The sequence below is a fragment of the Coccinella septempunctata genome, chromosome 1 (genome assembly GCF_907165205.1).
Source record: "Coccinella septempunctata chromosome 1, icCocSept1.1, whole genome shotgun sequence".
Taxonomy (NCBI): domain Eukaryota; kingdom Metazoa; phylum Arthropoda; class Insecta; order Coleoptera; family Coccinellidae; genus Coccinella; species Coccinella septempunctata.
In genome coordinates, this window is record NC_058189.1 from 20,300,126 (window position 1) to 20,444,304 (window position 144,179).

Genomic DNA, 144,179 nt, shown 5'->3' on the forward strand with positions numbered 1-144,179 from the left:
TTTTTGGTTTCTAAATTGAATTTCATTTTCTGAATGAACACAATTTTCGAACAATTTCCTTGTAGTTTCCTACAATCAGGAAACATTTCAACAATTTCGAGTTTTCATTTCTCAGAAACGCGTCATAAGGCTTATATTCAAACTTCGGTCACGTGATTCATGTCGTCCGATTTTCAGGTAGTTTCGTATTCTTCCCTTCCCTTGTAAATTCATCCTTAATTGTCTTGTTTATATCCTCCTGAACATCGGAAAATACAGGAAATGCTCTGATTTTCATGGGTACGACACATGACACACTGATACCATAGCCTTCCCCAGGCATCATACAGTTAAATATGAGTCCCCACCGAGTTATATAGGTATCAAATTATATAACCATTTGCCCAGTCGCTTGAAATCAATGGGTGGAAAATCTTTCAAGAGAGAAGTTATATTCCTTTTAACTAACAGGTGTTACTATAGTGTGGAGGAGTTCCTTAAGGACTCCATTTGTTGAATTTGTTATTTTTTCCTCTCTTGTATTTGTCATAATATATGACTTGTCCTATATATTTCTTTAGGGTCCAAAAGAATCAATAAATTTCATTTATTTATTTATATGATGAAACACCCTGTATAAACAAGTAATTGTTATGTACACTCGATAAATAATCGTCAGCCGGCACGATGCCGGTGGAATATGCATCAGTTGAACTGCATAAGGTGCAGCGCGCCAAAGGAAGCTGGTCACTGCCCTTGACTTTGGAAGCCTGACTGACGCAGAATCCACGTTCCATTTTTACGTTCAATTTGATTTAAATAATCATTTTTTCGAAATTTCGAGTGAAGATGGGTCACTTGTCAATTTTCAGATTTTTACGACCACTTCAACCGCCTGACTGACGATGTTTCCACCATCGGGAAAGTGACTGACGCCCATTTTCACTCATAATAATGAATAATTTACATTATTACAAAGTTTCACGTGGAGATTAATCACTTTTTTTTGAAATTTTTCCGGCGAGTTTCACCGCCTCCCACGCCCACCGCTATTGGACTGACTGACGCGCGGACCTCAAATGTACAAAAGGAGAACTACTCATCCTAAAAAATTCGTGTGAAGATCGATCACTAGTTCAAAAGTGACGCCACCTCCCGGACTATTATAACCTATCAATATGTTGATATTGGTTTGACGTTGAATCAACGAAATCGTAGGACTGTGAGTACATTTTTCTGAGTTGTTCACTATCGTATATTATCTGCATTGTATCTAGATAAGTCTGTTATTGTCTTGAAATTCAGTTGGGAGTTGAGGTAATAATTCTAGTTCAATTTGTGATTGTTTTTTTCAGCATTGAAATAGGGAAACATCTAAATCGACATCTATATCTATAAAGCTCAACTGTAGTTACTAATATCTGCCAGTTTTTCATCTTCTAAATATTCTTATTGTCAAATTGATTATTGTATCGCGTCTATTGAAGCATGGCTCTTTTGGTGAGCACTCTGTACTTTTATATATAATATAACTACATATTACATTAAATGTTGACCCAAAAATATTTTTTATTGAGTATTGAGTAGATTTACAAGAGGGGAAATTCAGGAGGTGAAAATACACGTACACGCAATATTAAAACTGGTATGAAACAGTAATATAAAACGAACTTGTTATTATGTCACTCTTGAATTTACTGAGTATGGACAATATCCTTCCTATTCGGCACTTATTATTTCACAAATCATAATAATATTGGGTAAATGGTTTTTATGCACATATTTGCTTTGATCTCTTTTCGTTGATTCATCTGAAAGTTTAAAAAAACGGATACATTCTCGATGAATTTCATATTCATTAACTTTCGTCTCATACAAAATTCTTCTCTAAATTTGTACAAGAATTGAAGAAATAAATCATCATTGGAATTCATTCAATCATTCAACGTCAAACATGAAAACAACCTAACCAATATCTTGATTGTAATTTTCGAACTTCTAATTCGCGCATGAGTACAAGTGGATTCCTCCCAACGATTTGGCTTCACTTTTTGTCGTAGTCTAGAACGCGTGTTTGGTATAATCATTGAACTTTCTTTAGATCAATGGGTATAATAGATATATGATTATAACGAACGTAAATCAATCCAAAAGTGGATATTCAGATTTTTATGAATTCCAAAATGTTTGAAAATAAAATAACATATTTCATTCGGAGAAGATGTGACGCAATGAGTCAAGCTCGCCATGAAAAGTGACACTCCTCCTCCTTATGAAGTAATATACTATTGGGTCCTTTATTAGTTATTAGTGCCCTTTATTAGTTATCCCATTTTTGTAAATTTTTTGTGAATTGCAAATAAAAATATAGCACACCCAACAGCGTTTTTCATTGATATCAATTCATTCCATGCAAACAATGTTAAGATGAAATAACTAACATCCTGATCAAAAAACAAGACCATACTTTTGTTTTGTCGCTCAGGATGTTTGCTCTCTGGTCTAAACAAAAATGATATTAAAATCAATTCAAGGAATAGGTAGTATTCGAATTTTGTGCCCCTTAATTATACCTAAAACAGAAAACTGTTATCGAATGAATGTATTGAAAGTACGTTTTGAGCGTTTTGAGATAATTATCAAGGGTGTTTTCGCATACCAAAATGTAGTCGGTTTTATGTACAGGGTGGGCAAAATTCGTTGTCTACTGAAGGGATCTCGAGAACTATAGCAGCTAGAAGAAAATGGACGGCACATTCTCGAGCTCTTTTTACTTGACTGAAAACAGATCCAGCCTAACGTTCATAGATTTTGAGTTATGAACGAAAATTGAGAAATTTCCATTTTTAATGAAGCTGAATAACTCGCTTATTTGAACTCATATTCGAAATTTGTTGTTACGTTCTACAGGCACTTTTTTATGAGGAATTTGAATATGATAGTCGTATTCGGGTTCGGCTTTCTGACAGTCCGAGAATTGTTCTAGGACTGCGCAAAACTCTTGCGCCCTAGTATTAAATCCTCTGCGCAGTTCTAGAACCATCCTCGGACCGTCCAAAAGCCGAACCCGAATACAGCTTATATCAATACATTTTTTGATCCAGTCATTTCCGAGATACGACAAGGTTTTCTGATTTTTCAAATGTAAACTGTAGTTGAAAGTTCTTTCATTCTGCTGCAATTTTTTTGCTGATTTCAAAAATGTATCATATGTTGCTATTCAAATGAATATAACGTAAGAAAAAATTTAATACTTTTTCCTGCTTGTCGATTCACTGTTGAATTTTCAGTAGGCTGGCGTAACCATAGCGACCGTTGAAAATGCATTATCGTTCGTGAACTCCACATAATTATATGTGAACTCAACCTTCTGCGATAGGAATTACCGACTGACGAATAATTATTTCTTTTATATATCGATATCGAGATCGATATCCTTTTAAAGAGAGTAAAAGACTTTCGTCTGATTATTAAAGAAAAAAATTTATTAAATTATCGTTATTTTCTATTTATGAATAAAATACGATAGCTATCTATAATTCTAATTTTTACAGAAGTAAGAGATGAGAAATAGGTACTTCTGTCAACGGTAGTGTTCGAATTGTGAACCTTCATAAGATAAGCATGCCAAACATCGCGAGAACAAAGGATGGCAAATTAATCATCGAAATATTTATTCAGCAGTCCGTGATTTCAATCATAGAGGTTCAGGTTCATAAAATATAATGCATATTCAACGGTCGCTATGGTTACGCCAGCCTACTGAAAATTCAACAGTGAATCGAAAAGCAGGAAAAAGTAGTGAATTTTTTTCTAGTGTAACATTCATGTGAATAGCAACAAATAATACATTTTTGAAATCAGCAAAAAAAATTGCAGCAAGATGAAAGAACTTTCAACTATAGTTTACATTTGAAAAATCAGAAATCCCTTTCGTATCTCGAAAATGCCTGGATCGAAAAATTTCATATTCGTATTCCTCATAAAAAAGCTGCTATAGTTCTCGAGGTCCCTCCAGTAGAAAACGAATTTTGCCCACCCTGTACAAGAGATATGAGGGCGTTTCCTATCCAATCTTTCTAATTTATAATCTTTGGACCTAATAACTTATAATATTATAAGTTATTAGGTATTTATTTTCATTAATGAAACTGAATTCTTTGAAGAAGCAGATAAGTGGGTACCTACATACTGCTAAGAATTTTTCGGGTTTTCAAAATCGGTCGAAATCGAAATGAAAAAGAAAGTGAAGACACAAGAAACATGAGAAATTAAGAATATTCAAAACAATCACTCACAATGACTTTGTTATTGTGATAAATGTTGCAAGGAAAACCTGACAGTTAACACAATTCAAATGACGATTCAGTCAATTTGAATTTACAACCAGTATGACATGAAGAGTAAATTATTTCCATTCAATGGAATCATGTAATATCGCAGATCATTTAGCAAATTTTGCCGGTATATCCTTTGTAGGATACTTATCACTCATCTTGAGCAGTAAAATGAAAACGTCAGTGAAATATTTGTACCCTATTGCTAGTGTTATTGGAATAACAGGTCTCTTCTACTCAAAGGAATTATTACAATCATACGATAGTTCTTCGTCTAGATTAATGGACAAGACCCTCATATCTCCATCAAAAGTTCGGTCATCTGATGAAGACTCAGAGGAAGAAGCTAATGACTTTTTGAATTACATCGCTTATAGTTGCAACCAATGACTCCAATTGATAAGGAAACGAAAAAACCCAATTAACATATATAAGTTTAATCAAAATTCGATTTTTAAAGATGACATTATAGCAATCCAATGAAGTTTTGTTAACAAATTTATAATACATTGTGCAATTTTTTTTTTCTGCGAGGAGTTGGATATGTTCTAGGAAAACTAATACATATTTCACTATAATTTGTCAAGAAAATTACAAAAATATTGAGTTCATAAATGCAATGAATATTCATTATATTCAATATCACATAGTTCATGTCAAATTCAGATCCATATATTATTCATTTACATTATACATATCATTATATCAAAGGGAGAAAGATTGATTTTCTTCTCATATAAATCAAACAAAAATCTTCAAATTATGCATTGTTAGCTCCAAGTTCCAGAATCTTGTCAGGAAAAAGCACCAATGCAATATATAACCCATATAGTCGACTAATAAATCAATGAAATATTCAATGAAGACGACCAATACATAATAAAAATACATATAAATACTTCTTGTGTGGTTAAGGGGAAGTAATAACAGTTTTTTGTTTTGATCACTCAATCAGAAGTTTAAAAAGTTTTTTTTATAAATAATTTAACAATTCAGATAGTTAAGATAATTCCTAATTCCTATCATGATTTCAGAAATAGTCGACTATTGTGAGTCACAATTTACAAGCCTTTTTAAGTTCTTAGTTATAGGTGCTAGCCTGTGAACATAAACTTCGACAGAATTTACAAATCCTTTCTCTCCCAATACAAGTAGTTCTTTATTTCATTGTCCATTGAACGAATTGCTGATTCTTCGATCAGTAAAAATTCAAGATATAAGTTAGACTGTGTGTTCAATCAGTGAGTTCAATACTTAAAATTTCTAGACTTCTTCGTAGATTTTTCTGGTAGAGGTTTCCTTCATTCCTATTTCTTTCAGGTGACAGAACAATCTGTAGATTAAAAAGTACCTACGCGAAATAAAGTGCATAAGATCGCCCTTGGCATCCAAGGATATATGTGGAGCATTGACCTTGTTGTCAAATATCACACCAAGATTGCTCACCTCGTTGCAACGTTTGAAGATTCTTCCATGTTCCATGGTTAAAATCAATATTACCTATATTATTATTTCGGCCGAAACTGATTCAAAAGCTCTTGTCCAGATTCAACTGCAGTGTATTCGTCTGAAAAATATAATAAAAAAGCATTCAGATCGTTTCGGACAGCAGACAATCGCCTTTATTTTCAATTCTTGCACACATTTTGAAGTCGTCAGAGTAATCCAAAAATTGACAAAATTGGAGGAAGGCTCCTATGTCATTCAGAAAATCTCAAATAAAATGGCCCCAGATGTGACCCCTGAGGCTGCAATATATGGTTTAGAATGTTTAGATTTCTAGATGAGGTAAGAAGAGAGCCATCTAAACAGATCGCCGTGTACACCGACCTCAGACAAGTTTGACATCAAGATACTGTGATCAATCTTAACGAAGTTGGTATCAAAGAGCACAGAGTCAATCTGAGTACGAGTATTCATACAGGATAAAATATATTCACTGCAAACAACCAGATTTGATTCGGTTCATCTTTTAGGGAAAAAGCCGTCCCCTTGACAGACTACAAATGACTTGAACGTTTGGACCAACACGCCATGTACTATATTTTCCAACATACCACCATTCAACTTACAAATAGGTCCATAATTTTCTACCTTGCTCCTATTCCCTGATTTAAAAATAGGAACATTAGAAGCAATTTTCCAACTTCTAGGAAATGTAAGTCAGGAAACGAAACAATAGCTGGATGCTAGAGTATTACCGCAGTCGTTCTTGCACAGGGCCACCCAGTTTATATACCAAACAATGACCAGAACCAATTCGAGATCTATTTTATAAAAAGGTGGTCTTCACAGGACATTGTAGGCTCAGAGCCCACTTACACAAAAGTAACATCGTCAGTGAAAAACTCTGCAGGCTTTGCCTAGAGGAGGACGAAACCAGTAAGCATTTCCTCTGCGACTGCCCGGCGGCAGACAGAGTCATACTTGGAATCTTCGGTTCGCTCGAGCTCAATCTGGACCTGACCTCAAGAATCATTCCCCATCTGACATCATCTCTTTCCTTATGCCGCCCACAGACCTCGTTCTTTTCCATCCGTTCGAATCGCGGCGATTCGAACCGTCGTTCCAAAAACGCCAAAAACCGATGTGTGTGGTGAAAAACCGTCGTTCCGAATCGTCGGTTTTTCACTACACACATCGGTTTTTGGCGTTTTTGGAACGACTGTTCGAATCGCGGCGATTCGAACGGATGGAAAAGAACGAAGTCTGTGGGCGGCATTAGGAATATGGGGTTGGAGGGAGACGTTGAGCTCTCTAAGCTTGTATCTGTGCCACAATAGACTGCTTTCGTAGCGGTGGCAGTTCTGGTGACTCTAACCAACACTCCCAAAAAACTGTAAGTGTAAAACCCAACGTTTCATTTTAGAATAAAATTTTACCATAATGGAATATTCGTAAGCTCACAAAGAGCAGGCAATTTGCTGTTTTTTCGACGAATAACTAATGAATGACTACCTATACATAAAGTTGTATCGATATACAAGATAGCGATTCAAGTTCAAATAATCTGATGTCAGGTGACTATTATGTTATTCATCCTCGAAACATACAGGGTTCAAAATTTTTTTTCGGAACGTCCCTCCACTGAATACTCTCTTTAAAAAATCTTATTTCAAACAACTATATTAGGAAAAAATTTTCATCGACATTTCCTCAATAGTTTAATCATGAGGACAATAACCTTTTATATTGGAATTTTAGAGAAATTCACCTATAGGTAAATGCTCGTATTTTAGATGTCAGTTACAATAAAAATATCTCTATAATTAGAAGATCACCCCGAAACAGCAATTCCTGATCAATGGAATGAATTTTAGGCAATAACATATATATCGATTGTATTATATATCTCTTAAAATTAAAACATAGCAAAGTTTAGAATGGACGAGTTCAAGCACCAATTATCGAATTAACAGCGCAATTCTGTCGGGACGGAGATGCTGGATTGGATAGACCACTTTCATGAATCGGTGACAATGTAGGAGTTTTAGTCCTGTGAACAACACTGCGTCTGCGTCTTCTATACTGATTTCCTGGACGACGTTGCGGGGTGCGCAGTTGCTGCTGTTGTAACAGATTCAGGGCATTAGCAAGTTCTGACTCGCTAATTATTCGACGCCGTGGAAGTGGCGGTAATGTGTGCGCACCCCGAGATATATCTGGGTAAATTGGAACTGGAACTAAGTTGCTGATTGTTTGTACCTCGGACATTTCATCGTTTGCCGGTGTTGGGATTACTTGATTCAATTTGGATTGGACCTGACTTCTTCTGCGATTACTACCTAGGTTACCTGAAATCGAAAATCACGGCATTGAAATACTAAAAGTTTACTAAAAAGCACATGTATAAATCGCAAAATGTCCAACAAAAATTGTCGTGACTGTAGGTTATTTAGAGAATTGTTGGTGTATCGATTTCAATCAATTAATTCCAGATTGGATTCTACCACGCCAATCTTAAAGAAATGGAAATAGAACAAATGCTATATCCGATTTTTTGAATCAAATTTGATCATGCAATGTACATCATGATATTTGTCTTGTACAGGGTGGGCAAAGTTGGTGACACCTGAATTACAACTTTTTCAACCCAACGAGATGGAGGAAAATGCATGGCACATTACGGTCGTCTTTTTTCGAGAAACTAATAATGCTATCAACTGCATTACTCTATCTTCTTTTGTTTTCGAGTTATTGGTCAAAATTAAAATTTCAACTTCAACATTATCACCGTTTCTGTTTGAGCTAGGATGTTGAAATGAAAACATTATACAGACACCTACTTTTTTGATAACATTCCAGTGGCGTACTATGTTTTTTCCAACAGGTATATTTGCTGAGCTTAAACATAAAGATGTATATTTTCTTATGAAAACAGTAGATTAAAATGACTTAGAAAGACTGAGGGCGATTTATGATATATTTCTGAAACGGTAAAAAAATGGCGATTCTTTTAAGTCATTGCTACTGTTTTCATAAGAATAACACAACTTTATGTTAGCTCAGCAAATAAACCTGTAGGAGAAAATCATAGCACGCCACTGGATTGCTATCAAAAAAGTGTCTATATAATGTCTTCATTTCAACATCCTAGCACAAACAGAATCGGAGATAATGACCAAAGTTGAAATCGCCCAAATTTAAATTTTGGCTTATAACTCAAAAACAAAAGAAGATAGAGGAATGCAGTTAATGGCATTATTAGTTTATCAAAAAAAGACGACATGACTGCTACATTCATTATCCTCTATCTCGTTGGGTTAAAAAGTTGTAGTTCAGGTATCACCAATTTTGCTCACTATGTACAGGGCAATTGGTTATAAATCCCACCCATCTCCCTTTTCTGTACCACTGCTTGGAAAAAAATTCCGAATAATGAATTTTCGTATAGGTCTCTGCATGTTCCTACTCTCTCAATTCAAATGGGTAGGTAGCAAATTTTTCCTATTATCTCTCAATTTTTATGAAAATTCTAAATTTTATCTATTCAGCATACCCTATATCTAGTTTTGAAGTAATTACAAAAAATATCGAGCAAGAGATAGACTAAACAAATTTTAGAACAACGAACATAACAAATTGTTATGTTCCCACGTCCCATTGTTACGTTGCAAATAAATAAGATCTCTTAATACACAGTTGAACGTGTTCTCTATAGAGATGTACTTTATTGTCTGTAAACTTGTTGTACAGGCTAGACAATGATAGGTACATGTTCCTCATCATCTAATGTACTCTCTGACACCCCAATTAAAAAAAGAATCGGAAACTGCATATAAAGCCCTAAGACCATCCTGAAATTTTTAAATTGGACAATGATTAACCAGATGATTTATGGTTTCTTCTGGTTCACAACTAGGCCTTTCAACTGAAAAGCATACTATTGCAACGTCCGTGACCTGTTCTTGTCAGAATACACCATATTTTCCTGAGATCAAAACCAGGAACACTATTCGAGGGATCAGTAATTAATTCTTTGTTGAAAATAGTGCATGTATTCCATTCACACAGCCAAAGGTCTTTGTCCCTTATATTCGAATTAAGAAAAGAGTTAGACCATAAAGGTTTACGCGACTTCAGTCTTCGAATTGTATTTTCTGGAATGTAGGATATAATTGGAGACGAGTCGGGATAGAATTGGAATTTATTCCAGGAATTCTAAACCGCAGTTTGTCTACGAATATGAGGCGGTAAAATGTTTGAAAGAACTGGTAACCATTGAATAGATGAAGATCTAATAGTTCCAGTTATGGTTCTCATGAAAAGATTCAGCTGTGCATCAATTTTTTGCACATGAGCACTATTAACCCAAACGGGGCAATAAAATTCAGCAGCCGAAAAAACAAAAGCTAGGGCTGCCGTTCGAAGAGTAGATGCATCAGTACCCCATGAAGTACCAGCTAGTTTATATATATATTTTTCGTAGTTTTTAACGCAAATTTTCCAAATGAGCTTTGAAATTTAGCGAGGAATCCAGCTTTACTCCTAGATTTAGAATTGAAGTTAGGTTCCAAAAAAGAATTACCGAAAACTACACTCAATTTTCTATATTTTTGATGATTATTCAAATGGAAACACGAAACCTCGGTTTTATTTGGGATAGGACTCAAACGCCACTCAAAAAAGTAACTCCTCAAAATTTCTAAATCTGTAGATAGATTATTATTTAAATGAAATTTTTCTGATTTTGACATATAAAGTGAGACTTTTTGAAAATATACCTATATTATTTCGGGGGGGGGGGGTTTGAATCCCCAAACCCCCCCTGGCTACGCCCGTGTGGTGAGAGGTCGTCTGTAGGTTCCAATAGTCTTTTCAACACCGGCCACTCTAATGTTTCCATCTGCACAGGGATATATTGCAGTGACAATACCTTTAGGCCATGTGTTTCTCGAAAATTGTGAGTCGATAATGATGACTACATCGCCAATACCAATTTTTCTTTTAGAAGATGAAAACCACTCAGTTCTTTTTATTAGGACAGGAAGATATTCCTTTATCCAGCGTCGCCAAAAATGATCAACCAAAAGTTGTGATTTTCTCCACTGTTTTGTTTTCTTGTGACTAAATCATTCTCGTCAAAATTTCCAGCTCAGAAGCTGCTCTGATCAAAAAATGGTTCGGTGTGAGTGCTTCACTATCTGCATTGTCCAGTGAAACGTGAACTGAAGGTCGACTATTCACTAAACTTTCCGCTTCAATCAATAAAGTTTGTAAAACTTCTTCTTGTGGAGATTTATCTTTTAAAGCCCGTTTGTAACAGCCGAGAATTCTCTGGAGAATTCTCTACCTAATTTTGGTAAGAAAACGGCAGAGATTATTTTGTACGCAACTGAACAGAGAATTCTACCGAAAGTGCATATGTAACGGTACATAATTCACGGCGCATGAAATCTCGAGTAAATTTTCTAGAGTCTAGAGAGAATTCTCGGCTGTTGCAAACGGGCTTTAGATGATACTCAGTGTTATCTTTATCGATTTAACTAAACGCTGCCAGTTGCCACCCATGTGAGGGGCAGAAGGAGGTATGAAGTTAAATTCAATATTATTTGTTGTCATGCTTGATGTCATTCTGTTTTGGTCAAAATTTTCTATTGCATTTTTCAGTTCTCTTTCTGCTCCTCGTAAATTTGTGCCATTATCTGAAAATGTTCTCTTGGGGCATCCTCTTCGACCGATTGATCTTCTGATTGCCATTATCGCCGAATCTGTGGTCAAAGAATGAGCTATTTCCAGATGAACTGCACGGGTGCTCATGCAAGTGAAGAGTACCCTATATCTCTTTTCACGTCTACGGCCAATTGAAACTTGCATAGGTCCAAAATAGTCCATACCGGTCGTAGGGAAAGGAAAGGTCTTACGAATGAACCCAGTCGGGATTCTGGCAGCGGGGCCATCTCTGGAATTTCAGGTTTTGCTCTTCTCTTTTCGCAGAACTGACATTCTGTCCAAGAATTTCTGACCGCTGACCTCATATTCAGAATCCAATATCGTTGGCGTAGTTCGTTGGCGACGAATTCTTGTCCACTATGTGCTGCTTTGTTGTGATAATAGCGAATTAGTAATTTTGTGAAATAATTTTTTGGCTCGAGTATGATGGGAAATTTTGCATCATCCGTTAAATCGTTGGAATATATTATTCTGCTTCGGACCCGTATAATATCATCGTGATATAAAATTGGAGACAATTTGGACAATTCGCTATATGATTCAACCATTTCACTTGACTTAACAGACTGGAATTCTGCTGAAAAATCTTCACTTTGAACACATCTTATCCATAGTTTTTCGGCTATGTCCACTTCGTCGTCAGTTCTCTATCTATGGGTGCTTTCTTCTTGACTTGTTGTAAAAATCTCAACATCCAAGCTGTTGTACGAATGAGTTTTAACCACCTCGAGAATCTGGTAATTTTTGGCAAGGCTTCTCTTATATTCACCTTAACGGTTACACCTACAAAACTTTTTTTATTTTCCGAAGTATCGAAATCGGGAATCTGATATTGGAGCCATTCTTCAGATTTATTCTTAAAGAAAGAAGGCCCTTCCAACCATCTGCCACCAGTTTAAAATTCATTTTGATAATTTTCCCTCGTGGCATCATCGGCAACATTTTTTTTGTCGATATCCAATTCCATTTTCTAGCATCGGTATTTTCTACAATTTCAGACATTCGATGGGCTACAAATGGCTTGAAAATAGTTGGAGTAGCTTTTATCCATCCAGCTACTGTTTTGGAATCAGTTCAATAGAAACACTTGCGAATGTTCAAACTATGGTTCTCTTTTATAGTCACTGCTAATCTGCTGCCCAAAACTGCAGCTTGAAGTTCAAGTCTAGGAGTCGAAACGATGTGCTTGATAGTTGAAACTCTTGATTTTGCCATTACGAAAGAGGTTTATCTCGAATCTTTTTTTGTGATTCGAAAGTATGCAACTGCGGCATAAGCCTGGGCACTCGCATCGCAAAAAATGTGGAGTTGAATTTCTTGTGCTTCAAATAAATTCGGAACGTAGCACCTTGGAATACTTAGATTAGTCAGTCTTTCGATATTTCGTACCCATTTTTTCCATTCAAAGTCCAACTCTGAAGTTAACTCGTCATCCCAGCCAATTTTCGTGAACCAAATTTGTTGAAGTAAGATTCTAGCTGGCTGTGATGGTAAAGTTACTCAAAAATCCGAATGGATCAAAAATACTCATAACTGCCTTCATAACCTCTCCTTTTGTGACACTCTTCTGTGTCAAAGTCCATTTAATTGAAAAGGAGAATGTATCTTCGTTGGGGTTCCAGAAAAGACCTAAAATTCTTTCGGTGGTAGAACTGCTTCTTTTTCGAGATTCATATTTTTTTGATGGTTACTTCTGCGTTCCTCCGGAATATTTCTCAGAACTTCTTTAGAATTACTCGCCCAGTTTCTGATTGTGAAGCCACCTCGTCTTTGAACCTCCTATGTCACCTCCTTTGCCTCCTCGATGGTATCGAAGCTATCCAAGTAATCATCAACATAATGTCTTTCAGTAATGGCTTTGAATGCTTTCGGTTAGGATTGTTTAAATTCTGCAGCGTTCTTCCTCACGACGAATTGAGTTGAGGTTGGTGATGAAACCGCACCGAATATCATGGCCACCATTTCGTACACTTTGCGATTTCTCTCATACGTTCCTCTACCTTTCCAAAGGAAAAGTTGTGCATTTCTTTCTTCTGGTCTGATTAAAACTCTATGAAACATTTCTTGAATATCTGCTGTTACTGCAATGTTTCTTTGTCTGAATTTGAAAATTACTCCAAGCAGGGAGTTCAACAAATCGGGACCTTTCAGAAGAACGTCGTTTAGACTAACACCATTTGTTTTCGCCGCAGCATCGAAAACGAATCGTATTTTGCCTGGTTTGTTTTTATTGGTCAAGGCGAAATGTGGTAGAAACCACCTACGTCCGCTTCTTTGTTGGACTTCACTGTACGACAATTTTCTAGCATAACCTTTGTCATAGATACTCTTCAATTTTCTTTTCATATTCAAATGCTTCATGTATAACCATCTTTCTTTCGATAGACTTGAGCCTAGTCAAAGCAGTGAATTTATTGTTCGGTAATTCGACATCATCGTTTTTCCACAAGAGACCAGTTTCCCATTTGTTTGGACCAATTCTTCTCGTGGTTTTTTCTAGAATTGCTTCAGCTGGAAGTACGTCCTGATTTTTTCTTTATTATAATATTTCACTCCTAAACAGTCAATTTTGAATTAATTTTTCACAAGTTCCAATTCTTCATATTGATGCATAACAAAGAAGGAAAATTCTTCGTCTACTCGCCCCAAATAATTTTTGCCGATATTTCCGTGTAAAACCCATCCTAATTTTGACTTTGATAGAACTGGATCATTTTTTCCTCCTTCGTGAACTTCTCTGGCAATAATTTAGGTGTATATTATGAATAGTTTCATCCAATCTTGAGTTATAAATGGTGCAACCCACAAAATGGCGACTTAGTTTTATATATTAAGATATACTTGTTATGCTTGTGTTGGTGTTGGCATTCGTTGCGATTGTAACGGGTTCCTCTTCAGTTTGTACCAGCATATTTTTTGTGAAGTGAAAAATATGTAAACATCTCAATGAGATGTCAATGTCAATGAGATAGAGTCAATCAAAGACTTCTAGTCAATAAACTTGCTATGAATGACTTTTCGAGGGATGCGTGTATTTTTATTGGATCCTATTTGCATCAAAGAATACAAGTTGTGAAAGTTGGGGATGAGTTTTCACAAAATATAATACAGAGTTCTGGTGTTCCTCAGGGTAGTATATTGGGGCCATTGCTGTTTCTGATATTTGAATGACCTTCCTGCCTGTTTGCGATTCTCATTGGCATTGTTGTTCGCGGATGATTTCAAGTTGTCTAGGAGGATCTTGAGCCTACTTGATTGCTCTCTATTGCAGGAGGACTTGAATAGGGTGGAACAATGGTTCAAGATTAATAAAATGTCTCTCATCAACAAAATCCAACCCGATATATTTCAGTTATGAAATTAATTCGGAAATCATTGAACGCAAATCAGAAATTAAGGATTTGGGTATAATCTTTCAAAATAATCTGAAATTTAACACCCATTTTGAATTTATCACCAACAATGCTTACAAGATACTAGGTTTAGTTCTTAGAAATGGCGAAGATTTTGATTGTAATACTACTATTCTACTATATAAAACTCTTGTGAGACCACACCTTGATTATGCTTCAGTGGTATGGATGCCAGTAACCATAAGTCATGTTGAAATGATTGAAAAAGTTCAGAAAAGATTTCTTCGATACTTATACCTGAAAAAATACAATGAGTATCCTTTCATGAAGTCATATATTTCAATGATGGTTGGAAGACTTCAATATGTGCACATTGATAAACAGACGCAAGTGCAACGCAATTCTTTTCATTTTCAAGATCTCAAATAATTTAACATTTCAAGACTGTAATTTTGTTGATCTTGTCAAATTTAAGGTACCTAATTTATATCTGAGGCTTAGAAATAAATAAATAAATAAATAATAACTTTATTTCAAGGAATCTTCGTACAAAGATCAAATGAAATCGACGTCACAAAAATACATCTACAAACGCTTTGCAGCTACAAAGTATTCACTCAGTGAATATGGCTCAATATAAATAAGACAGTTTTTCAGTCCTTTTTTGAAAACATTTATGTTATTTAAAATTCTTATATTATTTGGTGCATTGAATAATTTTATGCACATGTACGAAGGATGTTTTTCCGTTATCGATAATCTGTGAATGGGATAGTGTAGGTTTTCTGATCTTGTGTTATAATCATGCTGAGTAGTATATACCTCAAACTTTTCTCTGTGCTTGAAAAAAAATATCAAACAATCAAATATATACAACGTGTCCCAAAATTCAACGATAAGCCGGCGCCGTAGGGTGTACATGGTCGTGACTACTTCAGAAAAAATAAGAAAAAAAATCCAGCTCACTTTGTTATTTAATTACAAAATAACTTAGAAATTCTTCGAAAATTAACAACCTTCATGACATTTTAAGTTACTACGGCCACAATTTTTCAAAAATTTTTGTAAATTTTTTTGTGTCGGCAACTTGAGTAGTACTGCTGCCCACTACGATTCCTAAATCTCCTAGAATACTTATAGTTTTTACACAAAAAATAATTAAGGTATGTTTTTCCCACAAAATTTTGAAAGATTTTTCCGTTCAGCCCACTTTCCCTCATTGTTTTGTTAAAAAAAGTATGGAAACTATGGCGGCAAGTTTTTCTTAAAATTTACACAACTAACCAAGATTCCAAAATAGTATAATAATCCAAGAAAAATAGTCGCAAAAAAAATATGCGTACCATTTCTTAGAAGGACTAAATTACTTAATTGTTCTCGTTCATATTGACAATTTTTATTATGTGCCGAAATGAGATTGTGTAAAGTCATTTCTTGGAATTTCAATGGGGTACGTGTGTTGTTGATGAAATTTAGAAATTAAAGAGAAAAATATAGCGAGAGATACACCTTAGAGAAGGATAGTAGATGTTCTTTGTTTAATAACAATAGCACTGATAAAGAAGTTCCTATTCTCGGCAAAGTCAGTACCAATCTCAGAACATGGATACATGGAATGGAAAAAAAACATTCCAAAGACTGGAGTGAGATAGTTGCTAAGTGTTGCCAATCAAAATTGAGACAGTTGACTCGGACATCATAAACGTCAATTTTCAGTACGAATAGATAGGAAGTATGTAAATTTTTCAATATAACGCCACTGCCTTAGTGTCGTGAGTGAGATAGTTGCTTAGTGTTGCCAATCAAAATTGAGACAGTTGACTCGGACATCATTAACGTCAATTTTCAGTACGAATAGATAGGAAGTATGTAAATTTTTCAATATAACGCCACTGCCTTAGTGTCGTGCTAGACAGAGGAACATCGAATGTGTGAACTACAAAAAATTCATCCGTAGCATAAAATGTCAATGGCATAAAACTTGCCGCCATAGTTTCCATACTTTTTTAACAAAACAATTAGGGAAAGTGGGCTGAACGGAAAAATCTTTCAAAATTTTATGGGAAAAACATATCTTGATTATTTTTTGTGTAAAAACTATAAGTATTCTAGGAGATTTAGGAATCGTGGTGGGCAACAGTACTACTCAAGTTGCCGACACAAAAAAATTTACAAAAATTTTTGAAAAATTGTGGCCGTAGTAACTCAAAATGTCATGAAGGTTGTTAATTTTCGAAGAATTTCTAAGTTATTTTGTAATTAAATAACAAAGTGAGCTGGATTTTTTTTCTTATTTTTTCTGAAGTAGTCACGACCATGTACACCCTACGGCGCCGGCTTATCGTTGAATTTTGGGACAGGTTGTATAAGGCATACAGAGTTAAAATTCTATAATATTATTTTTGAAAACTCCTCTACAAGACTCTCTAAAGGATAAATGACACATTATTCTTACAATTTTTTTTTAACTTTGAAAATTACATCTACCGCTGAACTACTTCCCCAGAAAATTATACCATACCTCATAATTGACTCAGCGTTCGCGAAATAGACTATCCTCAATTCTTTCTCACTTATATACTTTGACAATGTTCTTATGCCAAAACTGATTTTACTTAGTTTAATAGATAAGTATTCAATGTGGTCGTACCATTTCAAAATTCTATCAACATATAGACCCAGAAACTTTACAGAATCTTTCACTGGTACACTTCTATTTCCGAGCTGCAAGATGTCATTCAGATCTCGGCGTGATTTATCAGTACTGAAAATTAATGCTGCAGTTTTGTCCTCATTTATTATAAGTTTATTGGAGTAGAGCCAATTTTTGATTATTGTGAAAGTTTCATCAGCTTTATCACCGAGAATTGAAAAATTCTGACCTTCTAATAATATGTTTGTATCATCTACAAAACAAGTAATATAGTAATTAAGAGGCATTTGATTAATATACACAGATCATTTACATACAGAATAAATAATATCGGGCCTAGTACACTACCCTGAGGTACTCCTGTTTCAATCTTTTTAAACTCTGATTCAGACAACACATCCTTTACTTTAACAGCAACTTTCTGATGGCGACCTCCGAGGTAGGACTCAAACCACCCTTTCACCTCATTACGAACGCCCATTTTTTCAAGTTTTTCGAGTAGATAACCATGATTGAGGCAATCATATGCTCTTGTTTGATCAATAAATAAGCCTAAACCGAGTCCATCTCTTTCCAGTATTTTTATTATTTCATGAGTGAATTGAAAAATGGCTGTGATCGGAGACCTACCCCCAAGGTATCCATGTTGTGAGTCACTAAATATTTTATTTCTCATGCAAAATTCTACAAGCCTTGAAGACATCGCTTTTTCAAATATCCGTGAAAAACTAGGGAGAAGACTTATAGGCCTATAGTTTTCAAGTGCATTTTTATTTCCTCTTTTGTAAATAGGTTTTATTGATGAATATTTCAGCTGATTAGGGAATATTCCAAATTTGAAAGAATTATTGACAATATATGAAATCACAGTACTCAGTTCATCGCTACATGATTTGATTAGTGATAGAGGTATCTCATCATAGCCACTGCAATATTTATTTTTGAAACTTTTAATTATTTGAACAATTTCTTCGGGTGAAACTTGTGAGAGGGTGAATGTTTCCTTTATATCTGGAGAATAATCAACGAAGGGAAGATCAATAATTTCTTTAGACAACTTCTGAATGAGTGATTCAAAAAACGTGGAAAAACTGTTTGACACCTCGGATGGTGACCCTTCAACATAACATTCATTGTTAAGAGTTTTCCCTGTTATATCATTTACTATAGACTACATCATTTTTGATTTGTTATCTGAACCTTGAATTTTTTTTTATAGTATGAAGCTTTTGATTTCAATAGAAGAGACTCATAGTTTTTCTTCTCAATTTTATAAAGATCGTCATATACTTTGTGGTGAGTTCTCAGTAACAGAAGATTATCTAATTTATTTTTACATTCTAGAATTTCCTGAGTTACAAACATCTTTGTGGAATCCACTTTTTCAACATGAACCAGTTTTTTAGGGAATTTCTCAAAAAAAATCAATTAAAATATCTCAACAAAGCTCTCCCATTGAGAATTCACGTCATATTCTGCTGCTTCAAATACAGACGCCCAGTCCTGCTCCCTCAGATCACTCTCGATAGCCTCAGAAATGAAAAATCTTCTGAATATTGGTTTGTTTATGTTTATTTTATGGAATTTAAAAGAAATCTTTTGACCAAAGTGATCTGATATTACAGTTCTGAGCACCTGAGATTCAAATTCAGAGCTATGAAAAGTGGTAAAAATATTATCTAAGCAACTACTACTGTTAGGTGTTATTCTGGTAGCTTCATGAATTGATTGAGATAGTTCAAATGAACTCATCAGGGATAGAAATTCAATTTTTTCACCAACATTCGTTGACTGCAAAAGGTTAATGTTGAAATCACCAGATACGATAATATCTGGGCCCACGCCAATGGAAGCAAGCACCATTTCTAGCCTCTCAAAAAAAAACAGCTACATCACCACCACTGGGTCTGTAGACCGATAGAACTATCAACTTGGCTTCATTGCTACAGCACTCCACAGGCGCACACTTAAACTGGCCAATGACCGAGAAAACACTCAAGTCTTTTCTTTCTTTGCACTTCACTGATTTTCTTGTGTAGATTGCTGCTCCTCCATGTTTTCCACTTTCGCGACAAACAGAAGAAATCTATTGATTTCCTCTGTTTGAACAGTTCTTTTGACGACTTTATATTTAAAGTCGTCAAAAGGACTGTTCTTTTGACGACTTTATATTTAAAGTCGTCAAAAGGACTGTTCAGTTCCTCTTTGGCCTTCCAGTGCTCAGTGATGCACAGTATTTGGCAATCTTTATGGTATAAGAGGAGATTTTGTAAAGAATTCAAGGCATTCCCCAATGATTGAACGTTCTGATGGATAATGCTGTACCAGTTCTTGGAGTAATCAATCTTATCTTTCTCCGTTATAAAAAATCTGACGAACTTCGATTTTTTTCATATGCCCGGTAATTGAATCTTTTGATTCCCACATTTTCCGGCCAAAATTCAGTGTTATATAGTTCATCCTTATGTTTGAAAGGAACTTTAACCAAAAAACTTTTCTGATCAGTATGCTTCCTGGCCAAGGCTAACTCCTTCACTTCCACAGTTATATAGTACGGAATTGTTGGATGGGGCGCAGCATACACGTCTCATCTTGTAAATTTGGAAATACTACAAAAGTTCATTTTGAAGATTATAATGAAGAAGGATCGCTTATTTTCATCCGAATTGCTTTTCTCTGAGGCTCGGGTTTTCACTTTGAAGCAATTATTCTATAAGAGTGCTTTGATAATGGTTCATAAAAATATTTCTCAACTGGATGGATATGAACATTCTTATTCCACCAGAGGTCAAATCAGGGGACAGCTGCAGATCCCGAGATCACGGAGAACTTTCGCGCAGATGCATGCTCATTGTATTGGTATACGTTTGTACAACACAATATCGAAGGATTCGAGGCAAGCAAATAGCCTAAAATACTTCATAAAAAGTATAAGAAGTTTTATTTTTTCAATTTAGGATGGCTCTTCTTTCGGTCACTCTCTGTTGGAAAATAATTAGAAATTAGTTAGAAATGGTCGAAAAAAAATTTAAATAAAGGGAAAATGAATAAACTTAATACTTGTCGAAAAATTTAGGAGCTCATGTCTAATTTGTTTGAATTGATTTTTTTTTACTATTTCCTTAGACTGTCAGGCACAAACCCTAGGTTTAATTGACAGTCTTTTCTTACAAATATATTACTCTGTATATTATATGTTACCTTTCTAAAATAAATAAATGAATGAAATAAAATGAATGAATGAAAATATCACTGTAATTCTCTTTGGATTGAATGTAGTTTTTCACTTGCTCTTCGGTTACATGAGGTTTAACTCTGTTTATAAAGAACCAAGCCTTTTTTTCTTGACCTTTAAATCCATTCTCATCCCCTTCTGTTTTACCTGTTCCAAGTCTCGTTTTTGTATTTTTTTGTCTTTTTCTTCCTGCAGTTTTCCATTCTGAAGACGTTTGTGTAACTGGGCTAGTTGTTATGTTGCACGTTTGTTCGGTTGAGTTTCCACGAAGATTCCTTTTGCTTCGATTTAGGTTATTCTCGGAACTTTTGTTTGTTTATGTTGTGTTACGAGTACTGGGCTTGCCGATCTTTATCATGATCCTCAGTTGCAAATTGCCTAACCTTGACATTGGCTTTTCCGTTTATACTGATGGGATTGAAATTCATATTGTTTTCTACATGTTGTTTATCACATTTTTTGTCTAATTTCATTTTCAATTCTCGAATAATCACCTCTTTTTCATCGAGGGTTTTTTCTAATGTTGGTATTTTGAACTTATATAAACTAGCACTTTCTTCTAATTGATATATTATTTTCAGTAATAAATCAACATTTGTAGATTCAGCAGATAGAGAATTTGGGGTTGTTATTTCCGCAGCCAAATTTCTGTTCTTTTCCGGTTCGTTCTGTTGGGAAAAGACAATTAGGTCTCGTTCACAGCACTCCTTTACCCTATTTCCACAACTCGGATGGTATATCTTCATACAGGCAAGGCACTGTAAAGCACTTTTCGACACAGTGTTCTTACAGTAACCGCACTTTGATTTTTCGTTTAACGGAGCGCTACCGACACGACCACTCTCGTTGGACGACATATTGAAATAGGGAAACTTTTCATGTAACGCCAAGTAGTTCATCTGCTATTAATAAAATGATGCTTATATGCAATGAAAAATTTGACTTGGATTTGTTCAATACTAGTTTAGGAAATGTGAGAAGATTGTTCTCCTAGGTTAAGTAGTTAATAGTGTTTTTGTGTTTGTTCTGCATATGTAATTACTTTCTTGGGTGTATGTGTAGAAATAAATAAATAAATAAAAATAAAAATATTATAGCTTCTTGTGTAATGTACGGTATGAAAACTTCTTAAGGAAAATTCCTACAAGATTATCGCAAAATCTGAAACCCTCACTTGCAAGATTTATCAGATTTGAAAGATAACAACGAAATGGTTAGCTATCCTACTTGATTGAATTTTCAACGCACGTTAAACAAAAAATATTAAAATAAAAGTTATAATTCTCACAATATTTGAAGTATTTCTGTTTTGGCAGAGCAGTTCTTTTTTTTTTTTTTGGACAAATCTTTATCAATTATATTCCAAATTTTATTGACTGTACAGGTTGGGCAAAATTGGTGATACCTACCTGAACAACAACTTTTTAACCCAACGAGATAGAGGAAAATGAATGTGTCATTCATATCGTGTGTTTTTTCGAGAAACTAATAATGCCATCAACTGCATTCCCCTACCTATCTTCTTTTCTTTTTGAGTTATGGACCAAAATTCAAATTTGGGCGATTTCAAATTTGGTCATTATCTCCGTTTCTATTTGTGCTAGGATGTTGAAGTGGAAACCTTATACAGACAATTTTTGATAGCAATCTAGTAGCGTACTATGATTTTTTTCTACAGGTTTATTTGCTAAGCTATAACATAAAGTTGTGTTTTTCCATATGCAAACAGTAATTAAAATTGACTTAGAAAAAATCATAGTAAGCCACTGAATTGCTATCAAAAAAGTGTCTGTATAATGTCTTCATTTCAACATCCTAGCTTAAACAGAAACGGAGAAAATGACCAAAGTTGAAATTTTAATTTCGACCCATATCTCGAAAACAAAAGAAGATAGAGTAATGCAGTTGATGGCATTACAAGTGTCCCGAAAAAAGACGACCGTAATGTGCCATGCATTTTCCTGTATCTCGTTGGGTTGAAAAAGTTGGAATTCAGGTATCACCAATTTTTCCCACCCTGTACATGGTGGGCGAAATTGTATGGGATTGAATGGTAGCTCTGTAACCGTAAGAGCTAGGGCAAAATGGATTGGATTGGATTGGAATATGTCATTTTAAAATATTCCAATCCCATTTTTTTATGATTCAGAATATATAATATACGTCGTATCTCTAATTGTTTTTTCAATAAAAAACTCAAAAACTAGTTCGGTCAAGTTGGCAGTTCATTTTCATTGATAAGATGATAATGAACTAAATGATTCTATATTGTGCCATATTTTCGAATGTCTCTACACACAGGCTTTGCCTTAAGTGCATTTTCTATTGTTTTTTATTCAAATATTAATATTGCAACAACTGTATCACTGAAGCGGCGGACTCAAAAAAATCTTTGACTACGCCACTGCATTGAAAAAGTGCCTGTAGTATGTAACATTCCTTTCTCGATATCATTGGAACTTTACGAAATGAAAGCATCAATTCAAAGAATCGAAAAATGAGTTTTCACTTATAGCTTGGAAACAAAAGAAGATAGAGAGATACGGTTTTGACCATTGTTCATCTTTTGATGAATCGAGGTCGGAAACGTGCCATACATTTTTCCCTAGCTCTTACGATTATAGAGCTGCATGTAATCCCATCAAATTTTGCCCTCCCTGTTACCTTCTGGATATTCTGTGCCGTCTTTACGTTTCATGGTAAGCGCCCATCAATCTTTCAGGATATTTGCTAAGTAGTTTTTTATTCGAAATTTCAGCACAAAGTTTGTAACAGTGAAAATTTTAATGAGTTCAATCGCCAACACAATTCAAAAGGGATCTACATACAGAAATCATTATCAAATAAGGAAGTCACTGACCCACCCGCACATTGTACACATATCAAGCACAATACATATGCCTATGCATTTGACGAAGTTTCTGTTTGAGAATATAATTGAATTATAGGTACTGATATGGCCCACTGTACTTCAAAATTCAATAAAATTTTTCATAAACTGACTTGAGTTTGAAAGATCATATTGTTTAATTGTATCTAGAAAAATAAATGTGTGTGTAGCATAGAATAAAGATTACTCAAAGGTGGGTAGGTATCAAAAATTGATAGTTACTAAGGTTTTGACAAGGAGAGAATTTATTGATTGATCGGAAATTGAATTTAAAGTTTTGAAGCGAAGATTATAGAGTAGAAAGTTGGGAAACGAGGCGACTAAAGCGATTTGAGTGCCATCTATGTGTCAAGCGTGTTTTTAAGACACTAGGACTGGTTAAAATATTAATTTGAGTGCCATTTGCACTTTGCACATATGAAATTTTGTAAGTTTTCAGACGTCAATTTTGATCGAAGAGGGTTTTGAATGTTTTGATTTTCGTACAGCTTTCTGTTTATCTAGCTCGTTCTAGTTGTTGATTATTGAATTTTTTGTCTTATTTCTTGGTTAAAACACCAAAATATAGTTCGAAAATTATTCAATGGTGAAGAACAGTGGATCGAATAATAAAATGGATTTTCCGAGATTTAGTTTTTCACTCAACTGAGGAAAATGAAAGCGTAAGTATTAAATTTCGTAACATGTGAATCGGTCATTCATTGATTCTAAACGAGGGGTAAACCGCTGGGGATATCATGGGATGTCCGAGGATGTCTTGGGGATGTCCGGGAATGTCTTAAGGATGTCAGGGGATATATTAGGGTTGTCCGGTGATGTCTTTGGAATATCTGAATTGTATTTATGGGCATATCTACTGGGATATCGAATAAAAATTATTCAATTCAAGTTGTATAATAGCAGAGTGATGCGTATTATTGGATATATAGGACTCAATAACCAAAATTCAATGATTTTTACGTGAAAAAACTTAACACACAAATCGATATGAATCCATCAATCAATTGCTCAATCTTTGTTATCGTCAAATAGTAAAGATGTAGCGTTATAAATATATAATAAAAATTATGAAATCAAGAATCTGGGATTTTCCATCGACAAAAAAATCGCATTTTAAAAGCAATGCGAGAAAGTATGGTGCTGCTATTAGTTTCAAAGATTCCACATAGTTATCAGTGCTACAGATTTCACAAATTTTATCCAAAAAAAAAAAAATAGAATTCTGTTTCCTCCGCACAGAATGTTGTAGGTCCATACTTATATAGACAAGACTACGAGCGACCAAGGCACCTTTAGATGCCACATCTAGCGATTAGATCCAGTAGGAGGTAGCTGAAAAAATAGTTCTTCGGCTATAATCACACTTCAACAGAATATTTCTGAGAAAGTGCTGTTTTTTATCCGTGAATCATTGAATCATGAATTTTTCTATGAAGCTTTTCATGATGAAAAACCTGTACATCGAAGAATGAGTATATAATATATAATATTTTTAATAGCGTATTTCGTTAATATAAAATGGTGCTTGTATGTGGAGTTCCTGAAAACTAAGACCAAGGAGGAAAGAGGGAAAATGAAAAATCCCATTGTCACATGATCGCTGTCTGTCAATAAGATTGGTTCTCGAGTTGGTTCTCCACTTGCTTCTTAGGAACTCGGCACAAACCCGGTATTTGAGTGTTAGATATTTCCGGTCTATAAAGCCATAGTCCTTCATGCTGTGGTAGGCATCTCCAAAGAAATTTGGTTCTAATATTGTATCTTACCGGTTTTAACCCCTCATTTATTGAGTTGTATTCCTATCCCCACCCGGCGAGCACGGAAACGTTTCCAGCTCTTATGTATCCGCATGCCCCATTTTGCATTGGTTTCAAATTCGTCTTATTGGTGACTGGTAACCAAGCGCTATGTAGCTCAGGACTCTGTTTTTTTCTGTTGGAATTATTTTGTTTGTTTATAGATCTCGATGGCTTCATATCACATAACCGGATGATAACTCTTTATGTTGGTGGTTATTCTTGTTCTTGAACATTCAATGTGGTGTCCTTTCTTCAAAGAATGCTATGCTTGGGCCGACTTATATGTCTTATCCAATAGAGAACAAACAGAGTTCGTGATCTTTCCGTCTCGTATGAATGCTATGTAACCTTACTGCAATCGCGAGGTATTTTAAGCACACTTATTTCTTTTTCTCCATTGTGTTTTCAAAGAATTTTTCGACATCTGACCATCACACTATGGAACGGAACTCAAATGAGCCTTGGTGTCAGAAACCTTTTTTTCTTCATTGGTTATATATGGAGCATTTGATTTTTTTCGGTGTATACAAGGTCTCCGCTATTCTTGTTTGTCCGAAAAAAACTCGGAAAAGTTCCTCCTGTTTTGCTCAAACTCTTCCAGTTTCAGAGATATCCTCACTGGATATCGAAGTGTATTCGAGAGAAAAATAAAAATGGGAAGTATCATACCTATTTCTAGTAAAGAGTTGCTCCAGAAAATCTTTATTTCTTCCGGATATATCAAAGAATAGGATAGTTGTAATATACTACATTTTCGACTTTGACAAAATATAGAAATTTAGTCGTATCTCAAAAACTGATTATTGTACCGGAAAAAGGTTTTCCTCTTACAAGTTTTCCCAATAATTCTTTTTTATTCGGCCTAAATTTTCTAGAAACGGCCAAAATTAAACAATATTGGACACCAACATCAACTTGCAAATGATCAAAATATCAAGAACAATCATCATTTTCTAATTATATTCGTAGCTATATGACTGCAAAGACATCTGCTTTTTAAATTTCAATAAACTGAACTGAGTTTGGCAAATTGTCCTTCACTTTTCATACTCAACAACTGTATGTAATAAATCATCCCCACTCAAGGATGATATAATCAAGTAGATAGCAAATTTATGTCGAAAGAAATTTTTAGTTCTCCATATTAGGTTTTTTTGAGATGTAATAATGTGTGAAAAAGACCCAAGAAGTTCGAGGAATTCCAAGGATATCTTAGGAAGTCCGGGGATGTCTCGTCTTAGTAAATTCGGGGATGTCTGGGGATGTCTTAGGATGTCTCTTCACTATGGGGATGTCTGGTGTACAGATTTTGCTCAGCGGTTTACCCTTCGATGTGGATAAAATTCTCAGGGCGTGAAGACAATGACTTCAGCAAACACTACTGACTACACTATGTGCAGTGAACATTTTACTGCAAGTTAATTGTTCATCCACGTAAATTGTTGTATGCAGAAAGCATCCCTTGCATGAACGGCCTATTAAGGGGAAATTATGATCTTTTTAGATCCATTCAATGATTCTCAATTACTACTCTTTCAATATATTCAGAAATGCAGCGATTTTATTAATTTCATTTGGGAACCGAGTGACTTTCAAATTGTTGTTTGGAAAGTCAAAGTTTTATGAAACCTGCTCTTAGTGTTTTGTTAATTCATTTATCAATTTATATATTGTGTCTCAAAGAGACCATATCATAAGCAAATCATAAACAAAGCACCAAGAAACTATACTGACATACAGGTCTTGTATATCTCTATAAGGTTTTTTTTTTAAGTGTGGTTCTGAAAATTCTATAAATAATACCTACATATGTAAGTAACTGGAATGTGAATGCTATGATAGTATATTGAATATTGGTTCATATTAATTTCTGATATATGTATAAGTATTTCACAAATTCAACTAAGTTTATTTACAAAACACCCTATTGCACAGAAATAACACCTTCGACGTATAGCAGATCACCATATACTTCAAAGTCCTAGACAAAGCTTCATTCATTGCCCATAATTTAAATTTTTGTAAATTTTTTATGAATTGCAAATAAAAATATAACATATCCAACAACGTTTTTCATTGATATCAATTGATTCCAAACAATGTTTAGATGAAAACTAACATCCTGATCACAAAACAAAACCACACTTTTGTTTAGTCGCTCAGGATGTTTGTTTTCTGATCGAAACAAAGTATCGATATTGAAATTTAATACAAGGAATAGAATTCGAATTTCGCGCCTCTCAATCAAAAAACAGAAAACTGTTATCAAAAAGTTTTTCTGTATTGACAGTGCGTTTTCAGCGCCATCTCATTGTCAATTGTGTTTTCACTGGCCAAAATGTAGTCGGTTTTTAGTACTGGAGATATGAGGGCGTTTCCTATCTTTCTACTCTATAATCTTTGATTTGAAGTTTTAAAAGATTTAGTAGGGGAGGTAGCGTACTATTTTTTAGTAATTTAATACCCCATGAAATTCATTCTGGGGATAGATTGATGTTCAAATATCATGAAAGTGAACGTCAGTTGCCGCGCCAATTGTGAGGCTAATGGTGGCGACATGTTGAAGTTGCCGAAAAAAAATTTTTTTCAAGTGATTCGATACCGCACCGAAATCCGTAATATTCTTTCATTCATTAAATTCAAATTTAAATTGTTTAAAAAAAAATTAATGACAAGATTTTCTGAAAAAATGTCGATTGCTGCTTTCGTCAGAAAAGGAAAAAAAATCTTTCAAAATTATATGTTGATCAGAATCTCATAAAGAAGCATTAACAGACTTCTAGAAGGTTCGAACATGGAATATTGGGCAACTTGAAAAAAATGCAGAATGTGTGTGCAGAATATACAGGGTGTCCCGGATAAGATAGAAAACATTTTAATGTTAGGATCCTAGAGGATCACGAAAAACCCCCATATGTAGTATAGAGTTCTAGATTCCGATTTACAGGGTGTTTTTCAAATTTGAATGGAAATTTAAACCACTATATCTCCTGAACGGAATCACCGATTTATCCCAGATTTAGAATGAAGCTGTCTTTCGATTAGCAAGAATAAACTATAGAGTGATGGTTAAATAAAACAGAAACTACGCGGCTTTTATTGCCTCTTCAAAATGAAGGCCTTTCATCTGAATACATTTCTCAGCTATTTTATATTATCCTTCATTTCGAACAGACAATCAGAACCGCTTGGTTTTTATTTTATTTTACCTATTTCTACCTATTTCTTATCCATCATTTTTATTATTGCTAATCGAAAGACTTATAGATAAATGATTGTTAAAGACCCATCCTTGAGTTACGCTTCAGGAAATTGATGTAGGTATTCGATAGAATGAAAACTGAAATTAACATTCAATGATGTATATTCAATTGATTGAACTCATAAAGATTCAAAATTCACTTCGTTATGAGATGAAAAGGATGTTAAATATCGACAGGAGAGAAAAAATTCTTGTCACCCTGAAGAAAAAAAAAGTCCTCAACAACATGGATGGTGCCATGCAATTTGGCGAATTGAATTAATGAATCTTACAGTTCACGCAGATATCGAGTAAATCATGAGATTCATTTTAAAGGGTGATTTCGCAAACTCTTAAGAACTGTCCAAATTTATGTGATACGGTCCTGAAATCGAATGATATTTGATTGCAGTTTTATGGAACCTCATAGAAATTATCTTCATTCCGAATTTCGGATAAATCGGTGAATCCGTGCAAAAGATAGAGTGGTTTCAATTTCCATTCAAATTTGAAAAACAAACTGTAAATCAGAATCTAGAACTCTTAGATATTAAGTACATTTGAGGGTTTTTCGTGATCCTCTAGGATCCTCAATTTAAAATTTCCCATCTTATCCGGGCTACGGACACATTCTGCAATTATCATTTTCTTTAGTTTCCCAATATTCCACTTTCGAACCTTTTAGAAGTCTATGAAGTCTCCTTTATAAGATTCTGATCCACTTATAAAATTGAAAGACTTTTTTCCTCTTCTGAAGAAAGCAGTAATCGATATTTCATCGTAAAATCTTGTAATTCAGTTTTTTTTTAACAATTCAATTGTAAATTATTATCCAGTGAATGATTCTGTTGGTAAAGACCATCAGTTCATTTTCAGTATCAATTATAAGACTAATTATAAGACGCACTAAACGCGCTTATGTTCAGGACGCTGACTGACGGTCTTTCCACCGTTGAAGATGCAGCTGACAATGGTTTTCATTCGTTTTGAGGTATAAACAGTCAGTTCTGTGAAATTAATGCGGCATCGAATGACTTGTTTTTTCTAAAATTTGGACGAGTTCATACAAGCGGCTGACGTATAATCCACCATCGTTCATGCAGCTGATGGTTATTTTCCCATTCAGAATGAAAGAATATTACGGATTTTAGTGCGGTATCAAATCACTTTAAAAATTTTCTTTTTCGGACACTTCAACACGTCGCGCCACCAGCATTGGCGTGGCGACTGACGTTCACTTTTATGATACTTGAACATCAATCTACCCCCAAAATAAATTTCATGCGGTATAAAATCACTAAAAAAATAGTACGCTACCTCTCCTACTAATTGTAAAAGGAAACACATAATTGGTGTTATTTTGGACAGTTTATTCTAATATTGTGAAATTAGAAACGATAAAGTAAAAAATAATGTTCGAAGAAGTATACTGGAAGGACAAAAGAATCAGATGATCTCTGTTGGTGTGAGAATTCAAACTACGTCTTCGAGCTGATAGATCAACTAGTAAATTTGGTGTCCGCGCTTCTTGAGAACCAGAGTACAACCACTACGTTATTCGAGAATTTTCAATTATTACAAATTATCCAAAAAAAGAAGTAATAATAATAATAATAATAATAATAATGTTTATTTCAAAGAATGTCACAAGTACATGGTAAATGCACATTAAATGAAACAACGTCAAAAACCTTACACCCTATCTGTCTAGGTAATCTCCAATGGAATAGGGTTCTAGTGTGATGAGCATCTCTTTCAAATTCTTTTTGAAGACATAAATACTGTTACAATTTTTCAATTCGTCAGGAAGTCTATTGAACATTCTGATACAGGCATAAGTTGGGTGTTTCTCAGTGATAGAAAGTCTATGTTTGGGGTAACAAATATCAAAATTCCGAGTGTGATAGGTATGCATTGAACTACATAGTTTATATTCACCTAGGTTTCTAAACATATAGATCAATAATTCATAAATATAAAGAGAATATACGGTTAATATTTTGTTCTCTTTGAAAACTCCCCTGCATGATTCCCTGTAACCCAGCCCAAAGATGATTCTGATGATTCTCTTCTGGATGCGGAAAATCTCTTGTAATCCAGAACATGCCCCATAGAAAATCAAACCGAATCTCAGTAAGCTCTCAAAGTTGGCAAAATAAAATATTCTTAGCGAATCAGCATTTAAGTATTGGCTGGTTATTCGCAAGTTATAAACAACAGAGTTTAATTTCTTTCCCAGACTGATAATATGGGCTTCCCATTTGAGGTTTTCGTCTAAATGGACTCCTAGAAATTTTGTTGTGGTTTTAGGTTTTGTTACTAGGTTTTCCAATTTGATAGTAGTTGGTGTCTGTATCCTCTGTTGTGATGTTCTGAAGAGTATAACATTCGTTTTATCGGCGTTGAGAAATAATCCATTCTTCTTGAACCATTCCTCAATTCTATTGAACAGCAAAGAACTGGTCCTAAGTAGCTGAGGATAATCCGAACCTGGTACTAGCATACTCGTGTCATCTGCATAGTTTGTGAGAAGACAATCAGTTAGATTGTTTTGCGTGGGCGTTTCATCCGAGTATCTGCTTTCATTTTCTTTCCCTGATGTATTAATCTTGCTCATGTCATTCAAAAACTCTCGTAATTCTTCAGCAATTCCAACTGCGCCGCCTAGAACCTCTTCTACTGTAGTATTCTCGTCCCAAGTATCCTCAAGGATAGTAGATACGTCGTTTATAAAGAGAACAAATATAATGGGGCCTAATATGCTTCCCTGTCCAACACCTGAGGGGTTCTCTTGGATTTCTGATTTGGAGATGTTGCCATCTTGTTTTATGACTGTTCTTTGTCTTCTGTTTCCTAAGTACGACTTGAACCAATCTAGTGCAATGCCTCTCACACCATATTTTTCAAGTTTCATCAAGATGTATTCATGGTTGAGACAATCAAATGCCTTAGATAGATCCAAAAATATGCCCAATAGGATTTCATTTTTTTTCAAATGCCTCAACAATTTTTTCTGTAAACTGCAGTATGGCACTTGTTACAGACTTTCCTCTAATGTAACCGTGCTGGTTTTTGTTCAGTATACTACATTTGCTAAGAAAGCTCACCAACCTGTTGCACGCAGCCATCTCAAATATTTTAGAGAACGATGGCAATATGCTAATGGGCCTATAACTTTCAAACAAACTGCGATCTCCTTTCTTATAGACAGGGATTACTGAAGCTAATTTTAGTTGTTCAGGGAAAATTCCATATGCAAAAGAATTATTAACCATATAACTCAGAACTTCTGTTATACTACTCAAACATTGCTTGATGATAATTATTGGTATTTCGTCATCTCCACTGGTAAATTTATTCTTGAGTCTTTTACCCAATGATAGGATCTCATTTTCTGTAACGGGGTTCAAGAAGAAAGACAGTTGGTTTGGAAGGATGTTACAGCTGAAAGTAGATCTTGTACTGTTCTGCATCAGATTAGGTATTACTTCTAGCAAGAAGCTATTATAGTGATTAGCTGTTTCAGCTGGAGTTCCCTTGAAGTGACTATTGGAATTGGAATGCTTGTCTTTACCAACCACATCGTTGTATATGGCCCACATTGTTTTTGTTTTATTATCTGATAGAGAAATTTTTCTGTGATAGTTGTTCGAACGACTTTTAATTAGTAAGTTGTTGTACTCCTTCTTGAACCGATTGTATGTTTGTTTCATTTCAGGGTGATAGTGCGAGATTAACTGTAAGGCACTGAGTTTGTTTTTCCATTCCTCTATCTCTGGGTCGAAGGTTTTGGGCTTGCACCGTTGTGGGACAACTAGTTTGAGTGGAAAGCATTCATGGAACAGTCTCAGAAAGAGATTCATGAAACAATTCCATTGTGAATTTACTTGACTCTCTCCCGCGTTATATACCTGTTGCCAATCTTGTTCTGTCAGTTTTTTGGAAAAAATTTCTATACTTTCGGACGTATAAGTTCTTTTGTAGTACGTGCTAGGTTTAATAGCAAAGTTCAGTGTGAATGAGAGTTTAAGCCCTAAGTGATCTGAGACAGCCGTATACAATACATCGGTTGAACAGATATATTCACAGTTAGTGAGAACATTATCGATACCTGATCTAGATGTAGGAGTTATTCTAGTGTATTCATTGAAAGCAGAACTGAATGAATATGAACTGAGTAAGAGGTTCATTCTGACAATATTATTGTGATCATCTTTCAAATCAATATTAAAATCACCTGATATAAAAGTTAATTTTCTGTCCAAGACAAGTACTTCCAAGACATCTTCTAGTTTTTCGTAAAATAATTCTAGTGAGCTCTTGGGTGACCGATAAACACTGATAACAACGACACTTTGATTGCCCATAAAACACTCCACTGCAGCACACTCAAACACTCGATGCTCAGCTAAGTTATTTATTCGTTGGTGGACTCTAAATTTGGTACCCTTCTTGATGTAAACAGCAGCTCCTCCATGTCTTCTCTCCTGTCGACAGTAGTGGGTAGCCAGGGTGAAGTTCTGTACTTTGTATGATTGAAGCTGTGCTTCAGTCTTCCAGTGCTCAGATAATGTGAGGAAATGGCAATCTGGATGTCCTTCGAGTAAGGTGTTCAGTTCATTTATACTGTTTCCTATGGACTGCATATTCTGCGATATGAGGCTTACTGGGTGTGCTGATCTTTTGTTTCTTATAAAAAATCGCCACCTTGTTGATCTAAGAAGTCTTTGTGTTTATGGAAGTCAAAGCGCTTTATTCCGACTCCATCAGGCCAAAAATCTGATGCGTACATATCGTCCTTTTTGTTGAAAGGAGCTGTTACCACATATCGCCGTAGACTGTTCTCAGAGGTTGGTATTTCTTTGACATTAACTTCAGCGTTTTCGAATCCAGGAGACTTTTTGATATAGTCCTTTATTTTTTCTTCCGTTGCGTTCCTGTTTACTCTGTAGAGATATATCCATATTTTCTTTTTCGGACCACTAAAATCGGTCTGCCTTTGACCCGTGCCTATGTTTTTAGGAATTGTTGATTTCCTATTCTTTTTGTTCCTAACTGTGATAAATTCTTCTTTTCCGTTTGGAATTTCTGAATTCCGCTCAGTTATAATCGGTTGCTTTTGTTTTGTTTCATTTAAGGTTAGAGTCTGTGATTTCTCTGTGTTTTTGGGTATGTTCAGAGTGACAGCGTTGCTGTATAGTTTTTCTGAATTCTGTGATTTGTGCTTACTGCGAGTTAGTGGCGGCATCTTTTGCGTAGACGACGTACTTTCTTGATTGGTTAAGTTTGTATTACAGGTGTCCGTTCTCGCTGTTGCGTAGTTTGCAACACTGTTTATATTTACCTCTCTATCTGAGCGATTTTTTATTTCCTCTTTTTCCCGTATTTGTTCTTCAAGTGTAGTTACTCTATCCATTAGGAATTTGTTGTTCGTTTTCAAGATATTATTTTTGTCCCGTGTTTCCTCGACTAGTTCTCGTAGGTAACGAATTTCGGTTAGAAGATTTTCTTTGTCACTTCCTTGCAGTGCTTCGTTGTTTCGTTTTTCACAACATATCACTTTCACGTGGTCGATCACTGTTAAATTTGATAATTTCTTAATGCAGCCCTTGTGGTAAACTGAGAAACAATTGATGCAGACTTTCACACTGCATTTCTTAGTTTTACAGCACTTTAAGAATAATTCAGGTTCGGATTGCTCAGAGCAATCCGACAACGCGTCTTCTTCATCTGGCATCACGATGACGAAGTGTTCATCCATAGAAACTATACAGAGTGTTCATCCATCTCAGACAAGTAACCCCGTATATTACTTATCCCATAGTGATTGGAAAAATTTACCGAAACACGTCGAATGATTCTGTTGGGAGGACATCTTTTGACGTATGTATATGTATTTGTTGCTTGAACGAGCAACCCCCTAAGAAGGGGCGCTTCAATTCCTCAAAATTGAATAAGGGAGAGGGGTGTGAGATACTTCATTTGAAAGGTCTTGGAAGCCTCTTTACAACGAGAATGATCGTTTTTTGATTTTTTTTATATTGACGGATCAATCGCATTTTCCAGCATTTTGAGATAAATTTCGCCATTCAAATTACCAGTAATAAACAGGGTTTCAATTACGTGATTTCCCAAAATTCCTTCATTGTTAAAATAATCAAAATATCCAGGTTGGCTCATTTGAGCTAAAAATTTGTTTGTTGGCGAAAACGGTTAATCAAAATTGCGTTTTTCATGCACCGTTGCAAATAGGCTTCCAAGACTAAGATTCTAACAAAAGGTCGCCAAGAAGGTTATTGAAGTATCGGTGCTCCGTAAATTCTCGTGTTTTTAGTGGTATTTTTCCGCGCAAAAATTTTGAATTTTGGTTCATTCTAACCAGAATAGGTCACACATTGGAACTGTGGCAGTTTTGCTTCGAAAAGTTTAATATTTGGAATTTTCAAATTAAAATTTCACATCGAAATTGTAAACATGCCGGTTATCTGCTTATCGTGCGAAACATCTGGCAGAAATAAACCCGGTATCCGATGTTTTATGTGTTCTAATGAATCAATTCATCATTAAATTGTGCTGGAATTCCGCTGGAAATGAGTAAGACTTTCAACCAGATATCAGGGATGAAATGGTTATGTCCAAACTGCCGTTCAGGAGAGACCCCCGTTAAGAATATCGAGAAAATCTCTGAGAAAAAGCTCAATCAGGTTGTAACCAGCAGCTTGAATTCATGAAATCGATGAATATCTACGGTGAAAAAATAGAGGACTTCGAGTCGAAAGTGAGAGCTCTTGAGGGCTTGAATTCGAGATGCGATAAATATTATTCTGAGCTGTCATTCTTAAGTGATGAGAATGTCAAGATGAGGGATTAGGTCAACAGCAGGGGTTGAAGTCTAAAAGCTTGGAAGTTGTGGGTGTGCAGGAGGAGAAGAACGAAGATGTTGTCGAGAATATTGCGTCTGTACTCAACATATGTATCTAATGCAAAGAATTACATAGAAAGTGCCTACAGAGTACACAGTATGCCGAAAAAAGCGGAAAAATGCAGACGTTGTTGTTGATTTTAGGAGCAGATCCTGTCGAGATAAATTTCTTAGAGCTTTCAAGAAGAGGAGGAACATCAAATCGAGCAATCTAGGTTTCGAGGATATTGAAACGAATGTTTTTGTCAACGAGAGCAGTTTTCCAGAGACAATAACTTCAACTATTGCTGAATACAAGATGGAAGAATACTTGTTAGAAAGGATGATGAATCTGAAATTCTTCAAATCTCCATGGAAGGTGATCTTTCGAAGTTGCGGGGGGAATAATTCCCTTTTAGCTCTTCCTTCTATTTATCTATACTGGAGGATTAGGGTGGTTCGACTTTGGGTGTATACTATCCAAAACTGTCGCGGTCTAAGAACTAAAACAACAGATTTTTTAATTGCCTCATGGAACAGTGGTGCGGATGTGATATGTGTGACGGAATCGTGACTCAAGCCATCGGTGGAAAATTGTGAGTTCATGTGCGAACTATAACGTGTATCGAAAAGACAGATCCGAGGGTATCAGTTTAAAAAAAGATGGAAGAGGTGTTTTCATTGACGCTGCCAAGAGTCTACAGTGTATTCCATTGGAATGCCTCCATTCTACTAAAATTGAAGACGTATGGATTAAAATTAGAATCAATGGACGGAAAAACCTCATCACAAGAGTTTGTTATATTTCTGAATGAACTTGAGAAAGATTTGAATATTCTAGTGAAATTGGGAAAAAAATGCATAATTGTAGGTGACTTCAATGTGCGCTTCGGTGATCCGGGGGAATCAGATGATCTTTTATGCTTGTTCTCGATCTTTGGTTTGGACCAACTAGAGGAAAAAATCACTTGGATAATATTTTCATTAATTTCAATTTTGGATGTCATACATCGGAAATAATCGATTTGGTTTTTTCGGATCACAGAGGTCAACGAATTACGGTGGAACTTCCTCGTACATGGGGTAGAACCACTCTAAAAAAATGAAGGCCCCTTACACAGCGGGGATTTAATAGAGCTCACGAAATTTTGTCTGATATGATTTGGGATTTCATAGATCATACTGATGACCCAAATCAGTGTTTTCATATGTTCCATGAATATTTTGTGAATATATTCAATTTTTCCTTTCCTGAAAAGATGATGAAAGCGAATGAAAATAATAAGCTGGGCATCGATTGGTTCACGGAAGATTTGAGAGCTATGAGGGGTCATCTGCACTTTCTTGACTGTATAGAGATTTCGGGACAGACGAAATGAAGAATTTAAGAAATCGATTCAGAAAGCAGTATCATAACGCTTTGGCTTCCGCTAAAAAATCAGCTACCGATAATTTCATGAAAAATTCTAACAACAAAGCTCGGGCAGGTTGGAAAATCATTAACAGCTATAGAAAAACTAAACCACCCATAACATCATGTATCTCACCTGATGAATTCAACACTTACTTTTCTAATGTAGCATTGAACATAGTGAAAGATATTCCGGGTTCCAATGATGCTGCTTTTGAACGAGAAAAACTGAGTATGTAGTAAATTTGAATTTCAGGAAGTGACTTATACGGATGTCAGGGATAAAATCGTTTCTTTGAAGAATTCTAAATCGAAAGATATTTATGGACTTTCTGTTAAAATACTGAAACGTAATATCAATACTGTTGTTATACCTCTTACAAAAGTAATAAATAAGTGTATTAAGAGCGGAATATTTCCGGCTGACCTCAAGGTCGCTAGAGTGTTGCCCCTATTCAAGGGCGCTGGAGATAAAGATAATGCGTCAAATTACAGGCCTATTTCAGTATTACCTATTTTCTCTAAAATTTTCGAAGAGGCCCTTAATATACAGATAATTCAATATTTTGAGAAGAATCAATCTATTTTGCAACAACCAATTTGGTTTCAGGAAGAATAGGGGCACGACTACGGCTATTCTGGAACCGATAAATTACATAATGCAAGAGTTTGAAAGAGGCGATTATACCGTCGTATCATTGTTGAATTTGAGCAAGGCATTCGACTGCGTCTCGCCGCGGATTCTTTTAGCTAAGCTCGAGTATTACGGCTTTGCGGAGATAAGCATGAATGATAGAATCTTATCTTTCAGATAGGCATCAAAAAGTCATTGTCGATGGAAAAGAGTCAGATATGCAGGGTATCAAATTAGATACGCTCAATGAAGATAAAACGAATCTCTTAGTATGTACACTAAAACCAATAGACGAGAAATTGAAACACAATGTCAAATTTTTAGGTTTACATCTAGATCCTAAACTCACTTGGGACGTTCATTGTGAAGAACTCTCTAAAAGTTTGAGCAAGAATGTCTTTGTGATTCGTACACTTTCACTTAATGTATCCGTGGAAACATTGCTGACAGCATACCATGCCCTTTGTCACTCCTTGATTAAGTACGGTATTATCGTGTGGGGTCACACAACACATGCAAAAAAAAATTTTTCCCTTCAAAGAAAGGCTATCAGACTTGTAGATAATCTGGACTTCCGAGCTGATTGTAGAAATTCTTTCAAGAAATTTGGAATTCTGACCGTTCCAAGTATATTCATTTATGAATGCCTGAATTATGTTCATGAAAATAACAATCATCCGCTTAGTTCGGATATTCACGGTTATAATACCAGGAAACGGCTCGATGTCAGAAATAAGTTCTTCAGACTATGTAAAGAACAAAACCGTCAGAATTACTGGACCTATAAATTTTACAATAAACTGCCTTATACAGTCAGAAGCCAAAAAAATCAGTTCAGTTCTAATATTTAACAATACCTCATTGAAAATTGTTTCTATTCCATAGAAGAATTCCTTGTTAAGCAAATGTAATAATGACGAATGTATATCCAAGGATAATAGCCTGAATAAACATTATTAGTATTGAATGATAAGTATTTACCCTGTGTGACTCATGAAAGAATAACAGTATTTGATATTCAGGGTTTAATATTATTCAAAATATAATGCCAATTACCATTATATTTATGTTATTCTTTCATTATTATTATTATTATTCCACCTAATACCACATCCGATGATTATTTGAGTTACTGTAATGCAGTAACAAGCCTTAGGTGTAAGTATATTGAGGATAATTTTCTCTTCATTGGAGATTGCAATATCCCCTCTTTCTCGTGGTCGGTACGTCCAGATGGCGAACTTTCATGTAATGCAGTGCAGTGTGAGTATAATTATTTCAAAGATTTCATATCCTACAATTCTTTAGTGCAATATAACTCTAATACAAACAATAACGGTAGAATATTGGACTTGGTTCTGGCATCCCACATTGATAATATGCATGTTACTCATTCTCGCAGCTTCTTTTCGTTAGGGAGGATCAACATCACCCTGCTCTGGATTTTGGTATTGAGATTTCAATGAATAAGAATTATCATAAAAAAACTATGTCTAAGTATAAGTTTTTCCATGCAGATTATGATAGTATCACAAAAGAATTTTCAGTACTTGACTGGGAGAATCTTCTTTCATGCGATGATGTTGATAAGAATGTTGAGACTCTTTATAGTATCCTGGAATCAATAATAGAGAAACATGTACCTTTGAGAATATCCAAGAATAAAAATTTTCCTTCCTGGTTTTCCGAACAAACAATTGCTCTAATTGGAGAGAACAGAAGGTATCATGGTAAATTCATACAAATTGGAAACATTTCTGATTATGAAAATTTCTCTGTTCTTCGAAAACATTTTATTCAGAGAGATTATGCGAATTACATCTCATCTGTTGAAGAAAATATAATCAATAATATAAAAAATTTTTGATCGTTTGTAAACAAAAATCGGAAGGGTGTGAAAATTCCTGATTCGATGATACATAATGACATCACGTTTGAGTCCGGTGAAGAAATAGCGAATGCATTTGCTCAATAATTTTCTGGTGTTTTCGAAGATCCAAATAAACCAGTTATTTATAAGAACAATATTAGTAAAATCAAAATATCAGTTGTTTTACTGAGGATGAAATTCGGTATTCCGAATTTTATTAAATTGAAAGTTTGAGCATTGACAAGGGTCCCGGACTGGATTCAATTTCTCCGATATTTATCCAATCTTGCTGCGAGTCTCTGGGTGTCACCACTTCAGATAATATTTAACCAATCTTTATGCAATGGTGTTTTTCCCAAAAAGTGGAAGCTTGCGAAGATCACCCCATCCACAAGAACAGTAAACCCAGCAAACCAACATGTTACATGCATAAGGGTGCTACATAACATAAACAGAACATTTGGAACACAACTGTGGATTTATAAATAAATATTCCATATACATAACGTTCTCATTTCACGTGATACATATCAAACATAATATAATATTTATGTATCATATACATTAATTTGTTATGTTTTTCATGAAAAGTATATGGTATATCAATTTCGTATTATCTATGATATGAATCATTTTGAATGAGAATGTTATGTATATGGTATATTAATTTATAAATGCACAATTTTCATTCAAATGTTCTGTTAATTTTATGTAGCAATCAGAGCATTAAATACATATTATTACGATATGAGAGTATACACATAACATATACCTAATTTTTCAGCAGTCATCCCGACAATGAAACTTACGGTATGATTTATTGAATCGTAAAAAAGTACAAACATCAGTACTGAAAGTAGCTGTTATCGAAACTGTTTTATTCAATTTCTTACTACTAGCGGATAGAATCCGCCCGTAGATAGAGGAAATCTACGAATCCGCCAAAATAGGCGAATTATGAACTTTGATAACTCAACTTTCATAACCTCAATTGTGGAAATGAAGGTTACATAGGTTAGAAGATTTGGCAGGTGGTTTATCCTTGTAATCCTTTTCCTTTAATCTGTGCTACGTTTTTACCTGGTGAGTTGTTTAGTTAAGTCTAGGCTGAATTAAGTATTTTCGTCAGTTGGTACTTCTTTCTAGCAATCTAGTTTTTCTTAGGACATAATGTCTAATGAGGGCCCCGGGGGTGAACCCCGGGTCTCCAGTCTTCTCTCCCCAAGGGCATACCATGCCTTATGTAGATTAGATCCCCCTGATAGAGCTAATTCCCCTAATTCTGTAGATTTTAATCTCCTACGAGAGGAAATTGCAGTATTGAGCAAAACAGCCAGTGATTCACAAGATACTGAATTGTTGAGGGAAATTGAAAATCTTTCTCAAGTTATTGCCGGGCGTAATAATGTAACTAATGCAAGAAATTCATTTAGATATAACGCTTCAGATAGAGGTCCTTTTTGCGTTATTATCGAATCCATTAACTCGAATATTAGTAATCTCAACCCAATGAATATTGGTAAGATAATATATAATTCGAATTATTCTATTAATTTAAATGTTACAAATATATGTAGGAAAGGCCTTAAACGGGTTGGGGTTTGTTTTTCTATGGCTGATCAAGCTAATTGGTTTGTGGAAAATCATACTTTTTCATTGGATAGCTACGATGTATATATTCCAGCTCGAATGGTAACATCGATGGGAATAGTACGTGACATTGGTTCAGATATTATCGAGGAGGATATCATTCAGCATGGAGTCGGTATTTCCCCTAAAGTTCCAGTTCTCAGAGTTCGTAGGTTTAAGCGTACCTCCCAAGTAAATGGTGTCACAACTCAAGTTCCCTCTGGGACCTGTTTGATAACCTTTCAAGGGACCTCCCTACCCAAACATTTTGAAATCTTTAGCATACGGACTGAAGTATCGCTTTATATTCCACCTGTGATTCAATGTCGTAAATGTTTACGATTTGGACACATACAAACCCAATGCAGGGGTAACTTCAGGTGCTCAACTTGTGGTGAGTCTCATGATAATCTTATTGACTGTTCTACCTCTCCTAGGTGTATTTTCTGTAAAGGTCCCCACTCTGCTAATAATAAAATGTGTTCTGAATACCTTCGGCAAGTAAAGATAAGAGAGTTGATGGCATTGCACAATCTTTCACTTTATGAAGCTAATCAGGCTACTAGAAGGCAATTGGCTCCTCTACCTTCAGAATTTCCCTCAAATTTAAACCGCTCATCCCCCAACACTTCTCCTGTTTTAAGCTCCACACAAATGCGAAAAACCTCCTCCCCTCGTACTTTCAGTAAAGCTCCACTTAAGAGGAAAGAAAGGCCAGTGGGATATGATAAGGTAGCCCACTCTCAGGCACTGTTTTCTTATACTCCGAGTAACACAAACATCTTGATTTCAAATCCTTCTACCTCTAGTTCTGCTCTTCCACCTCAAAAACTCATTATCACAGAGTCAGCTTTAAATGTGCCTCTTTCCCCCTCCTCGAACGACGAAGATATCTCTAACAAAGAAGCTAATATTAACAATGTGGATAACTCCAAATCAACTCTTACACCGCTTGACTGGAGCATGGAAGTCTCCCTTCCAGGCTTCACTTAATCGTCTTTATTGAAAAAAAAAAAAAATAATAATAATAATGAATAAATATAAAACAAGTAAACAAGTCAATTTTTTTTTTTTTTATTGTTGTTGCATATATTAAATCTCTGCCATCAACTTTTGTCGGCTATGTTATTGACTTATATTCAATAATTCAATTTAACAACCTTAAAAGCTTATAATGGCTCCTCTCAGAATATTACACTGGAATATCCATTCACTTCTACAGAACATGGTCGATTTAAAAGTTCTCATTAGGGACCATAACCCTGACATTGTCTTGTTGAACGAAACCTTTCTTAGCTCCAATATTAGTGTGACATTACGCGGGTATTCACTGGTTAGGGAGGATAGAGATGACGGTTTTGGCGGAATAGCGGCAGCAATCAGATGCAACCTTCCGTTCAGATGTGTCCCACTTGATAATATAGGGTTCCCAAGAAGAGTGCAAAAGCTTGCACTTGAGGTTCAGTCCCTTCGAATAATCTGCATGTACTCCCCTCCAGATGTCAGGTTAACTGTCACGTGTCTCAAAAACTTAACTCCGTTTTTTACCCCTCAATTTTTGTTAGTGGGAGATCTCAATACTCAAAACCCCTTATGGGGTTCAGGAGTTATGAATCAAAATGGTGCAGCTCTAGAGTCGTTTTTGCAGACAGAGGATCTGATTGTTCTTAATGACGGTACCCCCACTCGGTTTACCCCTCCTGGAGTTAACCCTAGCGCGGTAGATATGGCGCTCTGTTCATCTACGATCGCTCTAAACATGCAATGGACTGTTGTCCCTGATTGTAGCATGAGTGATCATTTTCCTATCCTGGTTGATTATGGGAGACCTGCAGGCGGACAAGTGGATACTGGAATGTACTCCTCTCGCAAATACAACCTTAAGAGAGCAAACTGGCAGGAATACACATCTTGCCTCAGTGGTGAGTTTCTTGGAAAAGATTCAGCCAGCACTGAATTGGGGGAGATCCTCATGTTGATCTCTCATGCGGCCGACAGGTCCATTCCAAAATGTAAACCTCCTGTGTCAGGTATTTTTAAGGTACATTGGTGGGATGATGAGGTGTCTGCGGCGGTGGAGGAGAGAAGAGCGATGTTGAGAAAATATCGAAATGAACCTACATATGAAAATTATACAGCTGTCAAGCAGAAGAGAGCTTTTTGTAGAAGACTCATGAGAAACAAAAAGAGATCGTCTTTCAGAACTTTTTGTGAAGGTATCGACTTCATAACTCTTCAAAAAATGTGGAAAGTAGTCAAAAAATTTTCAGGTTCCACGTCATCATCTTCTTTTGCTCCTTCCAAAAAATGTATGCTTTCTGTACTCAAGAGCCTTGCTAAGTCTGACCCTAATAATATGCCCTCATTGTCTGCTGATGATTCCTGCCCCCCGTTTTCTCTGGATGAACTTCTTCTGGCTCTGACAAACAAGAGAGACTCAGCCCCAGGCTTGGATGGTATTTCATATCAGCTCTTTGTACATGCTCCAATGTCTCTTAAACTTCACCTTCTGGCTGCCTTCAATCGGATTTTGTACTCTGGAACAATACCTGAAGAGTGCAAGGAAACTCTAATAATTCCCCTGTTGAAGAAGGGTAAATCTCCTGATCTTCCTGGCAGCTATAGACCTATTGCCCTTATGCCGTGTGTCACAAAGATCCTCGAGACACTTGTGAAAAATCGAATTGAGGAGCTCATCGAGACTCGAATAGGCCCAGATCGTCCTCTTTTTGGCTTCCGAAGGGGTCGTTCAGTCGACGATTGTCTGGCTTTTCTCGCTGGGTTTGTCTATCGGGCATTCTCTCGTGGTGAGAGGGTGATGGCTGTATTCTTAGATATCAAAGGTGCTTACGACCATGTTCTTCCCTCTGTGCTTCTGGGTGACCTTGAGATGGCCTCTGTGCCCCCAACTCTCATTCGGCTTATTGTTCATATGTTGATAAACAGAACATTGTTCATCACCCATCCAGCAGTTGGGATCATACTTGGTCCTGTGACACCCTCGTGTGGTCTGGGACAGGGTTCAGTGTTGGCTCCTCCTCTTTATAATTTGTATTCTCTCCTTCCTGCTGATTCTCTGTCTCCTGGTACCGTTAGCCTGCAGTTTGCAGATGACTTTGCCCTTCTTGTAAGTGGTACTGATTTACAGTCAATGATAGATCAGCTTTCAGCTGACCTGGGGAGGATACATGCTTGGATGTCTGATAGGAATCTTTCACTTTCCCCAGAAAAATCGTCAGCAATGATTTTCTCTAAATCTAGGACTCGTGTTGACCTCCCTAATGTGTCTTGTCGCGATCAGATTATCCCCTGGAAGTCTTCACTTAAATATCTTGGTGTTCAACTTGAGAGCAATTTTCGCTGGGGCGGGCAGATTGCCACTGCATGCGCTAAGACTTCGGGTGCACTGAATATCATTAAAGCATTGGGCAGGACAGCATGGGGCTGTCATCCTGCCATACTAATCAGAATATATAAAGTACTGGCTTTACCGCATTTAGATTATGCGAGCTTTCTTTATGGGAGATGCTCTAAATATAACCTGGAGCGTCTTGATAGGGCACAATATGCGGTCCTGCGGGCGGCAATGTCCCTGTTGAAGTCTACCCCAACTAATGCAATCATTTATGAGTCAGCACAGCAACCTCTTGCGTACAGACGTAGGTGGCTGGCGTTTAAGTATGTTTCAAAGATCCTTCAGGTGGAAGACCACCCAGTTCGCAAGATATTTGGACAGCATGAAGTTTTGGACCATCTCTGGCAGCGTACATCCATACCCCCTCTTGTTCAGGCATTCTCTGACCTGTCCACCAGAAAACAACTCATAAAGGCCATGCAGAATATCCCATTTTATGAAATTTCCCTTCAGGTTAGACTCAACAGAGTTTTTGTAATTAATTCGGGCCTTCCAAAGTTTTCAATATCGAATCCTCGGGAGTTTGTTGCGTTAGTGGCGGAAAAGTTTCCTCAACATTGTATATTTTTTACAGATGCGTCGCTGTCCAAATCTCCGGACTCAGTAGGTTATGGTGTGTTCTACTCAAACCCATTGATAAAAATGTCAGCCCGTTTACCAGATCACTGGTCTATATTCACTGCAGAAATGTATGCCGTGGGAACTGCTGTTCAAATGATTCGGCAGCATAATATCTCCAGAGCGTTGATAGTGTCGGATTCCTTGAGTGTGTTGGAAGCGCTCAAATCAGCTAATTTTAGTTCTAGTACGGATTGCATCACGATAAGAACCTTCAAACTCCTTCATCAGGCCAGGAAGGCCGGGGTTGCGGTCAGGTGCCTCTGGGTTCCTAGCCACTCCTATAAACATGGTAATGATATCGCTGATATGTTGGCCAATCAAGGCAGATATAAGGTTGGTCCTCCTATCATCCCGGGTGGACCTAGAGAACTGTGGCCAGAATTCCGTAGGGAACTAAAAAACACCTGGATTGACGATTTTTATCAGATCTGTGCCCTGAAAGGGCGTGTCTATGCGTTATATGCCTCTCGCAACACCTTTTTGGATGATCCCTGGTTTTCGAAAATCAACCGGCCACGCCGTTTCTTCACGGTCGTTCTACGTTTGAGATCCGGTCATTGCCTTACGCCATCTTACCTTCATAGAATAGGACTTAAAGAGTCAAACTTATGTGATTGTGGTGAGGTAGGAGATATCGTACACTTGTTTTTCGGTTGTGTTAATAACTTGAGCAGAAGTAGCGGGCTGTATACTGCACTTTCCTTGCATGAGAGTTCCTTACCTGTTAACATATATAATTGTATTTTTTCTGAAAAACTAGAAGTGCTGGATTTGCTGGTTGAGTTTCTTGCTAGTAGTGGCTTGCGAGTGTAGTGGCATGCCTGGTCGGCCTGGACTTAGTTCCTGTGTGTGCTTTTGCCTTAACTGCTTGTTGCCTTCCTTACTCCATTAGCCTACCACCTATAGCATGTAAAGCATGAAATTAAATCCCAAAATATTAATGATATAAAGAATGTCCCTCAGTTGACCTAACCTGGGATTGGAACTCCAAGACTCCTGATGCCCCAGGACCCAGGAATTAGGAATAAGAAGCAATACTACAACACAAAGATTGGGTGCATAGTCTTTCAGGCTGAGCCCATATTCAGGCCTTTTCAGTCAAGGGCATCACTGGCTGCTGAGTAGTCTGCTTGAGAATCAAGAAGAAGAATAACCTCAATTATTGACGTTCGGAGGAAAAAGAAGGGTTGTGTGATTATGCTGAATGTTCACATTCATGCATCAGTATGACAAATTTATTATTTATAATATGTATTTGCAAGGATAGTAAACCTGATTCCATTCGTCAGAGATACAATATTTTGTATATCTGATGATTTTGTGTGACAAATGAAAAGCAAATACTCGAGTTATTTTTTAAAACATAAAGATTGCGATTTTAGTTCGAGTTTTGTGAATTATTTGGTTTCCGCATTGATAAAAGAAGCAATTTTAATTCCATACAGTTAATATGGTGCACTTATATGAATAGTCACATGTTTCCATAGCTAGATAGGTTGGAGGGACCACTCAGGAACACAAGATGTCGAAAAGTAAGCAGGTTCGAGCCCGGAATGAGAAGGAATTTTAGGTCGGTGCGGGAGACAACCACGGATCGTAGACATAGGTTACTAAAGAAGTCTCAGATATGAATACTGACAATCAATCAGGTTTAACAATAAATTATCGTTCTGGTACAGTTTTTGCCCAAAATAAGTACGTATTTCATCAAATATGGCGATCCATTAAATTTTGGATGTCCTTGTATTTATTGAGGTTATATTTCACATTGGTATCAGATGTTCTGTACCAGAGCTATCATCCTTTGCACATAGCATGTAAGGTACAAAGTACCTATATGTGTACCAAACATGTAATATTGCAGTTTCGTTACAGTATACATAGCGAAAGGCGGACATAGAGCTCTCGTTGGAACGATAACGGATAGATCGTGTACGGAACTTTGTTATGTAACACGTAACGTTGCAATATGTATGATACGTTGATGATATGCAATTGTGTTTGCTGGGAAGTGAATATCATATCCAATTACCTGCCGATTTGTATTTTGAGTCATTTTGGAAAATTGCTCGAAGCAATTTTCAAAACGATCTTAATAGATTCTCTGATTTCTATTCAAGTCGTTATTTTATTCTTGAATGCGCAGAAGTGCAGACACATAACATTCATCACAAACGTGAACCCTTTGATACATTCCTTGTCAGTCAATGGTTGTGCTCTGAATAAAGCGAAAGAAATCAAAGATCATGGAATTATAGTTGGTTCCAAATTTCCTTTTGAATTTGCAAAACATATAGATCTAATAGTTGCTAAAGCTTCAAAATGCTCGGTTTTGTGCTAAGAGTTTCCAAACAATTCAAAAATCTGGACACATTCAAATTATTATTTTTCGCATTGGTGCGTAGTAATTAAGAATATGAAACACCTGCTTGGAATCATTTTTATAATAAATACATTGACAGATTGAAGAGGGTTCGGAGGAAGTTTACAAAAATTATGCAGTACAGATTTGATCTCGGATTTGGTGATCGTCATTCAGTATGTCCATATCACACAAGATTGAAATTGTTTAAGATAATGAGTTTGGAGCAGAGAAGAGTTGTTTTCGATGGGATGTTTTTGTACCGTATAGTCAACGATTATTTTGATTTTCCCTTGATGGAAAAAATTCATTTTAATGTCCGGTTTGTAGGTAATCATCGTAGAGAGGTTTTCTCCTTTCCTCAAGCACGAACTTCACTTAATTAAAATTCTGTATTTCTTAGAATAGTTATATTTTATAACCATCATATCAATAATATCGATATTTTCCATCTGTCATCTGCTGTTTTCAAGAGCATGGTTACTTCTTATATATGTTAGCAAATGTTAATTTGATCCCCCTTAAAATATACTGATAATGTCCGACGACGAATGTCGAAGGAAGAATAAGAGTATAGAACCTATGCTCTGTGAACTCTGTGCTCCAATGTTACCTGCTCTCTCTTTGGCACAGGCCGAACAGACTTACTTGAACTATCTTGTCCGGCGATACGCTTTGTACCTGACCCTGTGTTAGAGCACCTCCACGTGCTAGATAACCGACCGCCATCTTACTTTGTGAATAAAAAGTATCAACCACGTGTTTTATTAATTCTAACATCAGAAGTGGGATTAAATTTCTTCTTTCGAGAAAAGAAATTGAGGATCCTATTTTGTGAGTGAAAATCGTTTGTGTTTTGTGAGAATCTACAAGAATAAGCCGAAATGGACCAGCAAAATCTCAACAAAGCTCCCGAAGAAAGTGAAGCCATTTCGGTAATGCGGATAATGGAGAACCAGGCCCAACTTCAAATGAAGATGATGGAGTTGCTAGCCAACATGTTTAGTTTAAGGAACGACACCGACCACGTGGTGACCGCATAATTATCGTTAGCCCAGTTTGACCCCGACGATACATCCTTTTCAACCAAGGAGTGGAGTGAGGAAGTTGATCAAATTAAATTCGTAAACAGGTACGTCTGATACTGTTGTGGGCAAGCCCTGAAAGGCCGTGCAGCCAAATTTTATCAAAATTGGAAACCGATAGTTAGAAATTGGTCAACATTTTCTAGGAATTTAGAGATAGCGTTCCCTGAGAAAGGAACTCAGGCCACGAGGCTTAAAGCTAGCATGTTGATAAGTAGTGCAAATTTTAGTTCGTTAGTAGAGTATGCTCATGCCAAGTTGAATTCGATCAGGAAACTTTGTGAAAAGTTTCCGTGGGAAATAGTGTTGAGCTTGATAGCACATGATATCACAAATGTAGAAGTTTAGAATAGATTATTAGTGCAAGAATCTAAGAATAAAATGCAGCAGCTGAAATTGCCTTCTTCATAGGATTCCGACGCTCCATATTAGTGGATAATAGTAGAAAACTAGAAAAATGAAGCAGCTACTGAAAACAGAATCAGACAAAACCTTTCATGGGAATTGTAGGAACTGTGAAAAATTTAGGCAAAGAAAGTTAGATTATTGTAAAGAAACGTTGTTTTAATTCTAATCGTGAAAATTCCAGTCTTGAATGTAATTTCTGTGATAGAAAGGGACATACTGCAGATTTTTATTTTGTTAAGAAAAAGAGAGAAACAAGTTCAGTCAAACTCTAGTTATCCAGTGTTCGTAACAATCGATTAGCACATTAGATTAGAATCTAGACTTGTCAGGATTGGACGAGCGATTAGTAAAGTATTGAATAAATCGAATATTGTCAAATAACAAAAATTTTCAAGCATGTCGACTAACTTAGTCGAAACATACCTAGTGAAAATAAGATACTGGCGCTTTGTTATGTTTCAGGAAAATCGAAACCAATTGCAAAAGTTTGATCTGTTTTGTACGTGAATTCTTATGAAGATTTACACAAGACAAGCGCTCTCAAGAATGTAAAATGTTCCCGTTGAGCAATCCAGGAGTATAGTATAACGCTGGCAGGTCTCGAACATCAGGTTAGGTTACCGATTGATGTTAATCAGAAAATTTCCATGAAGGTGACATCTATCGAATGAAGAAAAACTGAAGCCAACATTTATTGGACCTTTCGAAGTGCAAGCAGTCCTACCAAACGATCTATATGCCTTGAGAAGAGTAGGAGTCCAGAATAGAACCAATGAGATCTTGGCCTAAAAAAAGCAAATAGTGATGAGTGAGTGCTAGTTTCAATGATGCGCCATGATGAAGTGAAATATTCTCATGTCCATCAGATTTTATGTCCTATACTGTTCCTTATGAGATTCTTATTGTTATGTTATGATCCATTGTATTGTCTCATGTTCATTTTATGTTGAATGTTTTCCAAAGCACTTGAAATTCCATGATAAGTTTTCGGTACTTTAAATACGAATATGTAAAATTGACAAGTAAGGCCCAGACGGGATGTCGCTAGTGCCCCTAACTCTGTGCAATTGAGAAGTAAGGTCCGGACGGGAGTCCCTAGTTGAGGCTAACCTCTGTCCAATTTCACAGTTGTGATATTGACAAGTAAGGCCTAGACGGGAGGTCGCTAGTGAGGCTAACTTCTGTGCAATTGACAAGTAAGGTCCGGACGGGAGTCCCTAGTAGAGGCTAACTTCTGTGTAATTTTACATTAGTGATATTGACAAGTAAGGCCCAGACGGGATGTCGCTAGTGAGGCTAACTCTGTGCAATTGAGAAGTAAGGTCCGGACGGGAGTCCCTAGTTGAGGCTAACCTCTGTTCAATTTCACAGTTGTGATATTGACAAGTAAGGCCTAGACGGGAGGTCGCTAGTGAGGCTAACTTCTGTGCAATTGACAAGTAAGGCCCGGACGGGAGTCCCTAGTAGAGGCTAACTTATGTGCAATGTCACAAACCTAATTTAACAGTTTATATGTTGTAAATGACAATTTTATCAACTTTTGAAATTCCAAGTGTTTTGTTGACTTGATCTGTAAACAGTAAGCGGTGGTGGTTTTTTTCTCGCTTGGCTCTTTTTTCCACCTATAATAATGCCGCAGCGCGAGCCAGCGCATCAAACAGAGCCATGTACACAAAGATTCAACTGTTTTATGTTTACAAGCACCCTTTAACAATGTTGTTTGATATTAAGATATTGTTTATGCCTAGTAAGTGAAACGAGGACGTTTCAGTGGTCAGTATGGCCGTGTTAGCAAATGTTAATTTGATCCCCCTTAAAATATACTGATAATGTCCGACGACGAATGTCGAAGGAAGAATAAGAGTATAGAACCTATGCTCTGTGAACTCTGTGCTCCAATGTTACCTGCTCTCTCTTTGGCACAGGCCGAACAGACTTACTTGAACTATCTTGTCCGGCGATACGCTTTGTACCTGACCCTGTGTTAGAGCACCTCCACGTGCTAGATAACCGACCGCCATCTTACTTTGTGAATAAAAAGTATCAACCACGTGTTTTATTAATTCTAACATATATGTCATAATTATGCATAAAAAAATTTTTATGCATTCTTTTCCCTTCTATGTTGTTGACTGTGTTAACTAGATCATTATCTACATAATTTGTTGTGGACCCCTGTAATTGGATGTATTTCTATTGGGGTTCCTGTTTGTATGTTGAATAAATATATAAATAAAAGACCTTTCAACTGAAGTATCATCCCCTCTCCACTATTCAATTTTGAGGGGTTGAAGCGACCCACTTAGGGGGTTGCTCGTCAAGCTTCAAATATACGTCAAAAGATGTCCCCCAAACAAAATCACTATGGGATAAGAATTATACGGGGTGGGTCATTCGAGCTAAAAAGTTGATTCTAGCCAAAAACGGTTCATCAAAATTATTATACACCATTATAAATAAGCTTCCGAGACCTTTCAAATGAAGTACCACTCAATCCCTCTCCCCTATTCGATTTTGAGGGGTTTAAGCAACCCTTCTGAGGAGTTGCTCGTTCAAGCCTCAAATATACGTCAAACAAAATCATTCGACGTGTTTCAGGAAATTTTTCCAATCACTATGGGATAAGAAATATACGGGGTAGTTCGTCTGACATGGAACAGCCTGTATATATTTAAATTGAAGAGTGAGTAAAAAAATCATAATCAGTGACGGTAGTTAAGAATAAGTTAGTTAAGGTTTTGTAATTGGCTTCGATTAATAATTTTAAATTGAAATTTTTCTTTTATTTTGAAATTCGGCATTGTGTATGTATAATACCAGTATATAACCCTCCATTAATTTTTTTTTGAGTTGCAGATTCGTTTCTTTCATCAAATTTATATTCGAAATAAAAAATATCATTGAAATAAAGAAAACGAACTATTTTTTTCGAAATATATATGTCCCGAAAAAGTGTAAATGGGCAAACACCCTGTATTTTCATATTGCATGGGAATATGGAGCCCAAGCTTATGGAACGTGTCTAACGCTTAAAAGTTATCGTTTGTGAGATGTTTTGATTTTTCCTAAATTGAAAGGTCTTCGAAAAAACTTGATAACTCCAAAATTGGACTTCGACAGTGATTACTACTAAATTGTTGGAAATTATTGAATTATTCAGTGTTAGTGTTCCACTTTGTATTCAAAATAAGTCAATTTATTCATGACGTATTCAAACGCCAATACACGTTTAGCAATTTTCTTTCATTTTTCATGAGTAGCAAATTTTATGACCTTTAAAAACTAATTGAGGTCTTCATGCCTAATCTTTTCAGTTTCATGTTCAGTTTGGATCTTGTTTAATTTCATATTTTTACCAATCTATCTCCAGGTGAAATATACACAGTGTTCCTTGTTTTGTAACCTCAATATAGCATTCAGAGTACAAATATAGAACAGTTATGTATATAGCAGCTATGCTCCTATGTCCGCCTCAAACAAGGAACGCATCTCCCTCCTGAAAGGAGCATAAATAGTTCATACACGGATCATGCAAATATTTGTTTCATGGGAAATCTATATGTATTACCTTAATGTGTTATAATAATAAATGATGTTCCATTTGTTATTGAGAACGCTTTAACAAAAAGATGAAAAATTAATATAAACTATTGCTATAATATTGAACTAGAATTTTGATTTTTCAAATAGTGCGTTTTTATCAATCATTATTGAAAAGAAAATTCAAAAACATCTCACATAAGTTCGGTGAGGTATGTAAACTAATGAACTCATGTTCAAAAACAATGTTTTCTTAAATTTCAGATTTCAAAATTGATGTCGAAAGATTAGTACACACGTTGATAGAACTAAAAAGAATAAATAAATACATCATGCAAACTGCTGGATTCATCATCACTGTTCTCAAAGAAAGATTAGAACAGGTCACTTGACCTGAGAATGCACTTTCATGCATTGATATGATTTATTGACCTACAGTTCCAGTTCGATATCCGTAGCACTTTCTTCTCAATAATTCACCATTTCACTGAAAAATTACTGTGACACACAAATAACTAATCAAACGTTCAATATCTGCACTTCACTTTCAGTAATCCACTTTTCAACTGACAAAACGTCTAAATGATAATAAATACATATCAAAACGACAGTATCAACAGCATTTCTCACAATCCTCCATATTTGTTTACGTGATGCATATGCAGGGCCTAATTAACCATGTGGGGGGGCCCGTAGGCAGATCAATTTTCGGGGCCCCTTTACAATCATAAGAATTTTTCAAGTTGATAAGTAAACCATATTCAGTTCAGGTTGTCACGGATGGAAATATTTGATGAAATATTTATCGAGATATCGCGTGTAGAAATACTTGACATTTTCTTTCTTGAAGAAAAGAAAAACAATCTTGAAAGAGAAAAATTACGCAAGAGAAATAATATTAATAATCTTTTAAGCCCGTTTGCAACAGCCGAGAATTCTCTGGAGAATTCTCTACAAAATTCTCGCAAGAAAACGGCAGAGATTATTTTGTATGCAACTGAACAGAGAATTCTATCGAAAGTGCGCATGAACCGGTTTATAATTCACGGCGCATGAATTTTCGAGTAAATTCTCTAGAGATTTCTCGGCTGTTGCAAACGGGCTTTAGAGAAAAAGATTCACACTCAGGGACGGCCTTAACCATTACAATACTCTGGATGGCATATTTGCGAAGCCCTTTTCAAAGGCGAAAAACCGTTCCTCGAAAGAAAGGGAGAAGTAGATAAAAATTGCAAAAAATACCACAAATTTTTTGAGAGGCGATAGAATATTCTGACTATAGATATAATTTCAACTAGCTTCTATTTATCATAGAACTGGTGATAAATTTGGGAAATTACCATAGAAATTATAACTTACAATGGAAGCGGTAAAGGAAAGAGAAACGCGTTGCCTAGAGAGCTAGAGAGAGATAGAGCTAGTAGTGGCAAAAAGCTCGATAAAAGCATTGTTGACGAGTGTTTAGTTTGCTGTTGTTGTACTTTTTGTGCGATTTTCCCAAGTGTTTTGAAATAAAAGTGTTTAAATAACACTAATACATAATGGTTCAATCTTGTGCAGCCATAAACTGTACAAACTGGCGGTAAAAAAAAAAATTTCATTCCCATTGAGGAGGACTATTTTATGTTCATGGCAACTAAAATTTAAAAGTAGGATCAGTGCCGTCAGTATTCAACTTCCCTGATAAAACCCGAAAGAAAACTTTTAAAACCGCACAGCTCGCGTTCGAGGTCCTATGTTTATATAAACTTTTTGCCTAAAAATTCCCAAGGCAATAAACCCCCAAAACTCATTGTATTGAATTTTGAAAGACTCTGTATTCATTTAAATTCATTAAATAATGCATTATTGCGATCGCAATACGATTTATATTTTTCTTCCCGCGAAGTTCCTTGAATTTTCATATTCATGAATTTTTTTAGCTATAAAAACAAATAATTATTCAGGCAATGCATGCGCCCAATAATATCATGAAAAACGCACAAATAACAGAATTTCCATACTCATTCAATGATTTTTAAATGGAATTTGCGGGCTTTTTGCCACTACTAGCTCTATCTCTCTCGGCAACACATTCTTTCATAGCCCGAATATGGGAGGGCTCATCCATGTTAGGTTAGTATATCTATGGAAATTACAGAGGTTGTTGCACACGAATCATCTCTGATAACGACAAGGAAATCAGTTGTTTGGTAAAGTCATCTTCCGAATTTTTTTAGGGTTTTCACTCCCAGTCTCTGAAACAAAATTAGTTAAAAAAATTGAAATAATCACTTTGCTCTTGCCTATATTCTTGCACTAATTTCTCAGGAGCAAATAATCAGATGGAAAAAATTGTTGCCCAACAATTAATGAAAATGGAACTTTATGGTAAAACTTCGTAACGAATCTATATCAGACTTCATCAGACGAATTCTTCAAAATCTATACTGATATAGAAGGAGGAGAAGGAGTCTGAACTCCTTCATCAGACAAATTCTTAAAAATCTTCAGAATTGTAGATTGTCAAAACGTTACGAAGTTTTACCATAAAATAATTTTTCGTTCATTGTCAGGGAACCATTTTCCATCTGATTTGCTCCTGACAAATTAGTGCAAGAATTTAAGCGGAGCAAATCGATTATTTAAATTTTTTAATTAATTTTATTTCAGAGACTAGGAGTGAAAGCCCTGAACGAAGTACTACCAAATTGAATTTCAATCGATATTGGCAAGGTCAGTCGATGGATCTGCTGTGAAATAATGATGAGGGCTCGGATTTCTCCATCAAATCATTATCACTCAAAAGAAGTTATAGGAACTAGGAATCGAAAAACGTTTTAACACAATTGTTGAAAATGAAAAAGAAAGAAGACGCGCTCAATGGAAAAATCACCCACGTTAATGATTATTAAACTTATCTTCACTAATACAATTCGAAGTACAGAAATCCAAATAAATTTTAAAAAAAGTCAGAAAATATTGAACTCTCTGAACTCACACTCAACGTGGTTCCTGATTGGAGAATCATTTAGATGATGCCGCCTGAAAATTTCAAAGGAGCCGTCAACTAATAAAACCATCATGTTCAGCACGCTTGATGAACATAAAAAGCTCTTGAAAATAGGGGAATTGTCATGCCAACTGGAAAGCATATTTATTTCATGTTCACTTGAATAAAATATAATTGGGGAATATTTCTCTATTTTTCTTTTTGAGCTGTAGCTGCCTTGGCTACTATTGAATTTATTTGTTTTGCTCATAATTATCAGAAAAATATAGCGAAGCAGCAAGTTCGCGAAAATCGGGGACCCATTTACTTCTCCTTCGTTGGGCTCGGGGACCCTTTTAGTTCTGGGGCTCCTCCGCACTGCTGGGGTTCCTAGTACGCCACTGATTGCCAACCCTGCAAATTGTTGCGATTTGAGTTCAACCTCAACGAAACGGGAATTTCCATGATGAACATGAAGTCTAGTAAAATGACCTCTCACGTACGAAATCATGTCTATTAAATTTTCTTTATATAAAACATTCAATTTTTTTCGTGCATGGGACAGGGGGCCCCTATCTCTTGCGGGGCCCCTAGGCAGTTGCCTACTCTGCCTAAAGGTTAATCCTGTGCATCCTGTGCATATAGTTCTCCATGGTTTTGCAGCTCCCTCGACGGTAGTTAAAACGCTTATGGTAGGCTGACCAGATTATCCAATGTTCAATGACGGACGGACCTGATTTATATATACAGGGCGAGTCTTTGAATCGTAAAAATATTTCAACAGTAGATTCTTGAGATCAAAAGAAACACTTTTTTCCCGTAGCATTTTTTCCGATTCAGCCCTGATAAGAAAATATAGCCATTTTAAGATTTCATAATGAGCTGTGCCAAAATTCAGAATAACTTCAGAATAACTAAATGAATCAGTGACATCTGTGGATCTTTCAAAAAGAGTTGCATTCGGTCAAAAGTACCCAATTTTTCGAATTTCACAGATATCTTTGATTATTGAACGTCAAATTACTCGAAAACTATATTCCGAAATTCATTTCATTCGATAAAACCGTTTGTGAGAACTAGAAATAACATTTTTTCATATTTTTCAACGACCTGTATCTTTTAAACCGAGCCGATTCGGAAAAAACAGTAAGGGAAAAAAGACGCTGCTGCATTAAACATTTTTTATGTTCGTAACTTGAAACATGCCATGCCGTACAATATCTCTTCTTCCTCCAAATGCAATCCGAATTGACCCAAACACTTCGTACATTGGACTTCAGAATCAAGTTTTGTGTTTTAAAAAATGGAAATTCTTTCGAAAGATCTTCCCTACATTTGCACTTACTTTTTATAATATCCATCTCAAATAATCTTGAGAAAAATACTGAATTAAATTTAAGACTTTGACGGACATTTTGACGGACGTTTTCCAGTGACGGACTTCTTGGACGATTGACGGACTGTCCGTCACAATGACGGACGTCTGGTCACCCTAGCTTATGGTGTCATGATCTGTTCATGATCTCAAAATGGTACATGGCAAATAAAGAACAATGTTACAAATATGTTACGTGGATATCATGGAGCGGGAACATGAAATTTACAAAATGTGGATATAATTTGGATACAGCGCAGGTACATCCCAAATATCGTATCAGACACGTAATGGTTACAGAAAAATACCACAACAAAGTTCCCCATTCGATCTCCCAAGAAAACATAACAGACATGTTACTGGTCACCTTGGTAATATAGGATTAGTCTTTGACAGATTCTTGGGGTCAAAAGAAACATTTTTCCTTCATAATTTTTTCCTATTCAGCATAGATAAAAATATATAAGTAGCTATTTTGTGTTTTCATAATGAACTACCTCATTATACGAGAAAATGTGAAGAAAACTTTCATTTTCTAAAATGGTCAAGTATTCATTAGTGAGCGTCTCACATACTTTATAGTATGTAATGATCATAATGAAGACAGTGAAAGATGTGAGTAGAATTTTGTGTTCGGAGAAAGATTCATCGCAAGAATGAAGTATGTATTCCGAAAATCATTCCATTCGAAAAATCGTTTGTGAGATAGAACAGAAAATTACAATTTTTTATGGATTTTCAATACAATCTTTGCAACAGAGCCGACTTGGGAAAATCAGTAAAAAGGAATAGTGTTTCTTATGAAATATGGAATCTTCTGTTGAAATATATGTACAAGGCTCACCCTGTATACAGCTTAGGTATATGTTGATTAAAAATGAAAATTGTTCGAGATGAAAAATTTATATAATCAGCTCTTGGTTGAACCATTTATTAGCACATATTTTTAGATGGCCATTCGGACGACCGTGCATGAGATCTGGCAATTTTCAGACGTCTGGGAAAATTCTGGAAGTTTCATCAAGTATCAGATCTCGAATTGAATTACAATGAGATTGCGATCCTGCAAATTCCTCTAAAAAGAAGTGAAGAGTTATTTGAGTAGGAAATTTTGAAATTAATTTATTATTGGTATAGAGGTGATCCCTATGCTTGGCCACCTTGAGAGCTATTGCGTCAGTCTGGAACGTGTTCTAATTACATTTCACGCTCCTGGCAACGTGATTGCATGGCCTATTCATAGTCGTTAGAAATACATTGATTGCGCCTGTACAAATTTTTCCTAATATTCCATCAATTGTAATAATCAGGGAGGCAGGAAAAGAGTGGAGGGGCATACCTAACGATAAAAAGTGTCATGTAAATAAAACAAAAAATGGATACACCAATATGGCCGACTTCGAACTATTGAATCGTTGGATTTATAGTTGTTTTTATTTCGTTCCTGTGATTTTTTATTCATTTTGTGTAGTGGAAAGACATACAGTATTGAAGAAAAATGTTTTGTTGTTCCGCATATTATATTCTAATGCATCCAGAGCTAATCTTAAAAAAGTTGCAGTTACATTTCACAAGTAAATGTTCCTAACTTTCTACTACTATAGTGTGTTTCGAATAATTAGTTGGCTCACACCACGCTGAAATTGCTATTTATCGTCTCTGCTATCAAATCTTCCTGTTGGATACTTGAAATAAAAGATACCAGTAGAAATCTCAAATATCCAAAATAAACTAATACCTTTTTCTCTACTTCTAGATTTTTCACAGGATATAGGAAACGTGGATGGTCCAAAAACTAAACCCAACTAATGCCGACGTTTCGCGGATATATTTCCACTTCTTCAGGGCAAAGCTGAAATTATGTTTTCCACTGTTTTCAGCTTTGCCCTGAAGAAGTGGAAATATATCCGCGAAACGTCGGCATTAGTTGGGTTTAGTTTTTGGACCATCCACGTTTCCTATACCCTGTGAAAAATCTAGAATTATGATCTCAGGAAATGAAATACCAGACACTTTTTCTCTACTTCTATCTATTTCATAGGTTTCCTCTGAATCCTGAAAGAAGAGGGCTGTGTATTCAGGAAATTTGAAGAAAGAACTGGTCACCATTTCGCAGAAGAGGATTCAAAAAGAACTCTTGTTTCATATGTGAGAGTAAGAGAATATACCGAGTCTTCAATTTTCCTTCGAAAGAGGTAAGATTCATAACCCATAATGAAACAAAAATAAAATTCCATCGTCAATGTCGAAGGTATATTAGAAATAATTAGCTCAAATACAACGCTTTTGTCAATGGCTGGTCAATCACTTCCCTCACCTCTCCTTGATCATTCATTGTTAATCAACTTAGCAATTCTAAATTTCAGGTTCACAGAGCTACCCCTCCTAAAATAGCAGTTTCACCTGTCGAACCATGGACATTCGAGAATTCCATGGTGATTGGGATGGTTCCATCATCCTCATGAGAATCTATAGATAAAGTTACACTCATGGAAGAGGATGAAATAAACTTTCTATACTTTTTCAAGTTCAAATTGGAGCTAATCAAAATCAAAATGACATTAATCAAAATCAAATTGACAACATCAATTTCAAACTGCCATTAATCAGAAGCAAATTGGCATTAATCAAGTTCAAATTGGTATTTATCAATTTCAAATTATGAGTTGTTCCGGTTGCACCATCTCGAAAAGTATTACTAAGTATACTGCATTCACATTCATTTTAGCAGTCGGTTGGCCATGAAATAATTTTCTCAAGTTTTTGTAAATAGAACGGAGTAAGATTGGCACTCATGAAATGTCGCTAATGTCATAACGCCGTTGCCACAACTTATATCAATTAATATTACGAAAATGCCGAAAGTGATTGAAAAAAGAGACAAGGTTTCAGAAAGTTCTATTTAGAATTCAGGTCCGCTCATTCAAATAGTTATACCCTGATATTCTAAAATCCACAATACGTCGGACGGTAGCCAATATATTTAATGTAAGAGATTTTATATAATGTCTCATCTCAATCTAAACGACTTATATTTCAGCTGAATATTTCCACAATCATAAAGATTGTGAATGAAGAGGATGACAAAGAATTTCCTATTGGGAAACCCAAAAAAGTGGTGGCATTTGAGAATTTTATGTTTGAGTGAATTAATGCGAAAAGTTTACTACAGGATTTTCGATGAATGTCATCGTAGAATAAGTTCCCAAAAATTGATTTTTCTATTTTTCATTTGACTTGTCCAATACATTGTAAATGTCTTGAGGTACCAATAAATACCTAATTATTATTATTATATCAATGCATTAAGATGAACAGCCACAAATTCGCGCCAGTTGTCCTGCTAATTGTTTATACCAATGTGAAATTTTTGTTCAAAGGTGAAGTTCATCATGATTGAAACTTCCTTTAATTCTTTTTACTTATATTGATGCAAGATATGATTTTTGTTGAAGAATTTACCATTCTTATAATTATCTGTTAATTCCTTCGGGAGATACCCATTGCCAATCACTGCATCATATGCATTTCATCTTTGAGTTAATATTTTTGAAATCTACAACTGATGTAACGTATTCAAAACTTAGCCAAAGAAGATAACGAACATTAACTCTCCTCAAGCTTGTGCATAATATGATATTATACTGATCTCCATGCAAATAACTGGATTTGGTATGCCTTCAATCAGTTTGTATTAACTTCAATTAAGTTCGTCACATATTTTCCGAAGAGATTCGACATTGTGATAAAATACGTGATAACAGAAACTTTTACGTAGAACGGGCAACATAGCGTTGATTTAAAACCCAAAAATGTTTTGACAAGCGTCATAACCCCACATTTTCGTACTATACAGAGTGAAATGTGTCAAATTTCCATGGCCAACCGACTGCTAAAATAAAATTGAATGGAGTATATGTATTCGGAGTCCCTTAAATCTTTGCGTACTGTGCGAAATGAAATAAATAATAGGTATCCAAAGAACAATGACCAGTAATGAACGTTGATTCTGAAACACAATGGGTGTCTGAAATTGTCTCTTTTTATGAAAACTCATTAAAAAAACACGATCTTCCGTCTCTGGTTTGTAAATGAAACGAAATGGTAGAATTAAGAATTTTCAGAGATCAGAGAATAGGTATCGTTCATAATAATATTGGCAAGGCAACAGTTGTTAATTGCTTAGAACATAAATACATGGAATGGACATTGACGTGCTATGAATGTATTTGTTGTGGTACAAATATTCGATGCTTCTCTGTCTAGCGTGACACTAAGGCAGTGGCGTAAAATAAATAAATTTATATAGCTCCTACCTTTTTGTACGAAAATTGACGTGACAGTGATGTCAGATTCAACTATCTCAATTGTGATTGGCGACACTGAGCAACTATCTCACTCCAGTCTTTGGACAACAACAAATGTTGTAGCAGGTTCCAAAAATAATTCCCTTAAAGGAATTGTTTCACAACCCGAAACAAGGAAAAATGATTCAACGCAGGTTGCGAAGGCCCCAAACGCGTCCCCAACTAAACGCGCGCGAAAAGAAAGCTCCTCTTCTGATGAGGAGACTGTCAAGAAGGCAACGGAAGTGCCTAAAAGAGATAATTTCCACCCATCTCGATGATGGGCACCTCAGATTGGGTAGAGATATCTAAAGCTCTTTACACAAAAAGGATAAACTACAACCGCGCAACTGTAGTTAAAGACGGTATAAAAATCATCGCGTCAACCATAGATGATTTTAGAAAAATCACAAAATTCTTCGAGCAGCATGGTAAAGAATTTTTTACCTACCAAATGGGGGAGGAGAAGAAGATATATGCCGTCATTAGGCATTTACCAATCGACGCTGATCTTGCGTTGATTGAGGACGACCTGATATTCCAGGGAATATCAGACGCTGAGGTGTCCAGAATGACATCGAACAAGACGAAGAAGCCCATACCTCTCTACCTGGTTAAAACCCAGAAAAAGGAAATCTTCGAAGTGAAGCGACTCTACAACCTCTGTATTGTGGTTGAACACAAAAAGAGGCCTGAAACTCCAAGCTTTAGGTGCCAAAGGTACGGACATGCACAGAACAAATGCTCCTTCCCGTGGAGATGCGTGAAGTGCTCAGGAAGTCATAGTAGCAATGACTGCACACTCACCAGAAAAGGTGAAGAGAGAAATGCCACATGCGTCTTATGTGGAGAAGAGGGCCATCCAGCTAGCTATAAAGGATGTAGCGAGTTCAAGTTGGTGACCAGAAAGAAGAATTCCCGAAAATCAGCTGAATAGAAAAAGAAGGAGACAAAATCAACAACTTCTCAACAAAAAATTCAGGAAGTAGCGAAGACCCAACCTACAGAGCAGGAAAAGAAGAGGGAGACTCCAAAACCCGTTCAGAAAAAGGAAGGACAGAAGAAGCTACAATGAAACAGGCTGTGAACAGTCAACAGGAGAAGAAAAAGATATCTGAATCAGCCGATGATTTAGTTATCTTCACGGAAAAAATTTTCAACAAGATAATGTTGAAAATTGAGAGGGAAATGGAGAAAAAACTCCAAGCATTATTTAGTAAACTGAATTAATGGACCTTACGGATATTAGGAAGAAATCCCTCAAGATAATCTCGTGGAACATAAACGGGATCAACACACGGAAGGCCGAGATAGAACAAATAATATCAGAAAGACAACCTGATATTATAGCCCTACAGGAAACAAGAATAAACCGGAACAGACGACTGAATTTCATGAATTACCCTAATAGCACACAACGTCCATGGGACGTACAATTCATGTCCATTTAACGTCGGAACGTCCATGGACTTGATTTGTATGTTCTTTGGACGTCCGTTTCCGGACAGTTTTAGGACGTCCAAGATGGATATCCATTGTTAGTCCCATTTATGTACAATGTCCATATCGGATATCCATTGGATGACCGTGATGGACATAATACGGACTATATGACATATGACCGTATCATATAGTTCCAAAATAGTCCCCGACCGACTCAATACAGGCAATGTCAAAAATATGTCCTTACTGGATATCCATTAGGTGTCCGTGATGAACATATTACGGACCATATAACTTATACATATATCTATATTACATGGTCCTTATAACGTCCATGACGGACACCTATTGGATATCCGGTAGGGACATATTTTGAATGTCCTCACCGGATATTCACTAGGAGTCCGTAATGGACGTAATATGGACCAAATAACATGTATATATTACATGGTCCGTATAACGTCCATGACGGACACCTATTGGATATCCGGTAGGGACATCTTTTGAATGTCCATACTGGATATTCACTAGGAGTCCGTAAGGGACGTAATATGGACCAAATAACATGTATAAGTTACATGGTCCGTATAACGTCCATCACCGGATATTCACTAGGAGTCCGTAAAGGACGTAATATGGACCAAATTACATATACACATTACATGGTCCGTATAACGTCCATCACGGATACCTAAAGGATATCCGGTAGGGACATCTTTTGAATGTCCATACCGGATATTCACTAGGAGTCCGTAAAGGACATAATATGGACCAAATTACATATACACATTACATGGTCCGTATAACGTCCATCACGGATACCTAGTGAATATCCGGTAGGGACATCTTTTGAATGTGCATACCGGATATTCACAAGGAGTCCGTAATATGGACCAAATAATACATACATGTATATCAACGAACACCAAAATTTAATATTATTTTTCACTAAACTCCTTCTTTTCCGCTTTGTAGTATATGAATATCTTATGAATATTACATCATGTATAACGTTATGATGAACGAAGACTAAATACTTGAGTAATTACTATTATAAAATAATCTATGTTTGAGTTTTAAGACTTTAGTTCTTATTATATGGTATTTCTGTATTGATCGACTACTATTCCATAAATCAGTTAACAATATAATGAATATGTTCCTACAAGTAGGTGTATCGTATAGTCTCGGTAGCTAGGACGGTTGCAGCGAAGGCTCAGGAATACGATGTCCCCACGTACTCGCGAGTTCGAATCCGGGCCAAGTGTAAAAACTTTCTAGTAAGTATGGATGGAAATGGGAACAACACAGAAAATACCACCTGCGACTGAGTGTAAGACATTGGGTTCTAGGACATTAGAATTCTAATAAAAAGGATAGCCAACGTCGTGGTAAATTTTTGTACCGTTGAGATAGCTAATGATGGTCCCAACGGGATATCCATTGGACGTCCGCGATGGACGTCCGAATTCGGTTCAAAGTTGTGACATTTGTACGTCCCTCGGATGTCCATAGAACGTCCATTGTACCAGAAATGGACGTCCCATGGATGTCCGTAATGTCCGAAGAGGACGTCCTATGGATGTCCATAGGACTACTTTGTGCTATTAGGGTATGAAACGTATAGATGTGACAGAATTGCCAACACCGGAGGAGGAGTAGCGTTGTGTTTTATTATTAATACCTACAGTACCAACACCTTTGTGGGAGTGGGATTCAGTAGATGTTGTATTTCATAGGAGAAACATACGTTATTTTAGGACAGCTACATACTTGCGAACTGAATTCTGGGTAATCGCGTTGTTGTTTTCCATTTTTGCGCTGTACTTATTGCAGATCGTTTCCTACCCTGTCTTTTTTACTCCTTTTCCGTGGTCTATCCATTCTGTGTTTGAGCCTCTCTTACCGGCCTAAGAGAGTGAAATTTGTTATTTCCTTAATCCCTTCCTGATACACACATCTGCAATTTCGTTTATCTACGTCTTCGGCGCCAATTTCAAAAATGGCTAGGTGTCATATATGTTCAAAACAAACTACTTCCACTCGCTATTGCAACTGCTCTAAGTGTAAAAATGCTTTTCATTTAGACTGCCTAAACTTATCCCCTGAGGAACTGAACACGCTCGACGCAAACTGGCTATGTCACCACTGCAGGAGGGAGGGAAGATCTCTTCGTAGTAAATCTTCCTCTTCTCAACTAATTGCTTCGGCTTCACTGAATGATGATCAATTCACCTTACTCATGGCAAAATTAAGTGAAATTTCAGCTGATATTTCTGTCATTAAGGCAATCCAGCTGACTTTACAGGCAGATCTGACAGAGTGCAAATCAATTCTAGGAAAGCATTCGTCTGAATTAAGTCGTCATAGCGACACATTAGCCAACCATTCCCAGTCCATCGATCGTCACGATACGGAAATTGCCTCGTGCACTTCTAAAATTGATCTCTTGACTGAGAGTCATAGCTCACTCAAGGTGGTTCTGGAGTCTACCAGTCAGAAATTGGCAAGGATTGAAACTTCGGAATTACCCTTAGAATATAGAATAATATTCTATGTTCTAAGGAATTACCTGCCTCCAATGATGCTGCTCTGGCTCCATCTGAACTACTTGACCGCTTACGGAGGTCACACAATATTCTTATCCGTGGATTACCTGAGACTAACCCTGCTGATGATCTGTCCTCCATTTCTAAGATCGTGGATCACGTGAATCCTGATGCTAATGCGCAGTGCATCTCAGTTGCTCGATTTGGTACCTTCTCTGGCAATCGTCCAAGAATCTTGAAAGTATCATTCTCCAACCCTATGATTGTTGCTAGAGTGCTTAGGAACAAGAACATAATCAAGAATGTACCAGATTGGCGTGGCGTTAGTATTTCAGATGATAAGACCCCTCTTCAAATCACTGAACTCAACAATTTACGAGAAGAGCTTAGGCGCAGATTAAACGCTGGGGAATCTGATATTGGCATCAGGTATTTGTCCGGTATCCCAACCATAACTAAAGTGTCTGCCAAAAAACCAAAAAACTGATTGGTTCTTGTGAGTGGTCTATTGTCTACACCAACACTCAGTATTTGCCTTCCTAGTACCTCGAACTGAACGCATATGTCGGGGTGCATCATCCGACCTTCATTCTGGTTGCTGAATCATGGCTGCATTCTGGTATTCCTGATACTCTGGTGGCATTGCCTGGTTACTCCATCTTCAGGCATGTCAGCATAACTACAGTGGGCTATGGGTGTGTTTGTATTTATGTAGCCAGTGATATTCTGAACTCTTTCCCCCCTGACCAGTCCTGACTTACCTGGAATTGACTGTTTGTTCATCGATCTCCTTAAAGGGAGCTCCTGCTGCTTCACCATTGGCTGCATTTATCGACCGCGCCCGTGTTCTTCTGATCGGTTGCTGCTCTGATCGGAAGCCTTTCTGCAGTCAAACCTAATCTTTTTATAGCGGGTGATTTCAACATGCCCGAGGTGACCTGGCCGTTATCATCGAGAATCTACAGCACATCTTCTAGTGTCTTTGTTGACTGTATCCGCGACAACAATTTAATACAGTTGGTCAATTTTCCTACCCGTTTTCGTGGTTCGCAATCTCCTTCACTTCTCGATTTGGTACTAGTTAACGACTCTGACATTGTTTCAAATATTCAACAACATCCTCCATTGGGTAGATCTGACCATGTTGTCTTGCATTCTACGTTGCAGTTGAAATTTCCTTCCGCAAATACTAAGTTAACTAAAACCATTAAAACTACAAATTACCATCAGCTCAATCGTTTGATCGAAGAGATTGACTGGGTTTCTTTGCTCAAGCCAGCGGCTGATGTCGATCAGATGTGGAATTATTTCGCCGAAACTTTGCAGGGCTTGGTTGATACTTGCACATCCACCAAGAGTATCACTTGCATACTACTAAACCTTGGATTGACGCCAATATCCTCAAGCTAATCCGCCACAAAAAATCCATATAGCAACGTTACGTGCGTCGTGGGCGGCGAAAGGACTATGAGGCCCATCAAATTTTCTCCAACTCGCTCTTTTCTATCCTAGCGAATGCCAAGAAGAAATTCGAGCTGAAACTTACTCGGTCTAGGGATCGCAAGCGCTTTTTTAAATATGTCAGGTCAACTTTAAATTCTAAGGTCTACGTTCATCTGGTCTTCAATCATAACAACAAACCGTGCTCAGGAACAGACGAGGCTGGTATCATTTTAGCTGATTCTTTTTCTGCATCCTTCACTCAAGAGGTTGGTTCACCCCCTCCTGTTGATGTCCTCCGTAACCCCTCTGGTTTGGGTGATATAATGTTCTCTCCTTCCATCGTTGAGGCTCACCTTTCTGCGATCAACTCTCGATCTTCACCTGGTGCTGATGGACTTTCGGCCAGATTACTTAAAGAGTGTGCTAGTTCTCTCGCGCTTCCCCTTTCTGTGATTTTTTCGACCTCATTTGAAACTTCTTCCCTACCAACCTGCTGGCGAACTGCACGTGTAACGCCTATTTTCAAGAAGGGAGACAAACGGTGCGCTGACAATTATCGTCCTATCAGTCTGGTTCCGGTGGCAGCCAAGATATGCGAGAGGATTATTCAGGATGAAATTCTTCATTTCGCGCTAAGTCACGGTATAATTCCCAAATGTCAACATGGTTTTCTACCAGGTCGCTCGGTCATTACAAATCTTCTTGAATGTGTCAACTCTTGGTCGACGTCTCTAGACAAGGGTGTACCAGTTGATGTCATCTATCTGGACTTTTCTCGTGCTTTTGATTGTGTGCCTCATAAGCGCCTCCTTCATAAACTTGAGCATCTTGGCATTCGTGGTCGTCTTCTTTCATGGATCGAAGCGTTTCTCTCTAACCGCACTTTTCAGGTTCGTGTAGGGGACACTCTATCTTCTCCTAGAAATGTTGTGAGTGTAGTTCCTCAGGGATCTGTGCTGGGACCTTTGTTGTTTCTGCTATACATCTCAGACTTACCATCTCACGTTCGCTCACAATGTTCACAGTTTGCCGACGACACTAAAATTTTTGGGAACTCTACTAGTGCAGATACCCTCCTAGATGACCTTGACTCTATAGAACAGTGGTGTCAAAGGTGGCAGTTACCTCTTAATACTGAGAAGTGCGTAGTTCTTCATATGGGAGTCCGAAATCCGCGTGGACCGTACAACCTTAACGGAAATCCCATTCCAGTTTAAACCAGTCACTGTGATCTAGGGATGATCATAACGGATAATCTCAGTTGGTCGAATCATATCCTTCACACTGTCAACAAAGCTAAGAAGGCCTTGTTCATTATCCAGAAAGCCTTTGGCAGATGTGAGCCTTCAACGTCCGCGGCTATCTATCGGATGTATGTCCGACCCATCCTCGAGTTTGGCGGCCCCGTTTGGAGTCCGGTTCTGGGCCGTGACTTGGCGCTGCTCGAGGGTCTACAGCATCGCGCGACTCGTATTCCTTACGGTGTTTCGCGTCCTTCCTACAGTGAGAGACTGGAAATAATGAACTTACCTACGTTCGCAGACTGAAGGACTCGTGGCGACCTTATCGTTACCTTTCGCGCTCTACATGACTATTTTGGTGTTAATCTGCGTAGCTTGTTCATGATCAATTGGGACGATCGTTTGCGTGGTCATTCCTTTAAACTCAAGAAGGAAAACTTCAAAACTGTGCAAAGACAACATTTTCTTGTCAAGCGTGTGTTCAGTGCGTGGAATGTTTTACCTTATGCCGTAGTGGATTCAGTGTCGGTTAACGCCTTCAAGAACAGCTACGACAACTGGCTTCGCCGGGGGTGACAGAGTGTTATTTTAGTTTATTTCTGTTCTTCGAGCTCCTTTTATTTCTTTAATGTTCTTTTCGATTGTATTTTGTTTTTTTTTTGAGTTTATAGGCACTGCCTAAACTCTCATCTGTTTTTATAATAATAATAATAATATTGGTGAGAACAGATCTGAAACACTACTTCAAAAGCAGATCCGACGAAACACAAGGAGAAACAGAAACAGTCACGATTGTTGCCGAATTGAATCGTCAAAGGGTCGAAATTACCTCGGCATATAAGCGACCACCAAACAATTTATTGGAAGAGGAGATGAACAATATGTTGGAAGGGACAAACCCGAAAAACTGCATCGGAGATTTCAACTGTAAATCCCCATTTATAACAGCAGAGCAAAGAATAGAAATGGCAAAAAACTCAAGGATTTCGCCGAAAAACAAAATGCCATAGTGATTGTACCAGAGTTACCGACATATCTTGCTTTTGGTATAGGAATACCAGATGTAATAGATATCGCGATATTGAAAAATATAACTCAAGAATTCTCTATTGAAACTTTGGAAGATGGAACCTCAAACCACAATCCCGTCGAATTGAAAATTGGAGAAGAACAAAGAGAAAAACTGATGGAAATAAGAGAATATACCAATTGGGCTAAATACAGCCATTTAATACAAACGGAAATTCCAACAATAAGCACTCCAGAGGATCTGGAATGTGCGGTTGATAAACTGGAAGAGATTATATTGAAAGCTTACGAAAAAAGCACAAGAAGAGTGAAGAGACCAGCACCAAGTCATCCTTATGGCGATACGCCTAAAGAAGTAAAAGATCTAATACGAGAAAATCGAAGACTCAGAAGAATATATCGGATGAATAAAAATGATCTGAATAGAAGGAACCTCAACCGCCATAGCCAAGTTGTGAAAAATGCCCTGAAAGATCTAAGAACAAGCAGATGGAACAAAAGGGTTCAAGAACTGAAAACAATCGATCATTCTGCATGGAGAATGCAAAGGGGAATGGCGTATACCAATACTGATAAGGCAGATGCATTGGCGGACTCGATCGAACGAGAATCGAGAATAAATTACAGGATAGGCGACGATAATGAAGATTTGGAAGAACTGGTTGAAGAAAATGATAAAGAAATGGATGAATTACCAGCGACTGCTGAAATAGACAAGCCAACATCGCCAAATGAAATCAGGGAAATAATCAGAAGTTTGAAGAAGAGGAAAGCTTCCGGAAGCGATGAAATAACGAATGTTATGTTAAAGAAATTACCTAGAAAAGATATAGCCGCTCTAACAAATATCGCGAATGGAATCATGAGGACAGAACACTACCCAGAAAAATGGAAAACAGCGGAAGTTAAACCATTTAAAGAGAAAAAGTTCCCACAAAACTACAGACCGATAAGTCTACTGTCGGCGTTAGGAAAAGTAGTAGAAAGGATTATCGCCACGAGGCTAAATGAGGAAACCGAAAATCTGAAACTGATACCACCAGAACAGTTCGGATTCAGAAGAGAGCATTCAACAGAGCAACAATTATTGAGGCTCACAGAGTACATTACAGGGGGATTCCAAAATAAACAAGCCACAGGTCTTGTTTTAATAGACGTCGCCAGAGCTTTCGACAGAGAAGGGCTGGATATTCGATCAAAATATGCAAGTTGATCCGGAATTATCTCAAACATAGAAGATTTTACGTGAAAGTGGAAGGAGAATACTCCACAACAAGAGATTTAGAGGCTGAAGTACCCCAAGGGTCAGTTGTTGGGCCACTTCTGTACAACATATACATTCACGATATTCCGAAGAATCCAAGAACCATGCTAACGTTATATGCTGACGACAAAGGCATAGCAACTCGACACCGAAACCCAGAAGTAATAGAACGAGTTCTACAAAAAACGATTGACGAAACAAATGACTGGTGCATAAAGTGGAAAATCAAGCTCAATGGACAAAAAAGCCAAGCAATATTAGATTCTAATAAGAATAAGGTCCAAATAAATTAATATCGAAACAAAAGAAGATTTTTTTTAAAAGATGATGTCTCACCAAAGTTCATTCCAAAGACACTGGACGATTTATCATGTTCAACAAGATGTATGCGGCAAAAGAGAATGATGAAAAATTCATTAAAAAAATCATAGTTTGGAAATCATTAAAACAAAAGGTGCTACGGACGATTTTCGTCAATTCGATATTGCTCAATGCTACTAAGTACCACTGTTTAAAATTTAGTGCGGAGAATAAATGTTTGGCTTCTTCTGGATGGTGCCCTGAAATCAACATGGTTTCTGGAAAGTTCAACTTCGATACAAGTAGAAAATGTATTATGTAATTGAGCTAACACATTTTCGGATGATGAAAAAACTCTGATTGCGACGACGATAGTGACAACTGCGATTGTGAAAGCAGCGAGGAATCAGACTTGGACTAGAAAATGTAATACACTGATATAAAATATAACTTGATTCAAGAGACTGATTTTGAAGAAACTCGAGGAAAAATTCTTCAGATTTAATTACATTTGTACTTGATGAATAAATTATTTTTTATTATGAAATGAATCTCTTAAAACATTAAGTTTTTTCATAATATTCATTACGTAATTATAATTTTGTAAATGTTAAGTCGGCTGGCATCCACCATCCTCATGTAACAAGTGGCGTTGCGCGCCATCTCTTTCACTTTATTTCAGATATCTCGCTATTTTAACAGATGGCAGACCTAACTTGCGGCCATTTTTTCACAGGCAGCCATACATCATCCTATTCGAAAAAAAATTAGCTTTAATTTTATATCAAAAACATCCGTGTACGTCATGAACGTAGAAATACATCGAAATGTTACCTGCTTACACCTGGCTGCGAGGTAGTTGCGGCCGAGTGTGCAACGGCAGCTATGGATTTTAGTATTCTTTACATGCATTGCTATGATGTGGATGATATTTTATTTCAAAACGGAGTGAACGAAATTTCTCTTGGAATATTGATTAACATTAATTTAATTAAAATTATTTGCGGCCACTTTTGACAGGCTGCGGTGTTATCAGTGTATTCTCCTATCCATAAACGTATGTAAAAATGTGTGTTTGTCTCTGTACGCAATCAACGTAGTAATTTTGCAGCGGGATCTCGTACTATTATGAAAGTTGTTGACAATAAAATTCTATACAACTTTTGTCTGAAGCAATCTTACATATTCTTAATCGTTTTCGATCAAGAGGGTGATGAGCGCGAGGAGCTTAGCCATACATTGGAAAGGGCAAGACCAATGTAGAATCCCAGTCTAATGTACATTTATCGCTATACAGGGTGTCCCAAAACTAGTAAATCAAACGTCACACCACGATAGAGTAGACCAAATATTATCGAATGACACCAACATAAGTTCAACGAAAATATACCGTTTCCAAAATAATCAGAATTTTATTAAAATACCTAAAGTTGCCGATTTTAGAACCATTTGTCGTAATCGCAGGGCCAGTTTGTGAAAAAAAATATCGATAACTTATATTGAACTAAGATTATTGTTTTATCTCCCCTAATTGAAATTATTTTAAGTAGTTAATCGATAAACTAAGTAAATGTAAATGAAAACAATTGTTTTTTCTACATGATTTTTATTACTCAGAATGAATAAACCCCCTCTATAGGGGTGATAATATAGTAAAAAACGCTATCCTCAATCACAAATTGGCCTTGGGATTGAAAAAATAGTTCGAAAATCGGCAACTTTAGGTTAGGTTTTTTCAGAAACGGTACATTTTTCGCTCAACTGTTGTTGTTATTCGATAGTATTTGATCTACTCCATCGTGGGGTGACGTTTGATTCACTAGTTTTGGGACAGCCTGTATATCTCAAAAACGTTTAAACGTAGAAAAAATTGCTGCGGACGAAATTTGTTTTGGGACACCCTGTATATCTTGGAAGATTGGAAGATTTAAAGTCAAGACTTGAGAAGACTGAGTCGAAGTTGGAACATTTACAACAGGAAAATAAAAGAAACAATGTTATTGTCTTTGGAATTCCGGAATCTGATAATACAGAACTGAAGAAGAAAATCGTGACCATGTGTCATGAAAAGATGGTAAACATTGATGCACAATCTATAAAATCCTGTTACCGTTTAGGGAAAGTAGTAATTAAACAACAAAATACGTCCGATTGTTGTTAAATTCATGGATGAATCACATCGTAATGTTTTTTATTCATCGAGGAAACTTTTTATGGGTTTTAAGGTGTCTGTGAAAGAAGATCTAACTAGAAAGCGAATCGAACTCTTCAAGTATGCCTTAAGAAAATTTCCCAAGAATGTGTGGACTGTCGACGGGATAAATAAGGTTAGAACTGAAAAAGGTGTAATTTCAGTATATGATGAAAGGGACATAGATAGCTTAGTTTGAAAATTGAATTGATAGTTGTTATATTCAAATATGTATGCTAAATCGTATTTCTAAGTTTTGATTTTTGTACACTTGTCGGGGTTATTCACAATATCGATCGGTCTACACTTGATAAAGAATTTTTGTTTTTCAATCTACATATATTTATATTTTCGTTTTTATTTTATATTCATTTTTCACATCTACCGTTGTAATTATTTGATGGATTGCTTCGAATCCGATTTGGATGACAGAAGGAACGAGTATTTTGATGTTGATGATGCTAGAAAAGAGTTTGATTCTGATAAACTCCTAAATTTGGTACATTTTAATATACGTAGTATACAAAAAAATTATAATAATCTGTTGTTATACTTGAATGCCTTGGATCTCGATAAATTACATGTAATTGTTCTATCGGAGTGTTGGGAATTGTTTGAGGAATCTAATTATAATATTCCTGGTTTCAATGTATATTATAATTGTTCAAACTACAATAAAAATGACGGCTAATTGGTGTATGTAAAATCGTCTATAGATGTGTGTGTTCAAGTTGTACATCTTTCAGAAACTAATCTGTTACATTTAACCTTTGATTTGAATGAAAAAAAATATAGTTTAACTGCTTCATACAGACTCCCTTCTACTAGTATGAGACTTTATATTGAAGAATTGCAAGATTATTTAGCGAATATCGTCTTCGTGGATGTTGAAATTTTTGTGGGTGACATAAATATTGATATTGGTGGTGAAGCTACTTCAGATAGTTTAGCATATCAGGCATGTATGGGGCAATATGGATTCATTTCTCAGATTAATTCACCTACGCGGGTTACTAATATTTCGGCCACAATAAATTGATCATATTTTTGTAAAAATCAGAGGAAACACTCGTAAATCTTTAATGTTGTGTCCAGGAATAATCAGAACTTCGATCACCGATCACTGGGCAGTTTTTCTGACGGTCAGGACAGCGTCCATTGAAAGACATGTTGTACATGAAGCCCCAGCAAAAAAGACCTTCATTGATAAAGACAAACTAGTCTCTCAACTGATGAATGAGAGCTGGCAACAGGTCCTTGATAACTCGAATCCTCAGACTGCATGCACTAACTTTTTGAACTCTTTAAAAAAATATATAGAGAACTCAACATATTCAAAAAACATTAAGACAAAAAATCATAAAAGAAAACAACCTTGGATTACAATCGGGCTTATAACATCTATTAAACGACGCGACAAAATGAAGGTATGGCTGAGAAAGAATTTTAATCCTGAAAATAACCGAAAATTTTGTGAGTATAGAAATTTGCTGAATAATTTGATAAGGGAAACAGAGGAATCGTATTTTGTGAAAAAATTTGAACTAGCAGGTAATAATACTAAGAAATATTGGGAACCTGTGAATGAAATGAATAATACATATAAGATCAATTCTGATATTCCCCCCAAAATAGTTGATGAGGATGGTTGTACTGTCACTAAGTTGGAAGGAAAGGTGGATGTGTTCAACAGGTTTTTTGTTGATGTTGGTAAGCGATTAGCTCAAGGTATTACTAGATCTTCGAATTCTAATGCTTTGGTGGTTCCTCCGAATCCCTTTTCTATATTTCTGGAGCCGGTTGATGAGGATGAGATTGTGAACACTATCTCCTCACTGAAAAATGGTGCCTGCCCTGGACCAGATGGTATTGCTTCATCCCTTATTAAGCGGATTCACTTGTTTGCGTCGATGCCTCTCGTACATATAATCAATTTATGCTTTTCGAATGGTGTATACTTCATTCAATTTTATTTTAGCAGTCGGTTGGCCATGGAAATTTGACACATTTCACTCTGTATAGTACGAAAATGTGGGGTTATGAAGCTTGTCAAAACATTTTTGGGTTTTAAATCAACGCTATGTTGCCCGTTCTACGTAAAAGTTTCTGTTATTACGTATTTTATCACAATGTCTCGGAAAATATGTGACGAACATTGAAGTTTATACAAAATGTTTGAAGGCATACCAAATCCAGTTATTTGCATGGAAAATACAAGAGATCAGTATAATATCATAATATGCACTAGCTTGAGGAGAGTTAATGTTCGTTATCTTCTTTGGCTTACATCATTTGAAGATTTCAAAAATATTAACCCGAAGATGAAATGCATATGATGCAGTGGTTGGGAATGGGTATCTCCCGAAGGAATTAACAGATAATTACAAGAATGTTAAATTCTTCAACAAAATCATCTTGCATCAATGTAAGTAAAAGGAATTGAAGGAATTTTCAAGTTAAGATGCAACTCCACCGTTGAAAAAAAATTTCACATGAATAAACAAGTAACAGGGCAACTTGCGCGTATTTGTGGCTATTCATCTTAATACATTGATGTAATAATAATAATTAGGTATTTATTAGTACATTGAGACATTTACATTGTATAGGACAAGTCAAATGAAAAATAGAAAAATCCATTTTAGGGAACTTATTCCCCGATGACATTTATCGAAAATCCTGTAGTAAACCTTTCGCATTAATTAACTCAAACATAAAATTCTCAAATGGCACCACTTTTTTTGGGTCTCCCAATAGAAGGAAATTCTTTGTCATCCCCTTCATTCACAATCTTTCTGATTGTGGAAATATTCAGCTGAAATATAAGTCGTTTATATTCAGATGAAACATTATATAAATTCTCTTACATTGAATATGTTCGCTACCGTCTGACGTATTGTGGATTTTTAGAATATCAGGGTATAACTATTTGAATGAGCGGACCTGAATTCTGAATAGCACTTCCTGGAACCCTGTCTCTTTTTTCAATCACTTTCGGCATTTTCGAATTTTCGTAATAAAAATTGATATTAGTTGTGGCAACGGCTTTATGACATTAACGACATTTCATGAGTGCCAACCTTACGTCGTTCTAGTTACAAAAACATGAAAAAATTATTTCATGGCCAACCGACTGCTAAAATAAATTTGAATGAAGTATAGTACCATCTGAATGGAAACAGTCGCATGTGAAATGTGTTTTCAAGTCTGGTAATAGATCTCAAATGACGAATTACCGCCCAATCTCGATTATAAATAATTTCGCGAAAATATTCGAGAAATGTCTTAAAAAAAGAGTGATCTCGTTTCTTGAAAAGACTGATATGCTGAGTGACAAACAATTTGGTTTTAGGGAAAACATATCAACCATAGATGCTATACAGGAACTCATTGGTGGGGTCATTCATAATATGGATAAGAATAAGAAAGTCCTTTCTGTTTTTTTGGACTTAACAAAGGCCTTCGATACGGTGGACCATCGTTTGCTTTTTGACAGATTGGAGAATGCTGGTATCAGGGATATTGCATAAACTTTATTTAAGAGTTATTTGGACGGCCGGTTTCAGTGCGTCAAGATGGGGGATGTATTGAGTCAACCACTGCTGGTTGATATTGGTATTCCACAGGGAACTGCATTGGGTCCAACCCTTTTTCTTGTTTTTATTAATTGGCTGCTTCGAGTTTCAAATCTAGATATTTTGGCCTATGCAGATGATTCTGTTATAACCTTCAAGGGGAACACATGGGAGGAAGCTTATCAGAGTGCTGTGGGGGGAAAGCTGTCACACTGCTTGCTGAGTTTGAACACCAATAAAAATAGATTTATAGCGTTTTCACTTACGGCGTCTGATCAGCCTGACTTTCGGTTTATAAGTTTGCATGGGGATGGGTGCGACCGATTGGGATGTCGTTGCCCGACAATAGAGAAAACCTCGGAGAAAACTATGTCAATTAAGTATTTAGGGGTCCTCGTTGATCAGCATCTAAGATGGGGTGAACACGCTGCCTATCTTGTCGGGCGACTCAAGAAATTGTTCTACATATTTTACCACCACCACCAGGAGTGATCTATCCAGGGAAAAATGTTTTCGTGTTTATGAGGCACTTGTATTGTCAATATTGAGATACGGCATTATAGTGTGGGGTGGTGTGAACAGGAATAACATGGGTTGTCAATAAGGCCTTAATTAAAACAATTTTGAAATCTGGTAGAAGGTTTGGAACTTAGAGGCTTTATATAGAATCTGGACAATTGAGCTTGAAACAGTTATACATATATGAAGTATTGTTATATCAGATCAAAAAGAAGAAACAATTTGTTCACCACGAGTTTCAAACCAGACAGATTCTGCGTAAGGATCTAGTTGTTCCTCGGTTCAATAAAAAACACTTACAGGGGAGTCTGGCATATTATGGCCCCAAATTGTATAACCTCCATCCCCAAGAACTTAGGGCATCATCGCTAAATGTAAAAAGCAAAGTTTTCATATACCAGCTCCGAAATTGTGTGATTCTGAATTCTGATAGATTCGAAGCTACCCTATTGGAGTAATTTTGTTTTGGATATACATATCGTTCAATTAGTCATTTATCTTTGTGTTGCTTTTTCTTAGTTTTAGGGATCTTATTAAGAAATTTTACATGCTTTATATGGTTATAGGGAGAAGGTTCATGACTTGTGGTTGCAGGGTATGACAGCATACAAGCTTGCTCAGGCTGCATATTCCTGCAAGAAGGTTCAATATTTATTTTGGTTGTAAACCTTTTGATGAATAAATTGAAATTGAAATTGTAATTGAATTGAAATCTCAAAAACGTTTAAACGTAAAAAAAATTGCTGCGGACGAAATTGTTAGAAATTGTTCTGTTCTACTACTTTTATCATGAATGCGAAAACATTTTGAAGACCAGGAGAGGAGATATAATTCAAAAAAACTGATTTTTGTGACCTATATGGTAAATTTTATTGGTGCGGCTTGCTGAAACTGTCAGATTGAGAATGTATACTTTTCAACATGTAATTAACCACATACATCTTAATTTGACACGGTCGAGTATGTCCAATGATCGAATTTTTTCACTATTCTGACAGGCTGTCCTAGACAATTTCCCCTACAGCAGGTCTAATTTTTGGTAGAGGTACGCTATAAGATCCAAGGTATCTCTCCTTATATTAATCTGACACTCGAGTAAATCCCGACTTTCCTTTTTGGGCTCTAAAACTACAATGTGCGACTGTACAAAACCGCTGTACGCGTATATTAACTTATGCAGCCAAAACGAAAGTGGATACAAGCATGACAAAACACTTTCTCCGAACAACAGAGATGAAAACCCTTACATCTGGAGTAACCTTCTGGGATAGAAAACGGAGTTCCAAAATTAGACAGACCTGCGATCAGATCAGATAACAGATGTAGTCAGATGGGTACGGAGCAGAATACGAGAGTGAAAGGCACAGACATGTCGATAGAATAGGGAAAGGTCGGCTAGTAAAAAAAACATTTAAGGAGAAGCCAACTACCAGAAGGCCAGCAGACAGACCTCCATTTTTTACAATTTCAATTTTAATATTCTGAAATTTTACGTGATTTCAAAACATTAACACTGCCATTTTGTTAGCATCAGTTATCTGCCAAATTTTATTTTTCTAAATTTTTTCAATGAATGAATGAAAAAATTTTTTTTTACCTAATTTTGAAGGGCTGTAACTTGGAAGCAAAATGGTGTTGAACAAAAAGTTATGTGAAAGACACCTCATATGAGTGCTAAAGTATCACATTTTCAAATCTTTCGAATCAAATCAGAAACAACCTGTATATTCCGCTTTCACAAAACGTTATGAACCACAAGACTAAAAGACACTCGCACGAGACTCGAGACGGCAAGACGAGACCAGACTTAAGTAAAGTCTGGTCTGGTTGGTCTCGTGGGTGTTACATGTGTAGGGGCATTTAATTTCTGTTTATAATTCAACCGCGCAGGAGATCTAATTCATTTCGGTAGTATTATATTTTTTAACAGAGCCAAACTAAGGTAAAGATGGCAAGTTCCACACATACCCACAGTAAGGCCAATTCATTTTCCAGTTGAAGGTGGCCGAAATAATTCAATAATTTTTTGAACGAGGAGGAAAGAGAAATCGAATCAGAAGGATAGGAACTACTTAGGTAATTAGAAATAAATCGATAACTTTCTCAAGGAGGCTTATGAATGCGAAATGAGAATAACTGAATATAATGATATAATATTACCTATTATTAGAAAAAAAGTCGATAACTTCTTTTAATGAAGTAGTACTGCATTCAGCATGTGTTTGATGAAGGAAAATGAATCGAATGAGATTTCATTCATTCATCATAGTTTGTCACAATTTCGGAGAAATGAGAAGGTGTAATTAATTTTAATAAATAATTCGTAGACCTCGAGAACTGCTTACCTATTATCCTAAATAACATTCTGAGCTTGGCACTTGACCAATGGCCATGGGTTCTGTGAGGACGGCCGTCGATTGGCGGAAGCTTATTTTTAACCTTGTGTTTACACAAAGAAATGAGGCATCGCGGTTCTGTGGGACTCATAGAATCATCTGGACTATCGGGAACACCAACACAACAATTCCATTTATTCTTATATTTCTTAGGTGAAGGTTTCACATCTTTTGGAGACACTGAATTGTTAGAAATCACACATATCTGACATTCCTGAGGTGTACTCGGTGGGGTCGGTGTCGGTTCAGCACAAGAGGAAAATGTATTCTCGAGAACTGTACACGTGAAGAATGTCGTTCTTGTGGAACGGTTTTCGCATTGCAGATCAGCTGGTCTATGTCTTAAATTAGGGGGACAATGAAATCTAGTTTCTTGAGTAACAGTGACAGGCTGAGGTGCAGCTTGTTGTCGTTGTTGACGAATATATTCATAAGTTGTTAATCCCAGAAAAGAAATATATATGTGAAAGAAACAGAGATGAAGAAGTAAACCAGCTGTTACGGTGGCAAGAATTCCCAAAATTCCTACAATGGCAATGAAAGTTGCATCACTCGTTGGTAGGGATGATGTTCTTGTATACGTGAAATTAGTTAATAAATCAGTTGAAGGTGATGAATCAAATTTGTGTATAGCCAGTTCTGCGAAGGCAAGAATGGCTACGAATGTAGCTGCTGCTATAGCTGTGGATACACACATAAGGAAAGGAATGTAATTCCTGCTACCCACGCAGTGGTTCAACCACTTACAATGATGATCGAAACCAGCCACACACTTATTGCAAACCGAACAATGCTTAGTTCGAGAATTTGTAGTTTCAAGCCCACACAAATTGCAAAACCCGTGTTCAATCACATGAGAGTGTTTTGTTCTATCGAATGATGGCAATGGTTTTGGAACCAATAGTCTAAGAGCGGGTTCAGCAGGATCTAGGAGTGCAGTTGCCAAATGGGTAACTATGTGAGCAAGAAGAATAGATGTCAATGAAATAAGTGCTACAGGCTGTAGATTTAACGGCAACGCTGGTACTAAAACAAGGAAAGCTCCAGCGGATAACCCCGATAAAGCTAACCAACCGGACACCTGAAGTGGATGCAAGGGCAGCTGAAAGCCGTGCTGGCGACGCACCTTGCGACCCTCACTGTCAACCACGGGCAACATTGCGCGTTGTAACCCCCATGTTTTGGCGGCAAATGGGGGCACACCTCCGGCACACTCCGATGTCACGTGCACACTAGAATTGGCTGCATTACCGACAGGGGGATCTGCCGATTTATCGATCCGTTGTTCTGTATTTGCGCGTTCGCACATTTTATGGGAAAGAGCTACGTTCCACATCCGACAATTGAACGAATTTTATGTAAAAGATGCCACGAATGTATAGGGATTCTAAGAAGAGGTTGATGGATGTTCCATTCCCATCAAGTTATAATTTAAATGAATAAAAATGTCATGTTGATAGTTATGAAAAATTTCAAGAGAAGTCACAGTCTTCTTTGGAGAATGGAGAAGAAAAGAAATAAGTTCAATTATTCTTTAGTTTTGAGCAAAAACTTTTTTCATTTGTGCCAGATATTGAAATTCATCGAACCAAGAAATCCTGTGGAAATGTCAACTTTTTTATGCTTCACTTTCCTCATATATAAGCTGCTTTCGAAGATTTTTCCGATAAATCAATATGAAACATAACATTTCACAGTGTCCGGACGTTGGCCCAACTTTGGGAACAATTAGCGAGAAAAAGTACAAACTTGATCACATTCGACGTAGAATTCAGTGCTCTATAGCTTTTCTCCTAAGTAATTAGTGATGGTTATTATATTACACTGTATATGATTTTAATTTTAAGCAGTATGTTTTTAACAATTTTTATGGCACTTTGGTCATCAATATACAAGTTTATTTTTATTTTGTCATTAGTTAGTTCTTCAATCAATGATTTCAAGTATACACACACACACACACACATTCTGCAGCAGCAATGTATTCTGCTTCAGTACTAGACAACGACATAATTGGTTGTCCCCTGGAAGACCATGCAATAGGTCCACCGCAGAATATTATTACATAACCGGTAGTACTTTTACGTGTTTCACTGTCAGCGGCAAAGTCACTATCACTGAATGCAGATATTTCATTCTCTTCACAGTTCCCATGAAATTCTATACCTCGAGCTTTAGTTCCTTTCAGATATCGAATCACTCTCTTCATGTTTGTTACATCCATATTAGTTGGTTTCCCCATTTTTCTGCTCCCATATCCAACAGCATATGATATATCAGGTAGAGTTTTATTTGAGAGATAAAGCAATGTTCCAATCAACTCACGATAGGAAAAGTTCTTGTTGAACTCGCTCTCATCATCTGTGTCAACTACCAATGATGTTTTGGCTATCTTTGCTTCTTCCATGCTGAATGATTTCTAGATATTATCCACATATTTCTCTTTTGAATTTCTAAACCAGTCAATGTCCCTGGATTGTCTTCTGAAACAGTTTCAAAATTTTGTTCCAAATTTGTTAGTGAATTGAACATCTCCTTCTCATCTTTTCCAGAATTCCATCATCAACATATATGGCAAGAAGAAGAGTACCTGTATCATTCATAAATATACAGTTTTCAGTTTTAAGATTTTTAAGTTTGTTTGGTTTCCAGAAATTGGTAAATGTTTTATTCCATTCCAATGGTGCTTGTTTCAGACCATACAGAGATATACGAAGTTTACACACCTTATTTTTCTCTGAGTATCCTTCAGGTATCTCCATATAAATATCTTCAATTCTCCATACAAAAACGCAATTTTCACATCAAACTTTTTGATGAAATGGTTATGATGAGCCGCTAGGGCAAACAAGATTCTTAGAGAACTCATATTCAGTACAGGACTGAATGTTTCTATGTAGTCGTATCCATATTTCTGTTCACAAACACGTACAACCAGCCTAGCCTTGTACTTTCCGTTATCTTTTACCTTGAACAGCCATTTATTTCATAAAATATTCTTATTCTTCACACTATGTTCATCCTCATATGCCCAACTATTGTTCTTTTCAAGGATTCCTTCTCCTCTTCTATAGCTAGCCATTTTTCTATCTCCTCACTGTTTATTGCCTCTTCGTATGTCCAAAGTACATATTCATCATATTTTCTTGGTGGTCTTATTCTTCTTCCTCTAGTTGTAAAATGTTCTTCAATTCCTGTTTCACCTACATCTTCCTCTATCTCATTTTCACCTATTGGTTGTAATTCATTCTCATCATCATGTGTTTTAACCTCTCCATCTATTACTTCTACCTCTTCATCATCCTCATTTATCCATTTGAGAGTATCCTCTAATTCATCTTTATTCATTATGTCTTCAAAAACTACATCTCTTCTTACTATTATCCTGCATTTTTCACTGTCAGATAATTGATAACCTGATGGTGAATAACAAAATTATATTCATTACTTCTTGAATTCAATTTCTCTAGATATCCTAGAGGTTTAGCATGTGCCCTGCAACTAAACAAGTGCAAGTTTGATAAATTTGACACCTTTTTTGTCCATTTTTCATATGGGGTTACTTCCAAGGTTTCAGTGGGCATCTGTTCAGCAAAAAGGCTGAAAATCTAACTGCTTCTCCCCAAAATTTTTTACCTGAGCTACAATCAAACATTAGTGCCCTTGCCTTTTCCATAAGAGTTCTGTTTAGTCTCTCAGCTCTACCATTGAGTTGTGGTGAATGAGGTATTGTTGTGATGTTGTTGTGATGATTATTCCTCTACTTTTATGCCAGTTTCTGAGATTGTTGTTGACATACTCGCTTCCATTATCGCATCTGATTTTGGATACCTTTAAATTGTGAAAAGCTTTAACTTCTAAAACATATTGTTTTACATATTCTGCCACCTCGAACTTATTTTTCAGCAAATAAACCATAGTAAAATTTGTATAATCATCAAGGAAGGTTAACACACACCTTTTATTATCTTAAGTACGTGGATCAATGGATCCACATAAGTCGGTGTATACAATTTCAAGCTCTCGATCTGGTTATGTTAAATGGAAATCGAATTTGCTTGGCTTCTAGGCATGTATTACATATTTGGTGTGCTTCAACACAGTCTGCTACTCTGATGTTCATTCCAGTTGACAGATTTAGCAGCTTCTTAATACTCTTCATACTCAAGTGACTCAACTTCCGGTGCCACAGCTCCGCATTATCTTCCTTTGTGGTGAGGAAACTTTCCAAAGTTAGATAATAACTTACAACATAGAGTCCATTTTCTTCTCTTTGTCCTACCAGCACTTCCTTTTCATTCTTCATTATGGTTACCTTTTCCTTCTCGAATATTACCTTTCCTTCATTTTCTGTAATTGCTAAAACTGATATTAGATTTTTACTTAAGTCAGGGACGTAAAGAACATTTCTTTCCTTCAACTAACCCCTGACCAATGCTGCTCATGTTTTCACCTCTCTTTGCTACTGAGATATTCCATGTGTCCTTTTCTAGACCATTAAACATTCCAACATCATTGCACATATGGGGACCCTGAATCTACAACAAAACTTTGAAATGTATTAATTTTTGTTTCTGTTTGTGTTAAAAATGCAACCCTGTTATCATATTCTTTTTTTGCATTATTGTTTTTCTTGCAGATTGTGCATCGTTCATTCTCAAAACTTTTAGAACATGATTTAGCAAAATAACCATAGTTGCTCATTTTACTTTCTTAAAGTCTTTCATTCTCTGATCCTAGGGCTTGTATCTGCTCCTTTTCTCTTCATTACTCTTGAATGCAACCACCTCCTCATCTTCATTGTTCTTTCCCCTTGATTCCTCTGCAATGAATCTTGATGTTAACTTCGTTAGAATTCTGTCTGAACTTGGAGTAGAGTCCCATGCAGTGCCAAAATATCTGAATCTTTCAGGCAACGTAGTCAAGATTTTTGACATTATCATTTCATCATCGATGTCCTGTTTTAAGTTTTTGAGTCGATATGCTAGGTTTTCAATTCTGCTTATCTGAAGTGAAATGTCGGTACCCTTTACATATGAGAAGTTGAAAAATTCTCTCAAAAGTGTGCATTTCTGATTTTCATAGTCTTGTTCGTAGATACAGTTTGAGGTACATTTCGCAGGAAGTTTTGCAATTTATTATGTGCATGTCATCATCTACCGTCGTGATGATAACCTTTTGACCTTCTGATCTTTGGCATCCTTTCTCATCCAATCGGCCCTATTTGCTTCTATTGTCAAAATTTCTACTCTTAAATCTCCATTGACTTTCGCCCAAATGCCCTGTGATTTAAAGATTATTGTCGTCTAGAACTTCCATAGTTGAAATGATTCGCCTTTAACCAGTTTCAATAGACGCCAAATCCTCCATGTTCGTCGTAGCCATTTTGTAGCGATCTCCTGATGTCTGAATTCTTTTTCAGGTTTTACTTTTCCAATCTTCTCGGGATCAACGTTGATATTTTACTTTTATAATTCCTTGAGCAACTGGGCACATAACCTGATGCTTATTATATTAATCTTATTATATGTGATTTTACTTTTAAGCAGTAATTAAACGCAGCGAATTTTTAATAACTTTATTCTAAGCACCTTCTCTTACAACTAAGATGTCTAGAACTCTGGTGTGTGCACTTGTCACTTTTTGCAAGCATCAACATTTCAGAAAATCAGGGATATGGGATCAGTTTCGTGGCGGCGCCACCATGTCATTTGCTTCGTTCTATCCTTGTTCTACCAAAGGAAGTCCAATGATACTCTCTCGTTTTATTTTGTTTTGCGTTGATATTGAATGTCGATCAACGTCCAACGAGTTCAAAATATGAACTTGAACTGGTGCTTTTTGTCAGCTGTTAAGGAATAGGTATTTGTGCTTTACATTTCAATTTTCTTTGTGAAAACAAATCTGTCAATATTTCAACACTATCGAATAAGGGTTCGAATGAGGATTTACTGTTCTTCTTCAAGATAATTTCTGTTTGACAGCTTGAATTCGTGAGGGGGGTAATTCAATATGATTTCAAAAAAACACAGTTAATTGGTCAAATATCCAATATATTCAGTTGACGGAAAGGAAATTTTCACTATATCTACTCAGGAAGAATATTTGAAGTAACAGACTCGAATAGATTTATATATTTCTGATTCTCAATACATGCTCACTATTCACATTACATATTTCCAATACAGTTTCTTTGAAATATTGGTGAAGTTTCCACAAAACTCTGATTTGGTTCTGCTTCAAATTCCAACAACATCGAATTCTTAGCTGTAGCTCTTGATTGTCCATATGGAAAACTGAACTTACTGAACGACATGTTGAATAAATGAATGTTCTACACCCCTTTCTCGAAACTAATACATTTTCACACACCAATAATCGCTTATAAATACAACATATTCGTACGTCGTAGGAAATTATTTTCAAATATCAAATGACAATGCTCTGTCAAATTCTAAACAGCGCTACCTACAGTGGAAAAAACAAAACTGATCCCATATCCCCACGAAATTAAAAACAAAATCGAATCAGTGAATACACCAGAGTTTTAGACATCTTACTTACAACTATAGAGGGTACCCTCCATACTTACAACTTAACTTTTCCTCCTCTCATATATGACGCATGTCATGTCATATGTCAAGACAACTAAACCATAGAGTATTCTACAGACAAAATGTCATGTCATCCAATTCTGGACATTATTACAATATCTTAACAATTAGTCGATATCGGTATTTCCTGAGGGCATATGATTGAAAACCTCCAAGCAATACTGGATGGAGTGGAGAACCATCCTCACGTCATCGTTGCATCGGCTACAACACTGAATTGAACCAAAGAGTTCAATCAAAGAGTTGATAGTTGATACTCTTTAATTGAACGCACGAAGCCACCACCAGTGGACAACCGCTGTAGCACCGCGCTGCCTGTTTTTTAGCGGCTACAAACGCTCATTTCGCGAGAGCGTGTAGCCGCACGAAAACGCTTCCAATAGTTGGGGAGCCCAAGAGGGAATTTCGGGATTTACTCGAGCGTGTCAAATTAATATAAAGGGAGATACCTCAAACCCTGTAAAGTACCTCTTTCAAAAATTAGACCTGCATAAAGGAGAAATTGTCTAGGAGAGCCTGTCAAAATAGTTAAAGAAAAACGATCAGTGTACATACTCGAGCGTGTCACATTAAGGTAAATGTGGTTAATTACATGTTGAAAAGTATAGATTTTCTTAGGCCCGGTACTTTCACCTTCGAACAAATTTTATTCACTGTCATTAAGTATCCGTCAAATAATTTCCTATCTGAAGGATACCTTATTTCGGTGCTTTCAGATGAAATTATTTGACGAATAACAATTCTATGAAAACACGGTATACTATTTTTCACTGACTAATGTAAAATAAGAGACCGCATTGTAGAAATTCTCATAATTCCAACTAAAGAGCAAATATTTCGTGGAAACCACACAAAGAATAACCATACATCAAAAATCTAAAAAATTCAACCAATAATGACGTACCGACATTCGATCTATGACAAATAAAATCTTACTAACGAGTTTCAATGACAGATTTATTCGATGAATAACACTATCTGAAACTGAAAAGACTACAGTTTTACTTATCCTGAGAATAAGACTTATCTATCGAATAAATTTATTTATTTGCATGTGAAAGTACCGGGCCTTAATCTGACAATTTAAGCCTGACGAAAATGTGTGCGGGAGAGCACCAAACTTGCAAAAAAAAACGTCACATTTACATTCTCGAGCACGATGGCTTTTTTTCTTAATTTGAAGTTAATGATTCAAGAATAACGGAAAATATATAATCTGACAGTTTTTCAGCAAGCCGAAACAATACAAATTGGCCATGAAGGTGAAAAAATCAGTGTTTTTGAATGATTTCCTCTCCTAGACATATTGTTTTTGCATTCATTATGAAAGTTGTAGGGCATAACATTTTCTACCAATTTCGTCCGAAGCAATTTTTTCTACGTTTGAACGTTTTCGAGATATAAGGCGATGAATGTACAGGGTGGGCAAAATTCGTTGCCTACTGAGCTCTTTTTTCATGACTAATCTAAATCTGAAACCAGAATGGGCCTATCATTTTTAGATTTCGTGTTATAAATGAAAATTGAGATTTTGACAATTCCGGGAAGTTCTCATAACTTTTTTGCCTTTGAAGTTACAGATCTGAAACTTGAACATTCTTAGGTACTTTCATACGTACACTGAGAGAACGAAATAGTGAAATTACAGTGAAAATCTTGGGTTATTTGTGACCAACGATAATCACTGGAATTTCACAAGGAATATTCTGAAACGAAAACCTTGTAAAATCACAGAAAATATAAATCACAAGTTGGTTGTGATTTCACATGAAATTTTTTCTAATGATTTTTCTAGAAACTAAACCTGTGAATACTCATTGTGAAATCACAATGGAATTTTATGGTATCAACTGTAAAATTACATTTATTCTGTGAATTCGCGAAGGATTTTTACAGAAATAAATCGTAAAATTAAAAAATTTTGGAAAATTACAGGATTCATTGTGGAATCACCTCTTGGTCTCGCGAAAATACGTCGTGAAATTTAGCATCAATTAGACCGTAAAATACTATAATGTTGTGAATAAACAGAGCAGATTCACAGAATTTAATTGTGAATTTCAAGTATTTGTTAAAATTCCAGAATTCATTGTAGAAATACCCCACCCTTTTTTAAAATTACTTCGTGAAATAACCATGAAAATTACTGGATAATTGTCTTTATTTTGTTATTGATCAAAGTAGTTGTACAGAACTAAATTTGGCACAATCACTGCCTAAAATATACATCAATTGGAAAAAAACATTAGATTAATTAAAAATAACAACTATAACATAAAATATAGTCATCAATATGGAAAAAATTTGAAACATTATATCAGTTAAAAAACAACCACAACATGAAATTAATATAATCTTCAATATAAAAAACAATATGAAACATAACATCAAACAAAAGCAACAACCACAAATATCACCTAAAATGATTAAACATTTTTTTCAAAATATAAAAAAAAATCAACATAATTGTGAAGCATTCAACTGTGAAATATCAGCTTCTGAAAATATTGATATAAGTATGCGCTTATTTAGCGGTTCATATCATAAGAGTATAAAATTAAAATTCAAAAACAAAGTATACCTAGTCTTCTTCTAACAAAAAAAAACACAATCTTCTGGAATAGATAAATTTATGAATTTGTTTTCTATAAAACTTGCTTTTGTCGTGCTTGACTTACTTCCAGAATCCGGATGAATGTTGAAATGCATGCTTCGGAACATCTCCATAGATTAAATTGAGGGCCTCCCTGAATACATAGGTTGTAAACGTAAACACATATCGTTTTTCCATAAAGAATTCGTATCGGTGGTTTATTCCTGAAAAAAAAATGAAATAAGTAGGAATCCAATAGGCAATATTTCGATACAGAATAATTGAATAATAAGTTGTATGCATGCGGTGTTCAATTTTTTTCATTAATATCTGCCAAAGGAAAACCACAAATCGAAAAAATAAACATCGCTTTCAAAAAATGTGAACTATCTACTTACCAGTATATATTTCTTTTGTTACACACTTGAAACCTTGAAGGAACTTGGAAGGCAGAATTACTTGGAACTTGAAAGAACTAAATCATAGGAAACAAAAAACTGAACCATGTATAACTCTTAGCACTTCAGAGTTCTTGAAGACACAGTGGATCATTCCAGAATGAATTGGGTTATGGGGTAAGTTAGAAAGTTAGTAAGTATCTACGATAGGATATGGGATTGGGCAACGAGCAGGTGCCAATTGCAGGAAAGGTTTTGATTGGCCACAGAATGAATCTAGAAGCAGATAAAAGTTGTGATTTTACAATTGCATTATGAAATTCCATTGAAGCTGTGAATTCGGATCCAGCCGAGCGACGTCACGTACCGCATAGGTGGAAAATGACTTGATATTTGCAATCATATTGTAATATTACGTTCAAGCTATGAATGTGTTTAAAACATTAAAATATATATTTTACAAAAATACCCAGACTTACGAGTTTTTTCAGCAGTAGGTACCTACTCAAAATATTTTCTGACCAAGTGACAGAATTTGTTTTTCGATTATGGTTGGGGAGGAATGCAGGAACCTATAATCTCCTTAATGAATTATACAAAGAATAGAATGAAATATATTTCATTTATATCTTCAGAAATGTATTCATATAAAGAACAAGTCGAGAAAAAAATTTCTACAAAAAACGTCATTGTGGACTGTCTCAATGCGATGAATAAATTAGACAAAAAGTCATCTGTATGGACTCTAAGTTGTACTGATGGATCAAAATTAGAAAGAGGTACAGGCATTGGGGTGTGTGGACACAGATCAATATAAGGCAGCAGTCCAAAATGAGGAGGGAAGGAAGCATTAAAAAAAATCCTGTACACACACTCCTAGACATGCAGAGAATAGTTATAACAACAAAAAAATTCGTCTTTCTTTCACCGATGTACACCGGGAAGCTCCTGGAGCTGCCACTAGATGAGTTTCTGAAAAGTCAGCTTCAGATGAGACTCTTCGTGGATCGGAAAAAGAACAGCACAATTTTGGCCTTCGTAAGATCAAGATCATCAGTTGTTTATTAAATTTCAAGCGGCATCTTTGGAATGCTCTAATGGAAACCGATTGATCTATTTTTTTTATTCTGTTTTCATATTCGAGAGAAATATTTTGACCATAATAAATTTCAACAATTTCGCGTAAGATTTTTCTCTTGCTGTAGACATGTAAATAAAAAGTGTTCTATCCTTGAAGGAAATTGTGCCGCGATATCATGTTGTACAATTATATTTTTTCGTGGTAATTTCACAACCGCCGTAATAACACATTGTATAAGCACATTTGTGAAGGAATTTTAAAATTAAAAGGGTTCTGCATTGTAATTCTACAACACAACATTTTTTTCTTCGCAAATTCACAATAAAAATTCTCAGATCACAATAACTTTGTGAAATAACGTTGTGAAATCACATTTTCATGTGATAATTCACAAAATTATTGTGATTCAAAAAAAAATTAGATCACAATAATGTTGTGAAATTACCGTTTCATGTTGAAATTCGCAAATTTATTGTAATATTGCATTGCAGTTGTAATTTTTCAGGTGAATATTACAACCCTTGTGATATCACAGAGAATTAACACATATTTTCTGTAAATTTCATATTCACTGTAAATATACATGATAGTTTTACATTTTTCATGAAATTTCGCAACAACCTTGTAGAAACATCCAGATATTAGTTGTGAAAAAAATAATCCAACTGTGTAACTGTAACCTGTCCAGCTAATATGTGGGTAATTTCACATTGTAACCTCAAGATTTTTCTCAGTGTACTATTGACGAAAGATTTCTTTCCAATTCAAAAATAACAAATTCAATAAAAGTTTGCATTTAAGGCAAACGAAACATATTGTCAGACGACCACAAACGATATGGCTTGACGACATCAAATCTCAGGAGGGAAAAAATTAGCCTCCGATAGCACAGGACAGTTCCGAGTGAAGAAATTTGATGGAAGCCTATGAGTTGATAAGAAATGGGTGTAAAAGAAGAAGACAATATTTGAATTTAATTTAATGCTACCTACTATGCAAAAAATCTGAGAAAAAAAGTTATCTGAAATTCTTCAATATTATGAGAGTTTTCAAGATTGTTGTGAAATCAGAGGTTTTATGGTTATAACATTATTTTTTTCATTGTTTCCACTACATGAACTTCCTTATACCTAATTATAACGAGGAGATTATAAGGTAGAAAATATAAGCAATGCGTTCCCCTTAAAAAAAAGGTTCAGAAAAGAATGGAAGGAAAATCGATATGATTTGAGTAAATTCGTGTGCGTTTGGAATCGGCATTGTACAAACTAAGGTTTTCTAGATTACAGAGCTTGTTTCGGAGAACTCAGCGAAGAATTAATTCCTCCGAATCTTAATCAATATACCAACATGAAATGTGGCTAATAGACTATACACAGCTGTCGATGTGAGGTTATATATGTCTCAAAAATGATATACACTACTGGAGCTTCAATCATTCTCAACCAGTAATATATCGACACACGAACTCCATCAAGGGTGCGAACAGGAATTAATTTGTAGTATGGAAAATGAGTAATTAATGGCCGTTTGCATTTACGAATTAAAGACACGGTAACGTTAAGGCTAACTTGAGCTTAGGTCTCACAACTCTCAATGAAATAGGTAGTGTTCATTTGAGCATTCGAGAAACAGACTGACCGTAACGATGAATTATCAAGTTTGATTCTGACTATACCTTCCATATCCTTCCCATATCCTCTCCTTTCCGTCTACCTAAAATATTGTGAAATGCAAATGAATGGATGCACACTATATGGAAGGTATACCTTCCATATACCTTTCATATCCATACTATATTTTTTCCAACAGTCAATTGCCACTATGCCTTCTAAATCCTATCCGTAACCTCTACCTTCCGTCTCCTTTCCATATTCTACCTATCTACACAATTTTCGAGCCAACGTACCCACAACCGAACTTATATGGAATCACTCAGTATTAATATGAAATATTCGTTTATTCTCTTTCTTCTTACAAGCGTAAAAAGTACATGGGTTCACTTACAAGAACAGGTAGATTAATGAAAACTTGATAAGACCCTCGCAGTCTCGCAGGCCCGGATCTAGGGGGGGGCAAGCGAGGCGCTTGCCCCGGGCGCCTGCTCAAGGGGGCGCCAAAAACAACCAGAGGTCAAAATTTTTTTACTTTTGATTTTCTAGGAAAAAATTAATTTCCTAGTGCTAAAATGGAAACTGTAGAATGGAAACATGATAAACCATCACTATGCCTAAAATCTTTAAAATCAATGAGGGATCAATTAACTGCATATTATTCAGTCATCTACGAATGACCGCCACACTTGGGTGAAATAGGTTGAAAGATCTGATATGTTTACACTGCGTCGCAAGCAGTAATTTCTTTGCCTGGGGAATTGCCGACTCATCGCCTTCTCATCTGGAACTAAGGGCCAAAATTTCCGATTTTCTATAGACCATAACATAAAAACTAATCCTTTCAGCATAATTCTGTTTGCATATTCGTAATCTATGCCTTAGTGAAACACCAATTTTGGTGGAAATCGGTAAGATCGAAATTTTTTCAAATTTTCCATAGATGTACCGAGTTTTTCACCATAATTTGAGCCCCCCTTTAACTTTGTTACTCAGAGAGGTACAAAAAAATGTTTTATACAAAAGTTTCACGAAATTGAGTTTTTCTTAAATGTTTTCACAAAATGAAATATATACAAAGTGGGCGGTTTTCTGAAGAATATTTTTGGTCTCCGATCAAAACCGAATTCATTCTGTACGCTGATTCGAGGGCGCAGAACACGAATATGCAAACAGATATTTAAAAAAAAAAATTACTTTTCAAGTTTTGGTCGATGAAAAATCGGAAATTTTGGACCTTCGCGGAAAAATTCATTAAATCTGAACCGTTCGAGATAGATGAATGAAGTGTGGTTTTTTATATTTGCAAAGAACCATTTCATCACCAAAAAAACAGCATATGACTAGTGCCTTTTTTCTAGCTGCTACAGCTCCTCAAAGTTGACCAATATTTCCGAAATTTTGCACTAAAAGTGATTTATTCCTCAAAATTTTGATCCTCCAAAAATCTAATTGCATATTCGTGATCTACCTTGAATTAATATGTAAGATGATCCGGGTCGATATATGTATCTAAAAAAATAAATTTTTGTTCGGAATAATTTCGTTCATGAAGCGCGGGTAAAAACGATAGACGAGGGCGGGTTGCAAACGACATTCTTGTAAATACAAACTTTTTTTTTTATTTATGCAATTTTTGGGAGTATTTTGGGAAAAGAATAACTTTTATTGGAACAATGAGAAAAAATATCTTTTGATGGAACAATTGGAAAAAAAATATGAGTGATTTTTTTCTCCAAAGTACTCATCTCAGGAAAAATCTGATTGCATATTCGTAATCTATACGACCTCGAACTAGTGAAAAAAATAACTCGGGTTGAAAGCGATGACGAATATGCAATTAGATTTTTCCTACGAACCTTAGAGGGGGGGGGGGGACGCCATCATGAATTTTTGCCCCGGTCAGAAAAAAATCGTAGATCCGGGCCTGCAGTCTCGATTTTACAGTTTTGCCTCCAAGCCGAAGTGATTTTATAGTTTGTTTCTTTTCGCTCTCAATACATATTTTTACAATTGAATTTTATTTATCGAAATCACCTGGTGATTCCATATTAGTTTGGTTGTGTATATTTTCGACGGAAAGCAAACGATGAGGATAATGGGAATGGCCTTCCGTCTTGCCACCATATCTATTTCCCGTTTTGATTGAAGATTGTGCATATCATCTTCATATAGGGTAAGGAAAAATGATCAGACCTGTAGATTATCTCAAAGTGTAAAGAGGTTATCAAAATGTCAACATGAAAATTAGAAATCTCTGTTTGGCACTTTCATACAGGGTGATCAATAAACATTAGCTTATGAGTGAAACTGCTTAGTTCAATATAATATTATTCAATATAATATAACAATAATATAATATCTTTATTCCACTGAATATACAGTGACGTTAGTAATATGAAAAGTTTTATAATGAACAGGTAAAAAGAGTAAAGAACAAGTGAACAATAAAGTCAAAAATACAAATACTCAAATACATATAAAACAAAAAAATTATAAAACCCTCATTGCAGAGACGAACTCACTGACGCTATAATAAGAGCGATTGGCGAGAATCGATCTCAGCTTACGCCTGAACTCCGAAGGACCCTTCTCAATTGAATACTTCGGTAAAACATCATATATCTGAATACCTGATATATCCCATATACCTTGAACTTATCAGTTGTAATTTAACTAGTGCAATGAAAATTATCGAAAATTTTTGGAAAAGATGCTCGAATGCAAGTTAAGTTGAAACAGAGCATGCACGAGTGCGCGGAAGCTATGTGAAGCCGGCACCCCCAAATGCGAATTTTGAAACAAAAATTTCAGGGTCGCTTGTCCATCGTAGGTCTATGTTTGTCCACCTTTCTTTTCATTTGTCCAGACACCGTTCTAGAGACATCGGAAAAGAACTTTTTTCGGTTAATTTTCTGAGCAGCACCCCCAAATCGCACAAACTTATTTTTGATGGTACAGATCGTTTGTCCAACGTAAGTCCACTTTTGTCAACCAAATTTTTCCATTTGTCCACCCACAGAACCATAGAAATCAATCTTTGAAAATTTTGGAAAGTGTGAAGTTGGCACCCCCAAATGAAAATTATTGAACCAAAATTTCAGGATCGTTTGTCCATCGTAGGCCCATGTTTGTCAACCTTTTATTTTTTTTGTCCAGGCACCGTTTGAAAGATATGGAAAAAGAAATTGTTACAGTGCATTTTCTGGAGCAGCACCCCCAAATTGCAGAAACGTATTTTCAATGGTAAAGATGGTTTGTCTAACGTAAGTCCACTTTTGTCCACTCAATTTTATCATTTGTCCATCCACAGAACCATGCAAATTTTGGCAAGTGTGAAGTTGGCCCAAATGAAAATTTTTAAACCAAAATTTCAGGGTCTTTTGTCCATCGTAAGTCCATGTTTGTCCACCTTTTTTTCCCATTTGATGTCTAGTCTCTTGAAGACATCCACGAGAACCAAAGTAAAGAGTTTCGATGAAATGGTGTCTCCCTGTTTAATTTTGATGTTATTGGTCTTAGTTTTGTCATCGACTTTCACATGGAGGCAGGCGTTTTTGTAGATGTTTTCAATTATAGCACTAATTCTAGAGTCGATTCGTGCGCTGTATAGATTATAATATAGAACAAATTTCAGTTGAATCGAATGCCTTGTGAAAATCAATGAAAGCTATATGAACGCTTATGTTATATTTTCCTTCGCTTGTCCTTGATATAATTATTTCATTTTAGTTTCCGTGAAACCTACTCCATCAGCACGATTCTTAAGAGTTGACGAAAAACAGGCCTCTCTTCGTCGTCCCATATCCTGGTACACCATATATCCATTCCGTTTTTCGTGCTCCGTAGCATAACATCGAGTTAATTGCATAGACTTATTACCTCTATTTTAATATGTCTTTGGTTAATTGACACAAGCTACGTGTATTTAAAACAAAAAAGAATGCCCAAACGAAACCGTTCTTCTCCTGTGCGTGGAAGGAAATATAGAGAAATAAAAAGGATTAAAAAAAAAACAATTACGTGAGATGCAGAATCATTGGTGCAAAATTTTGAGTGATGATTCCATCAGTGATTAAGTGGCTAGTTGTGAAAACGAATTATCAGGTAGGCTCTGTTTCTGCCTTTACCTAGATACACTAATTTACTTCTGTGTCTCACAAAATAAACCGATAATCATTGTTTTTCACGTTAACGAGAAAGAAGAACGATGATAAGAAATGACCATTGGTTATATAAAATGGAATTATGTTTAAAAAAAAATAATTCATATTCCTATGATGGTTCAATTGTCCGATTGTTTTCACAAGTTATGAACGATTTTTCGCAAGTTATAACTTTCACTACTTTGTAAAAAGATCACCTGTCGCTCAAACAAACAGGGAAAACGTTCGTTATCTCCTGAGAGAGCCCCTCAAAGGAAAATTGTTCGATTTTCTGGGCTCTCTCCTTGAGCATTTTATCATTTTCGAATTGCATTCGGTCGAATCAATTCTCGACAGGTTGCGATGTGGTCACCTTCTTGATTGTTAGCCTTGAATGTTATTATTTATCAAGGATATTAATTAAAAAAAGGAAAAATTCTAGGTAGGTTCAAATCCACCACATTACGCTTAGATCTTTCCTACTGCTTATGATAATGGTAACGGTCGTTGTCCCTTGAGACAGCTTATAAAAAGGAAAATTGTTCGATTTTCTGGGCTGTCTCAGAAAGCAGTTATTTGATGATATGCTGGTCGGATATCTCAAATAGAATTCGTTCGAATTCATTATCAAAATAAAGGAAACAAAGTATTGAAATAATAACAGTAATGATAATAATCATAATCGTTGAGTGGACAATAATCTCAGAATTCATATTCTCTTTTTCAACTGGAATATCAACTGGAAGCTTATTCAGTTCATTTTATTCTGTATATCAATTCTATTACAGGCCACTCGTAGAATATTAGTTGGAAGGCCTGTTGGTATTTCCAATACTAATTAAAATGAAAGCATTTCTTAACTCGAAATGAATAAAATCCCTCATAGGGTTTCCCATAGTGTCTGCGGCTCTCACAATCAGTATCATCTCAATTTCATGAAGCTGTCAACGCTCCTTGAGATTGTTTATGTTATCGAGAGCCGAGTCAGAGTTTGTCTCTGGCTGAGTTGTAATTCAATGGTCCTATTCGAATATTTTACTGTTTCGAATTAGAATATTGGTTGAAGTCAGTTTTTAATTTTAGAGATAATCTTGAACACGAATCTCAACCTAATATCTTGGAGCCTGAAATAAATATTGTCGAAGAAAATTCGACCGCTTTGGATAGTGATCTTCCAGAACAGATTTTAAGTGTATTGGGTCTCAAGCCAAATATTGACAGTATCGATGGTGAACCAATTCATGATGAAATTGTCATTCGTTGGAATTCCTATTTGTTGAAAGGTTTAACGAAAGACCAGCAAAACGATCTTCATAAAACTTACAAAATTCCTGTAAATTGTAAAGCTCTGCTCCCTCCATAGGTAAATAGTGAAATCAAAGCTTTATTACCTAAATCCGCACTGGAAAATGATAAATATATGGCCCACTTTTGTAAGTTGCTGTTATCAGCAGCAGGCTCACGGCCTATCGGCCTTAGGCGCCCTCCTACAAAAAAATGCTTCCTAACTCAGAACAATCGGAGTGTGTTAAGATTTTAGCAGACGCTTGTCAATTGTTTAGTAACGTTCATCATAACACAGCTCACCGAAAATATAAAATAATCCCACATTTGAGCTCCGATTGTGAAAAGGTCGCGAGAAGTATGGAGATGGATGAATTCCTTTTCAACAAAACTTTCGCAGAAGCGGTTTAAACGGAGCAGTCTTTAAAGAAGGCCAGTGCTGTCTTCAAAAATAAGAAATCTTGGCAACAGCCGTATTCACATCCTGGACCTTCAGGTTCACTGACTCCCAAGAATTATTTAAACGAACACCGTCCAATTTACAAGGGACGGAAAAGGGAGAGGGGGAGAAAAAGGAGAATAATTCGTTTGATCATCGCCCCAAATACAGGAACACAGCCAAGAAATTTTACGAACGATACCTCGTCCCACGTCAGAGGTAAGCCGCTACGCCGGAAGACTTTCCAGTTTTATTCAAACTTGGAGTACTATTACACATGACCATTCCGTATTGGGATGGGTTAGGGGTGTATCTATTCCCTTCAATTCGAAACCTCGACAGATATTCGAACCTTCAGTAAAAATCATTCAAGAGCAAATTAATGATTATAGGCAATCGGTAGTCGATTTGATTGAAATAGACGCTATAGAAGAATGTCTTCCGACAGCGGGCCAGTTCATATCTTCTTATGTTTTGATAAGAAAATCAAATGGTAAAAACAGATTCATATTGAATCTCAAGAATCTTAATACTTTCATTGAATCTCCTCATTTTAAATTGGAGGATTATAGAACTGTTTTCAAACTTTTGAGTGAAAATTGTTTACTATCAAATATAGATCTTAAAGATGCCTATTTTCTTGTGCCCATAAAGCAAAAATGCAAGAACTATCTGAGGTTCTTATTCAATAATATATTGTATCAGTTCAGTAGTTTACCTTTTGACCTCAACATAGCCCCTTATATATTTACTAAACTGCTGAAACCAGTAGCCAAGAAACTTATACTTTCTGGTATTGTGACAGTTTTTTATTTGGATGACATTCTTATAGTAATAATAATATACTTTATTTTCATGGACAATGCATACATGTATTGTGTAGAAAATTGTCAGTAAAAACAATCAGTTGGGGTATACAGCAATGAATACTATACTAATATAGGTATACGTTTGTAATAAATCGGAATACGAGATTCCAAATAAATTTGGCATAATTCGAAAGAGGTATCGCTAGAATTTTTTATACATTGTTGCAGCCGTGCTGCAGAGGCATTTATTATGCGGAAATATGATACTTTGAGGCGCTTGAGATCAGACGGTATTAAGTCGCGGGAGTTTAAATGATAACCTGATCGATAAGAGTTGAAAATGTTTTTCATGACACTCAGTAAGGAGATCTTTAATTGATTTCAATATCCGGTGATAGGGACTTCGGAACAAGCGAAAATGGTTAGTCATGTAGATTAAGAAAGATTTATTAGTCTGGAGGCCCTGAGAGGAAAACAGTTCTCAGAATTCGAAGTAGCCGAAATTTTCTTGTAACCGCCGAGCTTGGAAACACTGATTTTTCAACTCAGCAAGAATGATCGTCCAATGATTTCGGTTTTGGGACGTTTTGGTACCACCCATAGGGTGGGAGAGAAAGACCGGGGAAAAAATACATCGGAAAAAGTCAGTCAGTCGGTCCGGGGAGCGTGATCAAAAATAATACCCCTTTAAGTCGGTCCGGGGACGTGATCTGAAAATTATCGAAAATATACCCCTTCGAGTCGGTACGGATAAGTTGAGGAATTATAAGTCTTTGTAGAGTCAGTCATTCAAGATAGAGAAAAGGGACTTAGAATAAATAGGTTTTCACGAAGTAAGAGAAAAGTATAGGTAGATCACGGAATAGAATCGGAGACTCGGTCGGCTCATAAATATTTGGAAAAGTTCAGTATAAAGAAAAGTCCAGTTCTTTGTTTTGTTGGTTTTGTTCAAGTAGAAACGGAATATCGGGAAATAGGTAGTTAAAGAGAACGGAAATAATTTGAAGTTAAAGTCAGTTTATCGGAAGTCAGTAAAGTAACATTCGAGGAGTGATCGTTAATTTTCTTGATTCGTAGTAAGACCAGATATAAAATTGTGTTGGAATTTTTGGATAGGGAATCTTAAAGCGAAAAACGTTTGCGACGGAAAGGTGCGGGAAGTTCGGTTGAGTGTAAAGAATTCGCCGATTAGTGCGGGTAAAGTCTGGTGTCGAAAAGTTTTCATCGGCAGCGTCAGACAAACAGCAGTCGCAGAAAAGGTAGAAAGTTCCAATTTTATTCGTCCAGAGTCTTGAAAGCTCCTCTAAAATTCATTGATAAAGTATTGATTTATTATTGAGCGCAAAGTTAGGAAGTTGAATTTTAAACCAAGATTTTGGTTATGAAAGCAGGTTTTATTGTTTTGCGCTTATTTGCATGTGTTTAAGAAATTGAAGATTTTTGTTGGTCGTCTTGGACCGAGTACGTATTTGTAGAGAAGTTCCAATTTTTTTAATTTTATTTTCCAATAGATTTATTTGTTAAAGTTTTTCATGAGTTTCATTTAAACATCTCCCCAGAAATAATAATATTCAACTTCAAGACCTGTCCTTCGTGCGACGGGCCGGATCCACATTTTTATTTTTTTATTCCCTTTCGAGGGCCTTCAATTCGTGTAAATAACATCTAAAAATAATCACCCCATGATCAGTGGAAAGCCGCTCTTCCACTGATCGAGATTCTGGGGTGAATTATTACACTGGTGACAGCGGTGGGATTTAAGTTGATTTTTCTGGGGTAGAATACCAAAATTGTTTTGTTTGAGAAGTTGATTTTCAAAGTTTTAGTTGTTCTGGAGTGAGTCGAGATAAAATCCAATAATTCAATCGGAGCCATTGAAAAAGTATTGAGAGAATTTTGTTTTAAGAATTTTGTTTTAAGAATTTTGTGGTTGATCAAGGGTTGATTGATGGATTTAGTTGAGAGTATATCAATGAATTTGAGGACTTTCGGATGAAGGAACTCTGAGTTATTTTTATTGCCAAGAATAATTTCATTTCGCGTCGATTTTTGTCGAGAGAATAATCGAGTTATTTTGTGAGAAGTGAAAAGTAGAGTTGTGAACAGAAAATAAAGTCTAGCTGCCGTGATATTAGAGAAAGTTGAGTAGAGTTGGAAATAGTTTGGTATTTAATCTTCGTTGTTGTGGATCCGAATTTTATTTCAAAAATCGGAGAAGTTATCAAGTTTTCAATCGGTAGATAGTTGGAAAATTTTATTCGTGAAGAACATTTGGTGTTCAATAATTTGTGGAAGATTTAATTAATCGAGGGATGGAAACGTTAAGAAAATTGATAAAGTAGTTGATCAGTATTGAAGATTTGAATTTGATTTTGCGCGATAATTTTATTGTTTTGAGGGTGCATTCTTGGCTGATGTTGAAAGATATTTTTTTTCTTTTATTGTTTTCAGGTGAATTATTTTTTTTTTGAAGTGTTTATTACTGTGTGTTTTGAAAATTTTGACTTTGTAGGAATTTGATGGTTTTGAAGTGAATAATTTTTGAAATTCTTTTTGTTTGAGTATCAATTAAGTAGCATTTTGGAAGCAAAGTTGTGTGCGCGGATTTAGTGAATTCGGACTTGTAGTTTCCGGGATTTTAGAAGAAAAAGTCGTCAATCAAGTTATAATTTTTGGCGTGTATAATAATTCCTTTCTTGTTTATCAGTGACTAGTTGAATGATCGGTTATTTTGTTATAAAAAGTGGGTTTGAGAATTAGTTAATTTCATTCAAGTATTTTTGCGAAATTAAAGTCAATTTAGAAAAAGAAGATAAGGAAAATTGAGACGTTTAATGCTGTTTTATTAGAATTTGAACACGGATTTAAGGAAATTATTTGAATTATTTTTTTTTGTTTTTCAATTTCGAGGCTAAAATAATTTTGAATTTCGGTCATTTGAATTTAATTGGTTTCAATTAAGTGAAATTTGGAATTTTGGTAATTTCAAGTTGAGTGGTTTGATCAAATAAACGTCAGAATATTTCGGAATTTTAAGTCAGTTGGATGTAATATTTGGATCGGTTTGATTTACAGAATAATTCGGAAAGTTAGGACAAGATAGGGTTGCAGGTTTTTTTTTTCAGGACATTGTTTAATGAATTTTATTTTTGCTGTTGAGATATAATTTTTTTTTCAGGGCGTTAATTATTATTGGGATCACAGTTGCGTTCAAGATAATATTCTTTTTTTTTTGGTGATATAATTTTTTTTCAGGGCGTTAATTATTTTTGGGATCACATTTGCGTTCAGGATAATATTTTTTTTGGTGATATAACTTGTCTTTTAGGGCGTTTCCATATAAGATTGATATAATTTTTACTAGGGAGAGTATTTGGCGTTTATAGTTTGATTAATTCTATCGTGTGTGCGCAGCGTATTTTGGGATATTTTTTTTTTTTTGAATAGGAATACTTGATTCATACTTTGAAATATCGTAAACCTGATATAATTGTTTTGTGTTGATCGTTTAATTTGCGGAGATTAAAGATAGTTTCGGATTTAATTGTTATTGAGGTTATTCACAAGGTTTTGAAAAATGTTGCCGGCGGCTAGTGCTAGTGCTACCACCCCTGCGGTGGCTGAGAAAGATGTTATGAGATTTCCGTTTATGTATTCGTTGGGGATGATTGCGATAACCCTTGATAGTTTTTCGGGAAAAGACGCGAAGCGGTACTTCGACAAATTAGAGTTGAGATCGAAATTGGACGGATGGAGTGAGGAAGAAACCCTTACTCTACTAAAATTAAAACTGATAGGCGCGGCGTACGAATATTTTAAGTTTGATGAGGCGCATGATAAATTGAAATACTCTGAATTGAAACAGCGGCTAATCTTAAAATTTACGCCATCCAAATTGCCAGAGGAGAGTCAGTGGAATTTAAGTCGTTGTTTCCAGCGACATGATGAAGATGTTTCATCATTTTGTACTAGGCTGCGGATTTTAGGCGCGGAATTACTGCGGGAAGATTTGGGCGGAGCATCGTCAGACGAAGAAGCGGGAATCAAAAAGAAAAATAAAGAGTTGATATTAAATCAGTTTAAAACAGGGTTGCGCAAAGACTTGATGAAAGATATGGGGGTAGCTTTACTAAGGGAAGAAAATTTAGATTTAGAAAAAGCGGAAGGACTGGTCAAATTACAAGAGACCGCAACAAGGATGATACAAGGAAGGACATCAAATATGAGGGTATCGGCGGTAGATGCAACGGAGGGATGTCAAAATTGCGGGAAAAAGGGGCACGACTCGAAGGATGAAAGGGGCAATATTAGAAAATTCGTAGAGACAAAGAAGAATACAGCGCAATGTTATTCTTGTGGTAGACCGGGTCATTTTGCGAGAGAGTGTAGGAATAATAACAGATCAGGGCAAAGGACGCAGGGAGGTTGTTATAGTTGCGGACAAAAGGGTCATTGGGCTAGGGATTGCCCAAGACAAAATCGTCAGGGACGAGAGAATTTTTCTAAAAATAGAATACGGAGAACTACACCCCCAGGAAGAGGGGGTGAAGCAAATATGGCCTGGGGTCAACGTGAAAGCAAGGAGATAGGAAGAAATGCTGATAAAGAAGGGGGGCGAAGTACGGGAGCTATTCCTAAAAGATTGCCTCCATTTTCGAGGGGGTCTCAGTCGAGGAGACAAGAAGATTTAAACGGGGAGGGCCAAAATCCAACTGCCGGGATAGTGGCCGGAAATTTTTAAAAGGGCAGGTTTATTCGGGGATGCCAGGGGGGCATGTATATAAGGGGGAAAGTAAGAATCGTTCGGTAATGGTGATCCCGGAAGTGAATTCCGGAGGGTTATTTGATGCACCTCACATGATTAAATTAAACATAAATGGAAGGACGAGGCGTTGTTTGGTAGATACAGGAGCCGCGGTGACTCTTGTAAATAGGAGTATAATTCCAGAAGATGGAATAAATAGAGAGGAGGTCGACTATCGGTTGACGAGTGTAACAGGTCATAGTTTACGTACCTGGGGTACGGCCAATATTTTGGTGGGACCTGTAGGAGGAAAGTTAGGTACAACTTGGACGGCTATCTTGTGTGATGACTCTATGTTAGGGAACGTCCAAGTTATTTTAGGGAGAGATTTTCTCAGTGCAAATGAGGCACTTATTAGTTATGAAGGGGAGCCGTCCGTTATGATGTGGGGTAGGAGATTCGAATTTTTGAATAAAAGGGATATAGAAAGCGAATTATGTGCGGAAGATGAAGATAGTAAGGGATTTACCGGAACGATTCAAGTCAACGGAAACTTCAGGGAAGTTGTTCGTAGGAAAACCGGATTTGAGAGGAACGCAGGGAAAACTGTACTGGAGGATAATGTCAAAAGTGACACAAATGGGGAACGGTTAAGGGAACCGAAGGACAATGTGGAAATTAGGGCACAGTTTAAGGAGTCCGGTACGCAGACGGAGAATTTCGAAGGTATAAAGCCAAAGGTGAAATTATTTAAGGATGCCAGTGTCCAAGTGGGAGTTAAGGGTAAAACGGAAAATGAACAGAATAACAAGGGAATCGTTGACGGAATTTATAGGACAGTCGGTACAGGAACAGGTGGTTGGGTCTTGCCAGCTAGTTCCGCGGTAGGACTTGCGGAAGGAATTCAAGAGGATTTAGGAATTCGTAATGAAAAATTCAAGGGGAGACCGGAACAGGACTTGGAAATAATACTTCCAAATAAAAATATTAGGAATTTTGGAAATGGACCGAGAAATACGGAAATGGCTGGGAATAACACTGGGTACCAACGTGAAAAGTGGTCAGGGAATAGCGAACGCGTGCCAAGGACGGTCGCGACGGAGGAATGCCAGTTGGCAGAATCGAATATGGGAATAATCGATAACGTAGAGCAGATGATCGACGTAGATCAGGGGCGTAACTGGGAAACTGATGTTTGCCATGAACAAAGGAGTTGCATGGAAGGAACTGGGAAGGAAATTCGGAAGAATTTAAAAATTAGTACCGGTTATACTAGGAAGAAACAGAGAGATGAGGATGATAACAGGGAACAAGGAAAAAGGTGCAAAGAGAAGTTTACTGAAATAGTAGTGGATACGAACGAAGTGGAGTATCAAGAGGAAAATAGACCCAGGGGGTCGAAATCAAGTAAACGAGTATCATGGGACGTCAATACAGAGGAAGATCAGATGATGGAATTTAGGGTAGGAGACTTGGTATATTTCAAGGAGGTATCTGAAAAATTGGGAAAGAAATGGTTAGGGCCATACAGGATCAAGGAAGTGTTTGATTCGGTAACCTGTAGGATACGAAAATGTGGGGGATGGGAGAGCAGAATTGTTCGAGTAAACAGGCTGAAGCCTTATGTTGCAAAGGTTCGGAAAAAGCGCCCTGACAAACATTTGTCAGGAAGAGAGGAAAGATTTGAGGATTTTAGTGAGACAAATTCGGAAATAGGGAAACCTCGGATGTTTCATCCGATAATGGTTCCACAGGGGTATGGGAGACATACACGGAATTCAGACACGGGATTAGAGAGCAATGATGAGGAGGAGGTAATGGAGACCGATCAAGAGGAAGCAGAAAGGGTGGTAAGGAGGTCAACCAAGATAAGGCGTCCCCCAGATAGATGGAGCCTAACCTAATCATATAGGAGGACAGGGTAGCGGCAGGAAAATCTGTAGGATTGACCTGTCAGGAGAAGTGAATCGACTCCTGCCCTTTCGCAGATTCCAGGGGCTCTCACTGACCCGGAGAGTCACAACCTGAAAAGGGTCTTCTTCTTCTTTTTTTTTCTGGGTAGTGGCAGGACATTTTGGCTGATAGTCCTGAAAAAGGAATAATCGACCTTTCCCATTCCACAGATTATAAGTAGAGTAACAAGGAGGTCCGGTAATAATGACTTATAGTAAGGGAAATGAACGGTATAAAGAAAGGTTTCTTTATTTTTTTTTGGGTCAGATGGGCGCCAGAGTCATAACAAATTAATCTCCCGAGGAACCCTTGATCATTATATAGCAGTTGGTTCATTTTCGTTTAGATTGAAATCGTTGAAGTTAAAGGTTGTTTGCTGTATTAAATATGAGAAGTTTTGAAAGAGACACTGTAGAGTTGAAGTATTTTGAGTTAAGCTGGACCTAGAGTCATTATAAGGTGATAGATTTCATAAAAGAAATTTCATATTCGGTTGTGTTAGGAGCTTCATGTTGGAAGTTAGATTAACGATATAGGGGTTAATTTTGATTTGCTGATGGATGATTTTAAATATCATCCATAAAGAATATCGAGAACAGAGGCAATGATAGAAATAATCCTTGACGGAAAAGGATTATGAAGAAGCGTTGTGGTCACCCTTTAACGTGAGCACAACGTTCTGCATGCTTTTACGATAAGGTCAAGTTTTGTTGATATAGTTATGATAGGTATTTTTATGATTATTGTTTTCTCCATGATTAAATTGCATGCTCATGGGAGATGAATTGTTTTTGTATGATTTTTGCATGAGTTTTTTTTTTCGTTTTTCTTGTATTCAGTCGATAAGTTGGTTTTGGTCAATCAATATCCAAAAGAAGGTATCTTTGAAAGACAATCCATAGCAGATTTTCAACCAGAAGGAAGGTATAATCATCAGGTCATCATCAGTGGGATAACCTCTGAATGGTGATTAACCTTAGTTACCAGGTGGCGACGGCGATAGTATACCATAGTGCGGAAAACCGAATATTGCGGCTATTTCATTAGAAATGTTAAGTTGTGCGTCAAAGAATTAGAAAGAAGAAATGAGAGACATTCAACTCAAATGTGAACGTGTGCGTACGAGGGTATTCTGAACTGATCAAGTGCGGTTTATGGAACAATGTCGGTCCGCATATAAGGCTCGAAATTCATCATCCACAGGTAGACGTAATCGTCATCAGTAGAACGACGATGGTTCAGCTTAAAAAGGTTCTTCGAGAGATGCGAGTGGAAGGCAACCAGAAGAGAATTAGATTAGAGACGGCGGGACATAGACTGTCCACTACATATTTTGACGATAAAGAAGGAATAGGATAAGCTCACCAAAATGCTATTAATCAAATGCATCACTCAGTAAAGAATGTTTTCAACTTAAGGGAGACGAATAACGACGAGAAAGTGCGAGCAAAATCCAACGTCGAAAGTACGCTACCAAAAAACAAATCGAGCCATATCCAGGGTTACACCCAATTTTACCAATAGTGATACCACACTGGACTGAGAGACATAGCCAGTAAACGATGCGACGAATAATGTGCCGCGTCAACAAGGTCGAACTGAGTTTGTGTTTTCGTAACCGAGATGATCATACGATATGGACATTAGCACGGGTTGAACAGTGGCGTTCCGTGTAAAGAAACTTTCCACCTGCGGTAACTTTTGGTTTTTCACCTGAAGAGTTATTCCACATGATTCCGAGGAAGTCTATAGTTGTGTGAGAATGTTCGCGATAGTGAGAAAGAATTTCGAAAATTGAACCTAAAGAACTCCATGTTGGAGATAGTGAAGTGATTGAGGAAAAGATGAGGGTAGGAACTGTTTTGATGACCATTGTCCGAAGAATGTTCTATTTAGGTTTAGTTTGTTCATGTTTGTTTTTCTTGTTATTTTATGTTTATAGAGCTTAAAGATGATGTGTGATTTAAAGGACTACTACATAAGTAGAGTTGTTAGGGCATTTGAGGTTAAGTGATAAGGAAGGAACCGTAGTTTGTGAGAAAAAATTTGTTTGTGAAACTTAATTTTTGGTGAATGTTAGTTTTAGGAAAGAGCAGGATATGATGGAGTTTGGACGAATATATGATGATTTAGGAAAAGTTGTGGCATCCAATGCCAAAACTTTTTAAAAGGGGGGAGTATTGTAATAAATCGGAATACGAGATTCCAAATAAATTTGGCATAATTCGAAAGAGGTATCGCTAGAATTTTTTATACATTGTTGCAGCCGTGCTGCAGAGGCATTTATTATGCGGAAATATGATACTTTGAGGCGCTTGAGATCAGACGGTATTAAGTCGCGGGAGTTTAAATGATAACCTGATCGATAAGAGTTGAAAATGTTTTTCATGACACTCAGTAAGGAGATCTTTAATTGATTTCAATATCCGGTGATAGGGACTTCGGAACAAGCGAAAATGGTTAGTCATGTAGATTAAGAAAGATTTATTAGTCTGGAGGCCCTGAGAGGAAAACAGTTCTCAGAATTCGAAGTAGCCGAAATTTTCTTGTAACCGCCGAGCTTGGGAACACTGATTTTTCAACTCAGCAAGAATGATCGTCCAATGATTTCGGTTTTGGGACGTTTTGGTACCACCCATAGGGTGGGAGAGAAAGACCGGGGAAAAAATACATCGGAAAAAGTCAGTCAGTCGGTCCGGGGAGCGTGATCAAAAATAATACCCCTTTAAGTCGGTCCGGGGACGTGATCTGAAAATTATCGAAAATATACCCCTTCGAGTCGGTACGGATAAGTTGAGGAATTATAAGTCTTTGTAGAGTCAGTCATTCAAGATAGAGAAAAGGGACTTAGAATAAATAGGTTTTCACGAAGTAAGAGAAAAGTATAGGTAGATCACGGAATAGAATCGGAGACTCGGTCGGCTCATAAATATTTGGAAAAGTTCAGTATAAAGAAAAGTCCAGTTCTTTGTTTTGTTGGTTTTGTTCAAGTAGAAACGGAATATCGGGAAATAGGTAGTTAAAGAGAACGGAAATAATTTGAAGTTAAAGTCAGTTTATCGGAAGTCAGTAAAGTAACATTCGAGGAGTGATCGTTAATTTTCTTGATTCGTAGTAAGACCAGATATAAAATTGTGTTGGAATTTTTGGATAGGGAATCTTAAAGCGAAAAAGGAAAACGGAAAGGTGCGGGAAGTTCGGTTGAGTGTAAAGAATTCGCCGATTAGTGCGGGTAAAGTCTGGTGTCGAAAAGTTTTCATCGGCAGCGTCAGACCAACAGCAGTCGCAGAAAAGGTAGAAAGTTCCAATTTTATTCGTCCAGAGTCTTGAAAGCTCCTCTAAAATTCATTGATAAAGTATTGATTTATTATTGAGCGCAAAGTTAGGAAGTTGAATTTTAAACCAAGATTTTGGTTATGAAAGCAGGTTTTATTGTTTTGCGCTTATTTGCATGTGTTTAAGAAATTGAAGATTTTTGTTGGTCGTCTTGGACCGAGTACGTATTTGTAGAGAAGTTCCAATTTTTTTAATTTTATTTTCCAATAGATTTATTTGTTAAAGTTTTTCATGAGTTTCATTTAAACATCTCCCCAGAAATAATAATATTCAACTTCAAGACCTGTCCTTCGTGCGACGGGCCGGATCCACATTTTTATTTTTTTATTCCCTTTCGAGGGCCTTCAATTCGTGTAAATAACATCTAAAAATAATCACCCCATGATCAGTGGAAAGCCGCTCTTCCACTGATCGAGATTCTGGGGTGAATTATTACACGTTGTTTGAAAAGTACATAGAAAAAACAAACAAGTAACTGTGCACCCTATTACACTCATTTCAAAAAATAAAAAACAGTTACCAAGGAGATAGCTCTCGAATTGGGAGACACCAGCAATCAGTTGGTAGTTGGTAGAAATGAGGAAGAATGTTCTTGCAATACACAGTTAGCACTTTTCTTCAAAAATTGGGTTTTATATTAAACCGGGAAAAAAAGTACATTGAAACCTGAACAATGCATTAAATTTCTGGGTTTCATTTACGATACCGTGAATATGCGCATATCATACCCAGAAGATAAAATAATCATGCTTCAAAAACTGATTGAAAAATTCATGGAAACGAGCAGAAACCATGACTTGAAAGACTTTGCTATGATGATAGGCAAATTTGTAGCTTCTTGCCCCGCCACATCTTATGTGTTCATTCATATAAAACCGTTTGAGAGATTAAAATACCAGTCATTGTTAGGGGACTGCCTAAATTATCAAAAGAAAATTACTCTACCAAATTCTCTGACAACTGAATTGGATTGGTGGTAAAAAAATGTCGGGTTAGGACAGAATATAAAACCTAAGCCTTTCTCTGTTGAAATATTTTTAGACGCTTCACAGACAGGGTGAGGAGCCTTTTGTGAGGGTTTAAAATGTCACGGATTCTGGGACAAGGGGGAATCTAAAATGCATATAAATTTAATGCATATAAATTTTCTAGAAATCAAGGCCGCATTTTATGCCCTGAAATCCTTTTGCCAAGTCCAAACTAATATTCGTATATTATTGAGAATAGACAATCAGACTGCTATTCCCTGCATTAACCGAGGCGGAAGTATAAAATATTTATATTTAAATTCTATCATTAGAGAATTGTGGAAATTATGTGAGCAAAGGCATATTTCAGTATACGTTAGTTATATTTCTTCAAAAGCGAATACAGATGCTGATACTGAATCGAGATCGTTATCAATAGACATAGAGTATGAATTGAATGAAAAAGCATTCGCAAAAATTAAATTAAAACTTGGAAACCCAGATAGATCTATTCGCCACGAGAATAAACAAGAAGTGTGGAAAATTCATTCATGGTTCCTGAGTATGCCATTGATGTCATGATCGCATCTTTAATAAAAAGCACTATGAAGCAGTATTCAGCATGTTTCAAAAAGTATTGGGGTTTTTGCCTTAGTAAAGGACAAGATCCATTTGTGTATAAATTACAAACTTACTTAGAATTTTTATCAGAACACTTAAACCATATTAATTCATATAGATCAGCGATAAATTTAATAATTGGTTAAGTATGTTGTTAATGACCTCTGTTGATTAATTATATTGATGATGGGCTTAAAGGTCTAGAAGGGTTTAAAGAAAACCAACTCAATAGATACCTTATAAGTTACCAACGGTTTGGTTTGGCACTTTGGTTCAACTTTATTAAGAAAACTTGAAACCGCCCGTCTGCCGGGCGTGAGTGGTCGCCTTATGGAATAAAAAAAATTGAAAAGATGAGAAAAAATCGATTGGAACTTTCTAATAGTTACCAAGATGAATGTTGTGTCAAAATGGTCTTCTATAGTAACATAAAATTACAAAAAAAAATTATTTGCCCAGGTTCATTATTGTCCTAGCAAAATTATCGTTAGGTTCTTTCAAGGGTCTATTGTAAAATTTGAAGAAAAAAAAGTTTTTGAAGTCAGTGTCTAACCTGCTGTATTTCGAATTTGTTCGATATTTACACCAGCCCTAAATGCGGCTGATGTGGATGCATGCCTTATGCTATGGGCAGAGTAGACTGATGTATCTATTCCTGCATCATACAAGATCTTTTTGATCTAGTGACTTATGGTCTGTGAAGATGCAGCGTGAATAGGTTTTCTTAAGGTCAATATAAGATTCATCACATTTTTTCGACACAACTGTGTTTGATTTATACATATATGCTGCAATAGTGGAGGCTACATACAGTTTCTAGTCCGAGAGCTGGCAGCAAAAACAACTACCTCATAAGTTACCAAAAGTTTGGTTTGGCACTTTGGTTCAACTTTATTACGAAAACTTGAAACCGCCCGCCGGCCGGGCGTGAGTGGTAGCCTTATGGGATGAAAAAAATTGAAAAGATGAGAAAAAATCGATTGGAACTTTCTAATAGTTACCAAGATGAATGTTGTGTCAAAATGGTCTAGGATCTCATCTGAATTGAAATCGTAAGCGTCTGCCAACAGGGGTGGTCGCTATTTCGAAACAGACGCTGTCAAATACAGGGTGGTCCAGATCATAACCAAGAAATTTTAACCACGTATTCTACATCAAAAATAAGCCCTAGTTTGTCATATGAACATATGTCGATAAATGTTTCCTCTCCGAGATACGGGATGTTAAAATTATAGAAAAAAAATTTTTTCATTAATAACTTTCACACTGCTTGAAATATTTTTATGAAATTTGAGACATAGTTTTTGAGCGCACTCACGGAATGGATATATGGTGTACCGAGATATGGGACGACGAAGAGAGGCCTGTTTTTCGTCAACTCTTAAGAATCGTGCTGATGGAGTAGGTTTCACGGAAACTACAATGTAATAAGTATATCTACGGACAAGCTCGGAAAATTACAATTAATCCTCCTTCAGGTAAGTCGATTAATTTATTAATTCTACAGACTGTTCAACGAGTGTTTTGTCAAGTTTAGATGTTAATCTGTTAGTTATAACTTTTGTAAAGAGCTTATAAAGGTGAGACAACAAAGTGATAGGCCTATATAGTTCCCTACATTAATAGCTTCCCCCCTCTTGAATATCAATCAATATGACCTCTGCCTCGAGCCAGCATTCCGGAACTTTCCCCTCGTAGAGACATTTATTGAAGAGTTTTCGGATACATTCCTTCAACGCAGATCCACCAAATTTGAGCATTTCTGTTGTTATTTTATCTTCTTCAGGACATTCACCGATCTTCATTTGTTTTAGTGCATTTGTTATTTCATCTACTGTAATGTACGGCAGGTCTTCTGAGCCGACATTCAATATTCTCCGACTTTATTGGAGTTTTCATTGTTGTTGAATAAAGCGATGTGTAGAATCCTTCCGCAGCCTCCGTTATGTCTCCTTTCTTCTTTACTATCGTGTTGTTATCATTCTTTATTTTCACTAATTTAGTTTTTCCCTTTGATAGTCTGGATCTCAACACTCTCATATTCCCATTTTGTTCAATAGTCCTCTCTATTAGTTTGGTATTTTCCGTTCTTATATCCTTTCGTACTTTTTTCTTGAAGCTCTTGTTTAGATTTCTGTATTATTCTGTGTGTCATTGCAGTCTTCTTCTATTGTTTATGAGATTCAAAGTGTTTGCTGTTAATTTACTATTGGGAGGGGTTCTATTCCTGCTGCATATCTTTTTTTCGCTGGTATGAATACCAGATTCTATGTTCTGGACTATTTGATCCATGTTTAGATTTTCATCCAAGATGACAGCTTGTAGGTTATTTTCTAACTTCTTTTGGTATTTTTCTTTATTTGTTTCGAGTTCTTTTGCGGTGAGAAGAAGAGTTTTCCGGAAAAGTTTATTTCTTTTCCTCTGCAAATCAAAGGAGTGGGCTCGAACGAGTCTATGGTCGCTACCGGTGTGTATTGTATTTAGTACCGAGACATCCCTACATACTGTTCTTGTATTTGATATTATGTAATCAATTTCATTCTTTGTGATACTATCCGGGCTTCTCCAGGTTCATTTCCTTTGAGTTGGTTTTTTGAAAAATGTCTTGAGGCAGTATAAGTTTTTCTTGGCTAAAAAGTTGAGGACCATTTCACCTCTTTCATTACTGTCTCCCAGTCCAAAGCTGCCAAAGTTTTTTGGATCTCCCTGTGTTCTCTGCCCCAATTTCGCGTTAAAGTAACCGGTGATAATTACAAATTTCGCCTTTTCTACTTCCATAGCCTTTGATATATCCTCGTATAGCTTTTCTGCCCCCTCGTCTTCCGTAGAACTGGTTGGTGCATAAACCTGAATTATTTGTAGACTGTATCTTTTATTAACTTGCAGAGTAATGTAGGCTACACGGTCAGATATTGCTTGATAACTTATAACCAGGTGATTGATGCTCTTGTTGATCAGAAATGCGTCACCATGGTTGTTATTTTGAAAGAGTATATGTCCAGATTAAAGTGTTTTTTTTTTTTGGTGTAGCAGGGGGAAAATCTGCAAGACAGACGAACCACCCTCATCTCCTGAGGGGGAACAGTGTGGGGTTTCTCACTCTCCTGAGCTCGAGACCCACTAAAAACCCTACTGCTTCTTGAATTTTGGTTCCAGGCATTTGCCTATAAACCGTTCATCTCTTGGTCGGTTTTCTTCTCGCACACTATCGTGCTGGGATTTATGTGTTTATCCTCTATTGGATTAACACTTTATTGAATTTTTCAATAAGTTGTTATTTCAATCTCTTTTTAATTGATCTCTTGGTCTCCTTCGGTAAATTCGCATTCTCCTTTTGTCTTCCTCTGGGTCGTAGTCCACTAGTCTCCTGAGTTCTTGATTCGGATGGTTTTTCGCTGTTTCGAATAATTTCTCTGCTTTTCTGTTCATGAATTCCGTTATGGTTTCCCATTTCAGGTCCTTATAAATCTGTCTATTCCTGACAAACCAAGGTGCATCTATTGCACATCGTAGCAGCTTGTTTTCAGTGGCCTGAATTCTTTTGATATGGCTCTTTGCCGCGAAACCCCAGGCAACTGATCCATAAGTCAGTTGAGGCCTAGCAACGGCTTTGATTATCTTCAATTTTGTCTCTTTCGACATGTGGCTTCTTCTTCCTATCAGAGGATAGAGTCTATTCATCGCTGCTTTCGTTTTGTCGATTGCTTGTTTGATATGACTTTTCCAAGTGAGTCCTTTGTCAAGTGTTATTCCTAAATATTTGGCTTTGTTAAGGATCAATAATTATTATATTCGTATCCACAGATCCGTCACTGTAAAAATGCATTTATTTTATATTTCCATCACGCATGCAGCGAAAGAATCTCGACATATGTTGACGGAGATTGAGATAATGTGAATTAGGCAGATTGTATTCGACTTTGACAACGAATAAATATCATTGTTAATCAAAAAGTCTTTCTTCCTGCTTTCCAAGAAATTCCGATCTAATAAACAACTTATACAGTCCACTTCTTCCTGAAAATGGACGATAAATAAAGTCCATTGCTAACAATAGTGGTCCAGTCGTGCCGAATTTTGAATATTGCTTTGGATTCACGGAATTTTCAACGACGATTTCAAGACAGTCATATGGTCAATTAGTCTGTCAATTAATCAACCGATCAGCGAATTAATTGGATTGGTGAGATTCATATTTTCATCTGCTTGTTGGTTTCGTCGGAAATATCACACCTAGAAACAAAGAGCCATATTCTTCATGCTGTTTTACTAATTTTCTGAGCATTAATTTACCTGATGCCCTAAGGCGAAAGGAAACATAATTTTGGAGAATTCGTCAAGAAGTTTATCTTATCATCGGCCATAAGGTAACCAACTTTCCATCATCGTTTCAGGAATTCTGTCTTTCACATTCTTGGAAGAAAATAATGCAGTGAATAACTTAATTTAAATCTTTGACTATTCACTTGTTGCAGAATTCTGTATGTTTTTTTTCTGCTCGTTGCTGGACATTAGAAAGATTTGCTTCCACTTTTGTCAAACTATGGTTTGACAATGAAAATGATGAAATATATGTATTTCATCATTTTCATTGTTTATCTTGAATATTTACGATTGTAATGCCACATATGATTTGAATTTTCATGATAGATAGTATCTGAATTACGCTCTTATTCATCGAATATTCGAATTAGCTTGAAATTTTCTTTTGCTTGTTTCATATTTGCTTTGAAATTTTCAACTTTCTTATAATTGCTGCAAATTGTTTGATTTTATATTGCTTTTGTAAGGCTGAGTTTTCTGGTGCTGCTTTTGCTTTGCCTTATTTGCTATCTCCGCTTTTCATATTCCTATTATCCGTTTATTGAACAAAATGGCTGATTTATTGATCGAGCAACAATCTATATCTGCTAGAATAGCGAGGTCTTACACAAATTTCAAAAAAGATGGTGCCTCAAAAATGACACTGAGTAATTGCAAAACCCGAATGGAAAACTTAGATAAAATTTGGTTAAAGTTCGAAACAAACCATTATCAGATCTTGCGTGAAATCAGTGATGAAATTAAAAAATCCAGTTATTTCAAACAAAATGAATTTGACATTGCTGAACAATCCTACTTAGAAAGACGCTCTGAATTTCAATCCTTTCTAGACTCTCTTCCAAAGTCAAATGCACCAGAAGTGAAATCTGAAAACGTTAAACTCGATGACTCAGAAAAATTGCCACCAATTTCTTTACCTAAGTTCAAGGGCAATTTTAATGAATGGGAATCCTTTCGAGATCTTTTCACTACGTTGGTTGTAAAAAAAACCAATATATCTAATGTCACAAAATTGCATCATTTGAAATTAAGCTTAGAGGGAGATGCAGCTCGCCTCGTCAGCAGTTTCGCGATTACTGAAGAGAACTTTGCTATTGCATGGAAAAAGTTGACAGATAGATATGAAAACAAACGTCGCCTTGTTACATCTCATTTATCCTCAATTTTTGCTATGAAAGCGATGAAGAAGGAATCTTCCTTCGAAGTTAAGAAAATAATTTCCGGCATCAGCACCCCGTTAGCAGCACTTGAGGTGCTCAAGCGTCCTGTCAACACTTGGGATGATATTTTGGTATATCATGTTGTTTCTCTATTAGATTCAGAAACGCGCAAACAATGGGAAAAACATTTAGGTAACGTTTCGAGCTCCTTGGAACCCCCAACTTTTGCTTCATTGATGACCTTTTTGGAAAATCAAGTTACTGTTCGGGAAGCATTAGAGGATAGCAATAAAACTTTCTCCAATTCTAACCATTCTTCTCCACCTAAAAATTCAAAACCAATTTTGTTTTCTAATACCAGAGTACATCAAGTGGTGAGTCAGTCAAATAAGTGACTCTTGTGTAATGAAAATCACTTCTTCATGTACTGTGATAGTTATAAGAAGAAAAGCCCTAAGCAACGTAAAGAATTTGTTCTCAATCAGAAACGTTGTCTAAACTGCCTTGCTAACCATAATATTAAGAATTGCACTTCTAAGAAACGTTGTCAGATTTGTCAATTTAAACATCATTCTTCTCTTCATACTGAAAACGATACAAATAACTCAGTTCCTACAAGCTTGCAATTGAATGATAACCACGAACATTCTGGTCCTTCTACTTCGCAATCAATAAATTGCTCTATTGCCAAAAACATAACTATTAATCAATGTAGAGTTCCAAATACCGTCTTACTTTCTACGGCTATGGTGAAAGTCTGTTCTGATGATGATAATGTAATTATTGCTAGGGCTCTGATAGATCAGGGTTCTCAAGCTTCCTTTATTTCTGAAACTTTATATCAAAGACTCAACTTGAAGTGTCAACCAGTTAATTTGCCAATTTCGGGTGTTGGAGGAAGAAAACATTACACTTGTCGCAAATTAGTAACTTCTACTCTGAAACCTCGGTTCAACTCAGACTTTTGTTGCTCAGTTCAAGCTTTTGTTATTCCTAGAATAACTTCTTATGCACCTAATCTCGATAATAATGAAATTGCCTTTTCACACATAAATCATCTTGTTCTTGCTGATCCCTTTTTTGCTAACAGGGGACAAATAGAAATACTATTGGGTTCATCTATACATGCGAGAATTATTGAGGGTGAAATTGTACGTGGTGAACCAAGTGAGCCAGTAGCTATGAAGACATCTCTTGGGTGGATAGTATCAGGGAATACGCCAAGTTCATGTTTAGAATGCTCGCCTTCAGTTCTGCAGGTTTCTGATGATCAGATGTTGGTGAGAGATCTTTTATCTCAATTTTTTGCATTGGAGGAATTCACCGAAATTGAAAGACATCTTACTCCTGATGAAACTGCAACCGAAACATTTTTTGCTAATACTTGTTCTCGTGCGCCAGATGGTCGCTATATAGTTCAATTGCCATTCAAGATAGATGACAAGTCTATGTTGAGCTTTCCTGGTATATATGATATTGCTAAAAGATCTTTGGAACGAATGGAGCGAAAATTCGAAAAAGATCCTGAATTTGGTCGTCTTTACAGGGAATTTATGCAAAACTATATAGACTCAAACCATATGAAGAGAGTGAGTGAAGACGATCTTGCTGATGTTCGTTACTTGTTGCCTCATCATGGGATCCTGAAACGAAGTAACTCCATTGCTAAACTGCGAACTGTGTTCAATGGCTCTGCTAAAGCATTGAATGATTGTTCAATAAGTGATCATCTTTATTCTGGTCCTAATTTGTTGCCCGATTTAACTTCGTTAATTCTGCGTTGGAGAAAATACGAATTCGTTTTCGTTACAGATATCCAACAAATGTTTCGTCAAATATTGATCCATCCTAGCGATCAAGTCTTTCAGTGTATACTCTGGAGGTTCAATTCGAATGAACCAATACGAATTTGGCAGCTTCAAACGGTGACATATGGTATGGTCTCTAGCCCTTTCTTAGCTATTAGGGTTACTAGACAGCTTGCCAAGGATGAACAACATCTTTTCCCATTAGGTGCAAGTATTTTGCAAGATGAGACTTACATGGATGACACACTTTCAGGAGGTTATACGCTACAGGAAGCCTTACTCAAGCAAAAACAGCTTATCGATATTTGTAGCTCTGGTGGCTTTGCTTTACATAAATGGTTAGCTAATGACAATAATCTCCTATATAACGTTTATGATTGTGAGGGATCAAACTCTCAGTCCTACAGCTTTACTGATAATAGTTCATTCAGTATTCTCGGTCTCGGTTGGAATCCAGAAACAGATAGTTTTATATTCAGAGTCGGAAGTACCTCTGACTGCGACGATATGAGTATCACTAAGAGGGTTATTCTTTCTAAAATAGCCAAACTATTTGATCCTCTTGGTTGGCTTTCCCCTGTGATTGTCACAGCAAAGATTTTCATGCAACAGCTTTGGATTAATAAAATCGATTGGGATGACAAGTTGGATACTGACATGACCAGACAATGGCTGTGTTGGTACCGAGATCTCTGTGTTCTAAATGGTCTCAAACTCAATCGCTGGTTGGGTTATAATCCTGATGCTAACCTCTGCGAGATCCACGGTTTTGCTGATTCTTCAAAACTTGCCTATGGAGCTGTGGTGTATCTTCGTATTATCAGTGGAAATGAGTATGTAGTGAACTCACTTCAAGCTAAAACAAAAGTGTCTCCTATAAAACCCTTACTTACTATCCCCAGGTTGGAGTTGTGTGCAGCTACTCTGCTAGCTAAACTTTCTCGAAGAGTTGTTGATGCTTTACACATAAAAAACTGCAACGTACATCTGTGGTCCGATTCCACTGATGTGTTGTTTTGGCTGAATGATCATCCCTCACGTTGGCCTATATTCATTGCGAATCGGTGCTCCAAAATACATACTTTGATTCCTGATGCTTCTTGGAGACATGTCAGAGGAATTGAAAATCCAGCTGATTGTATTTCTCGAGGTCTGAAGCCAAGTGACTTGCTTAACTATCAGTTATGGTGGCAAGGTCCTAAATGGCTGTCTAGAAATAATGAACCATTTGCAACCACCTCTCAAAATTCAGTTGAGAGTCCCCGCTCATCGCTAATCAATAATCATTGCTTCACCTCTACTTTGGTATCATATCATCCTAAACCAGTTTGGGATCTACTTGAGAGATTTTCAAGTGTACAGAAACTCTTGAGAGTTACAGCTCATATTTTACGATTTCTCAGTAAATTGGTGGACAAAGTCAACTTGTCTCACGAGTGCACAATGTTTTCATTCAGTTGGTTCAAAAACGTTCAGACTTCTTATAACTTAGAATTGAACACTCATGAATTGAACAGGTCTCGTCTAGCATGGGTTTATTTAGTGCAACAATCTTATTATTCGAAAGAGATCAAATTGCTGAGAGAAAGTTGCCCAATACAAAAAAATAGCAAAATTTTGAGGTTGGACCCCTTACTGAGTGATAGTTTGATCAGAGTGGGTGGTCGACTGCAGAACTCATTTCTTGAATTTGAAGAAATGCATCCTCTGATTTTGCCATTTGAATCGCCATTATCATCACTTCTTGTTAAATTTTACCATTCTAAAACTTTGCATGGTGGTGTTAAATTAACACTTGCCACACTAAGAAGAGACTTTTGGATAGTTCGTGGACGACAGCTGGTGAAAAGCATAATTCACAAATGTCATTCTTCCTTGAGATACAGAAGAAGCGCAATGTATCAGAAGTTGGGCAATTTACCCGAGTTTCGAACTCGACCTAGCCGTCCTTTTCTCAAGGCGGGTGTGGATTATGCCGGGCCTTACAACATAAGAGCTTCTCCTGGTCGAGGCCAAAAAACCTATAAAGGTTATATTGCCTTATTCATTTGCTTAAGCACACGTTCTGTACATCTAGAGTTGGTCTCTGGTTACTCATCCAAAGAATTCATTGCTGCCTTCAGAAGGTTCACTTCTAGGCGTGGATTTTGCTCCGATATTTAGAGTGATCGTGGGACAACCTTTGTTGGAGCTGATAAAGAACTTAGGGAATTATTTGAGAAATCTACTGCCTTCATAGATACTGTTTTTAGAACTCTTGTTGCTGAAGGGACCAACTGGCATTTCAATCCGCCCGCTGCTCCCCATTTTGGAGGAATATGGGAGGCTGCAGTCAAGTCTGCCAAACACCATCTGCGACGAGTTGTAGCCTCGCATACTCTTACATTCGAAGAATTTTACACACTGCTGACGCAGGTAGAAGCCTGCTTGGACTCTAGGCCTTTAACGAGCTTGCACGATGATATTAGTGACATACAGCCGCTTACTCCGGCACATTTTTTGATTAATTCACCTTCTTTCATCGTTCCTGAACCTTCTTGTTCAGATTTCAAAATTTCTCCTTCTGAGAGATGGAAAATAGTTCAGCAAATGCTTGCTCATTGGTGGAAACAATGGTCGCGAGAATATCTGCAGTCACTTCAAGTTAGAAATAAATGGCAGTTCAATCAGCCTTCTCTTCAATCGAATGACCTTGTTTTGATTACAGCTGAAAATACTCCCCCCGCCAAGTGGCCTTTGGCACGAGTTGTAGAAGTATTTCGTGGTAAAGATGACTTGGTTCGCGTAGTAAAATTACGAACCGCTACCACCGTCTTAGAACGTCCTGTTCATAAGTTGATTTTGTTGTCAAAAGCAGTGCCTGAAAGCGATGCCTCTTAGTATATTGATTTTTTGATGTATCTTTGTATTCACAGCTATTTTCATTTGGATATTTCTGTTGACTACAATTTCTTTTTGCCTCTCATGCCCTTATTAGATACAATATTCTCATTTATTTTCGATTTGTCTAATATGCTGTGTGTATTAGTATTACTTTTTCTATCAGCTTTGTCATTTTACCTATATAAAATGAAGTGGGTGGAATGTTAAGGATCAATAATTATTATATTCGTATCCACAGATCCGTCACTGTAAAAATGCATTTATTTTATATTTCCATCACGCATGCAGCGAAAGAATCTCGACATATGTTGACGGAGATTGAGATAATGTGAATTAGGCAGATTGTATTCGACTTTGACAACGAATAAATATCATTGTTAATCAAAAAGTCTTTCTTCCTGCTTTCCAAGAAATTCCGATCTAATAAACAACTTATACAGTCCACTTCTTCCTGAAAATGGACGATAAATAAAGTCCATTGCTAACAGGCTTCATTTTTCCAGTCGATTTCTTCGCCGTCAACATCCAGTTTCGTTGTGGGTCGCAGTCTTCTCTTCTGTAGTAATATTGCTTGGCTCTTTTGTCCATTGAGCTTGATTTTCCACTTTATGCACCAGTCATTTGTTTCGTCAATCGACTCTTGTAGAACTCGTTCTATTATTTCAGGATTTCGGTGTCGAGTTGCTATGCCTGTGTCGTCAGCATATAACGTTAGCATGGTTCTTGGATTTTTCGGAATATCGTGGATGTATATGTTGTACAGAAGTGGCCCAAGTACTGATCCTTGGGGTACTCCAGCCTCTATATCTCTTGTTGAGGAGCATTCTCCTCCCACTTTCACGTAAAATCTTCTATTTTTGCGATAATTCCGTATCAACTTGCATATTTTGATCGAATATCCAGCACATCTCATCTTATATATTAATCCTTCATGCCATACTCTGTCGAATGCTCTGGCGACGTCTAGTAAAACAAGACCTGTAGCTTGTTTATTTTGGAATCCCTCTGTTATGTACTCTGTGAGCCTTAATAATTGTTGTTCTGTTGAATGCTCTCTTCTGAATCCGAACTGTTCTGGTGGAATTAGTTTCAGATTTTCGGTTTCCTCATTTAGCCTCGTGGCGATAATTCTTTCTACTACTTTTCCTAAAGCCGACAGTAGACTTATCGGTCTGTAGTTTTGTGGAAACTTCTTCTCTTTGAATGGTTTATTGAATACTATGACTTCTGCTGTTTTCCATTTTTCTGGGTAGTGTTCTGTCCTCATAATTCCATTCGCGATATTAGTTAGAGCGGCTATACCTTTTCTAGGTAATTTCTTTAACATAACATTCGTTATTTTATCGCTTCCGGGAGCTTTCCTCTTCTTCAAACTTCTAATTATTTCCCTGATTTCATTTGGCGATGTTGGCTTGTCTATTTCAGCAGTCGCTGGTAATTCATCCATTTCTTCATCATTTTCTTCAACCAGTTCTTTCAAATCCTCATTATCGTCGTCTATCCTGTAATTTATTCTCGATTCTCGTTCGATCGAGTCCGCCAATGCATCTGCCTTATCAGTATTGGTATAAGCCATTCCCCTTTCTCCGTGTAGGGGTGGAATTTTAGTCTTTTCTCCTCGTAGGCTTTTTTGCATTCTCCATGCAGAATGATCGATTGTATTCAGTTCTTGAACCCTTTTGTTCCATCTGCTTGTTCTTAGATCTTTCAGGGCATTTTTCAGAACTTGGCTATGTCGGTTGAGGTTCCTTCTATTTAGATCATTTTTGTTCATCCTATATATTCTTCTGAGTCTTCGATTTTCTTGTATAAGATCTTTTACTTCTTTAGGCGTATCGCCATGCGGATGACTTGGAGCTGGTCTCTTCACTCTTCTCGTGCTTTTTTCGTAAGCTTTCAATATAATCTCTTCCAGTTTATCAACCGCACATTCCAGATCGTCTGGAGTGTTTATTGTTGGAATTTCTGTTATTTCCGATTGTATTAAATGGCTGTATTTAGTCCAATTGGTATATTCTCTCATTTCCAGCAGTTTTTCTCTTGGTTCTTCTCCAATTGTCAATTCCACGGGATTGTGGTTTGAGGTTCCATCTTCCAAGGTTTCAATCGAGAATTCTTGAGTTATATTTTTCAATATCGCGATATCTATTACATCTGGTATTCCTCTTCCAAAAGCAAGATATGTCGGTAGCTCTGGTCCAATAACTATGGCATTTTGTTTTTCGGCGAAATCCTTGAGTTTTTTGCCATTTCTATTCTCTGTTATGCTATTCCATAATGGGGATTTACAGTTGAAATCTCCGATGGAGATTTTCGGGTTTGATCCTTCCAACATGTTGTTTATCTCTTCTTCCAATAGATTGTTTTGTGGTGGCTTATACGCCGAGGTTATTTCGACTCTTTGCCGATTTAATTCGGCAACAATCGTCACTTTTTCTGTTTTTCCTTGTGTTTCGTCGGATCTACATTTAAAGTAGTGTTTCAGATCTGTTCTCACCAATATTGCTACTACTCCTCCGGTGTTTGTAATTCTGTCACATCTATATGTTTCATAATTCATGAAATTCAGTCTTCTGTTCCGGTTTATTCTTGTTTCCTGTAGGGCTATAATATCTCGGCTTTCCGAGTGTTGATCCCGTTTATGTTCCACGAGATTATCTTGAGGGATTTCTTCCTAATATCCGTAAGGTCCATTAATTCAGTTTACTGAATAATGCTTGGAGTTTTTTCTCCATTTCCCTCTCAATTTTCAACATTATCTTGTTGAAAATTTTTTCCGTGAAGATATCTAAATCATCGGCTGATTCAGATATCTTTTTCTTCTCCTGTTGACTGTTCACAGCTTGTTTCATTGTAAGCTTTTACTGTCCTTCTTTTTTCTGGACGGGTTTTGGAGTCTCCCTCTTCTTTTCCTGCTCTGTAGGTTGGATCTTCGCTACTTCCTGAATTTTTTGTTCAGAAGTTGTTGTTTTTGTTACCTTCTTTTTCTGTTCAACTGATTTTCGGGAATTTTTCTTTCTGGTCACCAACTTGAACTCGCTACATCCTTTGTAGCTAGCTGGATGGCCCTCTTCTCCACATAAGACGCATGTGGCATTTCTCTTTTCACCTTTTCTGGTGAGTGTGCAGTCATTGCTGCTGTGGCTTCCTGAGCACTTCACGCATCTCCACGGGAAGGAGCATTTGTTTTGTGCATGCCCATACCTTTGGCACCTAAAGCACTGGCTTGGACTTTCAGGCCTCTTTTTATGCTCAACCACAATACAGAGGTTGTAGAGTCGCTTCACTTCGAATATTTCCTTTTTCTGGGTTTTAACCAGGTAGAGAGGTATTTGTTTCTTTGTCTTGTTCGATGTCATTCTGGACACCTCAGCGTCTGTTATTCCCTGGAATATCAGGTCGTCCTTAATCAACGCAAGATCAGCGTCGATTGGTAAATGCCTAATAACGGCATATATCTTCTTCTCCTCCTCCATTTGGTAGGTAAAAAATTCTTTACCATGCTGCTCGAAGAATGTAGTGATTTTTCTAAAATCATCTACGGTTGACGCGATGATTTTTATACCGTCTTTAACTGTAGTTGCACGGTTGTAATTTATACTTTTTGTGTAGAAAGCTTTAGATATCTCTACCCAATCTGAGGTGCCCATCATCGTGATGGGTGGAATTTTATCTCTTTTAGGCACTTCCGTTGCCTTCTTGACAGTCTCCTGATCAGAAGAGGAGCTTTCTTTTCGCGCGCGTTTAGTTGGGGGCGCGTTTGGGGCCTTCGCGACCTGCGTTGAATCATTTTTCCTTGTTTCGGGTTGTGAAACAATTCCATTAAGGGAATTATTTTTGGAACCCGCTACCGGCTTTGTGATTGCGGCGTAAGTGGGAGATTTCGTCATATTATAGCGGGTCATTTTCTCCCTCAAGAGGCGCATCTCACCGACCAACTGTGACACAGTTTCAGTCAGTTTGACTATTTGAGCTTTCAACTGCCCATTTTCTTCTCTGAGCTTTACAAGCTCCTCGTGTTCGCCTTCGCTGAACTCTTCAGCATCGGTCGCTTCCATGTAGGAGCCCTCATTATCTGAGGTTTCCGACATGGTTTTATAATCAAAAATCTCAAAATATCAAATAATTTGAAAATAATAAAATATTCAGAAATCTTCACTAAAATAGTCTAATATAAAACTATGGTATAAAGCCGAATGTTTTATACGCTATGATAAAAATCAGAAAAGAGATACGAAAAATAAGCTCACCTGATGTTTTCTGCAGTACCAACGAGAAAATAAAATTCTCTGGACACTTAGGATGAACACCAACTTTGAAAATTTTAACGAATTAAAATTCCGATAACAATTATAGAACCTACACAACTTCACAGACGGAATCAAATATTCCGTAGCTTGGTTAGTGGGCACTTTCACCTCCGCTTTCTCTTTTACGGCACTGTGACACTTCGACTTTCTCGTCCGCTTTCTCTTTTATAGCACTAGGAGCACTGTAGCACGTCTTCTCCTGTCAAGCGAATGACTCGGAATGATTAAAGTATGGTCACCTGCTGTTCAGGTAGACCTGTCTCGCATAGACCAATGACTTTCCACTTGATGTTCTTCAATTCCTCTTGGAACTCCCCAAGATTTGCTTCGGTTCTCATGGTTTGGATGTTATAAGTTGCGATGAATATCGGTTTCCTATTGAAAGGTTTGGCTGAATATTTGCTTCCCCCAGATTCCATGGAGCTGACTGTAGTTACAGTGTGAGATATGTGAGATTCTGAACGCATGGCTCTACTCACCTGGGGACCATCCGCGCTAGCCGTGCGTGTTGGGCTGGAGAATGAAATTACCTTGATTCTGGTGAAACGGTTATACCGCCGTGACTCGGTCGCCAGAGCCTCGTTGGTTTTCTAGCAGGGTGTACCGGATGATAAAACCCTCTAATTCTCAGGATAGTATTCTCCTATAATTGATTGTCTTGGTTGTCCTGACATGGGGTTACTTGAACAAACGTGTAACAATCCTTCTGGAGTCTCGGTGGAAAATTAAAAATGCATCTTAAGATTGACAGGATCGACACACGGTGTTTAAAACTTTCTCTTACTTGGCAATGAACAATGAACACAAATATATACAGGATGTCCGGGGAATAACTGTACATACTCTTACCAGAGATAGAGTTGGACTAGCTGGTTACTGATTGACTATAAAAAATTAATATCTGGATTTCCCTACAAATCTACAGGGTGATTTTCCAACTTCATGGAAATACTTAGACCATCATAAAATCCAAACTTATTGACGGATATTATTGGAACTTGGGAGGTTATTGACACATGCTAAGGTCAATTCAGAAAGATATCAATTATTTCATTATTCCAGGGCCGGACTCATTAATCTTCATTTAAAGTGTTCAGGGTAAAAAAATCACATTGTATTTCGAATTACAAATAATTGATTCGCTTTTTAGTAAGAAGCTAAATTATGCTTCAATTCTTGGTATCACTCAAAGTTGTCACACCAACAATTATTTTTTTATGAATTTTTGAATTTGGATGAAGTTCGAAAAATTGAATTTTTCACCATGAAAAGAACTGAAAATCTCTTGTTTTAATATAAAATGCGGAAGTATTAGTAGAAAATTCACAAAAAAATCCAGAGCTTCAATGAGCACTACAATAACGAAACAATATCAAATGAAAAAAACTAAAATACAGTAAAGAGTACCTTATTAAAAATAAAAATAGGAACGAATGAATTGCTGAGTCAGCGTTATTTCAAAAGTGGTTCGAAATGAAAACCATTAGTTTGTATACATTTTCTTTGCCGAATTTTCAAATTGAATACAGCCTTCCGAATCATATCGCCATCATTTCTTAAAATATCGCAACAGTTGATTATTCTGTTCATCAGCTTTTCTCTTGACTGGATTTCTTCAGAATATACCATATCCTTCAATTTTTCACATAAGAAATAATCTAGCGGGTTCAAATCTGAAGATCGAGGAGGCCATGGAATAGGTCCTCCTCGACCTATCCACCTATTTGGATAGGTATTGTCGAGGTACCTTCTCACTTCCAAACTAATGGTTTTCATTTCGAACCACTTTTGAAATAACGCTGACTCAGCAATTCATTCGTTCCTATTTTTATTTTCAATAAGGTACTCTTTAGAATTTAACATTCTTGTAATTATCTGTTAATTCCTTCGGAGATACCCATTCCCAACCACTGCATCATATGCATCTCATCTTCGAGTTAATATTTTTGAAATCTACGAATGATGTAAGCCAAAGAAGACAACGAACATTAACTCACCTGAAGCTAGTGCATATTATGATTATGATCTCTTGTATTTTCCATGCAAATAACTGGATTTGGTATGACTTCAATCAGTTTGTATAAACTTCAATTATGTTCGTCACATATTTTCCGAAGAGATTCGACATTGTGATAAAATACGTAATAACAGAAACTTTTACGTAGAACGGGCAACATAGCGTTGATTTAAAACCAAAAAATGTTTTGACAAGCTTCATAACCCCACATTTTCTTACTATACAGAGTGAAATGTGTCAAATTTCCATGGCCAACCCACTGCTAAAATGAAAGTGAATGAAGTATAGGTTCTATATTTGTTATCGAAATTTTAATTCGTTGAAATTTTCAAAGTTGGTGTTCATCCTCAGTGTCCAGAATGTTTTTTCGTTGGTACTGCAGAAAACATCAGGTGAGCTTATTTTTCGTATATTTTTTTCTGATTTTTCTCATAGCGTAGAAAACTTTCGGCTTTATACCATAGTTTTATATTAGACTATCTCAGTGAAGATTCCTGAATATTTTATTATATTCAAATTGTTTGATTTTTTGAGATTTTTTAGTATAAAACCATGTCGGAAACCTCAGATAATGAGGGTTCCTACATGGAAGCGACCGATGCTGAAGAATTCAGCGAAGGCGAACACGAGGAGCTTATATAGCTCAGAGAAGAAAATGGGCAGTTGAAAGCTCAAATAGTCAAACTGACTGAAACTGTGTCACAGTTGGTCGGTGAGATGCGCCTCTTGAGGGAGGAAATGACCCGCAATAATATGCCGAAATCTCCCACTTATGCCGCAATCACAAAACCGGTAGCGGGTTCCAAAAATAATTCCCCCAAAGGAATTGTTTCACAACCCGAAACAAGGAAACATGATTCAACGCAGGTCGCGAAGGCCCCAAACGCGCCCCCAACTAAACGCGCGCGAAAAGAAAGCTGCTCTTCTGATGAGGAGACTGTCAAGAAGGCAAAGGAAGTGCCTAAAAGAGATAAAATTCCACCCATCACGATGATGGGCACCTCAGACTGGGTAGAGATATCTAAAGCTCTCTACACAAAAAGGATAAACTACAACCGCGCAACTGTAATTGAAGACGGTATAAAAATCATCGCGTCAACCGTAGATGATTTTAGAAAAATCACAAAATTGTTCGAGCAGCATGGTAAAGAATTTTTTACCTACCAAATGGAGGAGGAGAAGAAGATATATGCCGTTATTAGGCATTTACCAACTGACGCTGATCTTGCGTTGATTAAGGAAGACCTGATATTCCAGGGAATAACAGATGCTGAGGTGTCCAGAATGACATCGAACAAGACGAAGAAGCCCATACCTCTCTACCTGGTTAAAACCCAGAAAAAGGAAATCCTCGAAGTGAAGCGATTCTACAACCTCTGTATTGTGGTTGAACATAAAAATAGGCCTGAAAGTCCAAGCCAGTGATTTAGGTGCCAAAGGTACGGACATGCACAAACCAAATGCTCCTTCCCGTGGAGATGCGTGAAGTGCTCAGGAAGTCATAGCAGCAATGACTGCACACTCACCAGAAAAGGTGAAGAGAAAAATGCCACATGCGTCTTATGTGGAGAAGAGGGCCATCCAGCTAGCTACAAAGGATGTAGCGAGTTCAAGTTGGTGACCAGAAAAAAGAATTCCCGAAAATCAGCTGAACAGAAAAAGAAGGTAACGAAAACAACAACTTCTGAACAAAAAATTCAGGAAGTAGCGAAGACCCAACCTATAGAGCAGGAAAAGAAGAGGGAGACTCCAAAACCCGTTCAGAAAAAAAAAGGAGAGAAGAAGCTTACAATGAAACAGGCTGTGAACAGTCAACAGGAAAAGAAAAAGATATCTGAATCAGCCGATGATTTAGATATCTTCACGGAAAAAATTTTCAACAAAATAATGTTGAAAATTGAGAGGGAAATGGAGAAAAAACTCCAAGCATTATTTAGTAAACTGAATTAATGGACCTTACGAATATTAGGAAGAAATCTCTCAAGATAATCTCGTGGAACATAAACGGAATCAACACCCGGAAATCCAAGATAGAAGAAATAATATCAGAGAGACAACCTGATATTATAGCCCTACAGGAAACAAGAATAAACCGGAACAGACGACTGAATTTCATGAATTATGAAACGTATAGATGTGACAGAATTACAAACACCGGAGGAGGAGTAGCAATATTGGTGAGAACAGATCTGAAACACTACTTCAAAAGCAGATCCGACGAAACACAAGTAGAAACAGAAACAGTCAGGATTGTTGCCGAATGGAATCGTCAAAGAGTCGAAATTACCTCGGCATATAAGCGACCACCAAACAATTTATTGGAAGAGGAGATAAACAACATCGAAGATCTGCATCGGAGATTTCAACTGTAAATCCCCATTATGGAACAGCAGAGCAGAGAATAGAAATGGCAAAAAACTCAAGGATTTCGCCGAAAAACAAAATGCCATAGTGTTTGGACCAGAGTAACCGACATATCTTGCTTTTGGTATAGGAATACCAGATGTAATAGATATCGCGATATTGAAAAATATAACTCAAGAATTCTCTATTGAAACTTTGGAAGATGGAACCTCAAACCACAATTCCGTCGAATTGACAATTGGAGAAGAACAAAGAGAAAAACTGATGGAAATAAGAGAATATACCAATTGGGCTAAATACAGCCATTTAATACAATCGAAAATAACAGAAATTCCAACAATAAGCACTCCAGAGGATCTGGAATGTGCGGTTGATAAACTGGAAGAGATTATATTGAAAGCTTACGAAAAAAGCATGAGAAGAGTGAAGAGACCAGCACCAAGTCATCCGCATGGCGATACGCCTAAAGAAGTAAGAGATCTTATACGAGAAAATCGAAGACTAAGAAGAATATATCGGATGAATAAAAATGATCTGAATAGAAGGAACCTCAACCGCCATAGCCAAGTTCTGAAAAATGCCCTGAAAGATCTAAGAACAAGCAGATGGAACAAAGGGTTCAAGAACTGAATTCAATCGATCATTCTGCATGGAGAATGCAAAAAAGCCTAAGAGGAGAAAAGACTAAAATTCCACCCCTATACGGAGAAAGGGGAATGGCGTATACTAATACTGATAAGGCAGATGCATTGGCGGACTCGATCGAAAGAAAATCGAGAATAAATTACAGGATAGACGACGGACGATAATGAAGATTTGGAAGAACTGGTTGAAGAAAATGATGAAGAAATGGATGAATTACCAGCGACTGCTGAAATAGACAAGCCAACATCGCCAAATGAAATCAGGGAAATAATTAGAAGTTTGAAGAAGAGGAAAGCTCCCGCAAGCGATAAAATAACGAATGTTATGTTAAAAAAATTACCTAGAAAAGGTATAGCCGCTCTAACAAATATCGCGAATGGAATCATGAGGACAGAACACTACCCAGAAAAATGGAAAGCAGCGGAAGTCATAGTATTCAATAAACCATTTAAAGAGAAGAAGTTCCCACAAAACTACAGACCGATAAGTCTACTGTCGGCGTTAGGAAAAGTAGTAGAAAGGATTATCGCCACGAGGCTAAATGAGGAAACCGAAAATCTGAAACTGATACCGCCAGAACAGTTCGGATTCAGAAGAGAGCATTCAACAGAGCAACAATTATTAAGGCTTACAGAGTACATGACAGAGGAATTCCAAAATAAACAAGCCACAGGTCTTGTTTTACTAGACGTCGCCAGAGCTTTCGACAGAGTATGGCATGAAGGATTAATATATAAGATGAGAAGTGCTGGATATTCGATCAAAATATGCAAGTTGATCCGGAATTATATCAAAAATAGAAGATTTCACGTGAAAGTGGGAGGAGAATGCTCCTCAACAAGAGATATAGAGGCTGGAGTACCCCAAGGATCAGTACTTGGGCCACTTCTGTACAACATATACATCCACGATATTCCGAAAAATCCAAGAACCATGCTAACGTTATATGCTGACGACACAGGCATAGCAACTCGACACCGAAATCCTGAAATAATAGAACGAGTTCTACAAGAGTCGATTGACGAAACAAATGACTGGTGCATAAAGGGGAAAATCAAACTCAATGGACAAAAGAGCCAAGCAATATTACTACAGAAGAGAAGACTGCGACCCTCTACGAAACTGGATGTTGACGGCGAAGAAATCGACTGGAAAAATGAAGCCAAATATTTAGGAATAACGCTTGACAAAGGACTTACTTGGAAAAGTCATATCAAACAAGCAATCGACAAAACGAAAGCAGCGATGAATAGACTGTACCCTTTAATAGGAAGAAGAAGCTACATGTCGAAAGAGACAAAATTGAACATAATCAAAGCCGTTGCTAGGCCTCAACTGACTTATGGATCAGTTGCCTGGCTTCGCGGCAAAGAGCCACATCAAAAGAATTCAGGCCACTGAAAACAAGCTGCTACGATGTGCAATAGATGCACCTTGGTTTGTCAGGAATAGACAGATTTATAGGGACCTAAAATGGGAAACCATAACGGAATTCATGAACAGAAAAGCAGAGAAATTATTCGAAACAGCGAAAAACCATCCCAATCAAGAACTCAGGAGACTAGTGGACTACGACCCAGAGGAAGACAAGAAGAGAATGCGAATTTACCGAAGGAGACCAAGAGATCAATTGAAAAGAGATTAAAATAACAACATATTGAAAAATTCAATAAAGTGTTAATCCAATAAAGGATAAACACATAAATCCCAGCACGATAATGTGCGAGAAGAAAACCGACTAAGAGACGAACGGTTCATAGGCAAATGTTCGGAACCAAAATTCAAGAAGCAGTTAAGGGTTTTTAGTGGGTCTCGAGCTCAGAAGAGTGAGAAACCCCACACTTGTTCTTCCTCAGGAGAGGGTGGTTCGTTTGACTTGCAAATTTTCCTTTTCCCCCTGCCACACCAAAAAAAAAAGAAAACCTTTTTCACTTAGTAAAGACCTAGATTATTCCCGAACAATGTGGATTTTGTGAGGGGAGGTCGGTTGAAACTAACTTGTTGAGTTTTGCCGAGTATCTGACCCATAGGCTTGACGAGCAGGAGCAGGTGTTTGCACTGATTTCAGCAAGGCTTCTGACAAGGTTGACATATCCAGCCTTTTGTATGAGCTTGCTGCGGTCGGGGTTCACGGTGCTGTGCTGCGTGGGTTCAAGTCCTACTTGGAGAACAGACGTCAGTTTCTTGTGGTTCAAGGTTTTTGTTCTAATCGCTTTATTTCAACGTCGGGTGTGCCTCAGGAGTCTCATTTTGGTCCGTTGCTTTTTTTGATTTTTATCAGTGGAATTGGGGGATGTTTCGCGAAATGCAGATTTCTACTATTTGCAGATGATTTGAAAATTTTCACTGTGGTTCGGAACATTCATTACTAATGCATCGCTGCAGGAAGAACTGACTGAATTCTGTGCGGGTACTTTAGAAATAAAAAAAACTTAGTTCTCAATATTTCTAAATGCGCAGTAAGCATCCTATTTTTAGTTATCAGAGACTTACAGGAATATTTCTCGACTCACTCCAAACTCACTTTCCATCATCATTTCTAGTATGTGGTTAACAACAGCATAACAGCAATAAAATGCTTAGTTTCATTACAAGACGGTGCAGAGACTTCAAAAACATACACTCATTATTAGCTGTATATTATCCTTTTTTATTCAGTAGACTAAATTCTGCAACTCCTGTATGGAGTCGTCATTATAATGTCCACATTTTGATATTCGATAATATACACAGAAAATTCCTAAGATTCATCAGTTACAGGTCCGGTGTCATGACCCAGAGGGATAATCCTGATAATTATTCTGTAAAACAGAAACATTTTAACGTGGTCAGTTTGGAATATCGTAGAACTATAAGTGATGTACCGATGCTCCAAAAACTGTTGAAAGGCTCTTTGGAGCCAGAATTCCTTCTTGAGGGTATATTCTTTTTATAACCCCAAGGATAGCACTGAGGACACATGATATCTTTCACCTCCCTAGGAGAAATACTGATATTGCTACTCAAAACTCTCCTCTGTATAGCATGCAAAAGGAAGACATTTTCCGACAGTTCCAGAGCAGTCAAGCAGAAAAGGTTGAGAAAATATTTAGAGTAACTTTATTCTATAACATGTATTCTTCTCTTTTTTTCTATTCTTTAACACCTTATATTTTGTTTTATGGGGATATCATGTTTGAAAGTTTTTTTATTATTATGTTAAGCCTCATTTATGTTTCGCTGACTTTTTATTGTCACAATTGCAATTCCATTTAAAAATTGCACACTTTTCTATATTTTGTGAATATCTTTTTGGGTGTGGAAAATCACCTGTGTGTATTCCTCAGTTGATGAATAAATGAACATAAATAATAGCAATATTCATTTCCTGGCTTAATTTGTATGTAATTTTCAAATCATATATTTGTAAGACTACCAACATTATTTGCACTATAGGGGCTCTCACTCGGATATTTAATTATTTCTTATTATTAGAAAAAGTATTTTTCTATTTTTTTTATATATGACATGCGGTTACTAGGGTTAAAATATCCCAGGACACTACCCTCAAGCTTATAGAGGCACTCACTCAGATATTCAATTATTTCTTGAAATTGGAGAGAGGAAAAACAATTTATTTCAACTTATTCGTATTTTTTTATTTTTTTTATACACTGCGCAAAAAAATTAACGCACATTCTGAAAATCTCAATTTTAATGAAAGTTAACTCTACATTGACTTTATAAATTATTTTTTATGTTTTCTCGGGAAGGTTTTGAACGAAACAAGACACATTGAATGGAAAAAAAATTAAGGATTTCACCGAATCTTATGTGAAAGAAGAGAAATGAACAATTTTCAAAATACTGAAATGCTAATAAGTGATTTAATACTTGGTATTTCCACCACTTGCGTTAATTACAGCTCGGCAACGACGGTTCAGACTAAAAATGAGTGATCTTAAAATGTTCTGATCTAATCCTTCCCAGATTTCTCCGAGTTGGATTCCTAAGTCATTAAGAGTAGCTGGATGATTTTCTGAACTTTTCAGCCTTCTATTGAGGTTGTCCCAAACCTGCTAAATCGGACTGAGATCTGGACTTCTTGCTGACCATTCCATTCGAGAGACTTCAACCTCTTCAAGGTACTCCTGAACGATGCGCGCACGATGGGGTCTGGCATTATCGTCCATAATGTATAGGGCAAATGGCACTACATGCTCTTCAAGAATGTTCCTTATATACTTATCAGCATTCATAGCTCCATTATCAACGACCACTAGGTCTATGCGAGCAGTCAAAGATATTCCACCCCATACCATAATCGATCCTCCCCCGAAACCAGTAGTATTCAGGAAATTGCTCTGAGCATATGTTTCATGTGGACGTCTGTAGACAAGGGAACGTCGATCACAATGGTAGAGGCAGAATCTAGACTCATCTGTGAAGAGAACTCTTTCCCAATCGGCCACTTCTCAATGGATATGCTCTCTCGCAAAATCCAAACGCGCCCTTGGATGGGCTAGGGTAAGAGCTGGGCCTCTTGCCGCGACACGAGGCTTTAAATCATATTCTCTGAGGCTATTTTTTGGACTTTTTCGTTATTATCTTGTTAGCCATGATATTATGGCAGAGGATAAGCAGCTAGCACAAAAGTTGATATCACATTCTAAAGTACACTAAATGAGATATTTTTTACTGAAAAGAAAACATGTGCATAATTATTAATTTTTCATCGATAAAACCATTGGAAAAATAGGACTAATTTTGTTCACTTCATCTCCTTACCACGCCTGTAATAAGACTTTTTTCTGCACACAGACTCTCTCATCTCGTAGCAAATTTATTGCCCTTTCCGAATATGTGGTCAAAGGAACCCGCACACTTACTTAGGAAAAGCGGGTCCAGTGAATTTTCCCCATTTTTACATATTATATTTATATCAACCTTAAGAACAATATATCAGATTTTCACGAAGGTCTTACATCCAGTTTGTTCTATAGGGCGTTCCAAAATTGCAGCTACGGAAAAATGAATCTTTAAATTTTGATGATAATTCTTCTAATTTTCAGAATTTCATCATGATGCCTTGGATTCTGAATAACAAGATATCACAGATATCCAAACACCGCCCACCACGTTAAGTTTCGTAATACAGGCTGTTCCATAAAGCTGTATTAGTAACTAAATGTAACTTTGTTAGTGACTTTGGGACCACCCTGAGTTTTTCAAAATATGATACCATGATGTTTGTCCACCTCTGTGGGAAGTTTCATTAATGTATAAAGAACAGTTGCAAAATTATTCAGGTTTGAATTCGGATTTCATACAATTTTTCTTTAAAACTTATCTGTAGTTGAGATTACTGTCAATTATTTGATTTTTTATGAATTCTGTAGGCTACTTAAACGGTTGGTTAGCTTTCCTTCTGTTAAGTAGTTTTTAGTTAGTTTTTTTTTTTAATCGTTGCGACCATTATTGGTATAAAGTTATAGAAAGTTAATGTGGAAAAGACAGCAACGAATGCGCGAAAGAGATATTCATGTTTCCTATGTGATCATGAATTTCCATTGAATAACCTCAGACGAATAGATAGAGAAGATAATGTCGATAAAAGAAATCTGGCTGTTTTGAAGCGTGAAGTATTAGAATTACCGGTAGTTGAAGTAACCCAATTAACGAGATTGTGCATTAATTGCATCAATTGTTTGAAAGTGATAACTGAAGAAATCAACGACATAAATGATGATTCTACAGTACCAGTTAAATTAAATACTTTGCGTCAAACTCCAAGTCATGCGTGCTTCATTTGCAATGAAGACGGTGGTGAACTTTGCAGGTTAACACTGAAGTGCAGAGTGAAAATTTTCATAGCACATGACATATATATTAGTGAGAATGATAGAATTTGCAGACACCACATGAATGTAGGCTTTTTTATCTGGTCTAGGGTATGATTCTCTTTCAGACAAAAGTAAACCTAAATTTCCCTTCTTCTTAATGGTGTTGTTAATAAAACTCGAACTCTATTTACAAGTTTATTAACAAATGTACACGTTGGATTCACTCTACACAATATATTGTGACCGATTGCTGACTATTTTCGTCTTTACTTCAAAACAAAACTCTAATCGTCTAATCGCCTAAAAATCTAAAAGTATTGAATCGTCTATTCGTCTTTCGTCTATATCCAAAACTTAACCCGACACTTAGCGAATCAATCTGAATCTATATCTGAATCTATCTCTGAATCTAACTCTCTGAATCTGAATCTCTGAATCTCAATCTCTGAATGTTTTTTTTTTTTTTTTGTGTAGCAGGGGGAAAATCTGCAAACAGACGAACACACCCTCTGCTGAGGGGGAACAGTGTGGGGATTCTCACTCTCCGAGCTCAAGACCCACTAAAAACCCTTAACTGCTTCTTCATAGGTTCCGGGCATTTTGCCTATTAACCAGTTGACTCTTATGGTTTCTGGACTCTCACACGATCATAGTCGTGTTGATAGTTGTATGCTGCCTATAGCTTTTATAGGTTAAGCTCTTCTTTGGTTACATTTAAATCCTTAACTGATCTCTCGGTCTTCGGTGGTAGGTTCTTGACCTTCTAGCTTCTTCCGTTGGATCGTAGTCGACTAATCTTCGTAGTTCCTCATTTGGATGTTGTTTGGCTTTGTCGAATATCCTTTACGCCTTTCTCTTCATAAATTCTGTAACTGGTTCCCATTCCAAGTCCTTGTAGATTTGTTTGTTCCTAACAAACCAGGGTACGTCCATCGCCATTCTAAGGAGTTTATTCTCAGTGGCCTGTATTCTCTTGATGTGGGTCTTGGCTGCGAAGCCCCATGCCGCCGATCCATATGTGAGTTGTGGTCGCGCAATAGTTTTAATCATCGTCAACTTGATTATTCATATGACTTCTTCTGCCTATGAGTGGATAAAGTTTACTCATTGCGGCTTTTGTTTTATCAACAGCACATTTGATGTGGTTTTTCCATGTAAGTCCTCTGTCAAGCGTCACTCCTAGGTATGTTGCTTCATTTTTCCATTCAACCTCTTCTCCATCAACTTCAAGGTTTTCTTCCATCCTCAATCTTCTCTTTTGCAGTAATATTGCTTGAATCTTTCTTCCATTGATTTGGATTTTCCATTTGATGCACCATTTGAGTAATTCATCTATGGCTTCCTGCAGTCTCCGGTGTATGATCTCTGGGCGTCGATGTCTGAACGCTATTCCTGTGTCATCTGCGTACAAGGTGAGCATATTTCTAGCATTCTTCGGGATATCATAAACGTATATTACGTAAAGCAGAGGTCCAAGTACAGATCCTTGAGGCACTCCCGCTTCCAATTGTCTGGTTCGAGAGGTTGCTCCATCTATCTTGACATAAAAGTTTCTATTCCTCAGATAGTTCCTTATAATCTTGCATAGCTTGGTCGAATATCCTGCTTTTTTCATCTTGTAGATTAGGCCTTCGTGCCATACTCTATCAAAAGCTCTCTCGATATCCATCAGAACTAATCCTGTGGCCTGTTTGGTCTGCATTCCTTCGGTGACGTATTCTATGAGCCGTAGTAATTGGAGTTCAGTCGAGTGTTCTCGTCGAAATCCAAATTGTTCGGGTGGAATTATCTTCAACATTTCTGTTTCCTCATTCAGCCTTTTGGCGATTACCCTCTCGACGACTTTTCCTAGTGCTGATAGTAGGCTGATGGGTCTATAATTTTGAGGAAATTTCCGTTCCTTTTCAGGCTTGTTGAAAACTATCATTTCTGCAGTTTTCCATCTCTTTGGGTAGTATTCGGTCCTCATCACTCCGTTTGTTATATTCGTCAAGGCTGCTATTCCTTTTCTAGGCAATTTCTTCAACATATAATTCGTTATCCTATCTTCTCCCGGTGCTTTCCGGTTTTTCAGTTTCATTATTATCTCTTTGATTTCTGTTGGTGAAGCCGGTTTTGGAATGATTTCGGTTTCCGGTGGTTCCATCATCAGTTCTTCGTTTGCCTCCACTTCTTCTTCTAGATCTTCATTGTCATCATCATTTCTGTAATTTATTCTGGCTTCTCTCTCAATCGAGTCGGCAAGTGCTTCGGCTTTTTCAAGTCTCGTATATACCATTCCGTTTGCTCCATGCAGTGGAGGTATAACTGTCTGTTCTCGTCGTAAGCGTTCCTTTATATCCCTTGGCGTATCTCCATGTGAATGTTTCGGAATTGGTTTCCTTATTCTCTTGGTGCTTTCTTCATAGGCTTCTTTTATTTGATTTTCCAATTTTTCAACTGCTTCATTAAATTCATCCCGGGTGTTTATTTGGGGAATTTCCGTGATTTTCTGCTGAAGTAAATTCTTATATTTCTCCCAGTCTGTGCGATCCTTGGTTTGTGTCTCTTCTTCGTTTCTTGGGCCATGTCCCACTATGAATTCTATGGGATTGTGGTCTGAAGTTCCGTCTTCTATTGTATCAATGCTGATTTCTTCAGTGATGTCTTTCATTACGACAATGTCCAGTACATCGGGTAGTCCATTTACTCTTGGTATGTAGGTCGGTATATCAGGTCCTATCACAACTGCATCAAGTTTTTCAGCATAAATCTTCAGTCTTCTCCCGTTGGTATTTTCCACCCTACTGTTCCATTCCTGCGATTTGCAGTTAAGATCACCAATTATGATTTTCGGGTGTCTTCCTTCTAGTAGCATTTTCAGATCCTCTTCCAGCATGTCCTTATCCGGTGATTTATAAGTCGAAATAATCTTCACTTGTCCTCGATTGGTATTCAGAATAATCGATATTGCTTCTACTTCTTGACCATTGAATATTTGGTCGAAATGATGATCCATATTCCTTCTAGCCAGTATAGCAACGCCACCTGTGCTGTTAGGTCTATCATTTCTGTAGATATCGTAATTGGGAAATGCTATCCGAACGTTGGGGTTAAGTCTTGTTTCTTGGAGAGCTATGACATCCGGTCTCTTCTCTTCGATCAGTTCTTCGAATTCTGGTCTGCGGCTCTCAATCCTTCGACGTTCCAAGAGACGATTATGAGATTGTTCTTTATCGTCGTATCAGCCATTAAATATTCTTAATAATTTGCTGCATCTTCTTCTCAATCTCTTTCTCCAGATTCTGCATCATCGTGCTGAGGAGGTTTTTCGTGAAGTTATCCAGTTCCTCAGTGATTCCAGGGTTTTGCCTTTTCCGTCTTTTTATCTGGTTTCTTCGTCTCTTTGACTGCTTTGGTTGCAGTTTCCTGGGGTTTCTTCACTTCCGAAGAGTTTTGGGCTGGCTTCGGAGTATTTTGTGTTGGCCTCGAGCTGGTTTGGTTTGATCTTGGCGATCTCTTGGCCTTTTTAGTGACCAATTTCCATTCGCTACATCCCTTGTAGCTGGCTGGATGTCCTTGCTCTCCACAGAGAACACAAGAAGCATTTCGCTCCTCGTTCTCCCTGGTAAGCGTACACTCCTTGGAGCTGTGATTACCGGAGCATTTCACGCACCTCCATGGAAAAGTGCACTTACTTTGGGCATGTCCATATCGCTGACAGCGATAACATTGTCCAGGCCCGGTCGTCCTTCTCTTAGGTTCAACAACACAGTTCATGTTGTAGAGCCTTCTCACCTCGAAGATACCCTTATTCTGGGTTTTAACCAGCAATAAGGGCATCGGCTTTTTTGTTATATTTGAGGTCATCCTTATGACCTCAGCATCGACGATCCCTTGATCCTTGAGGTCGTCAAGGATCGTCGGGATATCTGCATCCAGCGGTAGGTATCTCACTACCGCGTAAATTTTCTTTTCCTCCTCTCGTTGGAGAGTGTAAAACTCTCTGTTGATTTTGTGGAGGAATTCAGTCATCCTTCGATGATCATCGGCGGTTTGTGGGACGATTCTTATACCGTCCTTTACTGTCGTCGCTCTTTGGTATTTAATACCGTTCCGCATCAAGGCGTTTGAAATTGACGTCCATTCGGACGTACCTCTCAGGGTACTGGGGGGATTTTTTCTTTTCTCTCCACTGGAGTGGTTTTCTCTTGGGCTGGGGTTTCCAAGACTCTTTTTTTGTTTGAGTCTTCATTGGACGAGGAGCTATCCTTTCTCACTCTTTTGGCGGGTGGGGAAATTTTGTTTTGAGGGGTTTTGACCACCTCCATCTTCTGTTTTTGAACCGGTGAGTTCACTTCTTGGACATTTTTCAAAATAATGTTCTTTTTGAGTGCTTTGGAGTAAGGACTTTCCTTATTTCCCTCCTGCAACTCGAGCCTCTCCCTGAGATTTTTAATCTCAGCAACTAAGCTAGATACGCATCTATCTAGCTCATTCACCCTCGCTTTCAAACTTGCGTTCTCCTCTCTCAAAATATCGTGTTCGGAGACGACATTAGCGATTTCTGGCGCGTCTTCTTCCATTACGGAATCGCAGTCCGAATGGTCAGACATTATAAAATCTGATTAATAATTACTTTGCTACTCAAAGAAATTGGAAATAAAATTTTTCAAGACAAAAAAGAAAAATGTATCTCATGCATAAAAACAAAACGAATTATTTAAAATTCTCTACGCTATGAGAAAAATCAGAAAGAAAGATACAAAAATAAGCTCACCTGATGTTTTCTGCAAGACCAACGAGAAAAAAAAATCCTCTGGACACTTAGGATGAACACCAACTTTGAAAATTTTAACGAATTAAAATTCCGATAGCAAATATAGAACCTACACAAACTTCACAGACGGAATCAAATATTCCGTAGCTTTGTTAGTGGGCACTTTCACCTCCGCTTTCACTTTTACGGCACTGTGACACTTCGACTTTCTCGTCCGCTTTCTCTTTTATAGCACTAGGAGCACTGTAGCACGTCTTCTCCTGTCAAGCGAATGACTCGGAATGTGTGAATGTTTTCCGGAAAGAACAATGATTTTAAAGCTTCAAGGCCCACCCACATTTCTGATTGGAAAACTTAGGGGATGTCTCTTTTACTTTTGGACCAATGGGACTTCAGCAGTACCAAGTCTTGGGATGGTACTTACCCCGTCTTCAAATTGTCCCATCAATCAGCAAACGTCATCTGGCGTATCTCAATGTTAAAAGAAGCTTCACGCCAGCGTCAATGACATAATGTTACACATGCTGTTGCCATAAAGTTCAGATCTTTCTCTTAACATCTGTAGGGGTTGACGATAAATCTAAATATCTATTGTTTCTATAGGAAACAGATTTCTTTAGAAATCTGCTTTTCTTCAAGGCGCAAATCTGTGACCTATTTTCTTCAACGAAAGACTTCGGAAAGTTCGAATTTCTAAAGTCTTCCATGAACGACAACATTTATTCACAATATTTACACTATTGTGAATCCTACAACTCGGCCATCCTGAACTACGAGTCCGCCTCGGACTCGGTATCAGAGAAATCGACCCATGGTTTCATGAATTCCGCACAGGTAGTCGTATGCTTAGGACCCTCGTGAGCACCTATCTTCACGACTTCGTACCTTTCCTTGCCTTTAGCCTTCACCACTTCGTAAGGGCCTAAGAACTTGCTACTGAACTTTAGACCAGAGCCGAACTGCGTTCTTTTGATCGCTACAAGTTCTCCTTCTTTATAATTGGCCGCACTTTTCCGTCGCAAATTGTAACTTCTCTTATTTTCCTCCTGCACTTTTATAAGCTGTTGTTTCCCGTTCTTCCTCAGTTCTTCCCTTTCATCATCGAACAGTTTCCTGACTTCCTGCTCGATGATTTCGTTGACCACAATGTCTTCTTTTTTTCTCATTTTCACACCTATCAGCATTTCGAAAGGAGTTGTACCCACGCTCCTCTGGTATGTCGAATTAAGCGCCCTCTGAACTCTATCCGTATGTTTGTACCATTTCGTTGGATCATCCATACTGAGCTTGGCGAATACCGGAATAATAGATCGGTTAATTCTTTCCACTTGACCATTTCCTCTCGGTACCCCTGTTGTAATCAGGACATGATTAATTCCCTCTTCTTCGCAGTACTCCTTAAATTCAGAGGAAGTGAAAGCAGTACCCATGTCGGTGATGAACCTTTTCGGGTTCCCAAACACCTTCTGTTGTCGCATCAAACAACTAATTGTTTCCTTCGACGTTGTCGACTTCACGGGATATAACCAAACGAACTTCGTGAAATCGTCTACCACGACAAAAATATGCTGGTAGTTCTTACAGGTGGAAGGGATTGGTCCCAAATGTTCCAGGTGGAATGTGTGTAAGGGTCCCTCCAATTTGGATATGGAATGTAGCAGTCCTTCCTGCTTACCTTCCTTTCGATTCACGAGGATGCATTTTACGCAGTTCGTAACGATTTTCCGAATTTTCTCCTTCAGCTTCGGTATATAAAAATCCCTCTTGATTATCTCTTCCGTCTTCCTTACTGCGAAGTGTCCATCTTCATGTATTCTCCTAATTATCTCCGTTTGCATTGATGCTGGTACAACCAGTAGTTCGTTCCCTTGCTCGTACTTGTAAAGTAAGTCGTGCTTCATCGTGTATCCCTCATATTGCCCCTTCACGCTCAGAAGCTCCTTAATAACTTTAACTCTTTCATCTTCTTCTTGTGCCCGTTTGATTTTTTCTATACAGCCGTTTTCCTCGAGTATCATCACAGTCACTGGATACCTGCTCAGAGCATCGACATGTTTCATGGCAGTTCCTTTTCGGTGCTCTACCTCATAATCATACTCCTCCAACAATAAAGCCCACCTCGCTACTCGTGTCGTCAAATCCTTCTTCTGTAGCGTTTTTTGGAACGCTGAACAGTCCGTTACGATTTTGAACGGAGAACCTAACAAATATACCCTGAACTTCTTCACAGCTGTTATGACTGCGAGAACTTCGAGTTCATATGAGGTATATTTTTCTTCTGCCGAAGTCGTTTTTTTGCTGAAGTAGTACACAGGATGCAGTTTATTGTCACTGTCGGATATCTGCATTAAACAGGCACCGTATCCATGCATGCTGGCGTCTGTGTGCAATTCCGTGGGAGCGCCCCTTCTGAAAATATGAAGGACTGGTGAACTTGTTAAAAGTTCCTTCAACTTTTGAAATGCAAGCCTCTGCCTATTTCCGAACTCAAAATCTCGATAACCCTTTAGTAAATCGCTAAGTGCTTTAGCAATTAGTGAGTACGACTGTATGAATTTTCTGAAGTAGCCTGTCAATCCCAAAAAAGATTGTACTTGCTTGATCGTTCGTGGTTCTGGAAAATGTCTTATAGCTTTCGTTTTTTCTTCTGAAGGTTGTATTTTCCCCCCCTCTACGATATATCCCAAAAACTGAACTTTTTTCTTCAACAGTTGGCATTTTTTCCTCTTGATTTCTAACCCGAACTTTTTTGCTACTTCCAGTACCCGTTTCAGTTTTTCCAAACCCTCCTTTTCATCTTTACTAGGTATGATCAAGTCGTCCATATAATAGATCAATACGTCGTCAGCTATAAGTGGCCGAAAGATGAATCTTATGTATCTTTGAAAAACCGCCGGACTATTGCATAAACCGAAAGGGCATTTCAAAAACTCGTATTGCCCTGTGGGCGTTATGAAAGATGTGTACTTTACACTACTCTCCTCGACCTCGACATGAAAAAACCCGTTTTTCAGATCTACAGTAGTGAAAAACATTGCTCCATCTAGGCGATCCATGACATCCTCGATCAGTGGTAACGGAAACCTGTCTTTGATAATATTCTTGTTGAGCTTTCTATAATCACAACATAACCTTTTAGTGCCATCCTTTTTACTGACAAGTACAATTGGACTGGCGAAATCTGAGCAGCTCTCCCTGATCACGCCCTCTTGTAACCATTCATCTATCTGCTTGTCTACCTCTTCTTGTTCCGGTACAGAAAGTCTCCTTGCTCTTTGATAAATAGGCTCCTCAGTTTTGAGAATTATTTTCATTTTTATATCCGTAATTTCCGTTTTCTCGGGCGCATAGTTCTTCATTAAGTCGTGGACTCCTTTTTTCACCTCGACGTTTTCGATGTGTCCAACATCGATTCCGTCCTCCTCGTCATCCACAACAATGTTCATTAGCCATCGACTCGTATCGTCTTCAGATACTTTCGGATCGACTCTAATGCCGTCATCCCCAATGTGAATCGTCGCTTGCTTCAGTATGTTACTCCCCAATATCGCCTGGAATCCAGAAGAATCCCTCGACATCACATGAAATATGAGTGGGTAACTATGACCGCATATCTTCACATCTAACTGAAGCGACCCCATTGTGCTCATTTTATGATGACCCAAGCCTCTTACTGCGAGGACATCGTCTGACAAAGGCAACTCCTTAAAATGTTTTTCATAGACGTCTTCTCGTATGATACTGATGTCGCTTCCTGTATCGAAAAGAGCCTCGACAACGAAAGATCCTATGCTCAATTCCACAGAATTTTTTGGAACACATTCCATCATGGCTACGTTGTTGGAAGGTGTCTTCTGTGCTTCTTTTCGCGTGCAATTCGTTGCAATATGCCCGAACCCCTGGCATTTATAGCACTTCGTGCCCTTGGCCTTATCCGGACATTCCCTCGACATGTGTCCTTGTTTTCCACAGTTGAAACAGTTTTGACTGTACTTAATGAGGTTGTTAGTTTTAGCCTCGTTTCGTCCAGAACGACTCCGATTCACTTCCGTTCCCTGTTTTCCCTCGGTACTACGTCTCTCAATTGGATTGACCTCTCTCCTTTGTACCGGGAGATTCCCCTTTTTGGTGATTTCTTCGTATATTCGGGCCTTCTCCTTGAAATCTCGGAAGTTCCTTGCTCCATACAGAACGACTTTATTTCCAGAATCATCAAGGATTCCGTCAATGATATATTGAATGACCGCGTCATCTTCGATATTAGCCCTACTGGCAATTTCTCGCATCGTGAGGATGTACTCCTGCACATTCT

At 36.9% G+C, this 144,179-nt stretch overlaps 3 protein-coding genes and 1 long non-coding RNA gene across 5 annotated transcripts; 2 read left to right on the forward strand and 2 right to left on the reverse strand.

The window, feature by feature from the left end:
* Nucleotides 1–7,531: 7,531 nt before the first annotated feature.
* On the reverse strand, nucleotides 7,532–80,397 carry LOC123319122. The gene is made up of 2 exons (XM_044905976.1): nucleotides 79,128–80,397; nucleotides 7,532–8,110 (listed from the first exon to the last, which is right to left on the reverse strand). The coding sequence occupies exons 1-2, from the start codon at nucleotides 80,335–80,337 to the stop codon at nucleotides 7,710–7,712; spliced, it is 1,611 nt and encodes a 536-aa protein (XP_044761911.1). The 5' UTR covers nucleotides 80,338–80,397; the 3' UTR covers nucleotides 7,532–7,709.
* On the forward strand, nucleotides 40,496–46,205 carry LOC123319133. Of its 2 annotated transcripts, none has more exons than XR_006538453.1 (2): nucleotides 40,496–40,559; nucleotides 46,105–46,205. XR_006538453.1 is itself a non-coding variant. In XM_044905988.1 (2 exons), the coding sequence occupies exons 1-2, from the start codon at nucleotides 45,448–45,450 to the stop codon at nucleotides 46,111–46,113; spliced, it is 327 nt and encodes a 108-aa protein (XP_044761923.1). In that variant the 5' UTR covers nucleotides 45,440–45,447; the 3' UTR covers nucleotides 46,114–46,187. The 2 variants fall into 2 exon arrangements, 1 of the variants encoding a protein (XP_044761923.1); XM_044905988.1 differs by lacking the exon at nucleotides 40,496–40,559 and adding an exon at nucleotides 45,440–45,765 and having other exon boundaries at nucleotides 46,105–46,187.
* Nucleotides 49,532–49,775, forward strand: LOC123319142. Its single transcript, XR_006538454.1, has 2 exons — nucleotides 49,532–49,593; nucleotides 49,650–49,775. It is a non-coding gene; the product is annotated as an uncharacterized LOC123319142 (long non-coding RNA).
* A 720-nt stretch (nucleotides 80,398–81,117) lies between the features above and the next one.
* Nucleotides 81,118–81,585, reverse strand: LOC123310403 (uncharacterized mitochondrial protein AtMg00810-like). The gene has a single exon (XM_044893905.1). The coding sequence runs from the start codon at nucleotides 81,583–81,585 to the stop codon at nucleotides 81,118–81,120; it is 468 nt and encodes a 155-aa protein (XP_044749840.1).
* Nucleotides 81,586–144,179: the final 62,594 nt, after the last annotated feature.

Bases quoted from the DNA above. Each gene is read 5' to 3' on its own strand.
- LOC123319133 (XM_044905988.1), top strand. From the start codon at position 45,448: ATGTTGGCCAATCAAGGCAGATATAAGGTTGGTCCTCCTATCATCCCG.
- LOC123310403 (XM_044893905.1), bottom strand. From the start codon at position 81,585: ATGGAAGAAGCAAAGATAGCCAAAACATCATTGGTAGTTGACACAGAT.
- LOC123319122 (XM_044905976.1), bottom strand. From the start codon at position 80,337: ATGTTGCCCGTGGTTGACAGTGAGGGTCGCAAGGTGCGTCGCCAGCAC. The intron at 8,111-79,127 runs GTAAGCAGTTCT...TTTCGATTTCAG, and splicing joins AATGTTATTTAGGATAATAG to GTAACCTAGGTAGTAATCGC.